At 52.1% G+C, this 131,299-nt stretch overlaps 4 protein-coding genes across 10 annotated transcripts; 3 read left to right on the forward strand and 1 right to left on the reverse strand.

Annotated features, from left to right (window-relative positions):
- The first annotated feature begins 1,292 nt into the window (after positions 1 to 1,292).
- EPHA10 (EPH receptor A10) lies at positions 1,293 to 41,077 on the forward strand. The gene is made up of 17 exons (XM_047726454.1): positions 1,293 to 1,438; positions 3,370 to 3,434; positions 4,164 to 4,842; positions 10,872 to 11,027; positions 11,578 to 11,928; positions 24,766 to 24,899; positions 27,430 to 27,601; positions 31,069 to 31,177; positions 34,237 to 34,298; positions 34,439 to 34,564; positions 35,229 to 35,414; positions 36,111 to 36,172; positions 36,385 to 36,588; positions 36,922 to 37,071; positions 37,259 to 37,452; positions 38,300 to 38,455; positions 38,583 to 41,077. The coding sequence occupies exons 1-17, from the start codon at positions 1,333 to 1,335 to the stop codon at positions 38,695 to 38,697; spliced, it is 3,027 nt and encodes a 1,008-aa protein (XP_047582410.1). The 5' UTR covers positions 1,293 to 1,332; the 3' UTR covers positions 38,698 to 41,077.
- Positions 41,078 to 44,303: 3,226 nt separating this feature from the next.
- Positions 44,304 to 59,560, reverse strand: CDCA8 (cell division cycle associated 8). Of its 2 annotated transcripts, none has more exons than XM_047726449.1 (11): positions 59,446 to 59,560; positions 59,166 to 59,278; positions 58,919 to 59,047; positions 56,871 to 56,911; positions 53,682 to 53,754; positions 51,432 to 51,517; positions 49,941 to 50,005; positions 48,785 to 48,880; positions 47,557 to 47,683; positions 46,722 to 46,808; positions 44,304 to 45,684 (listed from the first exon to the last, which is right to left on the reverse strand). In XM_047726449.1, the coding sequence occupies exons 2-11, from the start codon at positions 59,260 to 59,262 to the stop codon at positions 45,640 to 45,642; spliced, it is 846 nt and encodes a 281-aa protein (XP_047582405.1). In that variant the 5' UTR covers positions 59,263 to 59,278; positions 59,446 to 59,560; the 3' UTR covers positions 44,304 to 45,639. The 2 variants fall into 2 exon arrangements, with proteins under 2 accessions (XP_047582405.1, XP_047582404.1); XM_047726448.1 differs by having other exon boundaries at positions 59,166 to 59,303; positions 59,446 to 59,544.
- A 99-nt stretch (positions 59,561 to 59,659) lies between these two features.
- C4H1orf109 (chromosome 4 C1orf109 homolog) lies at positions 59,660 to 66,559 on the forward strand. Of its 4 annotated transcripts, none has more exons than XM_047726450.1 (5): positions 59,660 to 60,008; positions 60,189 to 60,463; positions 62,430 to 62,609; positions 63,428 to 63,654; positions 64,443 to 66,559. In XM_047726450.1, exons 2-4 carry the CDS (start codon positions 60,189 to 60,191, stop codon positions 63,645 to 63,647), a joined length of 675 nt encoding a protein of 224 aa, XP_047582406.1. In that variant the 5' UTR covers positions 59,660 to 60,008; the 3' UTR covers positions 63,648 to 63,654; positions 64,443 to 66,559. The 4 variants fall into 4 exon arrangements, with proteins under 4 accessions (XP_047582406.1, XP_047582408.1, XP_047582407.1 ...); XM_047726452.1 differs by lacking the exon at positions 63,428 to 63,654 and adding an exon at positions 64,159 to 64,281; XM_047726451.1 differs by lacking the exon at positions 63,428 to 63,654 and adding an exon at positions 64,163 to 64,281.
- Positions 66,560 to 84,271: 17,712 nt separating this feature from the next.
- On the forward strand, positions 84,272 to 127,157 carry RSPO1 (R-spondin 1). 3 transcript variants are annotated; one of them, XM_047728567.1, is made up of 6 exons: positions 84,272 to 84,292; positions 112,975 to 113,360; positions 121,671 to 121,862; positions 123,877 to 124,026; positions 124,294 to 124,482; positions 125,218 to 127,157. In XM_047728567.1, exons 2-6 carry the CDS (start codon positions 113,267 to 113,269, stop codon positions 125,382 to 125,384), a joined length of 792 nt encoding a protein of 263 aa, XP_047584523.1. In that variant the 5' UTR covers positions 84,272 to 84,292; positions 112,975 to 113,266; the 3' UTR covers positions 125,385 to 127,157. The 3 variants fall into 3 exon arrangements, with proteins under 3 accessions (XP_047584523.1, XP_047584521.1, XP_047584522.1); XM_047728565.1 differs by lacking the exon at positions 84,272 to 84,292 and adding an exon at positions 107,876 to 108,303; XM_047728566.1 differs by lacking the exon at positions 84,272 to 84,292 and adding an exon at positions 111,999 to 112,102.
- The last annotated feature ends 4,142 nt before the right edge of the window (positions 127,158 to 131,299 follow it).

Raw genomic sequence — 131,299 nt, forward strand, 5'->3', positions numbered from 1 at the left:
AACGCACAGTCAAGCCACGCAGGTCATGGAGACACAGGACTCAATGATTTTCAAGGGTTCTCCAGGTACTCTAGCTTCCAAAAGCAGAGGGGCTGGGTCCCCCAAGAAAAGAGCACTGAAAAGCTACAGGGTGGGTGGAGCTTTGTCCGCTCAAGTTCAGCCCAGATGGTGGCGCTCAATAGCCGCCTCCCTCGTCCTGGAGGGCTTCAGCCCTTCCCACCACCAACGCCTTAAACCCTCAGCTTGCACATAAATGACCTTCACTAGATAGAGGTCGTGTTCCACGTTTCCTTGCAGCTTCTCCAGCGCTGGTTGAACTCTGTGAGGCTTGGTCCGCCTGCCTCGCAGGCGCCTCGGAATCTTGGCCACTGAGCTCTTCACCAGTACCCTGGGATGGGCGGAGAGGGATTGTCAAAGGGTGGGGGGGGGGGCACTCCAGGCTCTGAGCAGACCCGGGAAATGGGTAGTTGTGCAGAGTGCTGCCTGTGTGCTGGCAGCAAGAGCAAGAACCCGAGGAACCAAACGTTCATGCAAAATCTACCACCAACCCCATCCAAGCGTCCACATGTTTTCCCAACCTTGGTCTGCTGGTAGGGTGGGACTCCGTCTCCCACTTTGCTCTCCTTTCTCGAGTAGCTCCCAGGGTCGGGCTTGGCCCCTTCCTGCAGCCGGTGTGTGTGTGTGTGTGTGTGTGTGTGTGTGTGTGTGTGTGTGTGTAGGGAGGGGAGAGAAGGGGGCGGGACCGAGCCAGGAGACGCCAGGAGCCGCAGACATAGGAAGAAGCCAAGAGCTGGGAGATTGAGGAACTCCCCTGGGCTTGGGGTCAGGACATCAGGCTTGAAAATCCCTTGCAAGTCCTGGGAACAAGGAAGCTTCAAAGCTAGCTCAGAGGCTGCAAGTGTCGCTGCCTCCCCGAGGTTCACCCGTCCTTAAGCCACGCCCATATTGTCTACTTCTCGGGAATGAGAGGCTAAGGTTTCGCGCTCTGGGCCATCGCCGCGGGCTCATCTTCCTCCCCAGGAGCCAGGCTAGCGCTCAGCGCTGCCCCACCCCCACGTTTGGAGACTGGCGGGACCCCTTCCTTCCCCCTTCCATTTAGCTGTTCCGCCCATGGCCTATGAAACTCCACCCCTCTACCTTCTGCTGGGGAGGATTGGTGGACCTCCCGCGGCGGTGCCTGGTGATTGGTCCCCGTGGATGATGGTAACCAGCGAGATCCCGCCCCCAGAAGGCGCTAGGGTCTGGGGGCACTGCTCCGCGGTGCTGGGGCTGGCGCGGCTTGAGCTGGCGCGGCTTGAGCCGCCGCCGCACTGACAGCTCGGTCTGCGGACCATGGAGACCGGCGCCGGCCCATATCCGCTGCGCCTGTTCGTCTGCCTGATGCCGCTCTGTCTGGCGTTGCTTTTGGGACCAGGGAGGCCCGGGACCGCTGAGGAAGGTGAGGAGAGTGGTGGCTGTTCTTGGAGCTTGGGATGTGAGAAGATAAGGGGCTGGAGAACTGGGGTTCTGAGGAAAGGAGTCGTATAGAGAGACTGGAGTCTGTATTGGGATTTGAAGCAAGCGGGCAGCAGGAAGCAAAGAACTAAAGAGACAGAGAAAACGGTAGCTAAGCAATAGGAAAGAGAGGGGTATTGAGGAGATCGGGCTAGAGACCTGGGAGGCCAGGGAAGAAAGAGCCCAGGAACCGTGGGAGCCAGAAGCGGCGGTTCAGGGGCCGGTGAGACGGACAGGCTGAGCGATTGGAGGTGGGAGGTGTGGGGGCGGGGAGATGAGAGCAGAGGAGACAGGGAGATGTGGAGGTGAGATCGAAGTACGGGACGACGGTGTGGAGCCCGAATAGCGAGGCAGGAGGTGGGGCGCTCTGATCCGGAAGGGGTGGCTGGGGCCGAGAGCAACCCGACTTGCTGGCGAGGGAACTGTCCGCAGTGCTGAATTTGGAGCAGTGACTACCCGACGCGGTCCGCGTTGCTGGGCTTGGGGTTGCCTGCGGTACCAGAGCCCGCGTCTTGCCTCTGATTCTGGATTTGGGGGAGCTGCACACTGAACTGAATCCAGAGGCGTCATATCCAGGTGCAGAATCCTGAGGAGCTGGAATTTGAAGCGCTGATCAGGGGGTTGGGGAACCGGATCTCTGAGGCTTTCCACTATGCAATTCCGATGTGCTGTCAGTTATACCCAAATCGGGAGAGCTGTCAGCGGTCCTGCTTACAGACTCCGATGCCTCTGAAGCCAACCCTCTTAGAGACCCTCTCTTGAAGCCCCGCCCCCCTTGTTTAAGCTCCAGCTTTGTAATCTTCCAAGACTTCAGGATAGCCTGGTTTCCTGCCTCTGAGCTGTTGTTGTGCTGTCCAGACCAGTGCTTCTTTGGGACTGACACTGATAGCAGAGGAGAGAAGAGATTTTTATTTCTCCGCTACTGGAAGAGTCTCTCCACTCATTTCCCCCAGAGCCCCTGGGAGTCAAACTAAGAAGGTTCAAGCCTGTTCCATCTTTGGTGACTTCAGATCTCAGAAGAGCCCCTGAATATGAGTGAATTCAGGATGTATGCAGAAATCCTTTAATATACTCATCTTCTCCCTCTTCTTGGCACTCTAGTTGTAATTTAGGGAGCCTAGGAAGGCAGGAAGATGGCTCACCGACAATACCACCTCCATCTTAGAGACAATCGTAGAGTACTTCCATGAACTTTGTGGCAGGCTGAATAATGACTCTCCAAATATGTCCACACCCTAATCCCCAGAACCTGTGAATGTTATTCCAAAAGGCAAAAGACTTTGCAGATATGGGTAGGGATCCTGAGATGAAGAGGTTATCCTGGATTATTTGGATAGCCCTGAGGTAATCACAATGGTCCTTAGAAGAGGATGCAGGAGGAGTCAGAGCCAAAGGAGAAGGCAATTTGATCACTAAAGGAGATTAGAGAGATGCAGTTTGAAGATGGAGGAAGGGACCACAAGCCAAAGAATCTAGGGGGCTGAAAAATTTTAGTGGAAATGGATTTTCCCCTCTGAACCTACAGTTGGAGCCAGTCCTGCTGACACCCCGACTTTAGGCCATTGAAGCTGATTTCCAACCTCTGACCTCCAGAACTGTAAAAGAATAAGTTACTGTTATTTGAAGCCACTGAGTCTGTGACAATTTGTTACAGCAGCTACAGGAAACTAATACAGGTTCCTTCGAAGCCCAATAGTCATGGCTACCTCTTTCTGGATTTGAGCTAACTCACATCCCACCCCTTCATAGGAAGATAAGGAATAGGAAAAATTTGTCTCTGTCCCCTCAGCAAATTTACAGTGAACTCACAAAAGGGTCCCTCCCACCTTCCTGACCTTCTGGTTTTCTGACCTCTCTGTTCTTCCTTCTCCATAGTTATCCTCCTGGATTCCAAAGCTTCCCAGGCTGAGCTGGGCTGGACTGCACTGCCAAGTAATGGGGTAAGTGTAAACTTTCTCTCCCTGTGCCAGGAATCTTCTGGTGGTCTGGGACTCAAATCCTTTGGTTCCTTGTGGTTACAGCAGCACAATATGCTCCTCAGAGCATGTGGTCTTCAGCAGCACTGGCTTCATGCCAGAGTGGCCTATTAGGAAACATTGTTCTTAGTCAGTCCAAGAAGAAAAGAAAAGGAAAAAAAATATAGCAAGGGGTAAACTACCTGTGTGTAGCAACATAAATGTGTCATCTAGATGGTCCAATGCTGGACAATACCTAGCATGTAGTAGACCCTCTAAGCAGTGTTGTTGATTGATGGATTGACAGAACAAGCAAGATTTAAAATCCTAAAGGAAGGTTAGAAACTAGGCGTGGGGGTTGGGAGATGTGGCTCTGTGACTGCAGCCTGGTCACTGAATGGGCACCTGGTGGAGAGCCAGGAGACTTCAGGCACCATTCCCAACTTTGGGGCTAACTCACGTTCATATCCAGTCAAATTACTCTCTTTCACTCTCTGGAGCCTCAGTTTCCCCAAATATAAAATTATAGATTGTGCTTCGTTGTCTCCAACGTCTCTCCCAGCTCTGCATCTTATAATTTCAGGGGCCTGAGGTGGAGGGAGGGAGAATGAGGGATGATGGGGAAGGGGGTTTTCAGCTTTCGTCACTGCCAGGACTCGACCTCCTGGGGGCGCCTTGGCTCTGAGCTTCCCGCATCTTTGTTCTCCTCCCCAGTGGGAGGAGATCAGCGGCGTGGACGAGCATGACCGTCCCATCCGCACATATCAGGTGTGCAACGTGCTGGAGCCCAACCAGGACAACTGGTTGCAAACTGGCTGGATCAGCCGTGGCCGCGGGCAGCGCATCTTCGTGGAGCTGCAGTTCACGCTGCGCGACTGCAGCAGCATCCCGGGCGCCGCCGGCACCTGCAAGGAGACTTTCAACGTCTACTACCTGGAAACAGAGGCTGACCTGGGTCGCGGGCGTCTCCGAGCAGGTGGCAGCCGGCCCCGCAAGATCGATACAATCGCGGCAGATGAGAGCTTCACGCAGGGCGACCTGGGCGAGCGCAAGATGAAGCTGAACACAGAGGTGCGAGAGATCGGTCCGCTCAGCCGGCGGGGTTTCCACCTGGCCTTTCAGGACGTGGGCGCATGCGTGGCGCTGGTCTCCGTGCGCGTCTACTACAAGCAGTGCCGCGCCACGGTGCGGGGCCTGGCAGCGTTCCCGGCCACCGCGGCGGAGAGCGCCTTCTCCACGCTGGTGGAGGTGACGGGAACGTGCGTGGCGCACTCAGAAGGGGAGCCCGGCCGCCCCCCGCGCATGCACTGTGGCGCTGATGGTGAGTGGCTGGTGCCCGTGGGCCGCTGCAGCTGCAGTGCGGGATTCCAGGAACGTGATGACATCTGTGAAGGTATTCAGCGGACGAGGGTGTGGCGTGGGAATGTAGCGAGCGCGCAGGTGGCGACAGGGAGAGAGTGTGCGCTGGCTGAAAGAGGCAGGAGGGGGAGTGGAGAAGCTGTGGGCTGTGAAGCCCAGAGTCCTGGTCTTCTGTGGAGCTTTCCAGTGAGTCCAGCCAGGACCGTTGAATGAAGTTACTAGGAAGTAAATTTGACTCTATATAGGGGGGGCATTAGGGGCGTGTGTTTCAGGCACTATGATCAGCACCTCACAAAGGACGTCTCATTTATTCCCGACAATAAAGTAAGTCGCCAGTATCCCTGTTTTGCAGCTGGGGAAACGGAGGCTCAGAAAATTATTAACACCTCATTTGCAAAGTTAGTAAATGGGGAATCAGGATTTGAATCCAGATTTGCCCAACTGTCAAGTTCCTTCTATTACACCATACTGCCTCCCTTAGGCAGAGGGAAGAAGGATACAGCAACCCACCTCTACTAGCTGACGCATTGGTTACATTATAGAGTGAGCTCCCGTTCCCTGACCATATGCACATTGGAGGCTGGCAGTGGGATTCTTGAGCTGGAGAGAGAGAAAGAGGTCAGGAGTTTGCACTAGATGACCACTAAGATCCCACCCAACTCTCTGAACTATGAGTCACTGTGCCCCCTGAGGGAGACCCTGGTCATGTGCAGGTTTGGTTGGGTTCTCAGGTCTGTAGGGCACCAGGACCAGACCTCTTCTTTTCTCGCTGATCTCTGGCTCTGAGGACTGAGGGTAAGGATGGAGTATGGATGCTTGCCCTTAATGTAAAAAGAGCAAGGGATGCTTCTTCTAAGCTACATCCCTTTGTGGATGGCAGGACAACAGAAATGAGTCAGGTATAATTTCAACTCTTCAGCAGCTCTACAGATGAAAATGTAAAAATTGAAAAATCACAACAAGGTATTACATGATCTAACAGAGGGATTAATACAGTGGTGGGAAGACAGAGAAAGAAATGACTAAAGGTCCTCTGTCCTTTGTTCAATCGTCCATTCATTTTGACCTGAGAACTTACCAAATGCATTTAGGAGAGCTTATTTTATTTAGATGTTGTCACCATCTCTTTCCTCAGGGAGAACTTGTGGATTAGTAAGGGACTTGGAAGCATGAACCTTCCTGAGCTCTCTAATTAGGGTTAGGATCCACTTCTGCTCTCCAGCATCCATTGCAACCTCTATTTCTTGCTTTTTTTTTTTTTTTTAAATTGAAGTGTAGTTGATGGCAACCTCTATTTCTGCACTCACCCCATGGTACACAGTGATCTACTTATGTGTGTTTCCACCACTGGACTAGGAACTGACCTCAGGCAATGACTGAATCAGTCTCGCCAGCCTCAGAGTCCATAACAGGATATGGTAGGTGCACAGTGAAAAAGTATTGGGTGAAGGAGTGGTTACCATAGAGTGTGACACATATGAACAGAGTTGAGGAAGTCTAGAGAAGGGAGAAGCCAATTCTAAGTGTGGAGAAGGCCTTTCTTCCAGGCAGCTAGAAGCATTCTCAATTAAGAGATTGTCTGCAGAAACATGGAGGCAAGAGAGAATGTAGCATGATTGGGGCTAGGAGCAAAGGGCCTTTGGGGGTGTGAGGGGTGATGGGGCTGGAGAGGGGCAGGAATAGATCATGAAGGGCCTTGAACGTTAGAATAAAGAGCTTAGACTTTATGCCGTAGACCAATGCGGAGGATTTAAAGAAGGAATCTGACATGTTCAGATTTATATTTTCAAAAGATCACTTGAGTTGCAATTACAAAGAAATGATTGGGGGAAGGAAGGATTAAAGACTAGAAAAAGATAGTACAGTAGTCCAGGAGAAAGAGCACAAGGTCTGAACTGAGGCAGAGATCACTGAGACATGAGGATGGGTGGGAAAATGAGACGCATCCACAGCCCCTGGTGACCACGTGATGAGGGAGGAGAGAAGAGTCCTTTTTGATCTGTATGCTTCTAGAGGACTGAGTGGACAGAGGATCATTCACTGGGGTAGAGAACACGGGACACTGACGGACACTGAATTTATGATGTCTGTGGTGCGTTCAAGGGGAGGTAGCTAGAAAGTGAGTCTGGACCTCAGCAACAGAAATATAGGTACCACTAGAAGCCGTGGGTGTGGCTGGGACTGACCAAGGTGAGGTAGGAAGCAGGAGGGCCAGTGATGGAGTCTCACACAACAGCAGCACGTAAGGGCGCGTAGAAGAATTGAAGCCCATAAAAAAGGACGTTGAGGGAGAATCAGAGGTTGGAGGAGATCCAGGAAAGTGTGATCTCATGGCAGCCCCGGGGCACATGGAGGGGTCCAGGAAGGGAACAGCTTATAGTGTGAGTGAGCACTCAGGTAAGGCGAGCTTTGGACAGTGTCTGCTTGGTGGCCCAGGCAAGAGCAATGGAGAGAGAGAGAGAGCGAGAGTAATGGAGAGACAGACAGACAGACAGACAGACCAGGCTCAGTAGGTTGGGGGATGGAGGAAGATGTGGAGTGAGAGTCAGGGAATGTGCAAAACTCCTGGAAGGCTGGATTTGAAAGGCGAGGAGAGGGGGTGGTATCTTAAAGAGGAAACCGGATTGAGAGAAGATTTTGGCTGTAGATAGGAGCCTTGTTTATCTGCTGAGGAAGGAACCCATGGGGGTACCAAGTGGGGTGTGGTGGGAGCAGCCTGCCCCGGGGGGATGTATTTTATTACTGACATGGTTTAGAATTGCTGATGCTAGCTGCTAATAAAGATCAGGCCATGTTTTAGTCAGCTTTATTGTTTTAAAAAAATATATTTCTATTTATTTATTTGAGAGAGAGAATGTACTCATGGGGGAGGAGAAATGGGGAAGAGGGAAAAGCAGACTCCCGCTGAGCAGGGAGCCCAATGCAGGGCTTGATCCCAGGACCCTGGAATCATGACCTGAGCTGCAGGCAGACTCTTAACTGGCTGAGCCACGCAGGTGCCCCAGTTTTATTGTTTTTTAATACTCTGTAGATAATACCCTCACTGTCTGCACCCGAGATGGACCAATCTTACTGCAGCACTCCCTTGTGATGTAAGAATTAGGACCCATAAGACTGATGGGATATAGTCTGGGAGGTGAAGAAGGGGCAGGACCCAGAGTGGAGGAGGGGAGGCTGGAGGCCTTCAAAGGGAGGTGGCCCATCCCTCCGTGTAGGCCTGGAAGGAAGGAGGCGAAGGAAGGTGGGTGTAGATGGAAGTTTGTGAATTTGATGGCCAGACCTTGAGGGAATTCCCAGCTGACAGTCTCTCTTCTCCCTGTGAGGTGGGAGGAGGGCATCTGGGCCAGCGGGCAGTAGGATCCTGGTCTGTTTTACGCAGTCTATCTCCAGGGCCTCGCTCCAGAGCACCTGGCTCATAGTAGGTGCTAAAAAAAAAAAAAATCATCCGATGAATGGATCAGGGTCTGGAGGAGAGGGTTTGGATACATATTGAGGGCAATCATGCAGTCATACACACACACACACTCAGAAACCCAGTCCCACTTCTGACTTAAGCTGAGACTAGACAAAAGTCACTTAAAATGGCATCGGCTCTGCCTTGAGGAATAGGGAACTGCAGAGAATGCCGGGGAGTGCTTCACAAGGGAGGTATTATTATTTTGAGCTGGGGTCTGGAGAAACATAAGAGTTTGCCAGGAGAGAAGGGGTTGAGGCTCCTGGGTGGCTCAGTCGTTAAGCGTTAAGGTCTGCCTTTGCCTCAGGTCATGATCCCAGGGTCTTGGGATAGAGGCCATGTTGGGCTCCCTGCTCAGCAGGAAGCCTGTTTCTCCCTCTCCCACTTCCCCCTGCTTGTGTTCCCTCTCTTGCTGTGTCTCTGTCAACTAAATAAATAAAATCTTTAAAAAAAAAAGATAAAAATAATGTAAAAATTTATAAAAAGAAAAAAAGAAAGAAAGGAGAGGAATGTAAAACCTTATAGGACAAGAGTCAGAAGTGTAAAAAGAAGTGTTAAGTGTGGCATGGGTGGGGTGGTTGGCACTGGGGAGTTGACCCAGGCAGACATGCTAAGTCTCCACAGGGCACACAGATGCACTTTGATGGGGTGGCATGAGGGGGGATTTCAGACAGAGGGGCCAATTTGGACTCAACATAAGGAAGCCCTTTCTCACTGCCAGTGCCATTCAGCAGGGGCACAGAAGAAGGTGGGCTCCCCATTTCTAAGCAAAGATTGTGGCTCCTGCTAGGAAAGCTGCTGGAGGACCTGGTCAGGGGAGTGGAGCTAGGTGATCTCTGACACTTGATTCTGACCTTAAGGAAGAGAGGGTGGGGCCAGCAGTCTGGAGGCTTTGTGAGCCTGCCCCTCAAAGCGAACCTCCTCTATGCAGAGCCTGTCAAAGTAGAGATAACCACTGCTGTCTCTGCTGTGACATACATCTCCAGGACCCCAAGTGTCCACCAACACATGGAGAAAAGGAGCCTCTGGTCCTTTTTTCCTACCGCTGTGAGACCCTGCAAACAGATCCCTGCTCTGACTTCACAGCGGAGGCTGGCAGGCTGTGGTTTTTACCCCCACCTGGCTGATGGTTTCTTGAGGCCAGAGAGGCATAGGGAGTGGCAGAGCCAACACGGGAACCCAGGCCACCTGTGTCCCAGCGGGGGCTGCTGCCACCCGCCAGACCATGATGTTAGTGAGTCCTTGCTCTGTTCTGAAGGCAGATAGTTCCAAAGCCCCTGGGGCTTCAGAAACCCTGCCCAAAGCTCTGCTGCCCAAGCAAGACCGAGCCTCCCCAGCCTAAAGGCTTCTAGATCATGGAGACCCCCAGCCCACTCCCCTCTTCCTCACACAGCCCGAACATTCTTCCTGAGGGCTCCTATGCATCCCTTCTACTGTACCATGTCTTCTTGGGGCTTCTTGGGGCCAGCCTTCCAGAACCAGCTGAACTAGAAAGAAGGCCAGGCGGGTGGGGGCAGGGATCAAGGTGAGAATCACTGGGACTCCCAGAGGAGGGCCTGGAGCCACTGCCTCCCTCCCGCCTGGCCCAGCTGGTGAGCAAAGTTTTCAAGTGGGCGTTAAGCAATTTCCACTTCAGGCCTGTGATGGAGGAACAGTAATTACTACCATGGTTGTGAGCGTGTTGTCTGTGCTGGGCTAAGCGGCTTACACTTCATCTCAGCTAATCCCCCATCAACCTTGTTGAGGTGGGTATTCTACGCAAGGCTCAGAGAGGTCGAGAGATCTGCCCGAGGCCACCAGCAACTAAGGGGTAAAGCCCAGCTGCAAACCCAGGTTGTCCAGATACAAAAGCCTGTGCTCTCAACAGCCTGTGTCCTGGATGAGGCCAGAGAAGCAGAGAAGTGAGAGAAGCAAAGTCACTGAGGAGGGTGTCAAGACTAGAACTGGGGAAACTTCACCCTCCTCCCTCTACTCCCCTCCATCTGTCTGGCTCCACTTCTAAACTGCAACCAAGTGTGTCAGTTGAGGATCTGTGATGATGAACCCAAATGGTAGTGGTGGGAGGTTGGGCTCCGACAACAGTGTGAGTGCCCGTGTGTGCGCATAACGAGAAGCCTGTGGGTGTCTGTCCCTGGGGAGCTGTGACACACCCCTCGGAGGCACCTGTCTTCTGGCCTCACATCAAGACCGGAAGAGTCTGGCTTATTTTCTTTCCCCAGTGGGCATTAGGGTAGGATGGTGTTTGCTTGGGTTGGAATCCCACCATTTACCAGCTGTGCGACATTGGCCAAGCTACTGAACCTCTCTGAGCCTTAATTTCCTCATTTTAAAAATGAGGATAAAATACATGCCTCACAGGCTGTTGTGAGGGTTCAGTGAACTACTGAAAGTAAAATAGTGTTGAGCACACAGTAAGCACTTATTAAGGGTCAGGTAGTACTGGGCGGTTGGATCCGGAGCTGCTACCGCTTGGGGCAGTGCTGGAAGAGGGGAGACCCCCTTTCTCCGCACAGTTCCGGGACCTAAACTCACCCTAATGGGGCAGGCAGGACAGTGGGGGAGGGAGGAGCTGTGGAGGACACCCCTCCTCACGTGGCTTTGCCCCGCAGCCTGTCCCCCAGGGTTTTACAAGTTGTCCTCGCGCCGGCTGCTCTGCTCCCCGTGTCCAGAGCACAGTCGGGCCCTGGAAAACGCCTCCACCTTCTGCGTGTGCCAGGACAGCTACGCGCGCTCGCCCACCGACCCGCCCTCGGCCTCCTGCACCCGTGAGTGACCCCTCCAAAGCGTTGCGGGGGGGTGGGGGGCGGATCAGGAAAGGCCTGGTGGAGGGGTTGCCGAGGGCAGGGGGCTGGCACTGGAGAGCGTGGGGAGCCTGGGGACCAGCGACCCAGACGGCGGGGTGGAGGGAGGGGACCCTGGGATGGGGATGGGGCCGGGGCCTGGGATTGGAAGAACCAGGAAGAGGGTCCCGAGACCGAGGTCAGGCTTCTTGGCTGGTCCTGGAGTGGACTGCCCCTCGTCCCCGCCCCCCCCCCCCCCCCCCCCCGTCCCGCCGTCACCTCACCCTGCGCCCTAACCAGGAGGGGGACTCCCGCCCCGCACACTGTGTTCCGTCGTGCATCCTCATCCCCTTCCTCTCGCTACCCTCCTCCGCGCGCTGGCCCCCACGGCCCCCTTCCCTGTCCCTCCCGCCTCACTGGCCCCACACCACCCGGTCCCTCCTCCCCACTCCCCCTGCGTCTCCTCCTGCCCCTCCCCCTTCACAACCCCCCGCCCCGCTGACAGCTCCCCCTGCCCCCCCTCCCGTCCCCCCAGGGCCGCCGTCGGCGCCGCGGGACCTGCAGTACAGCCTGAGTCGCTCGCCGCTGGCGCTGAGGCTGCGCTGGCTGCCGCCGGCCGACTCGGGCGGCCGCTCGGACGTCACGTACTCGCTGCTGTGCCTGCGCTGCGGCCGCGAGGGCCCGGGGGGCGCGTGCGAGCCGTGCGGGCCGCGGGTGGCCTTCGTGCCGCGCCAGGCCGGGCTGCGGGAGCGCGCCGCCACGCTGCTCCACCTGCGGCCCGGGGCGCGCTACACCGTGCGCGTGGCGGCGCTCAACGGCGTGTCGGGCCCGGCTGCCGCCGCGGGAGCCACCTACGCGCAGGTCACCGTGTCCACGGGGCCCGGGGGTAAGGCCGCCCGCCCGCCCCGCAGCCTCCCGGCACCGGCCGCCCTCGCCCTCCGGGCTTAGAACGCGCGCCCCGCGTCTGTCCAGGAGGCGAGGTCTCCCGCCAACCTCCCGGACCGCGGGGACCCCCGCCGACTGCCGGCCCTTCCGGGAGACCCCGGCGGGGGTGGGGAAGGGAAGGGACTGAGGACGCGGTGACACGAGCGGTGGCGGGCGCGCGAGAAGCCGCTGGCGCCCCGGCTCGCGACCTGGCAGAGAGCCCGGCACCACGCCCCGCTCGCAGCCGTCCTGCCTCTCCTCTCCCAGGGCAACCAGGCGGACAGCCCTGCAATCTTTTGCCCGCCCTTTACAAACATTTCAGCAGGAAAAGCAGAATCGTCCCTCCTCTTGTCCTGTCTCAGGAAAAGGGGTTCTGTCGTGTGTCCCCCAGCCTCCATCCCTGCCGCATCGGTCACCCTCTTCCCTGGTCTTGGCAGAGAGCAAGGAGACACAGCAGGGTCAGACTAGGGACGCCAGAAGTCACTGGCCAACCCGTAGCAGTCACGTTTCTGAGTCTGGGTTAGAGATGAGGAAATAAAGACCTACACTCCTTTCGTGCTACACCTTCCCCTTTACTGAAACTGACTTTTCATTTGTCTTTAATCCTAGCTGGGGTACAACACCTTCAAGTAATCCTTCAAGTATCCTTTGCAAGAAAGATAAGTGAGTGGTAGGGTTTCCGGGTCTTTTCCTGTCTGAGACCCGATTGGTTTGTACTTCCCTGTCTTTGGTAGCTGTGTTGCAGAAAGGTCTGAGGCCAGGATAACTTTTATCCTTGTGTAAGTAGCTTGGGCGTGTGTATTTGTAGAATTCTGTCACCTACTAGTGAAAATAAAATTTAACCACTATTGATCTCTTTTCATGGAGTTTGGCTGGTACCTAGCAAAACGTTTGATCTGCACAGGTTTTTATTCCTGAAAAAGAACTTTTTTTTTTTTCTGTTATTGCTTTGACTAGAATTTCTGATAGCTCCAATATCTCTCTAAGAATCTCAATAAGCCTTAGGTTGTACATCTATTTTCTGATTCTCAAATCTTGTCACACCCTTTATCATTTTTAGCTCTTAATCCATTTTCTCTGCCTTTTGGGAGAGATTTCCAATTTGTCAGGTTTTCTGGAGTAACAGTTTTTTTTTTTTTTTTTTACTATCTCTACTGTGACTTAACATTTGCTATTGCATTTACATTAAAAAACATTCAATATAGGAAAAGAAAAAAGCACCCATAATCCTGTTACCGAGAGCTATACAACTATTAATATCTTGGAGTATATCCTTCCACATTTTTTTCCTATCTCTATATCCATATCTAGAACCATCTACTATAAAATCCCTTTCGTATAATATATGTGATATGAGATTTTTATCTGGTGTTTCATATTAGCAATCCTGTTTTTGATATAGATGGATTTAAAAATTCTGTTGAGGAGATGCTGTTTCCATTTTACTAATAAAAATACTAAGCTTCCACTGATTGAGTGCTGCTCTGTGTTTGGCATTGGCCCTATGCAGTATGATTTTCTACATTCATTCATTTAAATGGAATGATAATCATCTTTCAAATAATGAAACTGAGGCCTGAGAGCCTCAGTGAATTGTCCAAGTGAATTGTCCAAAGTCACCCAGCTAGGAAGTAGAAACACTGTGCTTTAGCTTCTTGGCCATATAATGCTTTCACTTTTTACTGAACTTAAAAAAAAAAAATCAGGAATGGATGTTAATTTTATAAAATGCTTCTTAAGCATCTTTCAAGATGACCTCATGTTTTTTTCTCCTTTGACCTATTGGCATGATGAATTCTATTCATGGATTTTTCCATGTGAGCTCTTTTTGCATTCCCAGATTATGCCCTACTGGATATGAGTGTATTATTCTTTTAATATTTTGCTGAATTAATTTGCTTATATTTTACTATTTTTTTCACATACATTTACAAGAGAGATTAGTGCTTTTTTAAAAAATCGTGTTCTTTGTCCAGTCTTGCTGGCTTTGGAAAAGGCATCAGGAAAAATTTCTTCTTTTTCTCTGTTCTGCAACAGTTTAAATACCATAATTATCATTCTTTGAAGGTGTGCAAAACCACTTTCAGGGCTCTGCGCCTTCTCTGGGGAAAGCTGGATGATATTCTCAACCCTTTCCATACTTACTGAATTAGTTTTGTTAGTTTGTGTTCTTGTAGCAAATATTTTGATGACCTTTTTCTTATTCAGTAACTTAGAAATGTACATTTTAAAACTTTCCTCAGGGGCATCTGGTTGGCTCAGTCATTAAGTGTCGGCCTTCAGCTAGGTCATGGTCCCAGGGTCTTGGAATCAAACCCCACACCAGGCTCCCTGCTCTGGCAGGAAGCCTGCTTCTCCCTCTCCCACTCCCTCTGCTTGTGTTCCCTCTCTCGTGTGTCTCTCTGTCAAATAAATAAATAAAATCTTTTAAAAAAAGAAAAAAAACTTTCCTCAGTATCTGTAGCTAACTTTTCTTTTTTCTTCATGTTATATGTTTGATATTTCCTTTTCATTAATTATCCTTGTTAGAAGTTTATTTTACAGGTTATGATAAAGAATCAGGTCTTGAATTTATCAATTTCAGTGTTCTGTATTTTTGTCACTTATTTTTTGGTTTTACCTTTATTGATACTGTCTTATTTCCCCGAAGTCTTTTTCTAGGTGAGTTCAGTGCTTAGTTTTGTTTTCATATTTTAAGCCTATGAATTTTCCTCTGAGTATAACTTTGGTCACATCCGTATGTTTTTATACAAAAACATGATCATTTTGGGGGGGATATATTCACATACCCTTAAATTTCACCTACATTTTAAAATGTACAATTCAAAAAAATTTTAAAAAGTGTACAATTCAGTGCCTTTTCATATATTCACATAGTTATGCAACCCACACTATTTAATTCCAGAACATTCTCATCACCCCCAAGAGAAACCTAATAATAGTTACTCCCCATTCCTCCCACCCCCTCTAGCACCTAGTAACTGTTAATCTACTTTCTGTCTCTATAGAATTTTCTGGTCTGGGCATCTCATATACACAGACTTATACACTATGTGGACTTTCGTGTCTGCCTTTTTTTGTTCTTCAGCATAATGTTTTCAAGGTTTGTCCATGTTGTAATGTGTATCACCACCTCATTCCCTTATATGGGTGAGTAATATTCCATTGCATACCACAATTTTGTTTATCTGTTTATCAGTTTATGGGCAGTTTTTCTACTTTTTGGCTATTTTGACTAATGCTGCTATGAATAGTCATGTACACAGTTTTGCAAAAACATGTTTTCAGTTTTCTTGAGTGTAAACGTAGGAGTGGAATTGCTAGGTCCTATGAAGTTATAGACTGAATTGTATCTCCCCTAAATTTGTAGGCTGAAGCCCTAACCCCAGTGTGATTGTCTTTGGAGACAGGGCCTTTAAGGAAGTAAGGTTAATGAGAGCATAAGGGTGGGGCCCTAAGCCCAGAGGACTGGCGTCCTTCCAGAAAGGGAAGAGAAACCAGAACTCCTATGTTCTCCCTGTGCCTACGCAAAAGGAAGGCCAAGACAGGACACAGCCAGAAACAGCTGTCTGTAAGTCAGGAAGAGAATCCTTACCTGAATACTAAGGGTACGAATCTGTAAACCTCTCGAGCTGGGAGTTCTAGCCTCTAGAACTGTGAAAAAAAATCCATTTTTGTTGTTTGTGCCATGGAGTCTGTTGTGTCTGGTTATGGCAGCCTGAGCCGACGAAAACATTCAGTGGCTTTTCATCTTTTCGAGGAACCGATGGACTTTCCGTGGAAGGGGCGCAGTCTTCCAAAGCGGCGGCCCCACCCCACGTTCCTGCGGGGGAGGGGCACAAGGTTTCCAGTCTCTCCACCTGGCCCTCGAAACCGGTTTCTGTCTTTGTTGGTTGCAGCCATCCTCGTGGGTGTGAAGCGGTATCTCCTTGTGGTTTGGGTTTGCATCTCCTGACTAGTGACCTTGAATGTCTTTTCATGGGCTGGATTTTCTTTTTGTCTTTGAGTTATGAGCTCTCTCTCTTTTTTAAAAATCTATGTATTCTGGATATGAGGTCTTTGCATTTTTCTGAGTTTTCTAAGGCCTTTCTAGTTTTCTAAGACTGCTGTAACCAAGTACCAAACATTAGATGGCTTAAAACCAAAGCAATGTGTTGTCTCGCTCCCAGAAGCGGGAAGTCTGCACTCAAAGCAGCTGCGGAGACTTGAGTGCTCCGGCTGCTCTGGGGGAGGATCCCTACTTGCTTCCAGGCTCCTGGGTTTGCTGCCAGTCCCTGTTCCTCGTTGACACGTAGATGCACGTTCCAGTCACGTGACCTCTTCTCCCTGAGTGTCTTCGTCTTGTCTCCCCTCTGTGAGGGTCTGCCTCTGTGTCCAAATTTCTCCTTTCCCAAAGGACATCATTCATAGTGGATGAGGGCCCACTTGAGTGACCTCATGGGAACTTGATTACCATTGGGAAGACCCTAGTTCCAGAGGAAGTCACATTCTAGAGGGGCTGGGACTTCAACATTCTTTTTGGGGGACACAATTCAACGCATAATAACCCTGACCAGATATAGGACTTAACAAAACTTTTCCCCTACTCTGTGGATTACCAGTCACTTTCTTAAAAAATTGAGATATAATTGACAAATAATATTCATGTGGGGTGCGACATCATGATTTTTTATTTGTATATGTTGTGCAATGATCACTGTAGGAAGTCTAGTTAATGTCCATCACAACACATAGTTAGACATTTTTTTTCTTGTGATGAGAACTTTTAGGTTCTACTCTCTTAACAATTTCCAAAAATGCAACATGGTATTTTTTGGAAAAAGATTTTATTTAGGGGCGCCTGGGTGGCTCAGTCAGTGAAGCGTCTGCCTTTGGCTCAGGTCATGACTCCAGGGTCCTGGGACTGAGTACTGCATCAGGCTCCCTGCTCAGCAGGGAGCTTCCTTCTCCCTCTCCTCCCAGCTGTGCTCTCTCTCCCTATGTCAGTCTCTCTTTCTCAAATACATAAATAAAATCTTTAAAAAATATTGCTGCTGAGCTGGGAGCCCAACACGGGACTCTATCCCGGGACCCTGGGTTCATGACCTGACCTGGGTCTCTCACCTTGAGTCGTGTCTTTTGAAGCTCCGAATTTTATGTTTTAGTGAAATCTTGGGTTTCCTATGGTTCCTATCTAAGAAACCAATACCTGGTTCATGGTCATGAAAATTTAGACCTATGGTTTTGTTCTTGTAGTGCTGTTTTGCCTGAATTTATTTTAGAGAATGTGTTTCAATTTCTGGATGATTTGCTTTTTGTTTTTGTTACTGATTTTACTGCTTAGAGAAAGAGGTTTGTACACGTTTTCCTTTTTAAAGTCACCACTGAGGTTTTCTTGGTTGTGAAAGGTAGGGTCAACATTTTAATTGCTTCCTGGCTCCTTGAAGGCGATGTCTATCATTTCCATGCCGCATGCTTGCTCTCAGGGTCTCCATGAATCAAGTAAACTTACTCTTCATTTCTACTGCCTTCTTCTTGTCTACCTGATGTTCCCACCCTGCGTGTGATTTGGTCAAAATTCCTTATGTTTGCAGGACCTTTTCTTTTAAATATTTCGGTTTTGCTAATGCATCTGTGGTTTCCCCACAGGCCTCGCTCACCCTCTCTGCTTGTACCCAACCCCCATCTTTTTTTTTTCTCTGCCTGTTGTCCCTTCATGGCCTTCTGCTCCCATTTTCAGGAGGCCATGTTTTCTCTCCTCTCCTTGCAGATGCCAGACACTCACTTGTTTCTCGGTCACACTAAATCCCTCGGAAGAAGCTGCTCCTCCTGGAGCTTCAGAATAATTTTACTGTTCATTTAGTCTGAAAGGTTTTCTTCACAAGCTCGATTTCTTGGTGTTTTCTGTTTCCTTGTTCTTGAACAAGGAGATAACTAGCGTCTGCCAAAAAAGCCCAATGTGCGACTTGTCCCCTGGGTTAATTTGTAAGGCTTTCAGGTATAAGTAACAATAAATCTCAATCCAGCTGGTGTTCACCTAAAAATGATTTCTTAAAAGATTTTATTTATTTATCGAGAGAGAGAGAGAGAACAGGGGGAGGGGCATAGGGAGAGAGAGAGAGAATCCCAGGCAGATTCTGTGCTAAGCACAGGGCCCCACATGGGGCTTGAGCTCATGACCCTGAGCCAAAATCAAGAGTTAAACACTTAAGTGACTGAGCCACCCGGGTGCCCCCTAAAAATGCTTCCTCAACTTACCTGCAGGTGGAGGTAGAGCATGGTTACTTCAGCAGTTCTCCAGGGTCCTCAAGGACCCAGGTACCTTCTGTCTTTCTATACGCCTTCCTTATCACATTGGGCTGACTCCCTCATGGTGGCAAGTTGGATGCAGCAGCTCCGGACATCGCATCCTTACCATTCAGAGCAGAAGAAGAACTGTTTCTTCCTTGTAGTTGTCATTTAAGAGCAAGAAACCTTTCCCAGAATCCATCCTCCCTTTAGCTGATTTCTCTCGTGTTGGCCAGAACTGGATTACAAGCCCGACCCCAATCAATGGCCTAGAAAATAAGTTTGCACAGATATCTTAGAACAATCAGAATTCACCTGAGTGCCATGGGGGGAGACAGTAATACCCTGAATCAAAGGTTGGACTCCATAGGAAAGGAAGGGGGACATGGCTGTTGAATGGTTTTCCAGCAGCATCTGCCGTGCTCTTGGTCCTGCTTGGACGCTGGCCAAATTTCCTCAGTGATCTGCAGCGGGAGAGCAGGTGCCTGGGCTCGGTTTTCAGCTCCATTCTCAGGATTTATCAGGCTTTCATCTAACATATCTCGTGGGGTTGAAATGGAACCTTCTCCTACCTCTGTATCCTGGCCCTCTGATGCTTTCAACAAACGTAGTTCCAAAAACTGACATTCCTAGCCTCTTCCTATCTGTGCTGTCTGTCTGTATCTGCAGGGGGCTGTGTCTCCTCCTCAGATGCTTCCTCACTCCTCCCCTCTTGAACCCATGTCTTCTCTGTGAGCTACCATCTCCAAGTAGATTGACGCTGAGAGGCACTCCTGGAGATAGGGAAGAACACTTTTCCTCTGGAGCAACTATGCGGGAGAGTGATGGCTGTGCATTGTCCAGTTGACAAAGACCTTGCCTTTTTTAAGGGTCAGACAGTGGGAGGAGGAATAAAAGATCTTTCAAGTTATTTTTAGGTTGGGAGGCAGGGTCACTCTGTGGGCAGCATAACCTGGGGGTCCACTACAATTGCACTTTCATTCTAGTTCCACTGCTTTTCTCCCAGGTGGAGCTATGCCCCTCCACCCGCCTCCCCCATTCTGGAAATCAGCCGTTAAGACTAGGTTATGGTGATGTTTTGGGTTTTCGACTCTTTCTGTACCTTTATGTTTGAGTTAGAATTTGGGAGAGATGGGAGGTGGGGACTGCTAGATGGTTGCCATTTAGAACTAGAAGCCATGTTCATGCATTTTTATAGAGTGAGTTACATACATCCTGTCTCTCCTTCCTTGGCCCCTTCCCCCTGGTATCTGCTTCCCTCAGTCCCCTGCAGTCACCAAGACCCTCCACATCGTTAAAGCCAGAGGGCACTTTGAATGGCGGTCTTACCTCGTCTCTTCTCAGCATACGACACTGCCGCCCGCCACCCACAGGTTCCTCTTGTCGGTTAGCTTGTGCAGCATGCGTGCTCTGTGTCGGGTATTGTCGTTCTTGTTTTTTTTTTTTTTTTTTTGAAGATTTTATTTATTTACTTGAGAGAGAGAGTGAGTGAGAGCATGAGAGGTGAGAGGGGAGGAGGTCAGAGGGAGAAGCAGACTCCTTGCAGAGCTGGGAGCCAGCCCCACGCGGGACTCGAACCTGGGATTCCAGGTTCATGATCTGAGCCGAACACAGTCGCCTAACCAACTGAGCCACCCAGGCGGCCTCTGTGTCAGGTATTGTGCTAAGGTCTTCATGACTTCATAAAATTCTCACAGCCAGCCTAATGAGGTCCTCATTCTTCCTATTCTGCATGTGAGGAAATGGAGGCTCTTGCTCATGGACCAATAGCTCATGACCGGAAGAGTCAGAAGGGAACCTTCTTAAATGCTCTTTTCCCTGGGCTTCTGGGATCTTATTTGCTCCTGATTTTCCTGCTACCTTTCTGGATCCTCATTTTTGAGCTCCTCCCTCTTCCTTTATGTGCCTCTTGAATTACATGCTTGTTTCCTAAGTGCTTTTCTTTCTCTTTCTCTGATGGCTCTTGGATCTCCGTCTCATTCCCAGATGACTTCTGTGAGCCCCGAAACCACCTATCCAGCTGCCTGTCCGGTATCTTCTCTTGGAAACCCCTCTGCTCAACACACCTAAAGTGAGGCCATGATCTTGCCTCCCAGTAACTTGGTGGTCCCTGCCTCAGATCAGGCATTATTACAACTTTTTTCTTTAAATTCAGTACTGTCTATTCAACATGATCTAGACTCATGGTTCTCAAAATTGTCTGCACATTGGAATCACCGAGAAGATTAAAAAAAAGAAAAAGATACCAATGCCTGAGTCCCACTCTACAAAGATGATTTCATTGTTTTGGGTTGTGTGACCTGGGCATCAATACTTTTTTATTGTAGGGGGAAAAAAGCATATAAAATTTACCATCTTTACCATTTTTAAGTGCATGGTATGCAGTAGTGTTAACTATAGGCACATCCTTGTGCAACAGATCTCTGAATGCTTTCATCTTGCAAAACTCATACCCTGTACCCACTGAACGAAAACTGCTCCTTGCCCTCTTCCCCTCCATTCTGCTTTCTGTTTCTAAGCTTGAAGACTTTAGATGCCTCATATAACTGGAATCATGTAGTATTTGTCTTTTTGTGACTGACTTATTTCACTTGGTGTCAAGTTCATTCATGTCATAGCCTGTGATAGGATTTCCTTTTTTTTTTTTTTGCTGAATGATATTCCATTGTATGTCTATATCACATTTTCTTTTCTTCCCCTCCAGCTTTATTGAGATATAATTGATATGCAACTTGTGTAAGTTTAAGGTTCCATTGTGATAGTTTGGTATATGTATATATTGTAGAATGATTACCATGATACATCTGTGACCCCACAGAGTTACCTTGTGAGTGTGTGTGATAAGATCACTTAAGATCTCTCTTACCAATTCTGAAGGATACAAAACAGTATTGTTGGCTAGAGTCACCCTGCTGTATATTAGATCCCTAGAACTTTTTCAGCTTCTAACTAGAAGTTTGTATCCTTTGACCAACTTCTCCCATTTCCCCCAGCCCCTAGCCCTTGGCAACCACCAGTCTACTCTTTGTTTCTATGAGTTTGGCTTTTTCAGATTCCACATATAAGTGAAAACGTACAACATTTGTCTTTGTCTTTCTTATTTCACTTAATACCCTCAAGGTTCATCCATTTTCTCAATGATGACAAGATTTCTTTCTTTTTTATGGCTGAATAGCATTCCTTTATATATATCATTTTCTTTTCTTTATTCATTCATCCATCAACAGATACTGAAGTAATTTCCATATTCTGGCTATTGTGAATGATACTGCAGTGGACACGAGAGTGCAGATATCTCTTCAAGATAGTGATTTCATTTTCTTGGGATACATACTAGCAGTGGGGCAGAGGGAGAGGGAGAGGGAGAAGCAGACTCCCCACTGAGCAGGGAGACAGATATAGGGCTCCATCCCAGCACCCTGTGATCGTGACATAAGCCGAACGCAGACACTTAACCAACTAAGCCACCCCAGGTACCCATGTTTCTCTACCTATTTTTAAATTGGGTTATTTGTGGGGGCTTTTGTTGAGTTGTAGGAGTTCTTTATATATTTTAGATATTAACTCCCTATCAGATATGTGGTTAGCAAATATTTTCTCCCATTTCATAGGTTGCCTTTCATTTCGTTGATGGTTTCCTTTACTGTGGAGATGTTTTTAAGTTTGATGTGGTCCCATTTGTCCATTTTTGCTTTTGTGTCCTGTGCTTTTGGTGTCATATCCAAGAAATCATTTCCAAGTCCAACGGCAGGAAGCTTTTCTATGTATTTTCTTTCTTTTTTAAAATATATTTTTAGGGGTGCCCAAGTGGCTCAGTGGGCCAGAGCCTCTGCCTTTGGCTCAGGTCATGATCCCAAGGTCCTGGGATCGAGCCCTGTGTCAGGCTCTCTGCTTATCGGGGAGCCTGCTTCCCCCCTCTCTCTCTGCCTGCCTCTCTGCCTACTTGTGATCTCTGTCTGTCAAATAAATAAATAAAATCTTAAAAAATAAAATAAAATATATTTTTAAAATTTATTACTTGAGAGGGGAGGGACAAAGGGTGAGGGAGGGAGAGAGAGAATCCCAAGCAGATTCCCGGCTAAGTGCAGAGCCTGTTGTGGGGCTCGATCTCATGACCCTGAGATCTTGACCTGAGCTGAAATCAAGGGTCAAATGCTTAACCAACTGAGCCACCCAAGTATCCCTTAAATATATTTTTATTATTTCAAGTAGGCTCCATGCTAGACATGGATGCGGGCCTCAAACTCACAAACTCAAACTCACGACCCTGAGATCAAGACCTGAGCTGAAATCAAAGAGTTGGACACAAGGACACCTGGACACAGTTGATTTCACCTCAGGTCATGATCTCAGGGTTGTGACATAGAGCCTTTCATTGGGCTCTATGTTCAGCAGGGAGTCTGCTTAGGAGTCTCTCCTCTCTCCCTCCCTCATCCTCTGCCCTTCCTCCTGTGCCCCCCCCCACTAAAATAAATAAATAAATCTTAAAAAACAAGTAAGAGTCAGACTGAGCCACCTAGGCACCCCTCCTCTATGTTTTCTTCCAGGAATTTTATAGTTTCAGGTCTTACATTTAGGTCTATAATTTATTTCATGTTAGATTTTGTATGTGGTATAAGGTAAGGGCCCAACTTCATTATTTTGCATGTGGATAATCAGTTTTCCCAGCACTGTTTGTTGAAAAGACTGTTCTTTCTCCATTGTGTTGGCTTGGCACTCTTGTCCAAAATCATTTGGCATATGAGAGGGTTTATTTCTGGGCTCTCTATTCTGTTCAGTTGGTCTGTATTTCTGTTTTCATACCAGTATCAAACTGTTTTGATTATGGTGGCTTTGTAATTTTTTTAAAAGATTTTATTTATTTATTTGACAGGCAGAGATCACAAGTAGGCAGAGAGGCAGGCAGAAAGTGAGGGGGAAGCAGGCTCCCTGCTGAGCAGAAAGCCCGATGCGATGCGATGCGATGCGGGGCTTGATCCCAGGACCCTGAGATCATGACCTGAGCCAAAGGCAGAGGCTTAACACACTGAGCCACCCAGGTGCCCCTGTAATGTTTTTGACGTCAAAAAGTGTGAGGCTTCTAGCCTTGTTTTTCTTTTTCTTTTTCAAGATTATCTTGCTATTCCTGGTTCTTTGATTTTCCATATGAATTTTAGGATTTCTTTTTCTGTTTCTGCAAAGAACATCTTTGGGATTTTGATGGGAATTGAGTTGAACTTGTAGGTCACTTTGGGTAGCACGGACATTGTAACCATATTAAGTGTTCCACTCTATAAACACAATGTCTTTCCATTTATTCGTGTCTTCTTTAATCTCTATCAGCAATGTTTTCTCATTTTTTGTTAACTTTATTTCTAAGTATTGTATTCTTTTTGCTACAATTGTAAATGGGATTGTTTTCTTCATTTCCTGTTCTGATTGTCCGTTGTTAGTGTGTGGAAACACGGCTGATTTTTGCGTGTTGACTTTCTTTCTTTCTTTTTTTTTTATTAACATATAATGTATTATTAGCCCCAGGGTTACAGGTCTGTGAATCGCCAGGTTTACACACTTGCGTGTTGACTTTATTTATTGCATCTTTGCCGTCTTTGTTTATCAGTTCTAACGGTGTTTGTGTGGAATTTTTAGGATTTTCTATGTATATGTCACGTGCGGAGTGAAATAATTTTACCTCTTTCTTTCCAGTCTCAGTGCCTTTTATTTCTTTCTCTTGCCTAAGCTCTCTGGCTAGGACTTTGGTACTATGTTAAACAGAAGTGGCAAGCGTGGACATCCTTGCCTTGGGCTTGTTCTTCAAGGGAAGGCTATCAGTTTTCCACCTTTGAGCATGCCCGCTGTGGCTTTTCATACATGGTCTTTATTAGGATAAGGTAGTTTCCTGCGGTGCGTCTAGTGCGTCCAGTGTATTGCCTCTTAACCAGACCGTTAGAATAGCAAAGTAGGTTGTTTTCCTACTTTCCTTTTTTTTAAAATTTTTTTAAAAAATGTTTTATTTATCTATTTGACAGAGATCACAAGCAGGCAGAAAGGCAGGCAGAGAGAGAGAGGGAAGCAGGCTCCCCACTGAGCAGAGAGCCAGATGCAGGGCTCGATCCCAGGACCCCAAGATCATGACCCCAGCTGAAGGCAGAGACTTAACCCACTGAGCCACCCAGGCTCCTATGCTTTTTGTCTCCAAACCACAGAGTGTGTAGAAAGAACCTGGGGGATTAGAACCAGCCACCACTAGGGCAGCTGGAGGGCAGGGGGTGGGGAAGAAGCAGGTGGCTTGGCTTTTCCCCGCCGCAGAGACAGGAGAAGCAGAGAGCTGCGGGGTGAGAGTGGTCTCTCTTCCCTCGGGTCTCAGCCCTCGGGTCTCAGGACTCCACAGCTCAGGCCCCGCCCCTTAGGAGCCTCTGGCCTCGCCCCGCCCCTGGCCCCGCCCCACTCCCTGCATGCTCCGCCCCGCCCCTCTCCCTGCATGCCCCGCCCTTCCAGCCGGCCCTGTCCCACTGTGGGATCCGGTGAAGAGCCCCGCGTTACTTACTTTCAGCGCCCTGGGAGGAGGATGAGATCCGCAGGGACCGAGTGGAGCCCCAGAGTGTGTCTCTGTCGTGGCGGGAGCCCATCCCCGTCGGAGCTCCGGGGGCCAATGGCACGGAGTACGAGATCCGGTACTACGAGAAGGTGAGACGCGGTATGGGCGGCACCTGGGGCTGGGTGCTGGGGCAGTGGTCTGTCTCCATGCAGCTGCTTCCTTTTCTACCATCTCGCCGCAGAAGTCCTCCTTACTTTCTTCGTGAACATATCCACCGACCTTCTAAGGCCTGAGTTCCTTCCTGTTCCCTCCACTCTGTGCCTGGACCCCAGGGCTCCTCCGCTGTCCCCGCTCTCTGCTTCCTCACCAGTCATCAGCTCCATTGTCGCCGCTTTTGCCTGGTGTTTACAGTTGACTCAGAGCGTTCCCTGGGGGCTGATCCAGATCTTGCTGTGGCCAGACCAGACATAAAATTTGCAGCCCCTTTTAAGAAAAAGAATGCAGAAATACCATACTGTTTCAAAATTTGTAAATTTTGAAACAAATTACAAAATGTCTGACCTAGGTCAAGTGGTCCGCTGGAACTTGGGTGCTCCTAATATTTAACTGCCTGCTCTCCCGAGCAATGCCTGGATGGATGAATTATTGTTACAGATTTACTGACATACGAGATGTGTAACGCATGGTTTACAAATAAGAAGAAAAGATATACAGTGTCCTTATTGTAAACTGCATCTAGCTGAATGATCCGTATAGGAGGTTTTTGCCAATTTTTGCTGACTGCTCGTATCTGTTGTCTATCTATGGTTGCAGTTCAACCTTGACTTGACAAATGGAGAGATGTCCCAGTCCACTATCTCTTTTCCCCATAAATGCATTGTCTTTAAATGTGATCTGTAATCTGCTGTTAAAATGTTTCTCACCTTGGTGCAAATTTTATTCATTCAAGCGAAACCTTGCTTTCATCTTCAGCATGTCATGTCAGAACTTCACTCACCCCTTAGTGACTCGAGGGACTTCTTGGCTGAATCAGATAATAGTTTTTGGATACTGGAAGTCTACTGAGAGCTGTGGGTCGGGGGTGGGGGGTGGGGAGTGAACACAGAAGAGGAGGGGCTCCTGAGTCACTGCTAGGTGATCTAGGGGATGGGGAGCCACCTACGGAGGAGGAGGACCAGGTCTGGGCTAAGAGGGTGAGCTTGGGTTGGTCCATGCAACGTCCAGGGAGTCCCTGGTACATCCAGGCGGGTTTGGGGGTCTGGACGCTCAAGGGAGAGGCCTGTCCTGGAAAAAGAGAGGTGGGGACTTTCAGCATAGGGCTGGGAGCTGATCGAAGCCAGGGACTGGAAGGGAAGGCCAAGAAGGACCATGAGAGTGAAAAGAGCAGTGGAGACAGAGCTCTGAAGAGCCCTGAGGTTAGGAGACAGCAGAGGAGGACACGTGGAAGGAGCTGGGCACGCAGTCACTGCTCACAGAGGGCTCAGTGAACTGACACCCCAGGGGGTCAGATCATAAGAGACAGAGTCCCGAAGCTGAACTGGGTGGGTGCTCCAGACCCCAAGGGGGTATGAATTTGCAGGGAACTGAAACCCTTGAAAAGAGGAGCCTGTGCAAAAGGAGCTCGGTTTGAAAGCCTTTAGGGGCATCGCAGATCCAAGTCCTGGAGGCATGGTGCTGCTCATCTGCCCATATCTGTGCACACCAGTCCCTCATCCCCTGCTCAGGGGCTTACTCAGGGCATCTGATGGCTGCCCCGCCCTGCCCTGCCCTTCCAGTCTCGCTGCCTTTCCCTGGGTCGTTCAGATACCTGGAAGAGAGATTCCAATTGGCCCAGTTTGGGTCAGAGTCTGCCCCATTCCTGAATACCATGACCAAAGAACAGGGCTACATGATAATCAGCTGTGGGCATGACTGGGGCTCTAATAAGGTGGGAGGGTGGGCAGAGATGAAACAATGGCCACATCTCCAGTACATGCCATTATCAGACATGCTGGGGAGCAGTATGACATAGAGATAAAGCACGGGGCCCGAAGGAATCAAGACGGTGTCGTTCTGATCCTTCCTTGATGTGACCATCACCTATAAAAGAATGAAATGCTACTGCGAGCACTGTAGGTAGCGAGGCCTCTGAAAGGGTCTAGCACAGCAGCTGGCAGTGAGCCAGCCCTCACTCCATGATAGCTGCCACTGTCCCCGCTGTCCAGCCTCAGGCGAGTCTCTCCACCCCTCTGTGCTCGATTCCTTGTCTGTGAATCCATGCCTTGCAGGACATCATGAAAACCAGATGACAGAGAGAAGGAAAAACTTTGTGAGCTGACAGGGGCCAGGCAGGTGTCAGGGATCATTCCTCTGAGGCATCAGCCCCAGCTCACCCTTGGGACCATCAGGCCCTGATGTCCGTCCCCAAGAAGGGGGATCTAGCGTCTTCTCTAAAGTTTCTCTTACTGTTCTTAGCCGGAAGTACCACTGAGTGTAGGAGGGAACTTGGGTGCAGAGAGGGGTTGGAGAGCCTGTGGAAGAAGCCTTCAGGGCTCTCCCCACATGGTCCCAGTCGGGCTTTCCCACCCGGTCCATGCTCACCTCAGGGTACTTCTCCAGCCCCCTACTCCTTGCCCCTCATTCTTCAAGTTGCTCAGGTCTGGTGCTGGATCTGGGCCTTATTTCTTGGTCCTTCCTCAGGGTCAGAGTGAGCAGACTTACTCCACGGTGAAGACAGGGGCACCTGCGGTCACTGTCACCAACCTGAAGCCGGCTACCCGCTACGTCTTTCAGATCCGGGCGGCTTCCCCAGGACCCTCCTGGGAGACCCAGAGTTTCAATCCCTCCATTGAAGTGCAGACCCCAGGGGAGGGTAAGTGATGTGTATGCAGGGAAGGGTTGAGTAGGGAGACCAACTGGGGAGGGGGTGGTTATCCGTGCAATTAAGGGAACCTGCAGAACAGTTTAATTACAACCTAAATAATTTATGAATTTGGAATCCACCACCGAGGGCCTATTCAGTGACATGAATTAAATGGGGGGCCTGTCCTGGGGGAGCTCACGGGAGGGGCTCATGAAGAACCATAAGCCACGTCTCAGCTGGGGTCTCCCAGCCTCCCAGGACCTCCTGTGTCTTGTAGAAACATCCCGTGCCCTCTCCAAGATTCTTGCCATTTTTCTTGGGAGGAGCTGTTGTCTCGCGGACACTCCTTGCTCCGATGGGTAAATTCTTTCCCATTCTGCTTCCTTCTCTCTGTCCTGATGGAGACTCAAACGTGGGATGGGATGCCGTCCCTTTCCCCACTCAGCCTTAGAGTGAGAAGCACACTTCACTGAAGCTTGGGGACACAGAGGAGTTGCACCACAGCAATAAACAAAACAAAACAGGGCGAACTGTGCACGTTCTGGTGTTGGGGGGAATTGTATGGTATGTGAACCATTTCTCCAACAAAGTTGTTATCAAGACAAAACAACAAAACAAAACAAAAGCTGAACATCAGATACCCTGATTCTAGAACAACACTGGCTTGTCCCCGCCCACCCCACCCCCATCGTGGTATTCTGCTATCGGCTTCCTCCCTTCCCCTCCCTCCCCTGGCTCCTCTCCCCCGCCCCACCCCCAAAGTCCCTTTCATGATGAGAGAGGAGCAGCTTAGCTGTGGCTTGGGCGGTTTTGCCTGCTGCTAACCCTGCCCTCGGGGTCTCACCTCTATCTACCCTGAGCAGTTCATGAAAAGTATTTTCCTGGACAAAGGCAGTTCCCCCTAAGAGGCGTTCTGACACCAGCTGTCAAGATAATAATTCTTTCCAACCTGCTACACGAGTCTAATCCAAGATAGGAAGAGCTCGGAGCCCAAAGGCAGGTGGAGATAAAATGTGGAGGGAGTTTGGGTTCTGGGAAGAGAGACAGCACTTCCTGCTTGAATGCCTGTCTGTGCCAGGCCCCGGCCAGGTGCTGGCAGGAGGAGATTAGAGCTCTGTGTTGAAAGCTGGGGAGCATTTGAATGTGTGGGGATGGGCAGGGAAGGCACGTGGGGTAGACGGATCCATCGGAACAAAGGCTCACCGGTTTGGCTGGAGTGAGTGCAGTGGAGGCGGGAGCTGGGATGGGCCGATGATTTCTGTTCATTTGGTGCTTCTCAGTGAGTAGACCCTGCTTGGTCCCCTGGCCTCCTTGGCTGTTGCCCAGGCTCTGGGGGAATTGGTCTCCCAGTCTGCGGAGCACTCCTTCCGCTGAGCTGTGACCCTGACTCAGGAGCACGACGAAGGACCCCGTATCAGCTACCCATTGCTTGTAACAGATTACCCCAAAGCAAGTAGCTGTGAACAGCCAACACTTGTTCTCTCATGGGTTTTGTGGGTCAGGCACCTGGGTGCTGCTTAACTAGGTGCCACGGGCTCAGGGTCCCTCCCGGCTGTGGTCCCTCAAGGCTCAGGTTCTCGCCGGCTCTTTGCCGGAGGCATGGGGTACCCTGCCTCTTGGGCTTCTCCCTAGAGCTCCTCGTCACCCAGGAACGCGATTCTTTTGGAGACTGTGAGTGAGAGAGAGAGAAGGTGCCCAGGACAAGCCACAGGCTCCTGTCTGTGACATCCCGCCCCTTTGGAGGCATTCTCTTCATTAGAAATGAGTCCCTATGAGCCCCTATGTCCAGCCCACGCTCAAGGGGACTGAATACCAGTTGGTGGGGAATCCAGATGGGCACATCTCGGAGGCCACCTGGCACCATCACCCCGTCTCCGTTTCCGTGTCCACGTGGACATCTCATTTCAGACACTTCTCAGCAACTCTGCCCGCCTCTGTCCCGGCCAGACCCTGGGTCCTGTTCCCACCTCTGGAACCATGGGCTCTAAAATCCCCTCATTGACCTTGGCCTTGTTGTCCTCTAACTCTCTTTTCCTCCTCTGTCTCTTGTCACTTGACTGTGCATCCTCCTTACAGCCTGGAGATCTGACCTCATCTCCGAGGCTGGGAGCCCCTCCTGGCCCCATGTCGCCCCGGCCAATGCGGATCCTCCCCGGGGAAATGCTCTCCAGCCGTGTTGGTCCCCACTCCCTGGACACTGTGCTGCACCCGCCCTGCTCATCCCAGAGCCTGGAGCCGGGAGCCGGCCTGAGTCCTGTGTCCCACACCTCACCTAATCTCAGCTGAGTCTCTGGGGCTGTGTGGCATCTCCCCCACTCTAAGTAGTTTTCCCAAAAGGCCTCCTCTCTCAGGCACTTCCTGTCCATTCCTGCTCCCGACAGATGCCTTCATCCCTTTCCCCTCAGTCAGGATCTCTGTCCATCGTTCCCTGTCACCCTCAGGATGAAGTCCCTGCTCCTTGGCCTGGTATCCCAGGCCTTTCAGGTGCTGTCCACCTCCCCCTCGCTTTCCCTTTTTCCTCCTACTTCCATCCAGCTTCACATCTGGCCCCTCTCAGCCCCCACACGGTCTGTTTCCCAGCCCCACGGGATGGCTTGCCATTTTCCAGACCCAGCTTGTGCTCCCAAGCAGCACCAAAACTGTCCCGAGCTCCAAGGCCCGGTGCAGATGCCACAGCTCTTCTGTGAGGCCTTCCTCACTGGCTTTAGGAGGAAAGGAGCCTGTCTCTGCTCAGCTGTCTGCTTCTGTTTTCATTCTATAGTTGGAATTCTGTTTCTGTCTCCCCCACTGGTCTGTACACTTTCCGGGGCGGGGATTCTGACTTATTCATCTCTGTCTTCTGAGGGCTGGTGGCAGCCTGTCATACAGGTTGAGTGGAGGGATGGACAGATGGATGGATGGATGGATGGATGGATGGATGGGATTGGGAGTCTGGGGTCCTCCTGGCCCCTCTCTTGGGGAAAGAGTTCACAGTAGAGGCTTTTGGAATCAGGTTCGAATCTTAGGTTCACCACGTATTAGTTGTGGGACCCTGGGCAGATTGCACAACTTTTCTCAGTGTCGGTCTCCTCGGCTATAAAATGGAGACACCACTACCTTACCGGCTGGTTGTGACCGTGAGCGGTGTCATTTAGTTAAGGCACGTGGCACAGTATCTTGAATGGAGTAAGCGTGCATTCGGTGTTCCCTTACTGTGATGCCAGCCGGTCTGGTTGGGGCTGGGGAGCTGCAGGGAGAGGCTCTTCCCCCTGCAGAGCTCCATTAAGTCAGTGCCCAACGGAAAGGCACAAAGGGAGGCCCAGGCATGCCTGTCTGGACCCCTGGGGGGGTCCTCTCTCTCACAGAGCTGGACTGCAGGGAGAGCAGGAAGCTCCAGGTGCCGCTGCAGGCCCTCGGCTGTGGGGGCGCGGCAGGGGTCGGCCCTGGGGCATGGGGCAGGCCCTTTGCCTGCCTCAACCGTGTGCTTTACCCCCCAGCTGCCTCAGGGTCCAGAGACCACAACCCTGCGGTGGTCGTCACCGTGGTGACCGTCTCAGCCCTCCTCGTCCTGGGCTCCGTGATGAGCGTGCTGGCCATGTGGAGGAGGTAGGTGGCTGGTCTCAGCCGGGCTGACTCCCAGGGGGTTGGGTCCCTGGGCACCCTCATGTGCATCACAGTCCCTCTGTCTGTACCTGCGTTTGCATGTGTGCAGATCTGCGCACGCAGACATCTTGCTGTGTAGACGGAGGCTGGGCTGGCGAGCTCACAGCCCCTCCCCCCACTTCCCGCTCCTTGTGGCAGCAGCCGGCACCGCAGCTGGCTCAGCCGCTGGGGGATGAAGGGGATTTAGCTCCTTAACTCATTAAATGTCAGAAGGCATCACTGAGGATGGAATCAAGCCCCGGCTGCTCCAGTGTGATTAGGATTCTCCTGAGGCGCTCAGAGGCCCCCAGCCCTGGCCCGCAAGGGATCCTGAGGCCCTTTAACACAGGCAAGGGGAAGAAAGGCAGAAATTGTGTGTGGGAGGGGGGAGGACAGGGAGGGGAACTCAAACACCAGAACCCCCCACCCCCACCCCAGCAGGAGGACGTTTGCAGGAGAGTGGGCAGAGAAAGGGAATGCGAGGAGGGGGAAGGATGTGGAGCTTGAGTTTGGTTCAGAGAAGATTCCAATTCTTTTGCACACGGCAGAAACCTCATAGCATGTATTTCTGCCTTCTCCCCAGGGCCACACTCTGCTGCACGCAGAGATATGAGGCTGGGGCTGAGGTCAGCAGACTTGAGGGGTGGAAAGTCTGCATGTGATGGGCTGGCAGGTTGGGGGGGTGCGGTGCGGGGTGCAGAGGAGAGTGATGGCTGCTCCGGGAGCTGCATTCCCAGCTCATCTCAGCATCCTGGAACTGCCTGTGGGCTGGAGGGGCAGGGAGCATTCACACGGCACTGTTTTCTTGGCCTTGAATGGAGCGCTGAAAGTGAGGGGAGAGCCTTGGCCTGGGGGTTTGGGAGCCCCTCTGCCTGGGCCAGGATGGTAAGGGAGGCAGGACGGGAGTCGTGAACTCCTTTCTGGTGCTTAGACACCCACACTGGACCTGTTAGGAAAATAGGACAGGATTGGACAAGAGCTGAGAGCCTCTTGTCCTGGCTGGGAGCTTAGGGGTGTGAGGAGCACACCTCTGCGGAGGAGCTGTGCAGGACAGGGTTAGCCGCCCAGGAGCACCTCGGAACAGATGTGCAAGGGCAGGTAGAGTAAACCAGGGCTCACTCTCAAAACCTGCTCAAAATCCAGGGGCACAGAAACAAGGAGAAGCTGCCCATCAGGTGCTGATGGGCTTGTCCAGCCAGCCGCACGGGCTGACCGCTCTCAGGGTCCCTGCCGTACTTGTCCTCTACAGGTTCTCCTCCCCTCCGCTCTCCCTCCCCACCCCACCCTGGCTCATCCCACTTCTCACCAGAGGGTGTCCGTTTCTCTGCCCCTCCTCCATCCATTCGGCCTTGCTCCCTTCCTCTCCACCCACCTTTCCTGGATGTTGCCCTCATTCATGGGAAGTCCGGTTACCACACTGGGTGACTTCAGTGACCCTTGGATAACCTCCCATCCCTTGGCTTCTTGGTCCTTTGACTTGCTCAGTCCCAGGGACCTTCTGTTCCGTTCCACCTCCGCCTCCCTCTCCCGTGTCCTGCCATTGAGCTGGCCATCACCCCAAATACTGTGTCGGACTGGCTCTTCCACTTACGCCCTGCAGGTGCACTGTCCTTATGGCTTGTCCCCTCGGCCACGTCTGCTGCACCTGCTCCTTCGTGCATCCCCAAGTCTGCACACCTGCCTGTCTCCGCCCCCATCCTCTCACCTCCCTCTGCTCTAGAGTAGGTGCCTTCCTCCCAGTCCATCCTGCTGTGTTGTGTACCCCGCCCCTTCTCACCATCTCAGGAGCCCTACTATTTGTAACGTCCCCCTCTGCCCCACATAATAGCTGACATTTAGTGAGTGCTTTGTAAGCTCTGTGCAATCCTGCTGTATTGGGCGGGGCTGTCTTTATCCCGATTTTATTAAAAAGAAATCCGAGCCCACCCAGCCCTGCTGCTACCAAGTGCAGGAGCTGGGAAGCCAGTTCCTGCATGAGGTTCCAGAGCCCGTGCTACTAACCACCATCGTGACTACTTCAGCTGCCTTTCCCATCCATATAGAAACATCTCCCTAACTGCCCCCTTCTCCGAGCCTCCATGCCATCACTCTCCCCTGTACCACTTTTTCTTTCCTTCCTTCGTGCCATGGTCACCCCTGATTTTCCTTCTGCTTCCCTTTAACTCGTGATCTCCTCTGTGGCCTCTTTCTTCTCTACCCGGTCTCTGAATGTCGGGGTGCTCAGACTTGTCCACAGTCCCATTTCCCAGGCTCTGTCCTCTGCCTGGACGGTGCTCACAGCTCCCTAAAGAAGACGTCTTCTCCATCCGCCCCTCATTTCTAACTCCCTACTCCGCACCCCTCCCTGCTCAACCCGTGAGCTCTGCAGATTCCCACCGGCTCAGCACGAGCCTCTCCTCTCCCCGTCCTGGTCTATGGCACCACCGTCCAAGGCTGGGCAATCCAGAACATGAGAAGTCATTCCTACCTTCTCCTTCCCCTTTCTGCCTTCCAGCAGTCCTGTCACCTAAACGTCACTTGAGTCCTCTTGCTTTTCTCCAGCTCTGTGCTCCCCCTGCATCCCAAGGCACCACCGCCAGCTCCTGTGGGTGCAGCCCAGCAGGATCTTTCTAAAAGGCAGCTTGAGTCATGGTCTCACCTGCTCAGCAGTGCCAGGGGCTCTCCTCCGGGTCAGCAAGGCCCCACCTCAGGGCAGCTTGGGTTCAAAGTCAGGGGTATGGACTTGGGTGCCTCTGGAGTTGCAGGAACGTGCATTGCGTCTCCAAGTGAAAATAATTAGGAATGGGGATGGGGATGAGGGGTTAGGTCTGGGGTTAGGGTTCTGTGTGGGGATGAGGGGTTAGGTCTGGGGTTAGGGTTCTGTGTCAGCTGTGGGGAGGATCTTTCAAAACAGGACGGGAAGGTCCCTCCCCAGGGCTCAGATCTTCCTGGCTTTGAAGGGTTAAGGAGCTGCTACCCTGGGTGTGGTGAGATGGGCGGGGCTGGGGCTGCCTCCATCCAAGAATGCCTCTGTGCCTCCCCAGGCCCTGCCCCTATGGCAAAGGAGGTCAGGACGCCCACGATGAGGAGGAGCTGTATTTCCACTGTGAGTAGTCACCTGGCCCCTGCTTAGCCCTCTTCCTTGCTGTCCTTCATAACCCCGCCCCCTCCCCCACCCCCGGACCATGGAACCCCTTCCCCCCCAACCCCAACCCTGGCCCATTTCTGTCTCTCTCTGCATTCCAGTCAAAGTCCCAACACGCCGCACATTCCTAGACCCCCAGAGCTGTGGGGACCCTCTGCAGGCTGTTCATCTGTTTGCCAAGGAGTTGGATGCAAAAACCGTCACCCTGGAGAGGAGCCTTGGAGCAGGCAAGCTGGGCCCCTGGGAAGCCTTGTCTGTCCCAAGAGCCCCCTCTTCCCTACCCCGCTTCAGCCCCCCAGGCTTTCCCCATTTCTGGAGCCCCTGCCTTCACCCCAGTCCCAGCCTGTCCAGGAGGCCCCAGCTCCACCCCAGATGGGACCTCTACCCACCAGGTTCCAGGGAGGGGGATGGCGGAGGGGGTTTGTGATCCTGCCTTCCTGCCCTCTCCCCGACCCCATGGTCACCGAGACCTGCCCACCCTAACCCTTTCCCCACTGGCCTCTGCAGACTGCCCCTGGCGGGAGTGTAGTCCCAAGCCTTCATGGAGAGGGCAGTGGGGAGGAGCATTCACAGACTTGGGGACCAGACACACCCTTGAGTTCTAGTCCTGGCTCTGTCGCTGACCAGCTGTGTGACCAAGGGCACATGGCTCTCCTGCTTGGAACATGTTCCTTGTCTATGAAATGGGCATGAGAACTGCCTTGTCGGGGGGACTGTGAAGCCCATGTCACGTGGCTGATTCTCAGTTTACTGTGATTTGAACTCGGGAGCCCCGAGCCCCAGGCCAGAAATGGCCCGTGATCCAGAAGCTGCTCTCTCCATTGCTCACCGAGCCTGGGTTGGCCAGGGGGTGACCCCCAGAGGACTGTCTGAGGTGCTCTCTTCTCACAGGGCGGTTCGGGGAACTGTCCCTCGGCTGCCTGCAGCTCCCTGGCCGCCAGGAACTCCCCGTGGCCGTGCACATGCTCAGGGACGGCTGCTCTGACTCCCAGAGGCTCAGCTTCCTGGCTGAGGCCCTCACCGTGGGCCAGTTCGACCACAGCCATATTGTGAGGCTGGAGGGTGTGGTCACCCGAGGTAGGGCCGTGTGTTCTGCAGCTATGGGGGTGAAAACGGGGTGGAAGGTGGGGTACTCCTATGTCCCCAGGCCCTTTCTCCAGCCATGGGAGGGAGCCCCTGAGCTGCCCGGTAGGGAGAGAAAGCCTCAGCTTTTCTTTCACTGACTCAGGGAGGCCCTTTTGACCTTGAATGACCTTTCTGACCTGTCATGGCACTGTCGGGGGTGGATGGCTTGGACCTTGGGTGATTTTTTTTTTTTTTTAAAGTCCATAATGAGTTTTTTTCTTTAAAGATTTATTTATTTATTTGACAGAGAGAAAGAGACCACAAGTAGACAGAGAGGCAGGCAGAGTGAGAGGGGGAAGCAGGCTCCCCGCTGAGCAGAGAGCCCGATGCGGGGCTCGATCCCAGGACCCTGAGGTCATGACCTGAGCCGAAGGCAGAGGCTCAACCTACTGAGCCACCCAGGCGCCCCTTGGGTGACTTTTCTTAGCGAACTTATTACAGCTCCTAGATCTTGGTCATTGTCCTCCTCCCTACGCCCCCTCTTTTGTTCTTTGGCATAGAGGGTCCTGGGTCATGCAGGAGGGTGGCCCGGCTGGGGAAACTTCTTTCTGGCCATCTCGGCCCAGGCTGGGGCCCGGGTTGGGGGAGCATGTGTGCACGCGGAGGGGAGCAGGCAACTTAGCGTGTGTGTCCCCCTGCCGGGCACAGGAAGCACCTTGATGATTGTCACTGAGTACATGAGCCACGGGGCCCTGGATGGCTTCCTGCGGGTGAGTGGCCTGGGTCCCGGGCTGGGGGTACCGCTCACCGTGTGAGTCTTCATCCCTCACTTTTCTCTTTGGTGGGACTTGTACTTGGCATCATTCCCTAAAAAGGGGCCCCTTGGTCAGGCCTACCTGGTGGGTCCCAGGGCAAACCCAGAGATGGGTAGGTGACTTCCCTGAGGTCCCACAGCCCCCAGAACTGAGTGTTCCTCCCACAGCGGCATGAAGGCCAGCTGGCGGCCAGGCAGCTGTTGGGGCTGTTGCCCGGGCTGGCGTCAGCCATGAAGTATCTATCGGAAATGGGCTACGTTCACCGGGGCCTGGCGGCCCGCCGTGTGCTGGTCAGCAGCGGCCTTATCTGCAAGATCTCTGGCTTTGGGCGGGGTCCCCGAGACCGAGCAGAGGCCGTCTATACCACCATGGTGAGGATTCCCTTCTCCCAGGCGGACCTGCCCATCAGACCACACCAGGTTTCCATCACCCACTCCCGCCCTCTGCCCTGCCTGGTCAGGGCCACTATTCCTACGGTCCCGCCCCTCCCCCCCACTTGGCCCTGAATGAATGCCGGTGTGGGCATCATTTTTAGTATATGTGCTGCCGAAGCAAGCACCGGTGTGGGCATCATTATGTGCCTTCCTGAGAGGTGCTGCTGGGAGGACAGCAGGTGGGGCTGGATCTGGGCTCCATGGGGTGGGGAGGCCTGGGTGTGCTTGGGCCAGTCCCTTCCTGTCCCTGACCTGCTTGTGTGTCCACAGAGTGGCCGGAGCCCAGCGCTGTGGGCCGCCCCTGAGACCCTTCAGTTCGGACACTTCAGCTCTGCCAGTGACGTGTGGAGCTTCGGTGTCGTCATGTGGGAGCTGATGGCCTTTGGGGAGCGGCCCTACTGGGACATGTCTGGCCAAGACGTGAGTGACTCAGGCCCCAACTCCCTGACCTCTGCCCATTGACCCTTCACCTCTCAGCCCTAGGTCCCTCTTCACTGTCTCCTTGCTCTCTGTCCTGCCTGGTCACATCCTCCTGGGGATGGGATGCTGTGTGCATGTGCTGGAGGGACTTAAAGCTTCCCATCTGCCCCTTGCCCCCATGGCCCAGGTGATCAAGGCGGTGGAGGACGGCTTCCGGCTGCCCCCGCCCAGGAATTGCCCCGTCCCCCTACACCGGCTGATGCTTGACTGCTGGCAGAAGGACCCTAGCGAGCGGCCCAGGTTCTCCCAGATCCACAGCCTCCTGAGCAAGATGGTACAGGACCCAGAGCCTCCAAAGTGTGCCACAACCAACTCTCCCAGGTATAGCTGATGCCCCATGTGTCCTGGATACACTCCCACCCACCCACCCCAACCACCAGATACAGCCAACCTCTCACCTCGCCACGAGTGGCCTCCCAACATGGCCCGAGCATAACTGCCCCACCTGCCTCACACCTGTCCCTCCAACTGTCCCCCACCCCACCTGTCCCCCCATTTGCCCCACCCCACCTGTCTCACCCCACCTGTCCCCCCACCTGTCCCTCCCACCTATCCCACGCCACCTGTCCCACCCTACCTGTCCCACCCTTACCTGTCCCACCCCACTTGTGCCCCCCAACTACTCCCCTACCTGTCCCACCCTACCTGTCCCACCCCACCTGTCCAGGTAGGACTGCTCACGCAGTTGCCCTGGATAGATCTGCTACTCCTCCTGCCTCAGACTCATGGATGTTGTCCTCCATCTTAGTCACTCTACTTGTCCTGGGTTTTGCCTCACACGTCCCAGTAAAATGACCACCGACTGGGTGAATGCGTGTGGAAATAGTTCTAACAGGTCTGTAGTTGCAATAAATAAGTGAAGTGAGTATTGTAGTTGTCCCAAATATGACACAGGTCACCCACCAAATCATCCTAGGTGTGTCCTACCCCCCAAGACTGTTCCAGATACTCCCAGTACCTTTAGCGGCTCAGATGCAACCCGTTCTCTACCTACCTGCCTGCGTATCTTGAAACCCATCCCTGTTCTGATGATGTCTCATACTCCGTGGGGCCAGGTCCGCCCTGGGGCTCGGTTGCTCTCCCCTTCTCCTGTCCTTTCTCAGCTAGCCTCTCCTCAGGAGGGTGGCCAGGTCTGCTGTTGACTGACCATAACTCCTCTGCCCCCCAGGCCCCCCACCCCCCTGGCGGACCGCGCCTTCTCTGCCTTCCCATCCTTCGGCTCCGTGGGTGCATGGCTGGAGGCCCTGGACCTGGGCCGCTACAAAGACAGCTTCACTGCCGGTGGCTACGGGAGCCTGGAGGCCGTGGCTGCCATGGCCGCCCAGTGAGTCGGAGGAATGTGTCCGGGAGGCCCGAGCCTGTCCCAGTTCTGGGCCCTTCCCTGTCCCAACGGAGGGAGGGAGAGCAGAAGAGGGTTGGAGCCAGTGGGGTCTGACCAGCCCTTCTTTCAGGGACCTGGTAAACCTGGGCATCTCGTCGGCAGAACATCGAGAGGCCCTCCTCAGCGGGATCAGCGCCCTGCGGGCATGTGTGCTCCAGCTGCAGGGCCAGGGGGTGCAGGTGTGAGCTGCGCCGGCCCTCGGGGGCCAGGACCCCAGCCCTCACAGGGACCCTGGCCCGCCGCGCCCCAGCGGGGTCAGAGTGAGCGCGTGTTCCCTGCATTTGGGGCCTGGAGCGTGCCTGGGACCACAGTTTCCCTCCTTTCACTGCCTACTCCTCCCATTTTCCCTGGTCTGGACCCCTTGGCTGACTCAGCCCCCCGGCCAGAGGGTTCAAATCCCTGGGGAGAACCCCTGAGATAACACAGGAGAAAATGCAAGGTCCCAGAGACCATGGCAGGGGGGACGGAGAGGGAAGATGTAGCTTTAAATTGCCTGGTTCATGTTTTCCTGTCTTCCATACCCACTGGGGTCTGGGGCCTACCCCAGTGGGTGCCCCTTTTCCTCACAGACCTATTGGCCAGTTGGCAGCATGGGTCCCTAATAAGCTCCCAAGAGACCTGGCAGGGACCACCGCTTCCTGGCAGCCTGTCCTGAAGGGTCCCGGAAAGGCGAGGTCCTCAGCTTCCTGCATGAGGGCTCGGCCCTGTCTGTACACTGGTCCCGGGGCCCAGGCAGCAAAGGTGGTGCTGAGCTCCAGGCCTGGACCCTAAGGGCCCCAGACTTGGAGTTGATTTCTGCCTCCCCTGGCCTTGGGCTAGGAGTTCAGGGTAAGGGAGAGGGTCCTGGCTAGGCCATTAAGGTTCTGGTGCTCCCCTGAGGCCCAGCGAGGCCTCCCCTTTGCATTCCTTTTATAAATTCACTGGCCTGGACATCGGAGACAAGCATGAGGGGAGAGGCTTTCTACCTGGAAGACCCCTGAGCGTTGCTGTCCTGCCATGGGGGATGGTGAAGACGTCCTCAGGGTGGACCTTCTCTCTCCAACAGGCTCTGAGCCACAGTGTGCAGAGAGGAAAGATGGAGGCTGGCGGAGGAGTGAGGGCCGGGGCTGGGGTTGGAACCCATGGGCCTACCTCCCAGTCCGGGGCAGTCCAGAGGTCGGCTCTGGAGAGAGAGTCCCTGGTCCTACCTGTACCCCGTGGAAGCCCAGTGGTGCTCTGAGGTGACCACCTCTCGCAAGCGCTGTCTCCTGGGCGCCACTCAGCCTCCTGGGGGCACCTTTGCCCTCTGGTTTCTGTGGGGCTCCAGCAGGAGCGGCCACACTGAACTAACTCCAGAGTTCCTTATCTGGAAGGGCTTCCCGGAGGTGGTGGTGATCGTGAGGCTTTCATAGGATGGCAGGAAGGCAGCTGGGTCTGGACAGGATTCCAGGGGCTGCATTTGTCCAGGTCTCCCCTGCCATATGCCTACTCTGGGCTTGGCTGTGGGGTTGGGGTCGGGGGGAGGAAGAGCCGAGGGGAGACAAAGGAGGTGGATGAGACATCGAGCTGGCCCATGGAGGGCTCAGCCTAGGTGGGGAGACAAGCTCAGGCACTGAGAAGGATGACAGGGGCGCCATCCAAAAGTGTTCTGGGCCCCACAGGAGACCTCTGGGTCTGTGGGCCGGTGGGCCCGAGGGGAGGTGGACACTCTTGTGATTTGTGTATATGGAGGTGTGTCTGGGAAGGCTTCTTGGCTGAGAGGCTGATGCATGAGTTGAACAGGCTTTGAGGGTACGAGTGGGGGCATCTCTCCTTGGGGTGGGTGGAGTTTTGCACAGGCCAGGATGGAGGGCCTAGGACAAGAGGCATCCAAGCAGAGGGGCTAGCATGAGAAGGAGCCGGAGGGTGGATGATGTCGTGCATTTTGGGGGAGCACCTGCGGTGGGGGACAGTGCCTCACATCAGTGCCTTTGGCCTCACCCTGCCAGCAGCAGCTCATCTGTCCTTGAGCCCCTCCCTCTGCTCCCCACCTCCTAGGCACCTGCCTTAGTGACTTTGAGGGTACCGGGGGAGCTCCAGATGGCTGCTTCCACCTTTGACAGGGCTGGAGGGTATGGTCCCTTGCCAGCTGCCCTCCAGGCTCGCCCCCTCCCCCCACCCAAGCTTGGAAAGGACGTGGTGGGGAGGACCAGTGTCCCATCTTGGGTGGAGGGAGGCTCAGCCCCATCTCCAGCACATCAGTCATGCTCTGAAGGCCCAAGTTCCCTCCCCATTCCCCGGCTGTTCTGCAGAGGGGGCTCCTGGCTGTGCTGGCAGGACTTCGGTGTCCAGGGTAGACCCCCCCTCTATGGAGGAGTGAGGTCCCAGAATCCTGAGGGGTCCCAGACCTCTGCCCTGCACGGATGCAGGCTGATGGCTCTCTGGGAGCCCTCTACAGATCTATTTTTATATGGAACTTGTTCACTGGACAGAGGGAGGTGGCCTGCAACCCTCCGGCTCCCCCATCTGAGCCCATTTGGGGAGGGAAGGGGCTGGTGGTGGGGAAGGGGGTGGTTCCTTTGACTAATTCTGGAGATGTTTTTATATTTCGTGGGTTCTATATGCAGGACAAAGTAATAAAAACTTGTCTGTGATATGGTATCTCTTTCAGTGACAATTGCTTACCCATTAAGATCTTATGTGGGGGGGTTTCCACCATCCCCCACCCGCCGTGGGGTGTCTCTAGAGTTGTGTCTGAGGTTTCTCTGTGTAGACATGAACTGAACGGCCCTTGGCCATGAAATGTCTCCCAGTCTAGGGAGGGTGGCCTGGGAGCAGAGAAGGAGGACTCAGAAGTGTAAACCAAGGAAAGCTTCTCCCTAGCAGGTAGCACTCGGGAGGTGGTGCTGTTTTCTGAAGTAGACCGCACAAGAGGAGGGGAGCAGGCTGGGTAGGCGTTGGGGCGAGGAAGGCGGGAAATGACGCGCTTGGTTTTAGATGTGTTTGAGGCGTGCAGGCGGAGAGATGCCTAGGAGATGGGTGGGTGCTGGGTCTGGAACTTGGCTGTGACCCGCTGTCTGGCCATTCAGGGAACCCGGCTCCTAATCTGTAGCGCACGCTAGGAAGTTAGGACCTCACAGCCTCATGGGGGAGTCAGTCAAGTAAACAGCATGAAAGGTATAGCCATAGGGGTAAATCCTAGGTGTTGTGGGAGTTCAGTGACCTTCCGCCCGACCGAGTCCCTGGGGAGATGCAGGAGGGCACAGGGTGGGGCAGGGGGAACCGTGAGGTGTCTTCACTGCCCTTGCCAAGCATGACTGGGTTCTGGACTCAGCTCTTCCCGTTGCCCCCTTCACACCGCCCAGGACTCCAGTCAAACTGCTCACTGTAAGGAGCCCTCTCTTTCAATTCCTTGGTGCCCTTCACCATCTTGACTCAGGCTTCTGCCAGTATCTTGAAGGAACCTGGCCGGTCTCCTCAGGGTTCCTCCCTGGTGCCTACCAGCACCTTGCGGGCAGAGTATAGTTATCTCAAGTCTCGCTCCAAGCAATGTGCACTAAGACTGCTTGTGGACGTTGAGGAGAAAAACTAGAAAACCAAAATGAGATGTTTTCCCATTGCAAGTACCTCCCACCCCCTCCCTGACAGGCTGCATTTTGCCCCTTCCCCTCCCTTGACAGTCTGCTGGGGCGTGGGGAAGAGAGCCGAGACACTGGACCTTTGAGTCCCATTTTAAGGGGTGTAGCCGTGGACAGTGTCCTCCACCTCCACCCTGATGGCCCTTAGCCCTTGGTGGCATGGGGTCCTGAGAGTTAACAGCTGGGGAGCTGGGCTTTCCCCAGGATATTGGTGCCAAGGGCATCTTCTGGCCTCCACCGTCTGCATCATCTGTGGATCGGAAGATGCCTACTATAGAGACCGCGAGATCAACTAAGGGAAAGACGATGGCAGAGTGTAGAAGGCAGGTGCAGATTACAGCAGAGGGAGGGAGGGGAGGATCTTGTGTAACCGGGGAGGTGATGGAGGTGGGGGAGTGGGGGCTGGGGGGAAATGTCTCATCCTGTGATGGGGGAGGCACCCGAGCCAAAGCAAATTGGATTCCAGACTCCCCTGGAGCGCAGAGCCCAATGTGACCCCAGTTCTTATCACGATCTCTTCTAACGTCTCCAATGTCTCCCATTTCTGAAGCCTCAGGGATGATCTGCTAGTAAAACCTTCAGCACGTGTGTCATGTTGTATTTTAGGTGCGGGTCAACAGCTGTCAGTGTGTGAAATTAGAAAGGAAAACACTTCCCAGAGCTTGTGCACACGTGGGCACGGAGAGTTTTCCATCACACGCAAACTCATTGGTGGGAATGGGGATCGCAGTTCCTTTGAGCTACAAAGTGTGGTCTGACGCCGTGAATGAGCAACACTTAGGTGAGGTCCTACCATTCACACCCCGAGAACTAGCTCTTCGTAAGAATAATTTAACCTCTTTGTAAGGTCGTACATTTGGAATTCTTCCCACGGGAAGCCCCAGGTAGGGCTTCTGGAAATATCAGGAAGCCTGCAGGGCAAAGAATGAACCCGGTATTTACCAGAACTCTAGGGCTCTTGGTGGCTGCCTCAGGTGCCCTAGTGAAGGGGAGGACTCGGTGCCCCATGCTCCCTTCAACCCAGAGCAACTCTGCTTTTCTTTCAAATACTTCATCTACACAGTAGAGGGTACAAAGTAAATTGCCTTCCGGGGTGAGGCATGTAACAAAGGGAAGTGATCTAGCAGGGGTTATTTTGAATGGGGAGAGGATTCTCTAAGGAAAGCAGCTCTCAGCTCCAGCTGGCTGTGTTACCAGATCTTATTTTTTGGAGACTAGCAATCATTTTTGCGAAATCTCACAATTTTAAAATTGTAACTAATTTGAAAAAACAAAATCCAGTGAATGTGTATCTGTTTGGTTTGTGTGCTGGCAGTAGAATTTAAATTTTCTTTGCGATATCCCAACCCTGTGATAGTTCAGCCCATGCTTTCAGTCCTGGGATGGGGAACTCACTACCCTCCACGTTCACCCCTTATATGGGACGAAAGACTCTCGATTTTCATCACATGACTAGCATCTATTAGGCACCTGCTACATACTACACATGGCCTACACCTGGGTTCATTTAGGCGGTGGTGCTAGTGGGATAAAATAGGGTGAGGATGTCTCTGGGTCAAGCAGGTTGGGTCCTAAGTGTTTCCTTGATGCCAGGCTCTTCCTGACACCACACCAGAGGATGAAGGAAAGGGAAGAAGCCTCAGGTTTGGTGACAAAGTCCCTTGAAATGAGTAACCTTTATTTCAGAGTTGCCACTGACCACGGGACCCCTCCCCATCCATCAGTGTCAGTGCCAGATGAAAGGGCTAGATAATGACCCATTCTGCTCTTCTGCCATCAGATCATGTGGATCATTTTCAGTGCAGAAAGAATTTTCGGCAGGCAGATCTGCCAGAGCTCTGGAACTCTGGAAGTGAGAAGCATGAAAACTGTATTATCTGTGCTCCTGCTTTGTTCCTGACCAACAAGCCTTGACTCAGTGGGTGAACTACGCAGAGCCTAGATTTTGTCCTCCCATGTGTCAATTTCTTGTGAACAAAGGTGTCGAGGGAAACCTACTTGGGATAGGTTACCTATGGCCTGCAGGTTGGGGTGAGGGGCCCCTTCTTCAGGTATCAGAGAGATTCTGCTACGGGAGAGGTTTCTGTATCTTCTGAGGGAAGCAGCTGCTCAGAGCCCCCCACTCCGACAGCTTCAGCTCCCAGACAGCCTCTAGTCCAGGTAGCGCAGCTTGGAGAGGACAGATAGGCTGAATATTGATTAAAAACAAACCAACCCACAATTTATTGAAAACAGGTACCTTTCAGTAGCCCTAATTACAACAGCTTAAAAGATGCCATTAATCAGGAACACAGTATGCACAAAAGTCTCAGGAAAGGGAGAATAAAACAACTTGAAAGGAATACAACTGCAACAAGACTGGATTGCTAGGAGGGTCACAGAGCAAAGTGACATGGAGTAGAACACAGAGCCACACAGGAGGACACGGGGCCCTCGAGCGTGGGGCGGGAACTCCTGAGTTTCTGTACTTTTGGATCACATCTCATGATTCGTCGGGGTGGAGGTGCAGGCTGGAGCACAGGGACCATGGGGCGGACTCTGAGTAACTAGCCGATGCCCGGAGCACAGGCCAAACATGTGGAATGAGGCCACCAGGCAATTCACACCTGCCCCCCAGTGAACCCCGTAAGAGGAAGTGCTCTCTGTGAAGTCTGTGGACCTGGCAGGGACCACTGGACCACGGAGAGCTTAGAGATCGTTTCTCTGCAGCTGGTCTCGTAAAACCCTAGACTAAACTAGCCCTAGAATTCTCTTATCCAAATTCCTACCATCTAGAGAGGTAGAGGTGCCAGATGTGGAAGCTGCCTCCAAACCAGTTTTTGGTCTTCGGTAAAGGGATAAATACAAACCCCAGTTCCACAGTCAGCTTGGAAAAAACTACTGCGCACAGCGGGTGTAAGATCCTGAAGCCTCATTGAGTATCCACCACCGCAGAAAGCAGGGCTGGGCTGAGATGGGCTCTGCTGTGTCTACTGCTGGGACATGTCCCATTCTGCTGTCCTGTCCCCATTTGCACGGTTCCTCCCAGCTTTCTGGGTCTGTCCTCCCATGGCCCAGAGCTCTCACTGCTTTGAGCCTAAAACTCCCAGCCTCAAGCAACACAGAGCAGAAATGCCGGATGCAGAGGGTTCTCTGAGGAGGGGGAGCAGGTGGTTTTCCTGGGAACCTGAGGTTCTCTCCCGCCACCTCCACTGAAGTAACGGCAGGACGGAGAAGAGGCTGGGTTACAGGAGGCAGACGGCAGCAGCTCTAAGAGCAGGAAGGAGAATTCTGCCAGGAGAGTGACAGGAGGTTTCGACTGCATGGATGTAGCAGGAAGTCGGGTTGGGAGGCGTGAACAGCAAAGCTTAATCTAACCGATGGGGGAGCAGTGTGTCTCCCCGCTTCCTGAATTCTCCCAGAGGAACACCACTCCCTGCTCTGGAACTTCACACTCAAACAGTAAGCCTGAAGGGAAGAAGTCTCTTCAGGGTCCCAGAAGTGCCCGCAGAAAGTCCATCCCGTCAAGCTCGGTTTCTTGGGACAGCAGCCTCATTTGTGAGTCCGTATGCTGCTGCAGATCTGGGCAAGGCGGCTCTACAAAGGAATGGGGCAGGTCACTGAGAGAAAAGGCCACTGACCATACGTGCCTGGTAGCCACTTGACAGTCACGTCGGGGGACCCTGGATTTGGGGTGGGCAGGACTGAGTGGATCTCAGCCCTCCGCACTCTAGCTGGATCACAAACTAAGTAACTGTTCTGAATGCCCACTCCTCATCTGAACACGGGAGTAAAACAAGACCTCAGATGAGCCGGTCGTGCTATGGGTGCAGACGAGAGGATGAACGTCACTGGATCTGGGCGGTTAGGTATGTGTGGGCCCTTGACACCGGGCCGTGTGCCCTGGATGTACCCTTCACAGACCCCCCCCCAGAAGGGGGGTCCCATCCACCGCCCGAGACGGTGCTGACTGGACCACGGAGACCCATCTGACCAAAGCTGAATCAATTTACTTTTCCTTCTGAGAACTGAAGGGGCGACAAGAAGGGGACAGTCAGTGCTGGGCATCAGAGCAGCGAAGTCAGAGTTGGGAGTGCGGCTGCCGAAAGTCACAAGCAAGCCAGTATTGAAGGAGGAGGAGTGGGGACCCAGAGCACCCTGGAGGAGGTTCTCTGCCGAGAGGGAGGGATAAAGGAGCGTTGGAGAAGCCCATGCGTGGGCTTCAGACAGAGAGGCTACGGGAGCACCAGAATGGAGCTCCACACACTGTCACTGACAGTCCCACGGCTCCAGAGGGCCTGGCTGTTCCACCGGTCTCTGATTCTGCGGGACTCCTCGGAACAAGCCCCTCCCTCCCTCCAGGAAGCTTCCTTCCCTGGCAGTCAACCACGCCCTTGCATTCGGCACCAACTGCCCCAACTGAGGCAGAAGTCTGAGTCTACCGTGGAAATTCTGTGGCAGCAGCCCGGGAGAGACTGAAAGGCAGCATCAGTCCAGGGACGGAAGTGCTGCGGGGTAAAAACAGCTACAGTCCCTTGGGGGAAGAAGACAGCACAATGCTAAGTGTGAAGCCCAGGTAGAAAGACAATCCTAAGTACAGCTGAACTGAGCAAGCAGAGGGTTACGAGACTCACAGAGAGTTTCTTGATGTTTCCCAAGGCCTCAGGGTCCAGCTGTGCGATGTCCATCCTCTGCAAGTCACTAGCCAGCAATCGCATGCTCTGTGTGGAGAGCGGGGTGCGCTCAGTTGCCATGTCTCCCGGGGCAGGACCCTGCACTCAAGGGCCACTGTGCCCCAGGGGTCCCTTTGATATCCTGCACTTTGGGCAGGGGGAGTGGGGGCAGGCAAGGCAGTTAGGAGAGGTGCTTGCCCTGAGGAGATAACAACAGCAGTGTTTCTCACTGGCCCTCGGGGACTAAGGGCAGGGACATGAGCTTAGAAGTGCAGACACAACTGAGACACACCTTCCCTCCCTCCTGGGAGCTGACGTCTGCAACTAGTTCCACTCAGCTCAGGGCAACTGGGCTCAGCCCGAGTCAGAACGCTTCTGGCTTTTCCAGAGTGGGAGACACAGTTCACGCTCCCCTTTCTAGAGCACATACCCTGATGCTGCCTTCCTATGCACTCCCTTTAGGGTGTCCCTTACTGTCCATGTCACGTGCCACTAGACTTGACTGTGAACCTATCTCGGCTACTGAACGCATTCTCAAGAGCGGGAAGCACGTTGTCTACACCTGGGGGGAGCCACAATGCAGGTGGGCAAATGTCAGCTGATGAACAAACGGAATACGGAGCCGGGCAAGGAGCCCAGCCTGGGCGAGAAAACTGGTTCTGAGTCCTGCGGAAGTGTGCGCATCAGGACCCATGCAACCCAAAGGACTGTGGGGGTGAGAAGTGGGTGATGGGCCAAGGAAAGAAATGCCCAGGGAGTTGCGTGTGGTGGCCCAGCTGCCCTGTGAGACGCTCACCTCTCCACCGCCCACCGGCACCGTGAGGAAAACCTCTCTGCTGTCAGCAAGAGGGCTGCCATTCACAGAGACGTTGTAGATCCGCTCTCTGGCTGCTGGGGTCCGTAGGCCCGGGGTCTTGAAGACCCTGTGAAATGGGAAGATCTCTGTCAAGATGGCTTGGCAAAATGAGTGACACAAGGCGCCATGAGCTCTTCCAACCCCCATCTGGCCTCAAGCTGTAGTTTTCAAATCCTGCATTTCTAAGAAGGCGAGTTCTAAATTTAGGGCAAAAAGTCTTTTTAAACAGTAATGACTACACACAGCTGGAGAAGGGAGCTTGTAATGATCAAACACGCATCTAGCCAAAGTCAGTTCTTATCCATGGAAATCTTAGGTCCCAAGCTCTGCATGGACACCAGTCATCCATCCATCCACAGAGCCAGAAATAAACTACGGTTAATGTACTTCCAAGAGTGGCTAAGTGCTTCCAGCAAGAGGAATTTTCCAGGGTCAAAAAAGGAGGATTCAGAGCTTACATCATTATATTAATTCCCAAATGAACTTTCTCAGACAGTTAAAATCCTGCTACCTGTTTTTCTCTAAATGTCCTTTGCTTTACGTGCATATGAAAAAACAGTTCAAGACTGGGAATTAAAAGAAGTCTTTCTCCCTCCCTGTCCTCACCCCAGAGATTCTGACTTTCAAATCCTTAATGCCTTCCAGAAACATCCTCTGTATAAACACAAATGGGATCACTTAGGACACACTGTCATGCAGCGTGCTGGGAGGTGCCTGTGGCCACGACGCTGCTCCGTCAGCACATAGAATCGCCTCTTTCTGGCCCCAGAGCATCTCCTGTCCAGTTGACCAGTCGGTGGAAGAGATTAGCTTCCAGCCTGGGTCACATCAGTCTCCCTAGCGTGACGTGGTGCCCATCCGCACTCTCACCAAGGATACAGAAGAGTACCTACCCATTTCGAAAAAGGCTGAGCAAGAGTCCCTAGAGGCCTCCTAGTCCTCAGAGGCAGAATGTTCTCTGCCTCTCATCAAATAAAGACTTATTCTGTTGCTGAAAACAGGTGAACCTGCACTTTGGGGAGAGGCAGACGCTCAGAAGCCCAGACAGCTACCCTCTTCCAAGAGGCCTTGCGGGGCCAAGGAGCCATGTTTTCCCACTAGCTCTTCTTATGGACTGAGGCGAACTGGTGGGCTCCCATCAGACGCAGGGGCCACCCCCATTACTCACCTCGAGTCAAACCTGGGGGTCAGGCCTGGGGTTGGCTTCACCATAGACAACTCCAGCCGGCCCACAGCTGGGGTGACAGTGTTATAATGGCTTGACCTGTGGGTAAGAAGTGGCCATTAGGGGCGCCTGGGTGGCTCAGGAGGTTAAAGCCTCTGCCTGCAGCTCAGGTCATGGTCTCAGGGTCCTGGGATAGAGCCCCACATGGGGCTCTCTACTCAGCAGGGAGCCTGCTTCCCCCCCCCCCCCCTGCCTACTTGTGATCTCTGTCAAATAAATAAATAAAATCTTAAAAAAAAAAAAGTGGCTATTACGTCCATAGGTCACACGTGGAGGGCGCTGACCATGCGGCTACGTCCCGAGTGCCTCGCATACGCCAGCTCGTGCAGCCCTCCCAACAACCTGAGACACACAGCTGTGATCCTCGTTTTCAGCCACAGAAACGAGCATACCGACTCCAGCAACTTGGCCAAGATCATAGAGCCAATGAAGGGGGGAAGCCAGAGCTCTGAAGCTGGGCAGAAAGCCTCCAGAGTCTGGCCTCTGAGTCAGGCTGACGGAACAGGAGGAAGGAGACACCTTCTCCACAGCCCGAGGGCCCCTTAGCCGGAGCTCCTGCCCTCTTGCTAGGCAGCCACCATTGCTCAGGGAGTGTCCTTCACAGACACACATCCCAGCCACTACTTTCTAAGCTTCTTGAGATGTGGGTCCCCCCCCACCCCGTTCCCCATCCTAAATGGTTTAGCAGGGCCCAGTATAATCAGTTCAAGTCCATTCTTTACTGATTAGGAAACAGGTGGACCATCTCAAGGAACAACAGTAGGTAGGTGAGTCACTCTGTGACTGGCCCCAGGGTGGGGGGGGCTCTGCACGTGGGCTGTCAGGCAAATGCACAAAATATACAGTCCTTATGATAGGTTTCTGGTCCTCACTCTCCCTGGTGTGATTAAAACAAACAAAAAAGGTAGGGGAGGATAGAGAACATGGGCAGAACTGGAGAACATGTTGGGTCAGATCATTTCTAGAGGCCCCTCCAGCTTGGAGATTCAAGTTCTATTCAAGCACAGGCCACAAAAACCCTTGCACCCCGTCTCTGCCGTGATGGATGGGGCTCTCCAATAAAACCAAAACACACACGGACATTTAGAAAAGCCGTCACCTTTTGCTTTTGCCTCTTCCTTGTATGGACTGGGTTCTCTTCTTGGATGGAGGACACCTTTTGACCTGGATTCACAATCAAATGACACTATGGTTATAAGAAGCCCCAAAAAGGGGAAGGCGAGAGGAGGTAAGAAAAGGAGGGGAGGGGGTCAAGTCTGGAAATGTGAATTGATGAACATGAGCCCTATCTCCTGGAAGTGAGTGCCGTAAGTAATACAGAACATGGTGGGTGAACTAAGGACGTCCACTGCTTAGGTCTTCAAAGTGGACAGTTTTGGCCAAGATTAAAGGTAAATCTCTTAAACTGACTGTAGCCTGGCCAGCCCCCATCACTCCCCCATGCAATGCTGCTGTGAAGGTCACTCAGGCCATCCTGGGGTGCCCAATCTTCCCCGCTGCTCTGGCTGTCCCTGCACAGGCTGCTGCGTAAGCTCCTCTTTCCAGCTTCCCTCCAGGCACCTGTCCTCATGCCTTCCCCATACGACCCCATACGACCTCATCGATGCCCACGCTAGGAGTCAGTGTGCCTCTCAACCTCCTACTTCTCCCTGAACTTCAGGCTGAAATTTCAGAAAAGGATGGACCCTTCAACGTGTCAGGTAATTGGCACCCCGGCTGCTCGCCTTCACCGGAACCCAGCACCCTCCTGTGGGCTGCCTTCCATGGATGAGGGGCACCTAGGCTAGAAACCGATCGGGTATCGCTGCTTCCTCCCTTCCTCCACCAGTCCTGCTCACATTTGTCAAAACTATCCCTTCTGGGGCGCCTAGGTGGCTCTGTGGGTTAAAGCCTCTGCCTTCGGCTCAGGTCATGATCCCAGGGTCCTGGAATCGAGCTCCGCATTGGGCTCTCTGCTCAGCAGGGAGCCTGCTTCCCTTCCTCTCTCTCTGCCTACTGTGATCTCTGTCAAATAAATAAATAAAAATTTTAAAAAAAAAATCCCTTCTCTGTGTATAGCATGAAGGCCTCAGTTTAAGAATTACAACAGCCTCCCAACTGGTTTCCCTGTCTCCCGGTTTTTCCCCTCGTCCATTTGTCACTCAGTGTGACCAACCTGATGAAATGCAAACTTCTAAGCTCGGCACACAAGGCCATTCATCTTCAGGCCCTCCTGTAGGCAGACCACCCATAGCTTATAGCCCTGTCATCCCCAATGGCTTCCTGTTCTTTAAATGGAACTTGAGGGAACGTTCCTATCTATCTCCTCCTGGGCTTCCCCGCCCTTTCTTCTTCAGCTAGTGAAATCCCCCTCACTTTTAAAAGCCTGGGTGTACCCTAAGCAGGGAGGTAACATTTGATAGGTTCCTCTTCTGCCTTCTATGTGCTGTGTACCCACTTCTCTGAGGGCTTTCATATGAGCCATTAAAGTGGTTATTCTCTGCGAAACAGTGAACGCTGGTGGGTCAGGGTGGGGCACGGGGATGTTAGGTATTTTTGTGTTTCCCTGTCCCCCGTCAGCTCCCAGCCCCAAATACAAGTGCCTATTTACTCTTGAAGTTTGAAGATTCTTTTTCTTATTTTCTTCTTCTTCTTCTTCTTCCACTATCATTTCATCCAATTTCATTATCTTTCGTGCTGTAAGAAACAGTTTTAACAGAGTCATCTTTCTCATAGGAGTAAATTTTCATGCATTCATGTTTCTTGGAGGAAATAAAACGTATGAAATCTTTGGCTGTAATCAAGAAATAGACTTTGAATATAAACAAGATGACTTTTCTTTCTTTTTTTTTTTTTTTTTAAAGAGGGTTTAGACAGAGAAAACTAACCAGACTGATTAACGAAGCCCACATGATATCCAGCATTCTGCTGAGAGTGCAGACGCTGGACTCAGCTAGACTTGAGCGTGAGGCCCAGTCCTAGCACCGCCCAGGTCACGGGGCTTTCACTGCACTGCCTCAGGGTCCTCATCTATAAAAGGGAGTAGTCACTTCACAGGGACAGTGAGACCTGGAATGCGCTTTGCTATTTTTGTTCCTAGAATTGTGCCTGTGAGTGTTTAAGTAAGTCTGTGGAATGCATGAACATAGAGCCCCCCCCTTTTTAAAAGATTTTATTTATTTATTTGAGAGAGAGAGAGAGAGCATGAGAGGAAAGTGGTCAGAAGGAGAAGCAGACTCCCTATAGAGTGGGGAGCCTGATGTGGGACTCAATCCTGGGACTCCAGGAACCTGACCTGAGCCGGAGGCAGTTGCTTAACCAACTGAGCCACCCAGGTGCCCACATAAAGCCCTTTTGACAGTACAGGACACGTGTCATAAGAATTATTTATGGGGCACCTAGGCGGGTTAAGCCTCTGTCTCCAGCTCAGGTCATGATCTCAGGGTCCTGGGATCAATCCCCTCATTGGGCTGTCTGCTTGGCAGGGAGCCTGCTTCCCGCCCCTATCTGCCTGCCGCTCTGCCTACTTGTGCTCTCTCTCTGTCAAATAAATAAATAAAATCTTAAAAAAAAAAAGAATTATTATTTATTACAATATTATTATTTACATAGATTAGAAAACTTTCTAAGCACCACAGCTGTTTAGTGATGGAAGTTAGTGTTTCACGCTAGCTCTGTACAAACCCGAGCCAGACAATCTTGAGCAGGGATTCCAGAGATAATTCAGGCATCTGATCATGGGGGGTAGGGTCTCAGACGGGACAGCTTTTTAGCTTTTTACTTTCTGACACATTAAATAATATATTTATCTTTTTTTTTTTCCTTTTTGGAACTAGCTTATAATGTAGACAAAGCCCAATGGTCAAGAGGGCACAAAACCAAGTTTTACTGTTGGTTGACTTGGATCCTGGTGTGTCTGTTCCCACAGGTGAGATCAGAAGACCCCCTCCCCCACCACTTGAGCAAAATTGTGGAATCCAGAAGAGAAATCAGTATTCCCCAAATGTGGAGACAACCCAAAGTGAACTAACACACTATAAATATGCAGCCAAGGATCTCCAGGAACACCTGAGCCCAATTCTGTCGTAATCTCACCAAGGCAGCACTGGAGTGTGACACCAGCAAAGTGAAAACTCCTGTTCTCTTCGTGCTATGAGGTCATTCGACGGAAAGCAAAATGGACTAAGAACTGGGCCGTGTTTCTGGCCCATCCCAGTGGAGAAGTGCTCTGGTCAAGATCCAGGCCCTGGGTCAGGCCTCACCTCATAAGATGTGGATGCACTGAGCTATGAAAGCTTAATGACAGTGACACAAAGTCTGTAGTAGGGCTCATCCTGTCCCTGCTCCATGATTCTCACAGGTCACGACCCGGTTTCCCAAACATGTTCCCTCTGGGACAGCATTTCTCTGAGTGTGGGGTCTGAAGGAGGGATGATTTTCTGCAGCAGATCACTGAGTCCAAGAACGTGGGATGGCGCCCGGAGGATACTGGTCCTTTCACAATTCTCTCTCAATGTTTCTGATCACACAGGGGTGCCTTGGCGGGCCTCACCATGTCCCGTAACGCCCCTCAGTCCTGCCACCCTCTAAATGGCGGAGCCAGGGGCAGTCATGCTTCCCACACAGCTTTCCCTCTCCTTCCACTCTCACTCTCGCCCCCACAATGGCCGGCAGTTTGCTCACTATCAGTCCTGCATATGATGAACTCAATGCAGCGGCCAAAACCACATTATCGGATTTGCAAGACCGAGGACCAGGCATTAGAGGGAAGAGTCTCTACCACTGAAGCCTCTCTGAGCTGCCGGCCTGCCACCTGGCCTCCACTCTCCCAGTTCAACAAGGGGTTTTGAAAAGTACTCACTTTTGGCAGATTTCAAGGGTGTCTGAATAGCTTCTGCTGTTAGTCGGTTTATTTCTGTGATATCCAGGTCCGCCTGTTGCCAACACAGCCAGAAAACACCAGGCATATTCCATCAAATATGGGGAATATTTTAAGACTCAAAACAGTTAATTTCAAAAACATATTATTTATTACTTATAAGACTGTTACGTATTAGTTATAACATGATTTTAGTGAGCTCCTATAAATGCACTATACAACCCAAGATCTAAAACATTGCTGATTACTTGCTTCTAGCTCTGTAGTCTTTCCTGTTCTATTTCCTTGTCTTCTCCCAAAGGTGACCACTATCATTGCATCTGCTTAAAAGAAAGCATGTTTGTGTGGGTTTTGTTTTTTTTTTTTTTTTAACAAAGGTATATGTGGTTAAATAATATTTTATTTGGTTTCGCTTCTGCCGCTTCTGGCGTAGTTTGTTTTCACTGTCATGTAGCATCCCACCGTGTGACTCTTTCACAATTAATTTCTCCAATCTCCTGTCAACAGTCTTTTGCTACTCTAAACAACTTCTTCATGTGTCTGATGCACATGTCCAAGTTTCCTCTTGGCTGTACACTCAGGGAAAGTGGTTGCATTTGATTATGTCCCGTTGGCAAACAATACAGGTTGCTAATGACTCACGTTCTCTGCACTTGGTGTTGTACTAGACTTTTCTCTTTTTTAATGTCTAGAGAGTCAATAAGGTTTTCTGTTGCACCCACAGGCCCTTCAAAAAGGCTTCTAGTCATCACCATTCTAATTAAATGTGCTCCCATTGGTGACTACCTCCATGAATGAGAAGAGCTACAAGCAGGCATGCTTCTCTGCCTTTTCTGGCAGGACACATCTAAGTATCAGAGGAGGTGTTACAGACTAGGGATGACAGGTTTCATCTCCAGACTGGTAGGGAGTCCGGGGAGTGCTCGAAGGAGCATTCTGAGGCTGTCCAGTCTCAGCAAGAGACAGCGCTGTAGGAGCTTACTAAGGTCTGGAGTGGTCGATGGAGTGGATAGTGGCCAACTAGGTGCCATCTCTAGAAACAACTTGCATGTTATGAAGGTGTCAGTGGTGGCAGGCCACTGATTATCTTTGTGTAGAAGAGTTAACAGGCCTAAGACTGATATCCATAGAGAGGCCTATTTGCATGCATGGGCTTGCGGCTTGCATGAGAACTCGGATTTCAGGATTCCCACCATTCCCTGGTTAGAATGGCTGTCTGGGCCTAAGCTTTGTACAAACAACATGGCTTATGCTGCATACCTGTTTTCCTCCTGGAAGTCTGGAATTTTAGTACAAGCTAGGCAGATGATGCCTATGTGACAAGCCCCCAGTGAAAATCCCGGGTATTGAGTCTCTAATAGGCTTTTCTGGTAGACACAGTTTCACGTGTGTTGAATTAAGGTGTCACATGTGACTCCACTGGGAGAGGACTCTTGGGAGCTTACACCTGGTTTCCTCTGAACTTTGGCCCAGGCACTTTTTCCCTTTGTTGATTTTGCTTTATATCCTTTCACATAATAAATCACAGCCATGAGTAGGACTATATGCTCAGTTCTGTGAGTCTTCCTGGGAGTGGTCTTGGGAGACCCCCACATACCTAATCATTATGAACTTTTGTGCCAAAGTATCATTCCTTTCCTGAGTTCTAACGCATATTAGCTAAGGCTACAATTCTCTTGATTTGGTGTGATGACACCGGCTATTTCATATTACACTAGGAGCTCTCTGATTTGTAGTTCTGTATGTCTAATTAATTAAAATTAGGGTGATGCATTAGCTAATGAGTATAATTCATCTCAGAGGTAAGTCTTTTGAAACACCAGATCTGGGTGTGTGGAGGCGGGAACATGTTACAAAGAAAGAGAAAGCCAGAACTAAGAATGTTTTACTGGCTCTTGATTTTACTTTTCAGTGATCCCCACTCCACTCCTATAATATTCATTTCCAAACTCTTTTTCCTGACTGAACAACTGCTCTGAAACACCTTTAACTTCTGAGGCAGGTGGAGATCTGCCATTCAATGCTACCATGTACCCTGTGTAGTCAGGTCCCTTCAAACCCTGAGATTCCAAGAGATCCTAATAACGCAGAAAAGGAGGTAGATTCTTGGGTTCACTCTATAAACCTGATGAAGGTTATAATAAACATTCTCTCCAGAAAGATAACAAATGCATGTATGTATGCGCATTGTTTTTCTCTGATTTTAGAGTGCCTAGGGTCTCTGTGAAGACCATTATGGACTAGTTCCCAACACTGTATAACAAAACTTTCTGTAAGGGTAGAAATGCTCTATTTCTGGGCTACCAATATGTAGTCACTAGTCATGTGTGGCTAGTCAATATTTGAAATGTGACTAGTGTCTCTGAGAGACTGAAGTTTTAATTTAATTAATTTTAATGGATTAATGATTTATTAATGATTAATTAATGGTTGATTTAATTAATTCAATTTGATTGATTGATTAATGGTGGTTATTGTATTGGATAGTACAGATCTAAAATGTGAACTCTTTATTTTGCTTCCCCATCTGACTGTCTTCAATCCTAACGCTGATGCTGGGATGAAAGAGGTGAGAGAGGGTGAGGAATCCTGAGAGTCCCAAATAAGAGTGAAGCTTCTAGAGGATGATGTGATAAAACAACAGTCTCAGGGCACCTGGGTGGTGAGGTTGGTTGAGCGTCCGACTCTTAATTTTGTCTCGGGCTGTGATCTTGGGGTGGTGAGTTCGAGCCCCATGTCTGGCTTTGCGCTCAATGCGGTGTCTGCTTGAGTTTTTCTAACCCTCTCCCCCTCCACCCTTCTCTCTCTCAAATAAATAAATCTTTATAATAAAATAAAAATAAAACAACAGTCTCTGACACCTGGCAGACCAGGCCGTCAGGTAATGACCCAGGGGCTTAGAGGGACTGGGCTTGAGGCTTTTGCTGTGCCTGAGAGGTTAGGGTGGAGAGCTACAAGGAACCTGCCTAAAACAGAATGCCTCCCTCGGTAGAACTTGATAGTATTTGGGCTTCACAGACTCAGCCTTTGACAACCACAGTTTTGCAGTTGGCCCAAACAGGTCATGTCCCCTAGGAGCCCTCTTCCATGGTAAACACCCACTGACTGGATTTTGTGACGGGATTAAACTTAAACACTAACCACAGTTCCAAAAGAGGACAGATCACTTACTGTTGCGGCCTCTTCCAGTGCCTGTTTGCTTCCTCCAAGGGCTTTAAAAAGAACATTTTATTTAGTTACTATCAGATCTTAATGATAAACCACCTTCCCATTAGCTGTCTAAAACTGGACTACTGGACTAGATTAAGCCCTGGCTTCAACACTCAAGGCCCTTTGTAACCTCTTTTTTCTCCACACCTGACTGGCCGCCTTATAGCATATTCTAGGTCCCACCACACCAAAGTCCTTATTTCCCAGATGTGCCACCGTCTCCCATGCCTCTGCCCCTCCTCGCTTATTATTATTCCCTTTACCGGAAATGCACCTCTGCACCCGGAAAATTTCTAATTCGTCTTTTGAAACTCAGTTCAAACCCAAAAGTCTTTATTTTTCTATGACAACAGGTTGCGGCAAAGTGCTGACCTAGTTGCTCAATTCTCATCATACCAAACAACTACTCAGAGCTGTTTAAGCATCCCCCCATCTGCTGCCTTGAACTAAACTCCTTGAAGACAGTTTTGGGCATAAATATGGCGTAGGGTAGTTATGCAGCCAGTGTGTGTTGAACGAAGAGGTCTGTGTAAGATTTAGATGTAGAATAAAGTTAATACTCCTTCTAGAAACTCTCATAGTGTCCTGCAGAACTGTTAAGAATTCACGCTTTGAACTAGACAGAGTGCTTGGTTTTAAACACCCTCTGCTACTCACTAGCTTATGAGACCCTGAGCAAAGTAACTAATCTCTCTGTGCCTTAATTCTGTCACCTGTAAAAGAGGAGCAATATTAACAATGAATACCTTCGTTGTGAACATAAAGTCAGTTAACACATGTAACACACTCAGTACAATACCTGTCTAGCACATAAACGTACAGCACTAGATAAATGTACCTACTGTCCCCTACTCTTTCCCTTTTATGGTACCTACGATTTTGACTATCTAATCACATGTGCATTTTTTTTTTTTTTTTTTTTTATTCATTTGACAGAGAGAGATCACAAGTAGGCAGAGAGGCAGGCAGAGAGAGAGGAAGAAGCAGGCTTCTGAGCAGAGAGCCCGATGCGGGGCTCGATCCCAGGACCCCGAGATCATGACCTGAGCCGAAGGCAGCGGCTTAACCGGCTGAGCCACCCAGGCGCCCCACATGTGCATTTTTAAAATGACCCTCCTCTACTAACTTGTAAGTTCCCGAGGGCAGGCAATGTCTGTGTTATTTCCCAAAGCACTTTCAGCCCCTAGCACTGTGACTGAGACATGCTCAGTGAATATTTGTAGAAGCGTGCAAATAAAAGGGCAAGTCAAAGAATCATTAAATATCTATTATTTGAACTGAACATGCATTTCTATTCAGGAAGGAGCTGATGTAATAGATAATAATTAGGAAAAGTAAGGGTAACCCAGCAGAAAGGAAAGCCTCTTGCATGTCCTTGGACTTTTAACAAGGGAATGGAGAACAGGTTGCAATTTTTCTCCAGCCAGAATAACTTGAGCCCTTGCATGTCACAATTTGATTTGCTTTTTTTTTTTTTTTTAAATTGACAGGTTCCATAAGATGCAGAAAGCACTGCTTGGGGGTTATCCTCCCATCTGAGCTCTGGTAACAAACCAAGTTATTCTTTTATTCGTCTTTAAATGATTGTATAATATAAAGAGAGAATGTTTTGTGACACATGAAATTCACACAAAATTCACATATCCATGTGTCCATAAATACATGTTCCTTGGACACATACATGCCCATTCATTACAGCTGTTTTGGACCTAGAACAGCTTGAGCTGAGTAGCTGCAACAGAGAACCCTCTGGCACAGAAAGCCTAAAGTATTTACTAGACAGTAAATTCTCCTTCAGAGAAGACGTTCGCTTACCTGGGCGGGGTGTGTGTGTGTGTGTGTGTGTAGATGACGTTAAGTTCTATGCACAAAGGTAAAGCAGGGAAGAGAGATAAGGAGCGGGGGAAGCGGTAAGGCTGCAATTTCCTAAAGTGATCATGAGGCCTTCACTCAGGCGACCACAGAGGCGCCCCGGGGCCGAGGCCTGCGGGGACGGCAGCAGCTCTTACCGAAGTAGTCTAGCCAGTTCATCTCGCGCAGCGCCTTGGGGAGCCGCAAGATCTCGATGTTGTACAGGTTATCCATCTCCTTGAGGAGGTTCTGCCTGTCCGACTGAATCTGCTTGGATCGTATTTGCACTGCGAGAGGGCAGAGCCGACAGAACACGGGTCACCGGCCGGTGAACGGGGCCTGGAACCCTGCTGCCCGCACCCCAAGCCACCCGCACCCAGCGATCGCCCCGGGCTCCGCCCCTACCTTCGCGGTCGAAGTCCCGAAGAAAGGAAGCGAGCTTCCGGCTCCGAACCGAGTTCGTCTTGGCCACCCGACTGCCGCCCTTCCTAGCCGGAGCCATGGCGCTTGGGTGGAGGCTGCGGGGAGCGGGGGATGCAGCCACTGGGAGGTCAGCGGCCGAGGTCGGGGAGGGAGAGTAAGGAGGCCGCGGAGGAGCGGGAAAGGGCGGACGGGCGCCCCACGGAGCTAGTGGGGGCGCCCTGCCTTTGAAGGCCCGAGCATAAAGGTGTCGCGAGGCACGTACCTGCGGGTCACCAAACGGGTTGAGAAAGATCTCGCCGCTCCAGCTGAGGGGAGGGGGCAGCTTCGTGCCTAACCGGACGTGCGCCGCCGCCACCAAATTCAAACTGCCACAGGCTGACGAATGAGAAGTCGCCGTCTTAGGAGGATCCCACAGCATCCAATCACAAGGAAGCTCCGCGGCCGGGCCGCCGATGCACACGTAGGACTACAAGACCCAGAAGGCACTGCGGTCTACGACAAGCGTTCGCGACTCGACAGCCGTTCTGGGGGCATGCGCAGAGAGCCCGCGGGCTCCTAGTGGCGGCCCTGACGGGTCCTCGGACTTTGATGGCATTATCTTTAAGTTTTCCTGCTGGTTTAAGGGAAAGCGACCGGCAGTTTCCCGGAAAGGAGACAAGAGTCTGGCTCTGGTAGTACGGGTTCGGAGACAGCGCTTTGGCCCGGGGAATCCGCAGTCTGAAACCGGAGACTACCCGAGCCGCGGGCGAACCCCCTCCGAGGTCTGATCAGGCAACCCTTCAGGAGGTGGGAAACCGAGGCCCTGCCTCCGGAGCCCACCTAAAGGTAAGACAGTGCCTCGCGTCAGGACGTCCTGTCGGAAGGGATACACAGCCCCCATCGTGAGGAGACCCTGGTTTAGCGGAACTTCACCTACGCGCGGTGATCACTGGACTCGCTACTTACCCTGCCGAGTTAAGACCCTAATGCTTCCTCCCACCCCCCTTTCTGTTTTTATCTTGGCAGATGACTCAAGACCAACCTTGGCTTGCTCTGCAAGAGGCCCTGAGGAAGTGCTTTCCCGTGGTGGAGGAGCAGCAGGGCCTGTGGCAGAGCACCCTGGGGGACTGCCAGCCCCTCCTGGCCTCCCTCAGCAACCTGGCCGAGCAGCTGCAGGCGGCACAGAATCTGCGGTTTGAGGATGTGCCTCCACTTCGGGCCTTCCCGGACTTAAAGGAACGGCTGAGGCGCAAGCAGCTGGCGGCTGGCGACACTGTTTTGGACAAGTTAGGGGAGAAGCTGTAAGAGTTCAATGCCGCTCCTTCTTGGTGGAAAGATTGAAAAACTTGGTGTTTAATAAGTAGCTAGGATCCCTCAGAAGTGTTTTTCCCTTTACTTGAGAACACGGTATTTGGAGGTGTCTCAGCCTTGCCTCCTTTCCATTTGTTGCAATGGGACCTCTTATCAAAAAGTCATTTTATGGGGTACCTGGATGGTGCAGTCAGCTGGGCTTCCACCTCTTGGTTTTGGCTCAGGTCGTGATCTCCCGAGGTGAGTTCAGTCCCCACACTGGGCTCTGCACCCAGCGCGGAGTCTGCTTGAGACTTTTTCTCTCTTAAATAAATAAATCTTTCTTTGAAAAAGTTATTTTATGGCATTTCCCTTGTCATGTAAGGCATGACAGTGATGGTCTCAGTAGAAGTTACAGTGGAAAAGAAAAGCAATCGAAAAAGCGAATTAGTCCTTCTCTGTAGTCTTCTTTTGTCAAAAGCAGTGAGGAATTGTACTTTAAACTTAGTAGTGCTAGAGCTCAGGGTTTTATGTATATATTCTCACATAAAATATTTTCAACATCTCCGATTTAACCTTACTTAATCCCATTTTGCTGGTGAGGAAACTGAGGGCCAGATTGCCTATGGTCACACAGCTAGTAAATGGTAAAGCTGGAAGTCTAACTCAAGTTTGCCCAACGCCAAGCCCAGAGTGTTCAACCACCATTCTGTTCTGCTGTACGTTGGTGTCTCTGGGCCAGGCATAGTACGTCTCTAAACTCTTAGTATGCCTAAATGAGACCCTCTATTTTAAAATTATAAATATCGAGGATAGACAAGAGACCTGGCACATAGGCTTGCTCGCTCTTTCTCTCTCTCTCTTTCTTTCTTTCTTTCTTTCTTATTTATTTTAGAGAAAGCACCAGTGGGGAAGGGGCAGAGGAAGAGAGAGAATCTCAAGCAGATTCCCCACTGAGCACAGAGCCCCACTTGGGGCTCCATCCTATGACCCATGATATCATGACACAAGCCAAAATCACAGGTCAAATGCTTAACCAACTGAGCCACCCAGACGCCCTGCACATAGGCCTTTCCTTGACCAGAACAAAAAGAAGTTTCTGGTGTATATTGTCTGTGCTGTAGACTAAGGGGAAATGGGTGTATATGGGGACTTTGTGTATTCATTTGTACAAAATAAGCACCTATGGGACGCCAGGCTCAAGGTGCTGGGAATATAACGATGAACCAGACTTAGTTTCTTAGTTGATTAGAAGAGAGATGATTAGCATCAATTAAATTACGTTGCGGTATGCTGAGGTAGTGAACTATTATTTCAGTTGATGACCTATTTGTGTGTGAGTATTGGGCCATTATTTTGTCTAATTTTTTAACCTGTGAGTCAAAGCCACACATTTTGAAAGCCACAATTATAGGTTAGGGAATGCTTTGTTTTGCCCTTTGGGAAATTGTGGCCTTCTTGGTGGCTGGGTCCCTTGGAGTCACCAGTGGAATAACAACTATTGACCGTGAGTTAGGCACTTCCCATAGCACCTTATGAGCATTATTGCATTTAATCTTCATAAGAACCCTTTCATTGATTCACTCATTGTATTTGTCATTCTATGTGCCAGTCTTGGTGTTTTAAGTACTTAGGGCATGCAGTGAGCAAAACAGATCATTTTTATACGTGACTGAGAATAAATAACTTTCCTAAGGTCCACAGTAGTTATGTGCCCCCAGAGCAGTTTTTCCCGTTGGGACATTTGGCAGTATCTGGAGACATTATTGATCGTCACAACTTGGGAAAGATGGGGGTGTGGCGTGCTCTTGTCATCTAGTGGGTAGAGGCCAAGGGTGCTACCCAGTGCCCTAAATGCACAGGGTAACCTCCCACCACAAAGAACCATCCAGGTTGACATGTGAGTGTGCTGAGGTTGAGGAACCCCGCCTTATGCCTTTCTCATGATGTTGTCTAACAGGAGACTTTTTCCTTCAGAGCCACCCTCCTCAAGGTGCGGGACACCATCAGCAGGCACGTGGAGCAGGTGTTTGAGATCTATGAGCAGCATGCAGACTCGATTGGCATTGATGCTGTCCTGCAGGCTTCGGTGCTGAGCCCGTCTGTGGCTGACATGTTGGAGTGGTTGCAGGATATCGAGAGACATTATCGACATTCGTATCCTTTGCACACATTTCAGTGTCCAGAGCTGCTTCAGGAAGTCTTTTTAATTTCAGTTTTCACGAGATTATACAACTGTATGGTAGGGGTCAGTTCTCCTTGGTCCCTGAGTGTAGAGAAAAATAAAGCAGGCCAAGTGGGGAGTGAGGGTGGAGTTGTGATTTTAAATAGGGTGGTCAGGAGAGGCCTCACAGATAGTGACATTTAAGAAAAGACCTAAAGGCGAGGGAGAGAATCAGGTGTTATTTGGGGGAAGTGTGTCCCAGGTAGAAGAAACATCACATGCAAAGGCCCTGAGGTAGTAGCGTGCCTGATGTGTTCTGAAAGTAGTGCAGATGCTGCTGGGCTAGACTAGAGTGAGGAGGGGGACCCTAATAGGAGACGTGGTCAGAGAGACAGGGCCAGACTTTGTAGGGCTTTGGAGGTCTTTGGAGGTCTTCTGCTCTGAGTGAGATGGAAAGCTATTCAGAGGTTTTGAGAAAAGGAGTAACATAATCAGCCTGTGTTTTTCACAGAGCTGTAGCCAACAGTACTGAGCACTGCCTACATGCCATGCCAGGTGCTGTTCTAAGAATGCCCACATAGCCACTTGTGAGGTGCTTTGATTCTGTTTCCTGGGTGCTTCTTGGATTTTCCTTCTCTATCTGCACTGCCTCTTCCATAGTTTCTCGCCTCTCATGTGGCCCATTGGTCTGTGCAGCATCTTGACGGGGTTCTCTCTCTGGCTTCTTTGCCTCTGAGCCAGCTCCAGCTAGTGACCTCCCTGCATCCTGAAGACATCTTCATTCTGCCTGTCACTTACATCGAGTTTTCAGCAGCTTCCATGGTTCACAGGCCAGAAACCCCACTTTGGTCTTCAATGCTCTTCGTGTTCTGGTTCAACCTGCCTTCTCAGCCACCTTTCCTACTGCTCTACACACTGTTCCTTGCCGGCCAGATTGGAGGATTTCCTCAGCGCTGAAACCAATCCATGCTTCCCCACTTCTGTGCCTTTGCTTATGCTCTTCCTACCAGCCAGAATCTTCCTGCTGCTAAGTGGGAGGTATGTGTCCTCTGAACTGCCACACGGTGTCCTCTTTGATGTCACTGACATTCTCTCTTTTCAGTTCCTGGTTTTTCCCTCACCACAGTGAGATCCTAGGTGGTTGGGGCCATGTCTCATCCCTCCGGCCCCAGAGCACTGTGAGTGAGGAGGTGCTCGTAAAGATGGGTGGCATAGGTGAGTTCTGCCACCTGATAAATGGAATGATAGCCCCTCTTTCACTCTTTGAGCTTCCCATAGCTCTCCCCAGGGCATTTTCCCCCTTCAGCACATTTCATTTGCTTTTTTTAAAAAAAAAGATTTTATTTATTTATTTGAGAGAGAGATCATGAGCGGGGGGAAGGGTAGAGGGAGAGGCAGACTCCCCACTGAGCAGGGAGCCTGATGTGGGACTCAGTACCAGGACCCCAGGATCATGATCTGAGTCAAAGGCAGATGCTTAACCGACTGAGCCACCCAGGCGCCCTCCATTTGCTTTTTGAGCAGTCAGTCCTTAACTTTGAGGAAGTTACCTAAAGAGAAAGTACCTCCTGTCCTCGGTCCAGTGGGGAGACTTGGCAAATATCCAAGCTTTGCCCGAGGCCTGGAATCAAATTTCAGAAGATGAACACCAAAGCCTTGTACAAGGTACTGGTTTTCATTTACTCCATGTCTGCGTTCTGTCTATGTGTCTCACTTCTTTAGAAGCATTACAGAGATGCCCTTGCAGTGCCCCTGTATTTTATAAATCGGATGTTTTATGTTCTCTGGAGAGGTGATATGCCAGTTTTTCTCTCTTCCTATTCCAGATACCCTGTTGAATGTTTCCTTCTTCCTGGAAGAGTAAGGAAGCCACGTGTTTATCAGCAGACTAGGGGGACACAGTTGAAGACCGACACTGGTGCTTTCTGGTATGGTAACCTGACATACTTGAAAAATCAGTGCCTAGAGCCTGAGGACTGCATTCTGATGCTGGGGCCTCTCCCTGTGACATCACGGCTGAGGACACATGGGCCACCCCTTGCCCTTTCGATGCTCGGCAGTGGAAGGAGGTAGAGAGAGAATGCAGAAAAGGTGGTGCAGGAGAACAACGGGGCAGGAGCCACTGTCACAGAAGTGGTAGGGAAGGAGAGGGCAGGGAAGAGAGTGTGGCACCACCCTCAGCACCATCCAAAGCTCTGAGCTTGATTGACACCCGGGCCTGTTCTGTGTATTTGTGTACGTACCTGATTCCCTGATGGAAGATGATTATTCTTGATGATTTAAAGGAATAAAGGTGATAATTGATGGAAGACAGTACAGATCTTCCTGGACTTACAGTGAGGTTATCCTGATAATCCCTTTGTAAATTGAAAATATTGTAAGTCAAAAATGCATTTAATACCCCTAACCTACCAAACATTAGCCTAGCCTACCTTAAGTGTGCCCAGAACACTCACATTAACTTACAGTTGGGCAAAATCATTTAACACAAGGGCTTTTCATTTTATTTATTTATTTTTTTGAAGATTTTATTTATTTATTTGTCAGAGAGAGAGAGAGCACATAAGCAGGCAGAGCGGCAGGGAGAGGCAGAGAGAGAAGCAGACTCCCCGCTAAACAAGGAGCCCGCTGTGGGACTCATCCCAGGATCCTAGGGTCATGACCTGAGCAGAACACGCGGCTTAACCACCCACTGAGGACCCAGGCGCCCCAGGGGCTTTTCATTTTACAATGAAATGTTCACTATCTCACGTAATTGACTGAAAACAGAACAGCTGTTCGGGCTTCAAATGGCTGTATCGGTCGTTTACCCTTATGATCTCTGGGCTGACTGAGCTGCGGCATGCGGTGTGCGCCGTTGGTGCCCAGCGTCCTGAGAGAGGGGCACACTGCATGCCGCCAGCCCAGGAAGAGATCCACATTCAGTATGTGAAGTATGGTTTCTGGTGGACACGTATTGCTTTTTGCACTGTTGAAAGAGTTGAAAAATCCCAAGTCAACCACCGGAAGTCCCGGCGGTGCATCCCTGTTTTCCAACTGCTGTGGCTCTGAACCCTCAAGTCGACTTCAGTTTCCAGAGCCCACCAGCAGGGGGAGGTGGTGCGACATGAATTATGCTCAGAGCTTTGTCTTTGAGGAGTTGCCCCTCTCTTCCCAACACCCTCCTCCTCTGGGAGTAAGTGGCTGGGGAGAGACTGCTGAAATGACAGGGGTTTTAACCAAAGCTGGTGCCTGATTTGCCACATTCCTCTGATCTTGGAGTAGCTGCACGGTGGGAGAAGACCACCCAGAATCGGGGCATCAGGGTTATGTTTCTGAAGCCCAGTGCCTTCATCTGTGAAATGGTCGAGCACTTCCAGACCTGTCAGCTTCGGGGCTGTGGAAGAATCTGGGTCACTGGATGTAAAGAGGCTTAATAAAGAGTATAGATATTTTTAAAATGAAGATGACTTTTTTCTTACTACAAAAGTGCTATTAATGCTTTTTAAAAAGTCATAGGAAAACTGTAGAAAAAATGTAACTGTAGAAAAGTACGAAACAAGCTACATCAGAGATATTTTGATATATACCCTTTCAGTGTCCATAATCGCACATTTTAAAAGACCCAAATATAGTATCTTTGACATATACTGTTACTTAAATAATCTTTTTTTTTTAAACATAGTTTGGCCATCTTTTCATATCTGTAAAAATAGCTCAACGTAATTACAGTAGTTACCATTACACACATATACCGTTTTATGAATGTATTAGAGATTTTATTTTTCCAGATTTTTATGTTTCTACCTGTCAAGATAATACATTGTGATTGTGAAAAACGAAAGGATTACAGAAAGTGGCAATGCACACTGTCTACTGTTTTTAGCAATATGATAGGTATTCTTCCAGGAATTCGAAAAAAATGTATCACATCCATAATAATTGTAAATAAAACTTAAAAACATTTGGGTATCAGGCCTTATGATGTGCTCTGGGACAGATGAAGGAGATCCCTAGAAAGGTTTATAGTTAACCAGGGAAAGATTTAAACCAGTGTCTCTTAAGTTTTAATGTGTATGGAAATCACTAGGCTCTTGTTAAAATGTCGATTCTGATTCCGTAGGCCTGGGGTGGCAGCGCCCTAGATTTTATGTTTCTCACAAGGCCTCAGGTACTGGCGATGCTGATGATCCCGGGACCAGACTGAGTTGAAGAGACTGAAATTGTAAAACAATAATGAAAGTATTTTCAGGGGTGGGTGGAGTAAAGGGTACAAACCCCTCACTTATAAGTTACAGGAGGGTAAAAAAAAATAATGAAAGTGTTATATTTTACATTAAACAAAAGAGAGGGGACACCTGGGTGGCTCAGTCGGTTAAGCAACTGCCTTCGGCTCAGGTCGTGATCCTGGGGTCCTGGGATCAAGTTGTGTATCCCACTCCTTGCTCAGGGGGAAGCCTTCTCCCTCTGCTGCTTCCCCTGCTTGTGTGCTCGCTTGCTCTCACTGTCTGATAAATAAATAAAATCTTTAAAAAAGAAGAAGAAGAAGAGAGGTGATAACTGCTTGTCAGAGTACTTCATAGTGACAGTGATATCTGAATTAGGACTTGGAGATGGGGAGGAGTGTAGGGCATTCCATGCTGAGGGGACAGTCTAATAAGCAAAGGCAGTGTTTGAGAAAGATTGGAATCCAGCATGGATCAAAAGTTTGCTGTGTACCAGGCACTGCGCTTATTTGCTTTTATCTCCTAAAACTGGCAAATATTAATAGTCCCACCAAGCAAGTCACTACTGTTCTTAAAGGGCTGGAGGAATGGCTCTCTAGGGTGGACTGGAGCCCAATTGTGAAAAGCCCAAAAGGCCTGGCTTGAGAGTGTGTACTTTGTTCTGCAAGTGGGAGGGGTGTGTGTGTGTGTGTGTGTGTGTGTGTGTTACAGAGCTCTTTAAATCCTGACCATAAATAGATACAAGGATTTACAGTGCTTCATAATAACTATGTATTACTTAAATATCACTGTTTCTATTTTGTTCATTATTTTTTTACTTTTAAAATGCTATCTTTTTAAATTGTCCTTTTAAAATTAAAATAGATTTATCTTTTGAATAAGTGACACATTCACACTGTGCAAAATTCAAAAAGAGTACAAGAGCACATTCAGTGAAAAGTTCTCCTCTCCCAGTTACTCACTTTCCTTCCCTGGAGGCAACCAGCATGAAATGTTTCTGATGTATTCTTCCAAAAATATTCTTTGCTTATATCCACACAATGGTTGGTGTCCTCTAAGATAGCCCCCAACGGTCCCACCTCCGGTATTCATGTCCTTGTGTACCCTCCTCTCCTTCAATGTGGGCTGGGCTTACAGATTTGCTTCTGTGAACAGAATATTGCGTAAGTAGTATGGTGTTACTTCTGAAACTAACTGATAAAAAAGGACTGTAGCCTCCAGTGTGAGCCCATCACTTACTGTCAGATTCCTCACCCTCCAAGAAGTCAGCTGCAGGGCTCCAAGGCAGCCCTGTGGAGTGCTCATGTGAGAGACTGAAGTCAGCCAGCCACCATGTGACTGAGCTTGGAAGCAGTCCCCCAACTACCCACACTCCTGCCCACTTGAGCCTTCCGTTGAAACCACAGCCCCAGCTAACAGCTCAGCTACAACTTCACGGGATCTCAGGCAAAGGCAACCAGCTAAGCTGTGTGCAGATGCCTGACCCATGGAAACATAATGTTTGTTTTAAATTATTAAGTTTTGGGGTGAATTATCCCACTGCAATAGATAACTAATACAACAAGCTAATGGGTTTTTTTGTGTGTGTGTTTTCACCCTGACTTTGCTACAGCATGCTACAGACTCAGCTTTGCACCTCCCCCACCACCATTACTATATCTTTTTTTTTTTAAGATTTTACTTATTTATTTATTTGACAGAGATCACAAGTAGACAGAGAGAGAGGAGGAAGCAGGTTCCCAGAGGAGCAGAGAACCTGATGTGGGACTTGATCCCAGGACCCTGGGATTATGACCTGAGCTGAAGGCAGAGGCTTTAACCCACTGAGCCTCCCAGGTGCCCCCCAATTAATGTATCTTAGAGATCATTCTACATGAATATACAAAGAGTTTCCTTAATTTTTTCTAAAATGGTTCCTTATTTCTCTGTTGTTTGGGTATACCATAGTTTATTTAACCTGCCCCGTACTGATGGACATTAGGTTTCCAAAGTCTTAGTGTCCTATAGGTTCCCGCAACCTTCCTGTGCTCCCACCTCCGTCCATTACACCTGTTTTCCTGGAATTTTTCAGTTACCTTATCATACCCCACCCACTCATCCAGTGAAGAAAGAACTCTGTTGGTATTTTTACTGGACTAGTATTTATAAAGTAAGGAGAATCATCATAGTGAGAAAACTTCCAGTGCTGTTGCTTTTTTGTTAAAGATGTTATTTATTAGCAAGCGAGTAGGGGCAGAGGGAGAAGGAGAGAACCAGAATCTCAAGCAGACCCTGCTGAGTGCAGAGCGCGATGTAGGGCTTGATCTCACAACCCTGAGGTTATGACCTGAGCTAAAATCGAGAGTCAGACGCCCAACCAGCTGAGCCACCCAGGCATCCCCCACCATGCTCCTTCTTTAAGCATGCCGTAGCTATTAGATGTGAGCTCTTTTCTATCTCCCTCTATTGGGGAAATAGATTCCTGGTGGTCAGAACCCCTTCCCAGCCAATGAGACAATCTGTTGGGATGAAGTGAAGAATTTAGGTTTCTTTCCTTCCTGTCCCTATGCCATCCACGTTTAGAAGTTCACCTCAAGGGCGCCTGGGTGGCTCAGTGGGTTAAAGCCTCTGCCTTCAGCTCAGGTCATGGTCTCAGGGTCCCAGGATCGAGGCCTGCATTGGGCTCTCTGCTCGGCGGGGAGCCTGCTTCCTCCTCTCTCTGCCTGCCTCTCTGCCTACTTGTGATCTCTCTTTCTCTGTCAAATAAATAAAATCTTAAAAAAAAAAAAAAAAGAAATTGACCTCAAAATTCTCTAGGCAGAGTAGCAGTTTTTCCAAATCGGTGAGATCCTAGGCTCCAAAGAGGAGGAATTCTGCCTGCCCAAGGAGGGTCCAGATTATGTGGTGACTGTGTTATGTCTAACTTTAATCTGAATAATGGGGGCCAGGTACCATCTTCAACTGTCCAAGTGTTCAGTTGTTTACGATGCCTCCACTCTGCACATTTGCATGGGAGGGTGCGCACTTGGAGGAGGTTCAGGGAGGAAGTACATCGACTCAGGAAAACTTGCTAAATTGCAAGTGACCCAGACCTGGGTTCAAGTCTCAGCCACTTACCAGCTAAGTGACCTTGGGTAAGCCATCTTCCCTCTTGGTTTTAGTTTCTTCTTGTGTATTGATGGAGATGATGTTCTACCGCTTACAGGATTGTACGGTTTACGTGAGAAGAGATATGTGAAGGGTTTTGGTAAATTTGGAAACACGGAGGGGTTGACATATACTCCAGACTTACTGGTCACCTACTAAGTGGGCAGCCATGCTGTGCTCTTGGGCACCTTCAACACTTAGCAAGCAGTGCAGCAAGCGTGCTTCAAGAGACTGGGTTTCCTATGAACCCACAGCTCATCAGTGACAATGCCACAGTTTGTACCAGGGTGTTGGTGGTTCTGGTGGAAGGAGTCTCCCTTTCACCGGTTTCCTCTCTGCATCCTTGATGCCCACTCTGTTGTGACAAGAGTTGGGTTTCCTGAAGATCCAGTCCTGCACGGGACAGGGTTCCTCCAAACACAGAGGTGAGTGGAGCATGGCCCCCATCTGGCTGGGCAGTGGCACATGTGGGGCTCTCTCGGGGCAGCTGCAACCTTGCCAGCTAGCTTCCCCCTTGGGTCCCATGCCACAAGGGCTGGAGTGAGTCCTCAGGCTACCTGCCAGAGTCTCACACCTCTGCCCTTAATGCCTGAGCTGGGAGGAGATAGGCAGTCCTTCTCAAGGAATGACAGGGGTGCCCTTCCTTGCACTCTCCCTCCCCATCATTCCTAGAATGTGCTTCAGTTTCTACAGAGTGTGAAGGAAAGCCATTTTTTTCTGAGACTGGGACCTGGTCCAGCGCTTGAGGCCCCAGGCCCCGAGTTGCAATCTGGCACTTTTGAGGAGGGGCTGGATACCTGCGTTCTTATCAAGGACCTTCATTCTGTTGCAGGGCATAATCCTAAGAAAAAGCAGCAGAGAGGGAGCTGGGTAGATGAGCCACAAAGATCGCCCTTCTCCGGGGAAAAACCTAGACTTAACCGCTCCCGGATTGCCCCTCTTCTTCCTTCATTGTTTCTCAGCACCTGCTCAGTCCTCAGTCCCGACAAGCACCTCAGTTCTCCTCCCCTAACCCCTTCGTACCGTTTGGAGAGGGGTCGTAGTCACTCCTGTATGGGGCACCTTAGGGTCTGCCACATCCACATTCATTCATTCAAAGGCCTCCCCGTGTGCCCCGCACACAACTGATTCTAGGGGATTCAAAGACAAATAAGAGAAGTACACGGTCCGGCAGTCCAGACAGACACGAAAGCTCAGGTCAGAGCTGCTATCATAAAGGAAGTGTGGGGAAGGTGGTGGATGGAGAGTGACAGATTCTTTCTGTGGGTTTTTGTGGGAGGCAAGGAAGAGATCCGCAGAAAGAAGCAGGACGTGGCTGATCACGGGCCGCTCGCCCTCCTGTGAGCCGGGGGCAACCGCAGCTGCTTGCTCGGGCTCTTCCCTCCCCGATTCAGACGTGCGCTCTAGTTCTTAATTTGCACAAAGAGCCCAGACCAATAAATCCACCACTCAATTGAATCCCTGCAGCGTGCTTAAAGGCAGCAGCCGACTCTTATCAGCTAGTTTGTTCTTTCCTCTAAGCAGAGTTTTATGAGGGGTCTCCTGAGCTGGCTCATAACATGGTGAAACAGCTACAAAACTTTGACCGTAAATCCCCAGCGCCCGCCAAGCCGAGGACGCTGTTCTCCAGGCACATTTTGTCCAGCTGGTGGCTCTGTCCCCTTGCCCAGTTTGCATTTTTGCACTTGTCTCTTTAAACTTGGATTTGTTTTCCAGCTCTCTGCGGCCTCTTTAAAGGCAACTGAAAAATGAGGGGTAGGGAAAAGGAACTAGAAAGTTACGTCTGTGCTAAAAATGACCCCTGGCTTATGTTGCTCTGAAAGCTGGTTCCCATCCCGCTGCTGAAACAGAGACATCAGGCTTCCTGGCCACACGAAGTCCAGGGTGGGGGACTGGAGGCCAGCGCCAACAAAGCCCATTATTGATACTTCACCCCTTTTCTAGGCTGTCACCTTTTGTTTTGCCATCCTCGGGTGTCCATTCCGTAAACGAAAGGAACAGCTCCAGACGCCTTTTCCCCAGATGGGCTACAAACACGACATCTTTGCCCAGTACTTTGAACTCCCCCAAGACAGGGATGAAAGTCGAATGCCTCTCTCCTCCAAATAAGGAAGGACCTGGTCTGTGGGTGCTGGTTGGCTGAGGGGGCCTGGGCACTTGGGGCCACAGATGGAGAAAGCTGTCCGTCTAGGAACTGTTAAGCATGGCCCCCGAATTTCTTACCTCTGTATTTACAGGTTCTCTTCATTTTGGTCAGGAGATCATGAGGGCCAGGAGAAGACCCCTGCAGCTGCCCTTCATGGGACCTCATCCTTGGCCTACTCTCCCCTAGATCCCTCTTGAGGATGGCCTTTCCGGCCTGCGACCTGCGCTTAGAAGGGTCGCCCAGCTTGGCTTCATGCTCTGCCGTTGCCCTCTTGACATTCTTAATAGTTTGGGAACCCGAGGGAGGATTTCCATTTTGCACTGGGCCCTGCCATATGTGTCGCCGGTCCTGCCCAGCTTCCTTCTGGACGTACTGCAAATGGCCACCCCAGAGCTGGGAACAGACGCTCTCTCCTCCCAGGTCCGAGCCTGCACAGAGCCGATGACTTGCCTGTGGCTGAGGACGCTGGCCTCGCTCCACGCACAAAGGCTCCGGTTGCCCAGTCTTCCGGTCACAGGCAATCCCCATCATGCAACCATGTTTCGAAAAGCCCTGAAGAGGTGCCTCCCAGTCCCGACCCATGTTGTCAGCCGCTCCTGACACAGTATAGCCTTTCAGACCAGACTTCTGATTTGTGTACACCACCAGGAGGAAGCTGGAGTCTAGGAGCCGGGTGGGGTGATGGAAGCCAAACAGGGCAGCAGTGGACACCCACCCCCAACAGAGAGCCTCAGACCAGGCCAGCAAGGCATCCTCCCTTCCCTAGCCCTGCCTGGCATGGGTTTCCAGATCCACCCGGCATTGCTACACCAGCGGAAATGGCGGTCACTGTCCCAGCCAAACCCTAGGACTGTGGTGACAACCCTGAATGGGCCCAGCCACCACATCAAGGACACAGCTCCACCCTCCTCTCTGCACTCCCTCCCACCTCGGGCTTCCCTGCCTCTCCCCTTCCCAAGAACCCAGGGTGTAACCTCTGCTTGGGGCCAGGGTCGGTCATGGGCCTTTGCAGCTGCTGTGTTGGGAGAGAATATTTTAGACACCTCGGAGTCGGGACATCTGCCACTCCCCCTTGTGGGACCTGAACAGGTGACTTGACCCCTCTGGACCCCACTGTCTTCATCAAAAAGAGCAGAAATAAAGTGGGGTGGACAAAAGTTTCAACTCATAGGGCCACTGTGAAAAGTAAAGGGGTTGATACGTGTGAAAGGGCTTTAAATTGTATAGAAAGAATTTTCCTCTGGGAAACGCCAGGGCACGACGGAAAGAAGGATTTGGGAACCAATAATAATAATAATAATAATAATAATAATAATATAATGACTACTTATTGAGCAACTTCTCTGCTTCATGCTTATACCTAGTGCTTTTATACCCATTACAACAACCCTGTGAGGTAGGCACTATTTCCCTGCTTCTGCAGACACGGAGCCCAAGTTAGGAAGGTCACATGACCTCTCCAAGGCCACAGCTTATCTTCAATTTTAATCCTCCATGAGCTCCACGTCCTGACCCACTCCGTAGCCATCTGAGGCAGACCTGGCAAGGTGTCCCCAGTCAAGACATCTAAACCTCTCTGTGGCTTAGTTTCCTCCCCTGTGTAATGAAGACCATGATGTCCCTTTGACAACCTCCAGGATGAAACCAGCCCATGTCTGGCACAGTGCTGGGCGCATTTTCTCTCCCTAGCAGCTCTAGCCTCGAGAGCTGCTTTGGGCCAGATGATGGCTGACTCCAGGCTGGAGCAGAGGTGCCCAGCCCAGGTTCGGGTTCGGGTGACCTCTCAGCGAGGGAAGCACTGCTCACGTAGGAGGCAGGAACATAAGGTGTGGCGTTTCCTGGCTGTGTCTGGCTACACTTCAGAGGCAAGGGTGGGGGATGTGAGACTTCTCCAGGCCCAGGGCAATCTGGGCACATGCCCCATTGCTACGTCTACCCGCTAAAGTCACCATCAATCTCCATGAGTCACCAAAACACCAGAATCCCACACCGCTGCATGGGAGCCAGTGCGCCCAGTGCAGGCAGCCCTGCAGATGATTGTGAGAGTAACCAGCACCACCGGTTCGAGGTGCGGACCCCATCGCTTTGATCCACGGTCCGGGATCCAAGGAGGGCACTCCTCCCCCATGGAGGACTCTGGCCTAAGAGCTTCCTCCAACCTGTTGCCCCTACACCTGGTGTCCCCAGGCAAGACTAGGAGTTGCCATGACTTCTGCCCTGTGTAACTCTGACCAAGGGAGGAAGAATCAGTGTCTCCATCAGTGAGGATTTCAGGATTTAGACCAGTGGTTCTTATTCTTGGCTGCACATCGGAGTCCCTTGGAGAGCTTTACAAAGCACCAGTGCTTGCATCTACCCCAAGATGCTGATCTAACTGTCAGGGATTCGGGCATTTTAAAAGCACACCCCTGGCCCCTTGGCTTCAGTATGTAGCCAAGGTTTGAAAACAACTCATTCTTTTAGAATGTCTACTGTGTATCAGGCACCATGCTGGGCTCTGAGCTGAACAAGAGTCTGGACTTCTACCTGCATGGGGTTGCATTCTAGTAAGGAACAACAAAGGGAGCAAGAAAATAGGTAATTTCAGATGGTCACAGGACCGGGATAGATTGCCCTGGGGAGGGAATAAAAGGGGCAGAAAGGGCTTTCTGAGAAAGTGATATGTGCACTAAGACCTAAATGAAGAGAAACGGACAAATGTGTATTACCTCATGCAGCAGTTCTCAGTGTTGTCTGGGGAATTCCATGACCCTGTCAGGGGATCTGCAGGTGGAAACATTGTATCACACAAAGACACTATGTGTCATTTCTACTGGTGTTCTCTCAAGAGTGTACAAGGATTTTTGCCACACCCAGGGATAGGTAATGACAATATTGCTCTGACCGCAAATAAGACAGGTGCTTGTGTACTCTAATGTTTTATTTTTTTTCCTTTGCCAATATGGTTTTATTCATTTATTTCTGTTATGTTATACATATTGCATCATTTATATCATATTCATTTATATTATTCATTCATTAATCATTCATCGTGGCTTTATTTATTTATTCATTCATTTAATAAATATTTACTGGTACTCTAATGTTCCAAAACATTCTCAGATTTTACTTCTATATTGGCAAATATGGATCGATATAACCCATGTAAATGCAAACAGAAGCTCTTTCAGGGCCTCAATTTTAAGAATGGGGTAATGAGACTAAAATGTTTGAGAACTGCTGATCTGGTGGAAAAGCCTTCGAGAGGGTCCCAAGGTGGGGACAGGAGCAGGAAGGCCGGGGGGATGGTGGGAGGAGGGAAAGATGTCAGTGGCAGATGCAGTGGTGGGGAGGGAGGCCAAGGCTAGGCATACAGGGACCTGGGGAGAGGACTACCCCAGGCAGAGGAGGACAGAGATGTCTGGTGTGAGATAAAAGACCAAACCAGGACTCCAGCAGGGGAGATGGAGAGCAGTGCATTCCAGAAAGATTTGGAAGGAACCTGGTAATAAATGTAGGGAGTGAGGAAGAGAATGGCTTCAAGTTGCTAACCATCCAGCAAGGTAGGGGCCACAGGAACTAGAATAGTTTTGGGGTAAGTGGTGGGAGACAGAATATGGGTAGTGTCAGGGATGGGGGACATCCGGCCGGTATCTAGACAGATAGGTTTGGATGTCACCAGAGGCATGGGCACCAGAGTGATAAAGCTTTGGGAGAATGTGTGCAAAGAGAAGAAGAGGCATCTGATGGGTCTTGCTAGGGATTCTCATCCCACATGACACTGTCCAAGTTGATGTCAGAAAGGATCCGAGCAGAACCAGAAGGTCCTGGGGGCCAGGAGCCAAGGAAGGAGAGTTCCAAGAAGAGAAGCAGGTCTGATCTGGTAAGAGTGCAGAGGGCTCTGGTAGGGTGAGGATGGAACCATGCAGGCTGTGACCTCTGTAAGAATTTCCTGGGTTGTGGGTGAGCTAGCTTGCACGTGCTGAGGGGTAACATGGGATGAGGTTGTGGAGGGATGAGTGCAGATTTTCGGGGGCGGGGAGGAAGTAGAGCTTGAAGGAGATGTGGAGAGTCTTTTAGCCTGGGGGACATAGCAACCATTCGTGAAGGCTGAGAGGGGAGCCCCAGAGCAGGGGTGGAGAGGATGGCACAGGACCGGGGCAGGGATGGAGGAGGCAGTCACAGCGGGTTTGCGGGGAGTGTAGGAAGTGGAGCGAGTGTCATCTGCGTGGCAGGTAGGAGGCTAGGTGGTGTGCTGGGGGGATCAACCAGAGGGAGCTTGAAGAGAGAGGGAAGTGGACAGACACCAAGGAGGCTGGGTGAGGAAGCTGGCAAGCCTGGCTCAGGACTTCCCTGCCCCTGCATCCAGAGTGGCCCAGGGGGCTCGGAAAACACCACAGACTGGCTTGAAGAAGTGCTTCCTTCAAAGAGCTTCTGGTACCTTCCTTGAATGTTTCCCAGTTATCTGGTCCATGCTGGGAGGAAATGGATAGAATAGGGAATGGGGTGAGAATTAACCTCTCACTCCATGTGGGGCAATGGATGCTGAGGGAAGGCAAGTCCTCACAGAACTTCTGAAAGCAGCCAGAGCTGTAGAGCAGCTGTCCAGGTTCCTTCCCCAAGTGGGGACCACTTGGCCGTGGGGGTGGTGTGTATCTTCAGCAGAATCCTCCTGCTCCCTCCCCCCAGGGCCCCTTACCCAGGCTCCTCCTCTTTCCTGCCTCCTTATTCTCCACCCCCACCCCACTCCAGTTTGTGGTCCCAGGGTGGTGACGGCACTGTCCATCCTTGTCACAAATCTGTCCTTTCCTTTCCTGCTGCCTCTGCCCCACCCCATTCCCCTCCTTCCAGTCTACCCTCCATCAAGAGGGTCTCTAATATAGAGCTCTATCCATGGGGTCCTCTTACCCCTGAAGTCTTTCAAAGATTCCCAGAGTGTCAGGTAGAGACCTGACACTCCTCCTGAAACCAGCATGAAATTCACAGCCCCTCATTAGCTTACGGACCCCTGTTCATCTCCCAGCACACTCCTCAGGTCTCCCCTGCCCCCAGGCCCCTGTTCACGTGGTTTCTGTTGGGAAGAAGCTGAGCTTCTCTCTGTATCCCCCCAGGGGAGGTTCGATTCGCTTTCACGGCTCATTTGAAACCTCACCTCCTCCTTGAAGGCTGCCTTGACCACCCAGGCCAGGTTGCTTCCTTCATCGGAGTCCTCCTAGAATCACACACTCCAGGAGGACCGCCCATCCCACCCTGCAGTAACGAGCTATTTGTACATCCATCTCCTTTCCTTGGATTGTGAGGTCCTCCAGAACAGGGACCAGGTCTGATCCTCGGTTATGTCCCAGCAAGAGGAACCGAGTTGGGAGGCTCCTGGGTGCGGAAATGAATGAATGAATCAATCGATCGACCGATCAGTGTTCTCATGGATCTTGCCTCATCAGTGTGAGAAGCACTGCTAACAGCTTGTCTTTGGATCAAACAAACCCAATGCATTATCTGGTTTTTATACAATCCAAAAATATCTAGAGGTCCAAAGACCCTGGGAGGGAGCTCTGCAGAAGGCATGGAGGAAGCCTCGGGCCCTGGGGAGCGCCTACTCCCAGGTGCACCCACCACCCCCTCCCCTGCGGAAACCCTCCAGGAGGCCATTAGCCAGCACCCCTGCAGAGTCACACCCAGCCAGCTGGGCCTCAGGACAGTGCAGGCCCAAGGAGCGCCCACGGCCAGGAGGCCCTCAAGGGCCAGCACTCCTGCCTCCGCACAGGCCGGCACAAGTCTGTCCGGCCCAGAGGCAGGGGCTGCACGGAATGAACCCTGCCCTGAGAGGCCCTGGCTCCCCAGCCTGCGTGACAGCCCGGACAGTTAAAATGGTTGTGCGCAGTCACATCTGCAGGTAATTTCTACATCCATCTGCATTGGAATGGAGTGCAGTCAATTAATTAGAACAACACCCTCTGTCCCAGCGCCATCTCTTGGGAGGGAGGGGCCCCACGTCCCCTGGAGAGCACGTTGCTCCGGCTCCGGGTTGGAACCCACTGTCTCCTAGTGGGCTCTAATTGCATTAGGAGGAACCGTGAGGTCAGCGGGCATGCTCGTTCCCGGCGGCCTGGCCTCCAGCCGCCTGGGTGCGTGCGCAAGGAGCTCCCCGGCCGTGCCGCCTGACATTTGCAATCGTTTAATCGGAACAAGTTCCATCTTTGAGCTCTGCTCAGCCTTTCATACAGCAGCCAAACTGTCCGCCCCGGACAGGACATAAATCCTGCCGGCAAGTCACTGGGCCAGTTCTCCTCCCGGAGCTGCTTCATTCCCGGAGCTCACCAGGGGCGGCTATTCGCACCCCAGTTTGGGAAAGGCCCCAGGGAACAGATGGGGTGCAGAGGAGAGAGCACTGTGTTGCGAGCCAAGGACAGCATGCCAGGCTGGGCAAGCTACTTCACTCTCAGAGCTTTGGTTTTTTCGTTTGTAAAAGAGAATGATAACCTGCTCCTTGGAATTGTTCTAAGAGCGAGAGGCCCCCACTGTGCCCGACGGCCTGCAGAACACAGGAAGGCCTTCTTTCTGTATGTCCTCGCTGTGTGACCTTGGGTGAGATACATCACCACTCTGCGCCTAAACCCCCTCATTGGCAACATGAGAGACTGTAGTGGGGTCCAGCTCATACGGCGGTTAAAAGGCGAGCTGCAAAGGGCAAGCGGGGCATGATTAGAACGATGCCTGGCACGTGGCACACACACAGAACACGTTACTGTTCGCTCAGCACAGCTGTCGCTGTCTTTACTCCTTTGCAGGACACAGTGCCAGGAGAAAGACCTGGTAAACACATTTCTTGGGATGCCTTAGAGGTTAATCCTCTCCTGGTGGGGTTCTGAGTTGAGACAAGTTGCAGTTTTGGAAGAGAAAGGGGGCCAGTGGGAGGGCTGAGTTCCAGACTGACCAAATGTCTCATTCATTTAACAAATGTTGATTGAGGTCCTACTGTGTGCCAAGCACTAAGCTAAAAATACACAGTGGAGAGGGATGTCTATCCAGGTTACTGTCAATCAGATGATCTGGTGATTTCATTTTTTGCTTTGCGGGGCTATCCATTTTTTTTTTTAATCACCCATGAAAGGGGAAGTTTCCCTGACACCAGCTCAGCGGAGATTTTGGGTGTGTCTCAGTGGGCCCACGTCCCGGGCTACAGCATTCAGGGTCTTCCTCTGCTTGGGGCCTTCCCTCTTTTTTCTAGCTCAGTCTCTCTTCCTTCAGGAAGTCCACCCGGTTCCCCTCTCAATGGGCTCACATGTCGTGTCATTAGCTACTGATCCTCTATCACTGACGATGTATATCTCGAAATTGTCCTGTTCCTTGTCCATGACCTGGGACGGATAGTCTCCATGTCTCTCCTTCCCTGCTCTTCTCCAGACCCTAGTAATGCCCAGCACAGAGCAGATGCTCCACAAATATTTATCAAAGGCGTGAAACGCAGCCTTTGGGCCTGTGGCCAGGTGTAGGCTTGGGGCCCCTAAGAGGTGACCTACCTCCACCTTAGGCAGCCCCCCAGCCTTTCCCTACACCCAGCCCCCATAGAATGTCTCCAGGGCCAATGATTTCGTCATCTTCCTCTGGCTTCTGTTCCAGCTGTGAAGCCCCTGTTGGTCAGGAAGTCCTTCCCAATGTCTGCCTAAATCTCCAGGAATAGCTTAAGCCTGTCTTCCCAGAGCCAGGCAGCATGGAGGCAGACGGGTGTCCCCCTGAAACACCTCTCCTTGCTCCCCCAAGGAAGAGACTGTACCAGGGACCAGAACAGGAAAGCGAGTGGGGGCGGGGGGGTGGGGTGGAAATGGAACAGATGAATGTCAAGCACATGTTCCCGAGGAAATAGAATGTAGTTGTGGTTAAGTGGGGCTTGGCAAAGCAGGGCTGTGTCCAAGCACACTCTTAGGGGCTTCCCTGTTGGAGAAGGCCTTGGCAGTGAAGTGGGGCAAGCTCCGGAGCCATGGGCAACCAGGCCTCCTGGAGCATGGCAGGTGCTTGCTGGGGGCTGGTGTGCTGCAGCAGGGATCTGGGACCGCCTACGAGCCTGGAGTGCAGGAAGCCGCGGGGTGGGGGTCTCCAGGACCTCAGCCTTCCCAGGCTGGGGCTGAAATGAGAAATGCAGCCTGGCCTGGGCAGAAGACTCCAGATCCTGGGCCAGGACTGCTCCCCACCTGGCAGGCCAGCACAAAGGGGCCTCAGGCAGGAGTGGCTCTGCAGGCACGAGCAGCTCCTACTATCGCCTGACGCAGACGGGCCACTGCATGCTCCCTGCCCTCCACGCCAGTGCCCACTGTCGCCTCTTCAGTGCAGGCCTTGTGCCGGCCCAGAGAGAAGAAACAGCTTCACAAGGGCCAGGAGTTGGGCGGGGGTGCATGTGTGTGTGACTGCAACCCCCACTCTCCTTCCCACCTCCTCACTCCTGAAAGAAAGATTTGTGGCCTCTCTGGTTTTCCTGAAGTCCTGGTGGTTACTCCAGCAGAGTGTGGGGGGACAACTCTGGACCAGTAGGCAAGCAACTTGCAGTCAGCTTCCGGTCTGCGTGACCTTGGGCAAGACTCTTCTCTCCGGGCCCTGGGCTATTTCAGCTGCACAGAGTGGGTGAGGGCAAGGACCTCGAAGTGCTTTTCGTTTTTTACAGTAGTGCACACTTCAGTATTTGGAGAGAAAGCCAAGGCCGTGTGTCCACAAGAAAACCAGCAAAAAAGGGGAGCAGCTCTGGTGGGAGTGGGGGAGACTTGGGGTCCCGCTGTGCCCCTGTGCATCTCCCCCAATCCATGGCCAGGAGCCATGGGACTGTGTGGTCTCTAAGCTGCTTGTTCTCAAGCTCAATGGGGCTTCTAAGCAGTTGAGGACGGGAGGTCTAAGGGCAATGCTGTGGGCTGGAAAGATGTCCACAGCCAGTTCAGGAGTGGGGACAGAGGCTGTCAAGACCCTTGTGGCATGTTCACCAAGAGGGAATTTTTTTTTTTAAGATTTTAATTTTTTATTTGACAGAGATCACAAGGAGGTGGAGAGGCAGGCAGAGAGAGAGAGAGGAGGAAGCAGGCTCCCTGCTGAGCAGAGAGCCTCATGCGGGACTTGATCCCAAAACCCTGGGATCATGACCTGAGCCTAAGGCAGAGGCTTAACCCATTGAGCCACCCAGGTGCCCCACCAAGAGGACATTTCTTACATGGGACTAGATGCCTGGGGATGGTCCCTGCTGCAGCGGAAGGAGCAACAAAACTGTCTCGCTCCTGACACTGTGCGTGGAGGGAGACACGGATGTTCCTTAGGAGGCTACTGCAGGACACACTGCCCAGAGGCAGGAGGCCAATTTGATGACCCCTGGAAGCCTGCACTGTGGGCAGGCACAGCAGGGAGCAGGTGTGGAGGAAATCTCAGGGCGTAACCAGCCCCCCACTGGTGCCCCACCCCAGGTCTAGAAGTGCCTTGAGTCCTTGTGTCCAGCCTTGTTTTCTCCTGGGGGAGCTAACTTTGAGAGCTCCAGGCCAGCCCCTGCTTCCAGCCTCTGTCTCCAGCCCCTGCCCTGAAACCCCTCATTCCACGCTATCTGCTTAATCCCTGTTAACAGCGGGCTGATCTCCCGCCTCTGTGGCCTCACAGTGAGCCTGCCCCTGTCTTCACAGGCCTCCTTCGAAAAAATAAATAAATACTTTCTCCATTATCCCATTAGCAGCTTCACAGGTTTTTCTGCTATTCCCAACTCCAGTGAAAGTGGAAACACGTGTCCTGAAGAGCCTCTACTTGCTCACCAGTCACCGTGGGGCGGGCGCTGAACTCCAGGTGGGAGCTGGGCCTGTCCACCTGCAGCTGCCCTCTTGTGAGAGACGGGTTCCCAGCCAGCCTGGCTCCTCATAAGTTCTGCCAACGCCAGTAGACACGGGGCGGGGGGGGGCGTGCTCCACACCCCAGACAAGGAGCCAGGAGAGGCAGCTTCTACACACTACTCCTTACCGGCTGTGTGCCTTCAGGCAAAGCTCTTTACCTCTCTGGGCCTGAGGTTCTTTCTTCAAGTGGAGAGTATGATTCCTCTCTGGAACGACTGGAGGACCAAAACAATCTGAGAGAATAAGGGTCTTAAAAGGCACGAAGTGCTTTGCCAGTGGGGGCGGGTGTTTGGGAAATATTTTACTTTTCTGGCTTTTGTGCCTGCAGATTTTTTTTTTAAAAGATTTTATTTATTTATTTGACAGAAAGAAATCACAAGTAGGCAGAGAGACAGGCAGAGAGAGAGGAGGAAGCAGGCTCCCTGCTGAGCAGAAAGCCCGATGTGGGGCTTGAACCCAGGACCTGGGATCATGACCTGAGCCGAAGGCAGCGGCTTAACCCACTGAGCCACCCAGGCGCCCCTCCTGCAGATTTTTTTAAAAGATTTTATTTATTTATTTGTGAGAGAGAGAGAGAAAGAGAGAGCACGAGAGTGAGCACGAGCAGGGTAAGGGGCAGAGGGAGAGGGACAAGCTCTCTCCCTGCTGAGCGCAGAGCCCCTTGATCCCAGGACCCTGAGGTCATGAGCTGAGCCAAAGTCAGATGCTCCTGCAGATTTAGAAAGGGAATCAGCCAGGCCTTTCCTCACCATGCTGTCTGACAGCCCAAGAGAGGGGCCTGTGGAAGCTCACATGCTCTGTGCGTTGGCCTGTCTGCCTTCCGCTCAGTGCCTACCTCCACTTATCATGGTCACAGCTCTCTGAGAAGGTTCTAGAATGCCAGACTGTTGGCTCCTCAAGGTGGGGCAGGGAGCCGCCCCACAGGCTCGTCAGTACCCACCGTGGGCTCTGGCATAGAGCAGGATCAGCCTGGGAGCTGCGGGTGTGTTTGTCTCCCCATCTCTTCCATCTCTTGGCTGTTTCTCTCTTCCTCTGCCCATGGCCCCAGGCGAGGGGCCCAGAGAAAGGCAAGGTGAGCCCTTCGGCCCAGGTGTGCGGGGGTGTAGGCTGTTTCTGGCTGCCCACTGGGCACCGGGGAGACGAGCTGCCAGGCAGGCAGGCGGGTGGGCTGCTCTGCTAGCCTGAGCAGAGCCTGACAGCAGCCGGGATCAGGATCTGTCGACAGTGTCTGTGATGTCACCATATCACTGCTCTGCCTTCCTGGTCCTCATGAAGGTGGACTAGGTCCCAGCTGAAGCCATCACTGAAACCCTCGTGTTCTATCTTGGCTCCCACCCTTGTGCCCCTCCCAGTCCCTCCCAGAGGCCAGTTCTACTTCACTTCTGCTCTGGCGTGTGAGTTCCTTGAGGCGGCAAGGGTGCCTCGTTATCCCCGCTCAAGCAGCGTGCCCAGCCCTTGGAGTCAGCCATGCTCCAATCAACACCTTTCAATGCCGAGCTTGAATTGTGACTCTTCTTCTTCTTTTTTAAGGTTTTTATTTATTTACTTACTTATTTATTTGAGAGAGAGAGAGAGTATGAGAGGGAGAGAGAATCTGAAGCAGACTCTGCACTGAGCGCAGAGCCTCACGTGGGGCTCGATCCCACAACCGCGAGACTGTGACCTGAGCCGAAACAAGAGTTGGACCAGCTGTGCCACCCGGGTGCTCCGAGTGGTGACTCTTCTTGATTGGCTGTGCGACCTTAGATAAGCGACCTAACTGTATCTGTATCTCTGTTTCTCTCCCCTTTAAAGTGCAGACAGCGTGTGGCTTTGCTTTGAGAAGCTAGTGAGCATTACTGCAGTGCCAGCCGCTTTGCAAGCCCTGCAGAGGAGAAGCTATGGTTAGGATGCTCCTTCCATTCCTGGGGGGCTCAGCTGCAGGAATGGCAGAGTGAGCCCATGAGTGAGTGAATGCATGCTCAGTCCTGGGCCCCAGCCCTCGGCCCCGCTTCCCCCCAGCCCCTCCTTTCTGTTCCTGGCCAGGTGGGAGATGCTGTCAGCTTTGCCAAAGTGCATTTTCCCAATGGACGATGGACAAAGGGCTGTCCAGACACCTGGGAGCAGCAGGATGACTATGCCTGGGCAGCCTCAGGGCCCTCAGCCTCCCTGGGCAGACAACACCCTGGAGCGCATTCCTGGCTGGCGAGCTGGACTTGTCCACCTGTGCCTTTGGACTTGGCCTCACTGTTCTGTCTGATGAGTTAGCCTCATCCTACCAATCCCACTGCTCCTTGCTGTGGGTCCGTGTCAGCTGCATGCCCACACCTGGCCTTCCTTTCCCGGAGATGGAACCAGGCTGCCAGGCTGTCCTTCCATCCTTGGAGGGTGAGGTGAGCCTGGGGGAGGCCTGTAACCTATCTTGGCCAATGCTGGTCCTCAAGGGGGTGGAGAGGAGGGCCCAGGCTTCTGCCTCCTAGGATCCTGGGCTCTCTCCTGTGGGGGTTGGGGCAGTTGGGGAGGGTCTTGGAGTCAGCTGAGCACTCTGGCATCAGGTTCCTCACAGGCTGGGATGGGGGTGGGCTGGCCCAACCCCTTCTTGCCAGACATTGGTGGGGGCTGGGCACAACCTTGTGGGGATCTGGCCTGGACACGGCAGGGGGCTGGACTGCCTGACCTCCTGGGAGTCCAGAGGCTACAATTCATGAGAGATTCTCCCCTCTGAGCAGCTCTCCTGGGAAAGCAGGCAGGTCTGGGTCAAGGGGAGGGAGTCTGGTATGGACCATATTCAGGGGCGGATTAGCTGGGGGAACTGCTCCCACCAGCAGGGAGGGGAGAGATAAAGCCTGTGAGCTGGAGAAGGGGGCCCAGCACGGAGACATTCCCTCCCCTGACCCCAGGCCCGTGCGGAGCTGGTGTCTGTGGTGGGGGAGGGGGCCGCCCCCTTTCCCAGGGTACTGGCTGGGGGAGCCCAGCACTTTCTCAGGCCCTTTATTAAATTTCTCAGGAGCAAGAGGGGAGGTTATCCCTCCCCCTCTTCCCTGAACTCCCCTCCTTTTGTCTCCCTCCCCAGGAGGGTCGGAAAGGAGCTTTTCTCATTATTGTGGTTATTAAAAAATAAATGAGCCAGAGACACACACACACAGAGACAGAGACAGAGACAGAGGCAAGCAAAGAGAGACAAAGAAAGACAGGCAGATAGAAGAGGGAGCTGGGAAGACAGAGACGGAAGGAGGTAGACATAGAGACTTTGAGAGACAGAAATAGACGATGGGCCATTGGAGGCAGCTTGGCAGACTGGGAAGAACGGAGGCAGCTTTGGACTTTCACCTGTTTCTAAAGCCCACCCGGTGTGCAGTTGTGTGACCTTGGCCAAGCTCCTTCATCCACTTGAGTCTCTGTTTCCTCATCTGCAAACTGGAAATCATAATTCTTACTTCGTAACATCACTCCAAAATGCAGAAAGAAGTCCTGTACGAGGCTGTGTGCAAAGTCTGGAATGTAATAGGTGTTCAGAACACAGCTTTAATATACACTGTATATTGGGAGAGAAATAAATGGATGTACAGTCTAATCTACCTGTGGGGGGGTGGGAGGGCAATGGCAGCGAGTGCGGGCGGGGCCTGGGGACACCTCCACTGCCCCCTAGGGGAGGGCAGCAGCCCTTCTCTGGGGAAGAACTGTTTCGGCAGTTCCCCCTCCTTGTTCCTTGCCTCACTTATGCGTGTCAGCTCTTGGCTACCGAGTGGAGAGCCAACGGGACTCAGAACATCCTCTCGGGTTGTCTATCTGTCTGTTTTTTATCTCCCAAATGAAAGGACTTGAATACTAGGCTTTGGAAGCAACCAGACCTGGCACTGAATTCCAGAAATTTCCTGTGAATTGTTCTGAGCACAAAAGGGATACTAATGTTCATCATAGAGGTTGTTTTTTAAATAGCTTTTTCGAGGTACGAAACTCACTTGTAAAACCCACTGGCGTTAAGCGTACAATCCAAGGATCCTCAGTGAATGTACAGAGCTGCACGACCAGCACCACAGTCCAATTTAGGATGCATCCATCACCCCCAAAATATGCCTTGTGACAGTTTGTCGTCCCACCCTGTTCCTACCCTGAAGCCCAGGCAACTACGCATTTGTGTTCTGTCGCTATAGGTTTGTTTCCCTGGATGTTTCCTGTGAGTGGAATCCTACGAGATGTGGTCTTTGGTGTCTGCCTTCTGTCCGAGGGGTCAGAGGACACTGAGGTCCATCCCCGCTCTAGCATGTCACCTCACCTCCCCGCTTTCTAGAGCTCAGGCCCACTCTGCTACAGGGGCACCTCCTGTCTATCCCTTCACCAGCGCATGGACATTTGGCTTGTTCCTCTGGCATTTGAAGTGTTAAATACCATACTACTGATAAAGTGATTAGATCAGGGACGATGCTTGGGTGGCTCAGCTGGTTAAGCCAAGTGTCTGCCTTCCGCTCTGGTCATGATCTCAGGGTCCTGAGATCGAGCCCCTGCTCAGCAGTGAGTCTGCCTCTTCCTCCCCTGCTCATTCTCTCTCTCTCTCTCTCTCTCTCAAAAAAAAAAGGGGCACCTGGGTGGCTCAGTGGGTTGAGCCTCTGGCTTTGGCTCAGGTCATGATCTCGGGGTCCTGGGATCGAGCCCAGCATTGGACTCTCTGCTCAGCGGGGAGCCTGCTTCCCCCTCTCTCTCTGTCTGCCTGCCTCTCTGCCTACTTGTGATCTCTGTCTGTCAAACAAACAAATAAATAAATAAATAAATCTTAAAAATAAATAAATAAATAAATAAAAATCTCCCCCCCAAAAAGTGATCAGTAAATATCAGATGGCTTTGAATGGATTGAGAGAGAGGGAGAGAGAAATTTCTTTGTGGGCTTGCCCAGGGCCAGGCATCTTCAGGAGCCCTTTATGCTACTTTACATCTGGGGTCACCCCTCTGGGGTAGCTAGGGCTGGGATCCGCTGCGCTTTACAGAGGAGGAAATCCCGGCTTGGACAGGGCACTGGCTCCACGATGGTCACACCTGGTCACCACAGGCAGGGACGGAGCCTGGCAGTTTCTCTGGACCGCTCCCTGGTGGAGGTCAGGACCTGTCCATCGCCCACAGGGAGCCTGGAGGACACAGCTGGATTTCCTACAGGCCCCTGTCTGAACACAGCTGGATTTCCTACAGGCCTCCTGTCTGAACTGTCTGGCCTCCGCCCACAGGGCCTGCTGTTTCACGAGCTAAAAAAATAACCCAGCTACACACACACACACACCCCTGCATCCTTCTCCTCTTCTGTCTATCCGCATCCCCACATCCCCACATCCCCCAGGGGTCTCCTAGCCTAAAGCACCTCCTGCCTTGGGCACGGCTTAAGAGTTGTGGAGTCCATGATCTACTTTAATCCTTGGGCAACCCCTCAGCCTGGTGATGCTGGCAGAAAGGCTCAGAGAGGTCCAGAAACTCACCCAAGCTCGCACAGCTCATGTGTGAGTGGTGGAGCCCAAATTCCAGGGTATCTGTCTGTTTGGTTCCAAAGGCCATTCTCCATCTCTCTCCCTCGGTTCCCCTCCCTCGCAGAGGCTGGAGCTCCACATCTGGCTCCCAAATGACCCTCCCCACCCCAGGAGAGAAGGCAAAGGCCTGGGGTCCCTGTTGCTGGGGGAGGGGGACGGGGAAAGGGGGCTGGAATGACGGGGCGGGGGGGGGGGGTGGCTGGAGGGGATGGGCAGAGGAACTGGCTGGCCTCCTTCCCTCTGGCTTGGAGGCCCTCCCCAGGGCAGCTGGGTGCTGAGCTGCCCTCTCCTCTCCTCCTAGCTTTTTCTGGGAGACAATGTGCTTCTCATTAGGCTGGCGTTGGGTTTTGCAAACCGCACGTCTAATTGTGAAGGTTTGGGAGTGTGAGTAACTGTGATCTCGTGTGTGGGGAGAGCCATCAGGCCTCTCCCACTTCCCAGAGTGAGTGGGGGCTGTGCCCCCAGCCGTCATGGCCCCAAGTGCTTGACCAAGGGGTCAGGGAACAAACAGGATTTTTGAGGGGAGTCCTTTAAAGCATGGTGCTGGTGGGGTCTGTGACCAGATCACACTGCTTTCATCCTTTCGTCCTTTAGGGGTACAGAAGAAACATCCAGCTATAGGCATCTCTAGTTCCCTCCCTCGGATTAGGGCTCCCTGAAGGCAGGGCTGGGGCCCCTCATCCCTTTCCAGGACTCCCTCCCTCTACCTTTCCCCACACCCCAAAGGAGGACATGGGGGGAGGGGCAGTGGCTTCGGAGCTGGTAGGGGTGGGGGACAGGCATCCTGCCCCACCCCCACAGGGCTGGGTTCACAGCAGAGAAGCTGCAGTAATGAGCAATGAGCGTGTAACTGAGTTAGGCCCACGGGAGCCTCCAAAGGCTCGGGTTTCTTCCCCTCCCAGCGGGTCTGTCTGGGTGACTACAAGGGGCCGGGATGCCGCCTTCTCAAAAGGTCCCAAAGCCTCTGAGTCCAAGCCAGGCTTCCGGAGGCAACGAGGCAGGGTGTGAATGTCAAGTTGCTGGAGCTCCTTATCCCTTCCCAGGGCAAACCAACTGGCCTCATCAGAGCCCCGTGGGCACACAGGGACCTACATAGACATTTGGAGTCACTTACACCCTCAAACACGCTTCTGGAGTCATGTGCTCAGGCATGCGCACATAGTCACACTCTAAGACACACGTGCTGATGCTTGTTGTAGACACACTCAGACGTGTCCTCATTCTTAGGGCAGAGCTACGTGCAGTTCCAGTGCTGGAAAGAACCTTCAAAGTGTATCATCCAGCACCCGCTGCCCCCACCCGCCGCCCCCACCGCGGCAGGCTCTCCTCAGGCGTCCCCAGCTGCAGCATCACCCAGGCAGAGACCAGCTCTTGGTCCTGGCTCCAAGGTCAAGGAGTTCTCATGACATGAGAACTTGGGTCAGATGGATCTTATTGCTCCGGTCCTTTGGGAACCACCTCCAGTGACTCAAAACCTCAGGTGCTACAGCCTGAGGCGGGCTTTCAAAAAAAAGAGATGGGGCTCTGGGGAGGGGTGGGCCGGTAAGGAAGATTCACAGGGAGCCCTTGCCAAAGGGAAGCATTGGTTTGGATTAGGGAGGACACCTTGTCCAGTCCAAGCTGAGAACATTTGGCTTCTTTGTTTGCTTAAACAAAGGAGGAGGGGCAAGAAAATCAGGCCCCTGTCCCTACAGTGACCATGACCGATGGCTAATGCCCTCAGCAGACAGGGAAAATGTGGGGGCGGGGACCAAGGCAGGGTGGGTCAGGAAACCCCAGCAGGATAGCCAATTTGGCCCCCCAAGTCTGGGCAGGGGCTTAGCAGGGAGGAGCACGGCCCTGGGCTTTGAGGTAGGGGAGAGGCAAAGGACGAGGGTCTTGTGAAGGAGGTGGCGTCTTACCCTGTCTGGGGCCCAAGGGACCAGAATGAACACCTTGAGAATGAGCTATAACCAGATTTGCCTCTATTGGGCCTAAGACCTAAGCTCCAGGTCAGCCGGGTTCCATTAATTTACTCCCCTCATTCATTCCTGGGTTAGAGCTTTCCTCTAACCCAGGTGGGAGGGTGGCGGGCTTGGCTTCTGGGGCTCATTCATTTATTTACTCATCGTTCTTACTGACTGTCTAATCTGCGGCCATCAGTTATCTTCTCTAAAAGCTAAATAGTAAGAGCACCCTCCCCAAGGATTGTTAAGATTGAGCGAGTTATTGTAGGTAAACTCACAGCACAGCAATGGGCACACAGTCAGGGCCAAGTAGACGTTAGCTGAAAAAAATTGACAACTGTGGGCCACACCCTGATAGGTGCTGGGAATACCACAACAAGTAAGGTGGACCCGTGTCTGCCCTCAATGCGCTCCAAATCTTGGGGGTCAGAGAATAGAATGGTGTGTCCTCCTTGATCCTGTAGTCCCAGTAACGTGCAATGCCTGCTGTAGTGGGTAAAGGCAGGTTTTTAGGGGAGCACGAAGCAGGGGGTCCTCACCTAGGCACTGGATTGGGAAGGGTCTTCTGAGGCAGGGAAGTTCAAGGCAAGATGTGCAGGGTGAGTAGGAGCAGCCAGATGAGGAGTGGGAAGAAGCGTATTGCAGGCAGAGGGAACAGCAGGTGCAAAGGCCCAGAGGCCAGGATGACTAGGTCACTGTAACAGATTCCAGCGTCGAGGGCAGAGCCTGGCCCAGAGTAAAGCCTCAGTCAACAACTTTTAAGCGGATCGAGGATCTTTGCCCAGGTCCTGTAGTGGGCACTCCTATGTCATCCCCTAGAATCTTCGTAGCAGCCTTGTGAGGCGGGGCACCCCTACTGTACAGAGACACACTGAGGTCCAGCAGCTTACAAATGCGATCAAGGTCACGCAGCTGGTGGGTGAGTGGTGGAGTCAGGACCCTTTACCTTCTCTTCTGTGTGGCTTTGATGGATCCGGGGAATGTTTCTCCACTGCTCCTGTAGAGACCCCATAAACAAACACCCAGCCATGAAATGGGGACTGGGCCCTGAGGCCCTTTCTTTGGACATGCAGCCCCTGGAGTTTCTGAGACAAATTCCCCAGAGCCCCCATTTCTCAGATGCCTTTGTCCATTCTAAGCCTGGGGTGTGACCTCCTCCCCCAGCCAGCCTCTTGATGGACTGGACCCGAGTCTCCCACTCAGTGGCCCCACCTCTGCCATCTCTCCTTCCCTGGAATTCCTGGGTGCCTCATCCTGTCAGGTCGAAGCCTCTGGGCCTCCATTCCCAGGGCAGTTCTCAGGAATGTGTGTCTGCTGTGGCAGACGTGGGCCTGGGGTGAGGCCTGCCAGGACACCCCATGTTGTACACCCGTCTCCAGGCCCCTGCCTGCCCCCACCAGCGCCAGCCTCTGTGGTTTTCTTAGTGGACCCTTCAGACCCACACCTCTGGGGGCAGGAAGGACAATGCACCTTCCTCTGGAAAGCTCAAGTCCAGGAGGAGGCCTTGGTGTGCCTCGCGGGGGGTGTAGAAGCCAGGCCCAAGGAGCTCCAGGCCAGGGGATGAGGGCATTGATGTGTCTGCGGGATTGCTCAGGCCCAGCTTACGGCCTTCAGCATCACGTGTGGTCCACTGTCACCCTGTCTCCAAGTTAACAATGTTTCTTCCTCTGGGTGCCAGGTTTCAGACCCCAGAACTGACACCAAGCCCTCCGCGCAGATAGAAAAACCAGGCTTGTGCTTGCCAGGAGGGGCTGGGAGCAGCCGTTCCTTCCCCAGAGTGGGGAGGCCAGTCTGTCTGTCCTTCTGCCCACCCATCCTTCGGCCACTCTCAATTCCCAGCCCCTCTGGATGCTCCCTGGAGCCTGTCCCCAGCGACCCCCTTCCAGAGAACGTGATGAAAGGTCTATTTATTATACTTCAGCTCGGACAGTTGTTTCAGATGTTTCCAATTCGTTAGCCTCTCAGACATCTGTTCCTGGTTGAAGTCAGTGAAGAGAGAGAAGAAAGGAAAACTGGGGCTTCACACACCCTCACTCCAATGCACATGGACTTGTACGCCCCCCTTTTCTCTCTCCCCCTCCCTGTCCCTTCCTCTCCTCCTCCTCCCCTCCCCCTCCTGGAGAACCCAGACCTTCCCTGTCCACTTCCTGACCCTCCCCGCACCCAGGTCACGTTCACCTCCCCTCTACCATGCGTGGGTGTGCACACCACCGTGGTGCCTCAGCTGCCACAGAGGCGCTCGAGTCCACACATGCTGCCCGGTGTGCCCAGCCTCCCGCCCACGCACCTGTCCCCCTCTGGGGGCCTCCCACACAAACCCCCCACCCAGGTCCTCCCCTATCTGAACAGCTCACCAGTCTCAGGTGAGCCCTCACACGCCAGAGGCGGGCCCAGATGGAGTCTTGGTTGCAGTCTGGATGCTGAACCTCTGAGCCATGTGACCTTGCCCTCTTCCCCCTGCGAGCCTCTCAGTTCCCTTGTTTACAAATCGTGTAGGCAAACCTTCCTCACTTTGTGGGACTATTGTGCAGGCTGAAGTCCTGTATGCGAGCACCTGGCCTGGTGCCTGGCGGCCAGCTGACGCTCCTGGAACAGAGCCCTGGTCACTGAAACTGTTAGTATTCCCTCCTTCCCCTCCCCGCAGGCACCCCCACGTGCCTATTTGCTCCTACACTAAAATGCAGGGGCACAGGGTGGGATCGGAGGTTCTCCAGGGTCCCTGGGAGCCGTGAGGTTCCGTGATCCCGGATTCCACCCCACCCCCACTGACAGAGCGGCTCCTGCCTGTGTGTTCAGCAGCCCAGTCTCCCCACAACACAGACACACATGGGAACGAGGGTACGCACCCTCAGAAGTGAAACTCCCATGCCCACGCTCCTCAGTGCACCCACACTCTCCCACACACTCACGCACACTTGCTCAGCTCATCCCCACATTCCCATCCAGCTCCCCTTGCTGGGAGGCCTGGGGGAGGGGCTGGGGATTAGATAGGTGGGAGGGGTTGCTAGGACCAGAGGTGGGTTTGCTGGGATGGGGGCTGAGGGAGGAAGTCAAATGGTCCCACTTTTGGGCAGGCTGGGAACATTACTGTAGGGGGACCAGCCCCACCTGACTCTGGGGGCCCGGGGGTGGGTAGAGTGGGAGATGATAAACACCTCTCCTAATACCTAGCAGGGCTCAGCCCAGTCACACACACACACACACACACACACACACACACACACACACCCTGGGAGAACTCTCCAGAAGCTTCAGGTGAAAGGGAGGTTCTGTTGGGGGAGAGACAAATCATTAGGGTGAAGTGTCAGAGTGATGACTCCCCTGCCCCAATAGTCCATGGGTTGGCACCTCCTGTTCACCAGTCCTAGTTCCCAGATCTGAGCCATGAACTTGGAAACAAGAGGCCCCCCTCTCTGCCCTCCCACCTACCCCAGTGCCTGCCAACCACAGGTGGCTTCCATCACAGCTCAGTCAGACCAAACCAGACAGCTCCCACTTGGGGCGCTCCAAGCAGGCTCACGACCCTCCACCAGTCTCCCTGAGCCCCTAGGAAGTCGGCCATTGTGGTGGGCTGCTGTGGGGCTGAGGAGCTCTGAGAATAGGAGGAGAGTAAGAAACAGGGATCTCCAGGCTCACTCTACCTCCCTCAGCTTCCCCCACACTCACCTTCCAATCTATGACTCACAGCCATTGCTCCCCCAGACCAGACCTCCAAAGCAGGTGGGAGGATTTTCCTTGTTTGATCCCGATGAGCCCAGAGCAGCTTGACCCTGATGAGCCCAGAGCAGCTCGGGAGCTCGCGCACACGTGTTCCCTGGGGGCCCAAGTCAGAGCCCTGCCGTCAGAGGCTCCCCCAGGGCCCCAGGGCCCCTCCCTTCCCTGCTCATACTCTGGACTCTTAGGCAAACCAGGGGCTCCTCCTTCTCTCCTCTGTTCTTGGAGTCAGAACAGATCCAAGTTCAGATCCTCTCAGTCATTGGCTTGCTCTGTGATTTGGAGCAAAACATCTCACCTCTCCAAGCCTTGGGTTTGCTTCCCTGCAAGATGGGCTTTGTGGTGAGGACCCTTTGATGTCAGTGGCCACCAAAGCACCTGGCCCTAAGCGGGTGCTCAGTAAAAGCTTGACTCTGTCCTGAAGCCAGGTGACCTGTCCCCCCTCCAGGGTAGGCTGCACCCTTGGGAATTCTCTCCTTTGGCAAACACTCCCATTTGGGCCTTCCCCTCGGTAGAACAGCATCCTGTCCTGGGTAGGGCGGGGCAGCAGCCTTTTCTGGCCCTTAGTGTTTTCCTGTCGCTCTCCTGAGTCTTCAGGACCACCTGTCCTGGGGAAAGGAGGGGTGCGGCAGGGTGGCAGGTGGTGCTGGTGATGCTTGGAGCTGCCCTGATGGGGACCTCTTCTCCTAGCTGCAAGGGGGGGCAGTGAGGACAGAAGCCCATCTTCCCCTCCCTGCCCCAAGGCCAAGGGCAACCCTGGTTACTGCTGGGCTTTCAACTGCTGCCCACCTGCAGGGTTCACAGCCTTTCCCACCCTGTTCCTGCCCTTGAAGGAGGCTTTTGCAGGAGTCTGGCCTGGAGTGAAGAACTGCCTTGCCCCTCAACTGGAAATAAAACCAGGTGGGAGGAAAGGGCAAGAAGTAAGCATTTGTTGAGTACTTACTGTGTGCCAGTCATTGCTTCAGGACAATGCACATATTAATTAGCATGTACATACCAGAATGCAACTCCACGTGGGCTGAGTTTTCTCAGCTCTGGTCAGTGTTGTAAACCCAGGGCCTAACATCGTGCCTGGCACATGGTAGGCACTCAGTAAATACATGTTGAAGAAATGAGTTTGTACCCGTCATGCTCTCCTAACTCTAGGAGGTAGGTACAATTATTCTCTTTGCCTGAAGCTCAGAGAGGTTAAGTGACTCTCTCAAGGTCACACAGCCAAGGAAATAGCAGAGCTGGGCCTATGCAGCCCTTGCTCTGTCCACTTCCCTGCTAAGCAGGCCCAGGTGACACAGCTAGTCCATGTGGGTAGGTGTGCTAGCATGGGTGTATCATATGATAGGGTATGTTGTTCCCACCCCCAGTCTCAAGGACACACACAGAAATCCTTACCTGTTCTTGGGATGCCCGTGAGGGCTTCCATGGATGCTCTGTGTTCAGAAACTGCCTCTACCAACCCCAGCTTCTGCTGACCTAGACACCCCATGAATAGGGACCAAACATGGGACATCAGTTGCAGGACACAGCCCACGGCACCCAGGCCTCCTGGGGGCACACTGACTCAGAGGGTTCTTTCCGTCTGTGTCTTTGAGCAGGGTCTAGACGATGTGAGTGTATCTGCCTATTTGCACTCATATGTGGCATGCATGTGTGTGCACACATGTCTGAGTGTGTGTGCACACATGTCTGAGTGTGTGTACATATTGGGGATGTGTGTGCAGGTATGTGAGTCTGAGTTGCTTCTGCCTCAGCCTTCAACTCTTCCCAGACAAAGGAGGGTCCTGGGAAGCCAGCGCAGAGGAGCTGGAAGAAGTCAGCATTTGGCCTGGTGCCCTGGGGCAGGAGTGTGTCACAGAGCAGATGGCTGGGGTGGGCATCAGGGGTGGAGAGTGACGCCTGGGCTGGGGCTAACAAATTCAAACCCTCCTCCCCACCCCCAGAAGGAGAGCGACGTGTCCGATCTAGAGCCAAGTGCGAGCAATATACACTCAGACACACACAGTCCCACACGCACACACAACCTGGGCAAGCAATTGCCTGTAACCATTGATCCCCACACATCCAAACACACACGTGTGGACACACACACCCCGACGTGGGCTCACATCCCCCCCGGATGCAACTTCATTCGCAGATAGTGGTTCACACACACGTCCACACACGCCAATGACGAGCACGGAGATCCCGACATACATGTCATGAGGGACAGATTCACTCTCCTTGGAGGCGCTCCTGCCTGACTCCTGCACTTGCCCCAGCCACCCTGTCCCTCTCCTAATCCCCGCTGTCCCCACTCCTGAGCTCGCTCAGGCCCTGAACTGCACTGGAGGGCTCGTTCTGCAGGATGGCAAGGAGCTGTCCATCGTCCCCTCTCTCCAGAGTTCACGGGCCCCAGCACCTGACCATGACGAGCTGTGTGGCCTGTCCTGGGTGACTGCTGTCTGAGGCAGGCTGGCAGGAGGAGGGGCCGGCATAGCCTCCATGCACTCAGACTCAGGCCACCCCCCAACAGCCCTGTGTATGTAGCATCTTCTCTGGGGCTCCCCCTTCACAGTGTGGCTTGGGCATCTCCTGCTTCCTGGGGTTCTCTGATGGTTACTCACCTTCAGGCTTCAGGACTGCCCCTGTGCTCTTGCCCTCGACACAGACCTTCCCTTCACTCTTAGTCTAACCAGCTTGTGCTCTCTGGGCCCATCTGAGAGTCATTTTCTTTAGGACCCTTTACGGCTTGTCCACCTTGCCCAGGGGTCCAGCTACCTCTGATTCATCCCAAAGGGAGCACCATTCCCCTGAATTGTGACTGATACATTGCTTGTCCCTCTCCTCTTCTGGGCTGCCCTCAAGGGCAGGGACAAAGTCTGTTTTGTTTGCCATTGCTAAGTTTGTTCGGTTTCAGTTTAAAAGTTGATATACAGTAAATCTTCTTATATACGAGTTGAGTAAATGGAAGGAGCAAGAGAGTGAAGGAGAGCTTCAGTCCTGTCTCCTTACAGACACCCTGGTGTTTTTGGAGTTGCTGGGTGGTTAGGAGATGGGGGCTTCAGCTGGGAGTTGGGACACCTGGCTTCCAGGCCCTAAGTTGTAGTGTGACCTTGGGCAAGTCACCTGCCCTCTCTGGGCCTGCTTCCCTCCTCTGCGAGGTGGAGGAGCGCTGATGGCTAGGCATTCCTGAGGTTTTCCCAGCTCTGCCGCCTCCCTTGGGCTTCCCCACCATGGGCCCTGTAGTCTGGGCAGGGCTGGCCTTTGTTTTCTGGGAGGGGCAGGGATATGGATGGAGAATCTGAATATCCTTTACAGAATAAAGTCTTGAGTCTCTGGTTTGGCATTCAAGGCCTTCCACAATCCATTGTCAGCCCCATTCTCTTCCTTATTTCATTCCCTTCCTTCCTCCCATGCCATGCGCACGCGCGTACCACACACACACACACACACACACACACACACACACACACACACATGCAAAGAGTCATGAACACTGGGTAAAACAACAGCTCAGTGGAAGCTGTGAATCCAACTTGCAAGAAAAAGGCCTTTGGGGCCTAGACCAGCTGCCAGTTGTTGAAGTTGTTGCTTTGATCTCTCCCAGAATCTTGGTGTGCCGGAGGGAGCCTGGACACAGAGCCAGACGGTTTGAATTCAGATCCAGACTTGGCCGCTTACAATCCATACGGCTCATGGGCAGGTCACTTAGCCTCTCTGTGCCTCATCAGCAAAATGGAAATGGTAATCCCTTCCCTGTGGGGGAGCCTTTGATCGAAAGAAGTGAGAGTGTCATTAAAGCACACGAAACGTCATGTGACCCCAGAGAATGATTTATTAGAAACTTGCTTTGTGCTCAGGCTCCTGACAAGGATCCGAGAGATGCAGGGAAAGTCGGAGGTGCACTGCTGCCCGCTTTTTTTTTTTCCCCCCTTTAGAGTTATTTATTTATTTATTTGACAGAGAGAGACACAGTGGGAGAGGGAACACAAGCAGGGGAAGGGGGAGAGGGAGAAGCAGGCTCCCTGCTGAGCAGAGAGCCTGATGCTGGCCATCCCAGGACCCTGGGATCATGACCTGAGCCAAAGGCAGCTGCTTAATGACTGAGCCACCCAGGTGCCCCCAATTTTTTGTTTGTTTGTTTGTTTTTGGAGAGAGAGAGAACATGAGTGCAGGGGGAGGGACAGAGGGAGAGAGAGACTTTCAAGCAGGCTCCACATTCAAGAGCCCAAGGTGGGCTTGATCTCAGGTCTCTGAGATCATGACCCTGAGATCAAGGGCCAGCAAAAGTTGGAGGGAAATAGTTGCAATGAATATGGTAAGCAGATGATTAATATTCTGGCTCTGTAACAATCTTACACAACTTAAAGGGGGAAAACCCCACAAAGACCCCAGTAGATTTAGGGGCAAATGATGTGGATGCAAAATTCACAGGAGAGAAATTAGAGACGTTGGTAAAACATATTCCATCTTATTTGTCGTCCAAGAAATGCAGGTTGAAGCAACAAGAACATTTCAAATTAGCAGGTTTTTTTCTTCTTTAAAGAGACTAGCCGGTGTAGGTGATGTGATGAAAAAGAAAAATTCTGTCACCTGTTTCACTTGTCAGCTTGCTATTTCTCAGGCGTCCACCATGTGCCAGGGCCTGTCCGGGTGCCGGAAAGCACGCTGGCAAGACGGGCGAAGAGCCTCAGAAGCCTTCACGCCAGTGAGGCAGGAAGGAGTGTCTGTGGCCTTAACTGATGTGGTGGAGAGGGGGGCCGTCCACACAGCTGTAAATCCAGACCCCAAGCGTGTCACGGGCCATTACCTGAACGGTCAAGCCCTGTTTCCTTGCCCTGCACAATGAGGATAATAACGTCCACTCCCAGCACTGTTGTGAGCACGAGGGCAACAGCAGGTGTAAACACCAGGCTTCCAGCGGCAGAGCTCGGGGAGGGATCCTGTACATTGTGCATTATTTGTCACAGGGGCAACCCTCCCCGCAAGTGCCTAACAGTCAATGGGGGGTAAGTATGTGTTGCTACGCTCACAGCTTTGCTGGCAGAAGCCATTCAAATGATATTTCAAAGGACCTCTAATGGCCTAGCCCAACACTTACAAGGTGACAATTGATACAAACTGTACATGATGAGTGACATGACTGTTGCAAAACAGAGTACCTGGAAGGAACGAATTCTACCACAGTGGGGGGATTAAGGGCCATCCTAATCCTCCTATATGTTTTCTAAATAATTGTCATTGCTCTTATAACTGGGAGCTGGTTAAGTATAATTAATGTTGTACAACATAATGAGCAGTCCCTGTATTGCCAGAAGGGCCTTGTCAGGCAGGAAGTCGAAAGGCTACTGTCGTGAGTGATGCAGACCTGTCAGGAAACTGGGTTTCTTAAAGCCAGGGGACTGTGTCTTACTCATCTTTGTTTTCCTGGCCCATTGCTAGAACCTAATCAATCACTGAGAAAAAATGCTTATGTCTCCTGTCTGTGAATTATATCAGTTCTCACCTCGGCCCTATAAGGCAGGAACTATCATTATTAACATTTTACGCATGAGGAAACTGAACTTGTCAAGTTCAAGAGACGAAATGAATGAGCAGAGCTGGCCAGAGCCCAGGTTCATCTGGTTCCAGACCATCGAGCTTCGCCACTTTGCTCTGCCCTGCCCTGCTGTGGGCGAGCGTGGACATTCATTCTCAAGGGATAAAGACCAGGGGTCGGAAGGAGACAGAGATGCTCCTGGGGGTGGGGTCGGAAGGCAGGCACCATTTCCCAGGCCGTGCGATGGGTGAAGGGAGATGCAGGGTTTGGAGTTTGGCTGGGTCTGAGACAGAAGAATTGGGAATATGAGCCAATTTCAGGGGAAGAGGAATCTGGCTTTTTTTTTTTTTTTTAAGGATCTTATTTATTTGTCAGAGATAGAGAGAGAACAAGCAGAGGGAGCAGCAGAGAGAGAAGCAGGCTCTCTGGTAAACAAGGAGCCCGATGTGGGACTCGATCCCAGGACCCCGGGATCATGACCTGAGCTGAAGGCAGCTGCTCAACCAACTAAGCCATCCAGGTACCCAAATCTGGTTTTTCTAAGCTGAATTTGAAGACATGGTAGGCAGCTTGAAGTTTTGACAGGTGTGAAGATAAGAGAACCAGGCTGGAGACAGGTGTACTAGGAAGCCAGAGAACTATGGGCCTGTAAAAACGGAAGGGAGGTGGGAAGGGGAGAACGATGAAGACACACTAGGTGTCAGAGTGTGACAAGCTCTCTGCATCATGGCAGCTGTGTTTTGGGGGTGCCTGCCTGGTCACGATGCTCCTTTCTTTGGAATTGTTCCCTGTCCACGATCACTCCTGAAGGCACATGCCCAGGCAGCCACACGTGTCTCGTGACCTCATCATCCTGCCTACAGGTGATGGCACCAGGGGTCAATAATGGACTCTCTTCAGGGCAATTGGATGCTCTCTTTCTGGAATGGGCTCGGGACCCTGGGAAACAGAAGTGGATCCTGGGCAGCTACACTGTAAGGTGGCAAAGAGTTGAGGCTGTGCTGTGCCATGAGTGGCCATGTGGAAGCAGAAGAAGCAGGTCTTCAGAGAGAAGTCACCATTGAAGACAGAGTGGTGACGAAGGACCAGGTGGCCTCATAGAGGAAAGGATGGAGAATGATGACCATCTCCTCTCTGGTCCCCAGGAAGCAGCCCATCTCTCCTATGTTTTTTAAATATTTCATTTATTTATTTGACAGAGAGAGAGATCACAAGTAGGCAGAGAGGCAGGCAGAGAGAAAAGGGGAAGCAGGCTCCCCGCTGAGCAGAGGCCCAATGCGGGGCTTGATCCCAGGACCTTGAGATCATGACCTGAGCTAAAGGCAGACGCTCAACCCACTGAACCACCCAGGCACCAACCCCCTATCTCTCCTATTTTTGTTCCCTCTCCTTGGATGCTTGCAGATCATGGGTTGAAGCCTTCCAATAACCTCCTTTCCCTTGAGCTGGCTTGCCACCGATGACCTTGAACTAAGACATGAACATTCTATGTTAAGGGTGAAGTTCCTAGGGCAAGGCGTGACTCATTAAAGGCTGCAGAAAGTGGTAGCTATCATTACCTCATTTACTCCTCAAAAGAATCTGACAGTGGAGCGCCTGGGTGGCTCAGTCTTTGAAGCATCCAACTCTTCCTTTCAGCTTGAGCACCACATCAGGTTCTGTGCTCAACAGGAAGTCTGCTTGAGGATTCTCTCTTTCCCCTCCCTCTGCCCCTCCCCCCATGTTCTCACTCTCAAACAAAGAAATAAAATCTTAAAAAAAAAAAAGGTGATGAAACAGAATGTATGATTATTGGCAAAACAAGGAGACCAATGCTTACTGATACATTCAATGAATACTAGTTGAATTCCAGGACCAGTGACACTGGAGTGACAGGGTCCTAGCTTTGAAGATGTCAGTATTCTAATGGGGAAGATGGACAACCAACAAACAAATAATCAACAAGAGAACATCAGGACAAGATTAAGGGCAATGAGGAAAATAATTCAAAATGGCCCGTGAGCGCTACTATGGACTAGAGAACGCCTCTCTGAGGAGGTGACATCCGAGCAGAGGCCTAAATGACAAGAAGGAGCTGAAGAACACTGAAGTAAGAAGGGAAAGCGTGTTTGGGGCATGCAGGGGACAGCAACGTAGCTGCCACAGCAAAGTAGGTGAGTAGGGCCAGACCCCAAGGGGTTTTGAAGTGGGGGGGATATTTGTCTCTAATTCCAAGTGCAGTGGGGGACCCACTGGGAGGATTTAAGAGCTATGCTAGACATCCCCTGAAGGTATCTATATCTGAATCCCTAAAAACTGTGCATATGTGAAGGATCTTGAGATGGGGACACTATCCTGGGTCATCCGGGGGGCCCATACAATCACAAGGGGCCTTGTAAATGGCAGGTGGTAGGATCGGCATCAGAGAAGATGTGGTGATAGAAGTGAAGGTCAAAGTGATGTAAGGAGGGGTTGTGAGCCATGCACATGGGCAGCTTCTGGAAGGCGGAAAAGGCACGCAGACCCAGTAACCCATCTCAGACTTCTGACCTCTAGAGCTGTGAGATGATACATTTGTGTGTTTGAAGCCACTGAGTTGGTGATAATTTGTTACAGCAGCCATAGCAAACTTATACAAGGGCTATGATATGATTTATGTTCTTTAAAAATCAGAGTGATTTTACAGATCGGTCTGGCTGCTACAGATTGTGGGGTAGGAGGGAAGGTGGGAGACAGCACCAGTGGGCAAGTGCTGGCAGAATGGATGGAGCCCAATGTGTGCATCCAGGAGACCCTGTGGGGGTAGAAGGGAAACAGCTTGTTGTGGGATCAGACCTGGGGAGTAAAGGAGATGCCAGCCAAATCTCTGGGGTTTTACCTCGAGCAATTGGGCAGCTAGAGTTCCTGTTTAATGATATAAGCAAGACTGGGACTTGGATAAGAGCATCCACTCAGCCAGTGGCCAACCTGGGACAAAGACTGGGGCATCTGGACTCTCAGACCAATGGGCTTGGATCTGTGAGAGTAATTTCATTAAGGAAAAGAGTTTGGGAGAGTTTTAGTTAACATTTAGTCATCGCTTAGTATATTAGCGTTCCCAGGGAAACAGAACCAATAGTGACTGTGTGTGTGTGTGTGTGTGTGTGTGTGTGTGTGTATTTTAGGGAATTGTCTCACATCATTGTGGAGGCTTAGCAAGCCCAAAATCTTCAGGGTAGCCTGGCAGGCTGGAGACCTGGGGAAGACTTGGTGTTACTGTTTGAGTCCAAAGGGTGTCTGGTGGCAGAATTCTTTCTTGCTCAGTGGACTTCAGTCTTGGTTCTATGAAGGCCTTCAACTGATTGAATGAGGCCCACCCACAGCATGGAGGGTCATCTGCTTTACTCAGAGTCTACTGACTTAAATGTTAATCTCATTTAAAAACTACCATCACATAAACATTTAGAATGATGTTTGTACCATGGCCTACCCAAGCTGACATAAAATTAACCATCACATTTACTTCTCTTACTATTGGATATTATGCTTTTTATCTGTATTAGTACATGGTTGAAGGGAAGGGCAGAGGGCCGGGGATAACCTTGCATCTGCCTACAGTTAGGACCTGGAGGAGAGGTGGGCAGGAGGGCAAGAACCTGGAACCAGGATGGTGGAGAGAATCATTCCAAGAAGGAGGAGGTATCAAGGGTTGCAGAGAGCTAGAGAGAAGGAGAAAGACATAGAAGTTGTTGAATATGGTGATTCAGAGCTCGTTGGTGACCTTAGCAATGTGTCCTGCAGGGCGAGATGTCTGTGAGAGAGAGGAGGGCTCTCTCACACACAGGCACCGGGAACCCTAAGCTGTGAAGGGAGCAAGCAGGAGATGATTACCAAACACGCACCCAATAGAACGAAAAGGAGAAGGAGGTAGTGGTTGGGAAGGATGGGGGAGCTACCAAGACCGAGTGGTCAGGATGGCCCTTTCGACAAAGGGATGTTGAAGCTGCCCATCTGAAGAGCTGTGCAAAGGCCCTGAGACAAGGAAGTGGTCAAAGACTTGAAAGAAGCCCAGTGAGGCTGAAGCCAAGAGAGGAGACAGATGAAGCCGGAGGGATCCGGCCTTATAAGGGATGGTGTTTGGATTTGATTCTAAGTACGATGGAAAATCACTGGAAGGTTTAAACAGGGTTGTGAGTGATGGGATCTGCCTTATAATTTTTAAGATTTTTCTGTGGCTACTGTGTGAAGCCTGTGCTGGTTGAGGGGGGAGGGGGAGTGAGCGGAAGTAGAGGGGACAGTAGGGACACTTCTGTGCAGGCCAGGTAAACGGCAGCAGTGAGGTGAGCAGTCCCTGGGTTCGGGGATGGTCCACAGGTAGCTCCAACAGGATTTGACAATGGAGTGGTATGGGAGGGATGAGGGGTGAGAATGGAAACTAACGCCAGTTTCCTGTTTATCAGGTTCACTGCTGTTTACCAAGAAGGGGAATGTGGGGAGAAAGAGGTTCTGAGTAGGATTCACGGGTTAGGGGTAGCAGAAGGAAATCGAAGGAGTCTCCTGGCTGTCCCAGCTGTCATGACCAGGGTGGGGCCCCGGGTGGCTTGAGGGGTCCACACTGGTGGCCGAGGGTCCAGCTGAGTGTGGCTGTGGATCAGCAGTGAGACCATCCCAGGTAGTGGGGGATGAGCCCACGGAGTCTGGCAGGAAGAGGTAGAGGGTTTGCCGTTGAGATGTTGGGGCAAGGCCAGTGCCTGAATCACTACTGATTCAGTCCAAATGGGAAGAACCTGGATTAGGAGGAAGGGAGCAAGAGCTCTGGAGCAGAAGGAGGTTATGGTGAGGGTCTGGAGGTCTGGGGGCCTTAGAATCTCAGTGATGGAGCAGTTGGAGGTCAAGAGGGAGGGGCCATGTGAGTGGGAGGCAAGGCCAGTGCCTGAATCACTACTGATTCAGTCCAAATGGGAAGAACCTGGATTAGGAGGAAGGGAGCAAGAGCTCTGGAGCAGAAGGAGGTTATGGTGAGGGTCTGGAGGTCTGGGGGCCTTAGAATCTGTGGTCTCAGTGATGGAGCAGTTGGAGGTCAAGAGGGAGGGGTCGTGTGAGTGGGAGGCAGACGGGAAGCAGATAAGACCAGCACTGTCCGCGAGGTCCAAGAGTGAGAGCGGCTCAGACATGGACAAGGAGGTCTTGAGCCTGCCATGGAGAAGACCTGGAGACTGTTGTCAGAGTCCATGTGAGTAAAGCAGGCAGCATAGGCTGTGTGGCAGGGATCTTAGGGGAGGAGAAGAGGGAGGTAGAACAGTAGGAGTTTGAGAAATGCGGGGGCATTTGGAAGATGGTGGAAGGAGGGTGGGGGGGGGGTCAGGGGGAAAGGAGGCGGAGACACAGGCTCCTTACTCCTCATGGGGAAGACTGAGCGGTTTTCAAAGACCCCGCAGGATGAGGGCTGCATGTCCCAGGTGTGTGTTAGGGGAGCCCCATCTCTGCTACAACGAGGTAGAGAATCTGGGAAGGTGTATTTCTGGTGTACTGGGCTTCTGGAGGACATAGCTGGCCCTCTGGAAGGGATGTTGATGAGGGAAAGGGGAAAAGGAGAGCAGTGCTCTTTGAAATGACCTTGTCCCATCTCTCCCCTTCAAACTCAGCCTTCACAAGAGCTGCCAGGCAGCCCCAAACCGGCCTCTCACCCCCCTCAGAAATTCTAGGGGCCACCCACTGCCCTCAAGGTACAGTTCCTGCTCTTCAGCTTGGTACACAAGGCCCTTCTGGAACCAACCCTTCTCTTGCCCTCCTCTCACCTCTCTTATCCTAAATCTCCGTACGGCAGAACCACTCTGGTCTCCAAGGGTGCCATAACGCATGTGGCCTCTGGGCCCTCGCACTTGCCATCCCCTCTGTCTGGGACATTTTTTTGATCTCAAGTGCGTAGAAAATGCCAACAAGCCTTTCAAGCCAACAAGCCTTCCTCCTTGGAGAAGCTTCTCTGACTCCCTCAAGGAGTTGCGATCACACCTTCCTTTGTGCTGTCACTTGACCTCATCTTCCTTGTCTTATAAATCTCTCTCTCCCACTAGACCTGGAACTCCTTAGGAGGAGAGACAGAGTGATGTTCATTTCTCTGTCCTCTGTTCTCAGCCTGGTACCTGGGATACAATCACACTCAGTTACTATTTAATGAAGGAAAGGACAAATGGATAGCTCGTTATAAGAGCCAGCATGTACTAAATACTTACTATCATTCCCAGCATTGTGTTATGCTCTTTGAATCCATCACCGAATGTTATCCCCATAAGAAGGCTGGTGTACATATTGTTCCTATACCCATTTTACAGATGAAGGAATTGAGCCTCAGGGAGATAAAGTGACTTGCCCCAAGGGCGTTGAGCTAGTTGGTGGTAGAAATGGGCTTTGAACTCAGGGCTAATTCCAGTATCCATACAGTTAGCCATTATCCTATATGGCCTCTATGAAAGAGGGAATACAAGATCTCAGAGAATAACAGGATCAAGGAGACTAAGGGTACAGGGGACTCCGCGACAAATTGACAACAAAGTCAGCCTTTTTTTTTTTTTTTAATAATAGTGATGGTCACAAACACTGTTGGTTGCCTGCCTCAAAGCCCATTTTTCCTTCTTCAGTGCCACAGAGTTCTGCTTTAATCTATGAACACTCTTCCCCATATAATCCTGACTGGTGTATGCTAATCCTAGCAGTAGCATCCTTCTTGTCTGCAATGGGTCCATCCAGATAGCTTAAAAAATGCTTTTAATTGTGATAAATACACATAACACAGAATTTATCATTTTAACCATTTTAAAATGACAGTTAACTCTTTAAAAAGAGACTACTGGACTTGTTGCTGGACTCCATTGATGAAGATGTGTAGCCTGGAGCTGCTGCAGCCCTCTTGTGATCAGGAGGCCAGTAGCTGATGTGCTGAGGATGGTAGAATGAGAATATAGGAAAGAATTTGATCCTTGATGTGGTTGCTGAGCTGCTGGATCCTTCCTACCTCTGCCCTTCTTGATACATGAGATAATAAACCACGCTACTGTTTAAGCTCTTTTGAGCTGGTCTTCTGTCACTTGTAGCTGAAAGTATACTGGTAAAGGGACAACCCAAGTGGGCCAATAGTTCTCACCTGGTAAAGGATGACAAAAACGATAAGGAATTTTGTTCATCTCCAGGAGATACTGCCCAGGTCTGGATCCACTGAACTTTGATCTTCTAATGAGAATGGTGATCTTGGTTTGAGGGAGGAATGATAATGACCTGAGACATCCTGTGAATAAGCGGTCAGAATCTACAAAAGGTACAATCCTAGCCATCCGGAGGTTCAGCTCAGCAAACATCAGTTAGGTATGTCCATGGAGCTGGGATCCTAAGGATGAATCAGACACTGTTTTTGCCCCAAAGGGGCTCACAGTGCAGTGACGGACAGATCTACACAAGGTCCAGAGCCTGACATGCAAAGTGGCTGGGTGAAACTTCATGTAGGCATTTTGAAGGATGATAAGAGAAGGGTCAGAGATAAAGGCATTTCTTGGCAGAAGAACAACATATGCAAACTTAGGGCAACAGGCTGTCTCAGGGAAATTACAAGCCATTTAGCATAATGGGAACCGGGCTGGCCTCTTACAGCTAGGTCATATGTCTCTGAGCAAATTGCTTGATGTTTTTGAGGCTCAGAATTCACATTTATAAGAAAAAGAGAAAAGGGAAAAAGGAGGAAAGTAAAGTGATTGTGAAATTAGGCAACAGAATATATATGCCAAGCCCAGGGCATGTATATGCCAATGCCCTGGAAGAGGCATATAGTAGTTGCACAAGAAATGTCCTTTATTGTCACATGGTTCTAATTCATTATCTTCCCTGACCCAGGTGGCTTTCTTCCCTTACTCATTCCTGAGCCTAGTAGTGAGGCCCCCCAACTCCCGCAGACTTTTCCTCAGGCAGGAAACCGGAGCCCACGGTCTGGCCTTAGACATCTTCTAGGGCTGGGTGGTTTGTGTGATTCCTTCTCTTCTCTCTCTCTTTTTTCCCCTAAATGCAACAAAATAAAACCAAACAAAAAAGCCCAACGCCTGGCGTGGCTTGTCAGGGAGTTATGCAAGTGTGTAAAAAAATAAAATAAAATAAACATTGAGTTTTCGGCATTTGGGGCTTGTTTGATTAGGCGCAGAGCAGAGCCAAGGGCTGGTGAGACATAGGGAAAGCTCAGGGCAGAGGGGAGAGGGGAGTTGCTTGAGAGGGAGTTGGGGGTGGGGGTAGGAGCAACTTGGAAGTGGCTTTTAATCCTCCTGCACACTTGGCAATGCTGGGGCTGAATGAACCCAGACGCTGGGCACTGGGGACCCAATAGCTCCACATGGTCTGGCCATCCACCATCCCTGTTCCCTGGTCGTCAGGACACCCCAGGAGTCATTCCATCTATTCCCGTCACTGTAAAACACCCTGCACCCTTGTCTCAAGGGGACTCAAGATTTAGGGCTCCCACCTCCCCCTCCTAAGCAGATTCCACAGCCTGTCTTGATTGCTTGCCACCCCTATCCACCTCCCCCCATCAGTGTAGCTTTTCTGCTCTTACTTAACTCCTGCTAACTACAGTTTGAGCCCATGTTCCTTTCCCCAATCTGAGCTGAATCTGGAGAAGAGCTGTTTGTGGCCCCAAGAAGTGTCTCCCTGTCTTCTTCAGGCTTGACTTCAACATCATCTGGGTCACTGCAGGTGTCTGCAGCCCTCTGAGACTCGTTCCACGCTCATCGATAGAGCCCCTGCCATGTACTAGGCTGTTGGATCTTTCATTTCACTAAACCCTCAAAACAGATGAGGCTCAGAGAAGTTAGGTAACCTCCGTATGCCACACAGCTGGTTTAAGTGATGGAGCAGGGATTTGAATCAAGGGTTTTTCTTTCAAGATTTCCCTCACTCTTCCACAGCAGCTCACCCGGATTCCCAGGATCTTACAGCCTCACATTTCCTTTGAACTGGGAAGATGCTCTGGAAGACTTGACCCTGAGAGGAGGAGGGCGTGGCCAGGACCACAGGCCCTGGTGAGCCTGGTCCTTGTCACTTTCTGGATTCCCGATAGGGAAACTGAGGTTTCTCGAGGCTCTCAGACCCTGTTCTGACCCCCAAGATGCCTGGAACTGCGGCGGGGGCTGTGGCTGAGTGGGATCCCCAGGGTGCGGGGCGTGGGGGGGCGGGGAGGAGGCTAGGGCAGAGGGTCTGCGCCGGGGTCCGGAGGACGTGTGCGGCTGGCAGCCCCGCGCTCCAAGCGCGGCGCCCCAGCTGCTGCGGGCGAGGGCTTGCGGGAGGGGGCTAGGGACTCCCGGGCCTGGCACTCCAGTCCGTTTTTTGCTGCGGATCCAGGCAAGGGGGGCCGGCTCGGGGGGTGGGACTGCAAAGAGGGGGATTCCCTCCCTCGTGCGAGCAGAGGACTGGCCCCTCTCCGGGCTGGGAGCTCGGGCAGAGCGGAGGCGCGACGGAGAGCACCAGCACTGGGCGGAGAGCGGGGAGCGGACCGCCGGAGTAGGGCATTGCGGAGAGCGAGGGCCGGACCGAGCCGCCCCAAAGGACCGATGCGCCGGGTGGGGCGCTGGCCCCGGAGGGCGTGAGCCGCCCGCAGATTGAGCAACTTAGGAACGCGCAGGCGGAGCGCGGGCGAGCCGGGCGCCCAGGACAGTCCTGCGGCAGGCGGGCTAGCCGGCCGCGCCCTCGCCCCTCCCGAGCCTGCCCCCGCCGCGGCTGGCAGCGCGGAGGTGAGTCCCCCCTGAGCTGCTCCGTCCTCCTCCTAGCGCCCCCTTTCCCGGGACCTGGGGTGCCGGGGACCTCCCGTCGGGGCTCGGCCGAGCTGAGTGCCGGGAGGGGGGGCGGGGGGGAGGGGGCGACAGCGAGGGGAAGGGGACTTCTGGCTGCTGTGGGGTCAGAGGGCGGGAGAGGGCACCTCCTGGAGCCTCTCCTTCTAGTCCTTGCCGCCGCCATCCGCGTCATCCCTCAAGCCGATGGGCAGCCCCCTCCCGGTTGCTGCCTCGGGTTCCCCTCAACCCCGCAGCCCCCGGTGATCGTCCTCACTCTGGATGTGATCTCATCTGACTCTGAATCTGAAACTGATGGAAACTGATCGTTCTGGATTCCCCAAGCCCATCAGTCCCGTTCACCCCTCTTCCCCAGCTCTTGATCCCTGGTGCTGTCGGCTCGGATTCCCCTGAGACCCGTGGCCCCTGATTCTTTCCACCTCAGTCCCACAGCCTGGGTCTGGGTCCGACGTGGCAGGCTGCGAGCACGACCGCCCCCAGTGCGCTGCGAGGTGGCGCGACTCCCTGGCCCTCGGGTCGGTCGCTGAGGGACGGATGGTACTGCTTGGTTGCGGAGAGGTGGGGGGGCTGTGTTCGTCCGGGGCTCAGAGGAGGGCAAGGACGGATTCTGGGTGCGGGTGCTTGGGGGCTGAGGCTTTCTTGTGAAACTGGCCTCTTGGAGAATTCTCTTGGATTTGGGGGGGGACAGTGAGAGGGACTTTTGATCCGCCTCCCCTCCCCCTGCACCTGCTGGGCCTCTCCGGGACAGTGGGGAGGGAAGAAGAATTTGCTCGCATGGGGCAGAGATGGAGGGACGTGCAGGAGCCTTTCCCGGCTGCCCTCGGTGTTGGAAGGGTGGGGGGCGGCCCCAGCACCTGGCTTGGCTCCGGCCGACACGCTAATCCCGACAGGTCGGGCAGGCACGTACTTGGTCCCGCCCCCCGCCCAGCAATACCTCTGCCCCCGCCCGCCAGCCAGCTCCGCGGCCGAAACTCCCCACCCGTAGCCGGTCCCGGGGAGGGTTAATGAGACATTATCGGGATGGTTTACATTTTTGGGTCTGTATCCGGCCCCGGACGGAGTACCAATTTATCCTGATAGTGTTACAGGGAAGAAGGTGAAAGTTATTGCAACCTTGTGGGGGCACGGAGTCCCCGCCCTCAGCTCCCCCCCCCACCCCGCCCAGCCGTATTCCCCTGGGCCGCCTGTGTCCTCCCCTCCCCAGACCACCTAGCCTGTGCGCGGCCTCTCTCCTCAGTCTCCCGCACCAGCTCTGCCTCTGCTGCCAGTTCTTTCCCCACCTCTGCGGTCAGCTCCCTGCTCCCCTGCCCCGCCCTCCAGACACCCAGTCCCGAGCAACAAACCCCACTCAGTGGTCACTGGGCTAGATTTGTCACCCTGAGACCCTTAACCTCCCAGTGCCAATACAATGGGAATAATTCACTTCTTTCCTAGAGTTATTCGGAGTAAATGCGGGCCCAGCACATGTCAGGTGGGGCAGGCATCTGATGAATGTGAGCCCTTCACCATTACCCTGGCAGAGACAAAATGCCCTTCCTTGCCCCCACAGATGCCTGAGACCTTGATTACTGCCAGCAGTTCCCATTGCTGGCTCTGCCGGTCCAGGGTAGTCTGTGTATGTGCTTGGATGGGATGGGGATGGAGGGAGGGGTGGAGGGACCTTCTGGAGGGACCTTCTGGGGGCTTGTTTTTTGGCATCCTTAGTCTGAGACCTCTCCAGCTTTTAAAATGGGATTTCACATCAAATTCTGAGTTTTCAACTTCTCTTTTTAAAAAAAAAATCAGAAGATTTGACAATATTTAATCATTATCACTGCCCATCAACAGTCCACTGGAGTTGAATAGTACCCGCTCCCTTTAGATGAGACATTTGCCCCCCAGCACACCCCCTTCCACAACCGGCTGGCTGCCCTCCTATTTGTTGCTTATACTCCGGGCCTTAGCTCCTTTTCGGGGTTGATTATATGTATATACTTCTTTTTTAAAAGATTTTATTTATTTGTTGGACAGACAGAGATCACAAGTAGGCAGAGAGAGAGGGAAGCAGGCTCGCTGCTGAGCAGAGAGCCTGATGAGGGGCTCGGCCCCAGGACCTGAGATCATGACCTGAGCTGAAGGCAGAGGCTTTATTTAACTCACTGAGCCACCCAGGTGTCCCATGTATATACTTTTTAAAGTGCTTGAATTTCCTCCCATCCAGCGATAGGTGAGTGAGGTCAGTGTTAGTTGCTCTCGTGTTATTCAGATCTGAATCCTCCTGTCCGTTTCCCAGCTGAGATCATGGTTCCAGTGATTCAGGTGGGAGTGGGCCAGGAGGGCCTCACCGGTGAGGACTGGATGAGCATGGCAAGAGGAAGGCTGAAAGCTCAGACGTAGGAGGATTGAGGGGAACAGAGGCGAAGTAGAGGGAGGGCGAGGAAGGAAGCTGACATCAGTTGAGCCCCCAACCTGGTGTGCCAGGCCCTGGGCCGGGCAGGCAGAGGAGAGGCAAAGGAGATCTCTTCTGCCCCTAAGATCCCATTGATAACCGAGCTCGCAGTAAGACCAAATTCTCACAGACCCGGGCTTTCACACCAGGTTGGTCGAATGTGGCTTTCTCCTCCAGTGTTTGTCCAGTGTAAGAACCCACGGTGCCCCAAGAATGTATTTGCCAGGAGTCTTCAGTTTCACAAATGCCTCAATTAAACGTCAACCCTGCCATAGTGAGTGATCACACTGGGATGAATGCGAATATGGAAACTGCATAACAGGGTTCAGTATTAAGGCCCGTATCCAGATGATACCAAAACAAAACACTTGTATTGCTTTTTGGATGACCACTGGCATGTAGACACAAAATTGTGGCTTCCTGGTCATAGAAAAATACAACCATTATGAGTGAGTCCTCCTGACGTGCCAGGTGCCCTTCTAAGCCGTTTCATGTACTGGCTCATTTAAACTATAAAAAACCACCATCCTGTCACAGATAAGGAAACCAAGGCTTGGACCAGCTGAACAACTAGGCTGAGGTAAAAGCTAATACGTAGCACTGCCCACATTAGAAGCCCAGCGTTCTGCTTCCTCCCTTAACCATCATGCTCTCTACAGCTGGCCTCTGGCTAAAGACCCCAGTCTGATAAGCTCAGCTGGACGACCGACCACAATTTGCAGGTGAGGGAAGTGTGTGGTGGAGGCAGGGGAGGAGAAGGGCTCCGGCAGTACACGTGGGGAGTCCTGGAGGGGCACGCAGAGGCTGGCGTTTGGGGGTGGCAGGGGGTATCCCCGCCCCAGCTCGGCTAGGCTGCAGGACCAGGTGGGACCTGTCAGCCTCGTGTAAACACTTCTCACAAGGGCAGCTTAACCACTTGAGTGTGACTGGCCTTCAAAGCTGGAGGGAGAGGCTGAGCAGGGAAGTGCAGAGCTCCCTTGAGGGATAACAATTTATCTCCTCTCCCGTGCAGGTGGGCTCCCTGGGGCCTCCCCCAGAGGCCAAGGGGAAAAGGGTTGGGACGGGGCTGGAGGGGCACTGCCGCTCCAGCATTTTAGATTTCTCATTAGTAAGCCAAAACTCAGCCAACTCTCAGAACAAGACTGTGAAACAGGCATCTTGATTCCCATTTTAGAGATGAAGAAACTGATGTTCAGAGAGGCTGAGTGACGTGTCCAGAGGCATCTAGCTGGCGGGTGGGAGGGCGATGCTTCCATGGCATCTACGAAGCTTCCTGAAGCCCGGCTCTTTCCTTCTGTCCCTGGGCGAGCATGGGTGGGTCTGCAGCCAAGCGTTCAGGGCAACACTTTCCAGCATGCCTGGGCTGGGAGAACATGCGGGAGTAAGTGATTGCAGAGTGTGAAGCGCGGTGTTCGGCCCAGACTCCCAGGTCGGGCTCCAGACACATTTCACTGGGGAGGGACCAGCTGCCCCTGCCCCCATCACCGGACCAGCAGGCCAGCGGGTCCAGCGGGTCCAGAGACCTGGCTCTCGCTGGGCCAAGGGGATTATCCCCATTCTCTGTGTCTCTGGCCAGGGCGGGCACCGCTGCCTCTTTTATCCTCTCACAAAGGCCAGGCCCGCAGGGCCTGCTGTGTCAGAGTTTCTGTGGCCGGGGGAAGCCTTACTTCCTTTTCTCCCGCCAAGCCCAGAGGGCCATGCAGAGTCTGCCCACTTGCTGGGGGGCCACCACTAGAGCTCCACAGGTGAAAGGCACAGGGGTGACTCAGCACTGGGAGGAGAGGGCTGAGGGGTCACTCACAGAAGGACAGAGAGCTCCTCTTCAAGACAAAGGTTATTCCTGCAGTACGAGGTCAGAGGGTAGATCTAAAGAAGCACATCCAGTCAGAGCTGGCCAATATCGGGCAGGGGTGGGGCCAGCTGGTTCCCAGGGATCCACAAATTGGATGTGAGAGTCTGCCATAGTCCAGCTGCTTGGGTAGCCGGCTCCAGTCCCATGTTAGGGCGTTCTGTGAAATTCCGAAAAGGAGCAGATTTCTTCTACAGGGTGGGGGGTGAGGCGGGGGGCAGGTGGGTAAGTTGTCCTATTCAACCATTCGGAGTTCTCAGTCTTCTGGGTAGGAGACATTAGTTGGGGAGACCCCATGGTTCCCCAGAATTAACCTCTCTTTATCCTCCCCCAACAGGTTGGTTTTTGGAGGTGTCCCCGCTGAAGTGGCAACGAGTTCTCCCATGTGACACACCCGAGGTGCCTTTGGGGAAAGCTCTCTGGACCTCCCAATGGGCTGATGAAGAAGTGGGCTCCCCACACCCTCTCTGTCCCCAACTGAGATTATGGTGGATTTGGGATACGGCCCAGGCCCGGGCCTCCTGCTGCTGAACCAGCCCCGCAGGTGTTAGCAAGAACCCTGCGCTGTCCAACCCCCCACCCCCCAAAGACCACCCCTTCTACCAGGGGCCTGGAGCTGGCAAGTGACTATGCGGCTTGGGCTGTGTGTGGTGGTCCTGGTTCTGAGCTGGATGCATCTCGCTGCCGGCAGCCGGGGGATCAAGGGCAAGAGGCAGAGGCGGAGTGAGTAATGGAGCGGGGCTGGACCACTGCTGGCCTTGGGAGCGGGAGGGGGCTGCCTGGGGACCAGAGGGCCATCGGCGGTTTCATTTGGTGATGACCATGGCAGATTTTACTTTGTCTATTACAGCTGTGTAGATTACTCAGTAGATTATCCTGTTTGTGGATTATCCAGTGTGTGGATTAATTTGTTGAGATTAGCCCCTCTATAGATTACTTTTATCTATTTTCCCCTTTGTAGACTCTGTTTTCTAGATTAACCCCTCTCTTGTGAGGATCCAGTGTGTGGATTATGCCTTTTGACATAACACCAGCTTTGTGTGGTATCCATGGAAATGGGGTCCCCTGCTGCTGGGGCCCCCGGCCCCAGGGTGCTCGGCCCCCTCCTCACTGATAGGAGTTCTCAACTCTTTTCTTTGGGTCTTGGCTGAGTGCGGGCCCCTGGTAACCCCTTGGGGCCAGGAGCTCTACTGAGCTTGGGGAACAGCTTCCCTGCCAAGTTCATGGGGGCAGATGCAGCAGAGTAGGGAGGCTTGTGAGACTGTCCACTCCTGTGGTTTTTAACTCGGCCCAGTGGGATTCGGGGAGTTGCACTGCGGGCTGAAGGGGAGGCAGTGGGAAGGAGTGTGGCCCCACTGCCCATCCAAGCAGAGGACTGCTCACTCTTTCCTGTTTTCAGCCAGATTCCACATGAGATGTCACTGGAAGGAGGGGTTCCCACAGTTTAAGAAAAAAAAAATTTAATTCTTTTGTGATACAAATAGGCCTAAGGACACCTGATTGATACTGGAACCCAATTCCTATGAACCCTGTCTTCCTAAAAGCAGAGCTTGACAGAGCTCACGGTGAACCTGTCCCCACAGAATCCCATCCCAGGCAGACCTGAGAGCCCCCTGGCCTCATCCTGGCTCCTGCAATGGGGGGTGGGGGATGGGGGGTGGGGGATGCGCACCTGCCTAGTATGTGAAGGGAGTCGCTGCTGGCTCTGCCAACCAGCTAGTGAGAGGGAGGGGGCCTTTGGTACAGACCCAAGGGCTCTCTCCCTTTCAGCGTCCCCCATAAGTCATGTCACTCCCACAGGTGGGAGGCTCCTCTGAAGTGCAGAACAAGCCCCTCTTGCTTCCTCCTGAGGCTGTCAAACCCAGGCCCACCAGGAAAAGTCAGGAGGCAGTGGAGTTCTGTTGGGTCCCCACTGGCGCGGCCCAGGCCAGAACCCAGCCCAGGGAGAGAAGCTCAGAAAATTGGTGGAGCTGAAAATCCCTGGCTTAACACACAATTAGAGGCGGTTAGGTTTAATCATCATTGAGGCCTTGATTTTCCTCCCTGCTCCGGTATCTTGGGCTTCACAGGCCCAATGTGGTTTAGCGGTTTATAACTAGTCTCCTTTGTTTCCAAGGTGGGGGGGGCACCCACGCTCATGCGACACACATGAGCTGTCACACTTCCACTCACAGGCAGAGTCCCCCCACCCCCCAGCCAGGGGTCAAAGACCTGTTGTATTGATACAAGTCTGTTGTATCGAAAACAACCACAACAATAACAAAGTACTGCCTTGAGCATCAGAAAGACCTGGTCCCTGCAAAGGCCAGGTGAATGCCCCAATTTGATGGGACCACAGCCCTGTACCGGGTGGCATGAGCGCAGACGTCCTTGATGGTGACATGTGAGGGTGGGAAAAGACTTGGGGTGCAGTGAGGACCTGGAGAAGGATGAGGGTTGCTAGACAATGCTTGTTGAATAAAAACCATAAAGCTGCAAGGGTGATTGCAAAGGGATATAGTACAGCCTATGGGAGGTTTTATTTATGCGTGTATATTTGGTGGGAACCCTTTAGAAAATAGCAAAGCTCTGTCTAGACTTCAGGATGCATGTCGTTGTTACATGAACAATGTGTGGACCGTTTGGCCCTAGGGTTTCTGTGGAGTAGGGAGGGAAGAAAGGACCACGATGCTGTGTGTGGCTGCTCGACCTTGTAGCCACTGGGGGGGCAGTGGGGAGCCAGAGTGGGGAGGTAGGCTGGCTGTGCAGATGAGCCTCAGGTCTGTCAACTCTGTCTGCTGTCAGAAGACACCTGATAGAGCACCGATCCGGAGACATATACCAGTTTAGAGTCCAGAAATGGCTGATCTCAGACTTGGGTGATGGTCTCCCCGCACGGAGGGAGTGAAATTGAGAAAAGGGCTCTTAGCTGTGAGTTAGGAACCCTAGCGGGGTTATTTCCTCCTCCCATTCACTGAGGACCCTCCTTCCCCTCCCTAAGCCCCCTCTTCACTCACTTAGCCTCTTGTCTCCTCACTGGCCCTCCCCTGCTCCTGAATGCTTTTCTGCCTGGTCCTCAGAGTGCCCACCTTGACTCCCCACTCCTCACACTGAGTACTCCTTCTCCTTACTGAGACTCTTTTAGCTGATTCCTGGGTCCCTTCCTCAGTCCTGTCGCCTTGAGTCCCTCATTCCTTCACTGAAGCCCGGCTCCTCCGTCTGACCCCATCCAGACTTTGTGGGGAAGTGACATCAGGGGAGACTTCCTGGAGGAGATGGCTTTTGTTTTGAGGCTTGAAGGAGTTCGTCAGGCTCAGGAGGTGGAAGAGAATGTTCCAGGCAGAGGGACCAACTTAACCAAAGGCACGGAGGTGTGCAATGATGTGATGTGTGCAGACAAACGAAAATAGTTCTGTTTGGCTGAGGGGTAGTGTTGAGAGATGAGGTGGGTAGGATCAGCTCATGGAGGCTTTTTAGGCCAGGTAAAGAAGTTAGTAAGACCAGACGGGTCTCAGTTCTGCTGGTGATAGGGAGCCATCGATGGATTTTAGGAAGGGGTGTTTTGGTTGTAGGAATATCAGTTTGCAAGGGTTTTGTGCAAGAATGGATGAAGGGGCCTGAGAAGCCCCAGGGAATGGAGGGGGGCACAGCCTTGCCTTCCCAGTCTGGGGAAGTGGGCTTCACTGAGGACTTGGCGGGGGCAGAACTGTGTGAGGGGGTTTTGTGAAGAGGTTGGGAAGTAGGCTCCATCCTTTCTCTGAATGCCCTCCACTTCCAGCCCACCCAGCCTCCACAGCGAAGCTACAGCCCTACCAGGCTACCTCCCCTGTGCGCCTCCCTCTATCATGGGCGTAGGAACCTTGCATGTGGTGAATCTGGCCGTGCCCTTCTGAGGTCCCCTTCCCTGCCAGTAGCATAAAGCCCTATTTTCCATTCTGTGAATGCACTAAGATGTTCGGTGCCTCAGAGCCTTTGCACAGGCTGTTCCTCCTGTGTGGCACACCCTCTTCACCTAGCCGGCTGGGTAAGGGAGTGTCTCCCATTACTCATCCACTCACACAGCGTGAGCCAGCCCTGCTTGCCGCATCCCTGGGTGGGCCTGTGTTTATGCCTCAGCTCGAGCTCTAGGTCCCCAGCTCCCAGTCCTTCTGGGCACAGGTTAGGTGTGCAGTAAATGTCTATGGAATGAATGAGGCTCGGTTTTTTCCTTTGAATCATTAGGATTCATCTTCCTTGGATCCCGTTTCCCGCACACAGAGCCCCCCTCCCTGTGGCTGTCTATTAGCACCCCACTGCCCATGCACCTGTCTCATTAAGCTGAGAACACCCTTGGGTTCCTATCCTTCTTGACCAGCATCCCCTTCCTCACTGAACTGACCCCTGCCTGTCACTGAACTCCTCTCCTCCTTGATAAGCTCTCCTTCTCCTTCCTGCACCCCCAAACTTCATGGAGCTCAGTTTCCTTTGTCCTTGTCTCAAGCCCCAAGGCCACTCTGCTTTGCACTGCAACTCTCCTGTATCCTCGGGTCTTCACTCCATCAGTTCACCCAGCCTTGGAGTCTCAGATGCGCGTGATCACAGCCCCTGCTCCCAGCTGCTCTCCCCTCTCTGTTCCTATGTTCTCGGATGCTTTCTGGCCCTCTCCTCCCTTTACCTCCACCTCCACCCCTTCCACTCGCTTCCCATCCCCCACTCCATCAGAATTGCTCCTTTTGGGGTCAGCCAGTGGGTCACCTCCCCATGCCGGTATGTGGCTATGGTCTCCTCCCAGCTGTCTCTGCACATCTCCCCTTTGCAACTTGGCTCCTGTGCCCACTCTCCCTCAGCAACCCCCCCACCCCTACCCCAGGATTCCTTCTCAGTTCTCTCTGAGCCCCTACTCCTTGGCTGGCCTGTTGAGTGAGTGTTGCCCGCTGCTTAGGCTCTGCCTTGGGATGACTCCCCGTCCCATGATTTAACCACTGATGACCACAGCTTCCAAAGTAGGATCCCTGCATTCTCTCCCCTGCTCCACAGCTGATTTCTTGAATGAGATGACTCTCCTTCCTCTACTCCTCGACCCCTGCCTTCTGCCCTCTGCCCCCATCAGGGGCACCATTGCTGCCTCCTTGCCTGACACCTCAGCAGCTTTGGAACAGCGACGCCTCCCTGGCCTGCCCAGTGAGCTCTGCTCTTGGCTTTCATATTCACTGTGCCTTTGAGTGGCCTTTCTTTTATCTGCCCTTCCCTTAAATTCCTGGTTCTTTTGTTCATTCTCTCGACCCACTGTCCTTTCTGTCTTGTGGACGCTCATGCCTTTATGACTGTTTTCATGTTAAAAACTCCACATTGAAGTCTCCAGCCAAAATATTTCTCTTGACTTCCAGACCCACAGGTTCAACTGCCTAATAGACACCTCCCCCCAGATATCCCACAGCAGCCACAATGTCAACACATCTAAAACCTGACTACTCATCCTTCCCCCACCCAAACCTGCTCCGCCTCCTGTGGTCCCCTCTTGGCAAAGGGCAAAGGGCCACCTTGTCACACAAGCCAACACCTTGGAGTCACCCTCAGCTTGCACTTTCCCCAGCCCTCAGCCCCAGGTCTAGCCCACATCACCTGGTCTTATTGATTCTCCCACCTGAGTATCTCACCTGTGTCCACTCCTCTGCATCTTCTCCATCCAGCTGTCTCTTTGGGCTTGAGGTATCTTCTTGTTTCCAGACTTGCTGTCCCTATGACCCATTCTCCCTATCACAGAGTGATCCGACCATGTCTCTGATTTTAAAACCCCCAGTAATTCTTCACTGCCTTGAGGACGATGTCCAAACTCCTTTGTCCAGATTCAAGACCCTTTCTTATCTTGGCCTGCTTCCCCTTCCAGCTTCACATCTAACCCCTCCCTCCATGCTCCCTGCCCCCACGCTGATTTCAGATCCTGAGAGCTCCATGCTTTCTCTTGCTGTGTCACTGAGAGATCTGAAGAGAAATGCACACAGAGATGTGCTGGTTGATTGGGAAATGGACAGCAGGATTCTGAGAGGGCCTTTTGCAAATCTGTCCTTAACAAAAATGACAAGGATGAAGACACGAGATGGGAACATAGTTATATGGCTGGCAAATAGGACACTGGGATCAGTTCAGTTATTGAAACCAAGGCAAGGATAGAGGGGACATTCATTTCAACAATGAATTTAGTAGAAACTTTGAATAATAGAGAATATAATATCTTTGAAGTAGAAGCAATACCTAAAATCTAAACAAACTTATTAATTTGTAATACAACCAAATAAAGGACCGAAGTGGAAAAGGAAACCCAAGGGCTCCCTCATAACGTCAATCCAACACTTAAATATTTTTGCTCCTAGAAGAACTAAACCAAGAACAACATTAATTTTTAAATATATTGATTAATTAACATCGGCTCTATACAAATCAATTCTATATATATATTTTTTCTTTTTTTTTTAATTTTATTTATTTATTTCACAGAGAGAGATCACAAGCAGGCAGAGAGGCAGGCAGAGAGAGAGATAGAGGAGGAAGCAGGTTCTCCGCGGAGCAGAGAGCCCGACGCGGGAATCAATCCCAGGACCCTGAGACCATGACCTGAGCCGAAGGCAGAGGCTTAACCCACTGAGCCACCCAGGCGCCCCTATATATATATTTTTTTAAATCAATCTACCTGAACTTCTGTTCTCCACATTACCTCATGTGGTCTTGCCCTTGGCCTTCCTAAACTTTGTTCCCTCTGCATTGGCACACACGCTGGCTGCAAAGCCTTATTCAAGTCATTTCACTTCCCCATGCCCTCCTCTGTAAAAACAAGGCTTACAAACTAATAATCACACCTGCTGCGTGGGTTGTAAGGATTTAGTAAGTGAACGCATGAGGAGCCCCGGGAACAGAGTAAGCGTGCCACGTGTGGGAGTCAGCAGCCATGGTGGTTGTGAAACGGCTGTGTTTTTTCCAGCTCCTTCCCCTTCTGCTCACGTTCTTAACTCTTGCTCATTCTCCAGTTCTGAAATCAGGGATGGCTCCTGCAGCTGGTATTTCTCCCAGTAGCCCTCCAGAGTAGACATCCTCACATCCGTTTCCAGTGGTGGGAAAGGAAGCACACGAGACACCGTGTTTTGCCCCAGGGCACAGGTCCAGCCTAAGCTCGGGGTTCCCTACGCTCCATGATCTCGTGCCATCTGTTCTGTTCCCCCCAGCGCTCTGCCCCCAGCCTGCATCGCCAGCTCCTTGCTTCATGCTTGCTTCTAAGTGGCTCATTCCTCTCTGTGTGTTACCTTCTCCACTTGCTTTTCTTCCTGCGGGGTGGACCTCATTTAGTGACCAGCCCCACTGTCCCACCACCACCTACCCTCGCCCTGACCCCAGACTCCTCTCTCCTGTTGGTCTCCTCTGCCAAATTCTCTCAAATCTTCTTCTGTCCATCTCCAACTTTGCAGAATTTTATTTAAGACGTTTTCATCTTTCTCACCTGGTTGATCTGATCAGCTTCCTTCCAGATGGTCCTTTGGTCCCTGGTCTCCATCCAGGTTGCCCGAGGAACCTCTCAACATGTAAATCAGTTCGGGTCCTGCACCTTGCTGATAGCTTCCTACTGTCTAATCAGTTATGAAAAAGGTCCCAAGAAAAACTCTGCGAAACAGGGGTCCTTTGGCCACAATGTTTGGCAAGTGCAGCTTCCTCTGTCCTCCTCTTAGGGAGTCACTCTGTGCAGGAACATGGGAAAGGTTGAAGAAGCCCTGTGCTAAAGAATGCTGTTTAGACCCATGGACCCAGAGTTCTGTCTTCCCTAATGTCCTGGCCTTTTCTCCACAGCCTCTAAGGAACATCTATGGGAAAGCTTGTTCCAGGAATGCTCTTTGGGAAACACTGCCTGGCAGGATCAAGTTCAAGTTCCTTAGCATGATTGTCTTTCACTATTCCCCTCCCTGTCCCTTCTGCACCCCAAATCATCTGTAATTCCCTTTGGGTTCTTTTCTATCTCTGTGGGCCTGCTTCTAGAAGGACCCTCACCTCTACTTCATGATGGACAAATCTCTACTAATTCTTCAAGAGTTGGCCCAAAGGAAACCTTCTTCATGACTCCTTCCTTCTTTTCTTTTGGGTTTACTCTTACTAGGCCTTGCGGCTGTCAGCATTTGCTTGTTTGCAGGTCTGCCTGCATCACTGAAAGATCGGTTTGGAGTGGTCAGGCGAGCCTCCCTCCATGTCCCCAGTGCTCACTGGGCACAGGATACTTGGGAGGGGTGCAGGGAGTTTTGGTTAAACAAGTGACATCAGAGGGTTGAGACCCCATGCTGGGGCTGGAGGTCACACTGCCTCAAAGGAAGGCCAGTGTTTCCCAAACTTAGCATCACTGACATGTTGAACCAGGCAGCTTGTTGTGGGCCCTCACCCCATGCCTTGTAGGATGTTTACCAGTACCCCCAGCCTGTCTCCCCTAGATGCCGGCAACAACCTCTTCCCCAGTATGACTATCAGAAGCATCTCTAGATGTTGCCAGATACCCACTGGGGAGCAAAATCATTTCTGGTTGAGACCACTGTTCCAGACCCAAGTTATTACATTGTCCTCCTGCATCTGAGCAGACGATCTTTTTCTCAGATAGTTTAACCCGTTGTCCTTCTTGACCTTAAAACTTTCGCAAGGATAAAAAAAAAAATCCCCTCCTTCCATACCTGAGGCTGAGCTTTTCTTCTTCTCGGGAGGGCTGGGGAAGGTTCCAGGAAAGGTGCAGCTTCAGGAGCTCCTCAGGGAATGGCTAAGCAAGCCTGGAGAGTGAGCCAGTGTTGTGCCTGGAGCCGGGGCAGACATTTCGGAGGGATGGGGGGGGGGGTCTCTTGCTTCGGACATCTGTGCCAGTTCCCTTGAGGGATGATGTTGGGAGGCTTGTCAAGCAGCCTTACAAGGAGTGGACATCCTGGCCTGTACTTGTCTGAAAAGCACATTTGTCGTGTAGGAAGAAACTCCTCTACTCACTTCCCATCTTCGTGGGAGCCTGGGAAAGATGGAGGTCTCTCCTACAGCCACCTTCTTATCCCTCTTCCACCCTTGCAGTCAGTGCGGAGGGGAGCCAGGCCTGTGCCAAAGGTTGTGAGCTCTGCTCTGAGGTCAACGGCTGCCTGAAGTGCTCGCCCAAGCTGTTCATCCTGCTGGAGAGGAACGACATTCGCCAGGTGGGCGTCTGCTTGCCTTCCTGCCCCCCGGGATACTTCGATGCCCGCAACCCCGACATGAACAAGTGCATCAGTGAGTGTGGGGAGGGCTGGAGAAGACTCTGGACACTGGGGGAGGGTGCTTTGAATAGTTGGTGGCAGGCAGGAGGAGGAGGAGAGGGGACATGGAGGAGGGGAGATGAGGCTCTGATTCAAGTATCCAGCAGCCAGTCCGACATCTCAGGGAGTCCCTCCACCTTCCCAGCTTGTGTATCCGTATCAGAGCCATATCTCCCGCCTCCAAACCTGTACCCACCTGCACTGCCGTGGTGTCCTGGGCCACTCACGCCATTGACCTGAGAGCCAGCTTGTCCTTCATGTCATCTCCCATCCATCTAATGACCAGATCGTGCCTGCTGCCTCTCGTTTCTGTCCTTACTGCCATAGTCTCGCCCGGGGTTCCTACTGCCTCTATCCTGGACTATCTCAGTAGCCTGCTTCTCTGTCCTCCAGCACTCATCCAGTTCCCTTGAGCCCTCCCTCCACATGACAGCCAGAAAGATGCTTCTGAGACACGTGTCCTGTCCCACCACACTACTGTTTGAAAACCACCCCGGCCCCACTTACCGCAGGGAAATTCAAGCCCCTGCCAGCCTGTCTGTTCCCCGCACCCTTCTGCCCCACCCCCGTGTCCAAGTCTTCTTGCCAGCTGGGCTGGGCTCCCCCACAGCCGCTGTAGCTCTGCATGTTTGAAGGCACATGCTGCCCCACCTCTGTTCAGGCTCACTGTGACATACTGGGGGACAGGCAGGGAACACACTCCAGTGAACAATGCCAGTGCCCCTCCCATTCGCTCAGGGCCCGGGTGATTAGAATGCATTTCTAGATCATGTGTCCGTTGAGCCTCGCAACAGCCTTTGGAGGGAGATGGGACCTACATGACAGGTGCCCTTTTTTCGGAGGCTGATAGCAATGAGGCCTGCTGGGGAAATGGCTGACCCGAGATCAGCCTTGGGTTCTAAGCTTAATTCTGCTTCTTTCTCGTTGTATAACTTCAGGTGTGTTGCAGCCTCTCAAAGCCTCATGTCTGAAACGAGAGTGCTAGTTTTCCCCCTAGGGCTGTTGCCAGAGGCATATAGAAAGCCCTTAGTGGCTACCCTTACTGTATGTCCCCTGCAACCAGACCCAGGAGTCTGAGAAAGGAGGGAGGAGTGGAGGAGAAGGAGCCTCCAGGAGGCACAGAGGAGGGGTCGGGTGCGGTGGGGTGGGAAGCCTTTGAGGATGGAGGGGGGACCCTGGGGCTGCCCTCTTGGTCCTCAGGGTGTTTGGGGTAGGAGCTCCTGACTGAGCCAGCTCCCGCAAAACTGGCAGCCCCAGCTGCAGGTGCCAGAGACTGGGAAGAAGTCAGCCTTGCCCACGGTCTGGGAAGGGAGATGTTGTGAAAGACTCTGCCTGCTTTCAGCCGGGGCCCTGTGACCCTCCCTCCCCCAACTTCCCCAGAGGAGGGAGAGCTGGCAAGAGGGGATCAGGGAGGGACCCAGGAGTCCAACCAAGGTGGTTCCTGGAACTGGGCTTTGCAGAGGGAGAGGAATTTGCCCTGAGATCTCTCCTTCCCTCTCCAAGCAGATTCTTTTCTCAGGGCAGGAGGGGAACCAGGGTTTGAGGTGTCACGGATGCCCAGATATGGTGAGAGGAAACCATACAGCTGTGAGCGGGGATCATCGTATTCCTCAGTTCAACTCCGATTAGGTGGCCCTCTGGTGTGCCATGATGCGCTGGGACCCTTATCCTCCCCGTCCCCCAACGAATCCCAGAGGGTCCCGCCCTGCTCCTCTGAAACCAGCTCTTCTGCTCCTCACCTTGGTTCCAGGGCCTGGGCTTGGGTTTGGGGTAGTGTTAGCTGACCGGCCCAGCCAGCCCTGAAAAGCAACCCCTTTGGCTTCCTCTGCTCAACCTTCCCTTGCCTTCCCTCCCTCCCAGGACTCTCCTGTGGTCATGGCAGCTCAGGGCCAGGGTCCTGCCCTCAGGTTTGGGGGGTCTGCCCCTAGGGTGGAGGGGCCTTGGGGATGGGGGTGAGCCAGAGGTCCCCAATCTGGCCTTCTCCTCAGAGTGCAAGATTGAGCACTGTGAGGCCTGCTTCAGCCACAACTTCTGCACCAAGTGTAAGGAAAGCTTGTACCTGCATAAGGGCCGTTGCTATCCGGCCTGTCCCGAGGGCTCGGCGGCCGCCAACGGCACCATGGAATGCAGCAGTCCTGGTGAGTTTGCAGGGGTGCTACGGGCCAAGGGGGTTGGGCCCCAGGGAAGGGGCAGGGAGAGCCTGCTTATCCCCCACCTGCAGCCCCTCCCCTGACAGCCCTGTGGGGTTCGTCCCAAGGTTTTTCTGGCCTCTGAACCAAAGATGCCTCCAGCCTCAGGCTCAGGCAGAGAACAGGTGGGAGGGGCTCCCCTGGGGCATTCTGGGGTACCCAGAGGTGACCCCCTCCTCCCCTTCTTTCTCTCCCTCTTCCCTCCCTTCCTGCCAGCACAATGTGAAATGAGCGAGTGGTCCCTGTGGGGGCCATGCTCTAAGAAGAAGAGGCTCTGTGGCTTCCGGAGGGGCTCCGAAGAACGGACTCGGAGGGTGCTCCATGCCCCTGGGGGGGACCATGCTATCTGTTCGGACACCAAGGAGACCCGCAGGTGCACAGTGCGAAGGACACCCTGTCCTGAGGGTGAGCTGCGTGCGGTCTGTGCCTCCCCGGGGCTGGGAGTCGGGGACAGCCATGGAGGTCTGATCACTTCTGCCTCTTGCCTGTCACCTGGGAAAGGGCCACAGGCTGGGGCCAGATGGGAACCTCCAGTTCAAGATGCCATGCTGGGGGAATCAGTGCCAGGTTCTGGCAGAGAGCGGTCCCCAGAGCTCCATGTGGTGGAAGCTGGAAGCTTCAGTGTCTGTGTCTTCTAGTTTCCCCATTTTCTCTGAACCAGCATGTGTTGGCATTAGAAGGACCCTCAGAAGCAGGTGCTAAGACTCAGAGAGGTGTAGTGATGTGACCAAGGTCACACAGCCTGTAGTTGGCCATGAGGTGGCAGCTGCCCCCAGAGGCAGTGGAGTGGGGCGGAGGAGCTGGGGGTTTTCCTGCTTGTCCTCAGAGCTGCACCAAACATCTTGGCCCAGTGGGGTTCAAGGTCTGTGAGAGACACAAGCAAGAGGAGGGTGTCTGGTTCATTGAGGGATGGGGGGAAAGGCTCCTGGGACCCCCGTCTCCATAACCATATTGTAGGGTCCCCTGAAGTGGCCGCTAGTCAGAAGAGGCCTTGAAGGGGACCGCCACAGCCTAAAGGCAGTAACTCCACCCCCCCCAACTTCCTCCCCAGTCCCCTCCTCGAGCCCTGGGCCATGCCCAGGGCCTCCTTGCTAGCTGCAGGACGTCCTTTGTTGACTCTTCCTGCTGTTGGGGTTGCAGGGCAGAAGAGGAGGAAAGGGGGCCAGGGCCGGCGGGAGAACGCCAACAGGAACCCGAGCAGGAAGGAGAGCAAGGAGGCGGGCGCCGGCTCTCGGAGACGCAAGGGCCACCAACAGCCACAGCACCAAGGAACAGTGGGGCCGGTCACGCCTGCGGGGCCCACCTAGGGATGACTGTCACCTCCAGGCCCACGCAGGAAGAGTCCAGCGCTGCTCTGTGTGATGAAAGCTTTACTGAACTGGAGCGCTGGGGGCAAAGCGTGTACGTGCTCTCCATGCATATATGGACACACAGACACACACACACACACACAGGGCCCATGTTCAAACATGCAACCAACATACACATATGTGCACACGTGCGCGCGTGCACACACACACACACACAAAACCAAGGCCACCGGAAGACACTTCTATCTCTTGGACATCACTGCAGGAGCAGGGTGGGGAGGTAGAGGGGGTCCCCTTTGCCTGGTAGAGGGCCCAGTGGCACAGACTTGGCTTGCGATGCTCCCAAGGGACATGTCAGAGGAAACATTTCCCAGCGTCCAAGCCCAAAGAGAGTGGATCCTTCTGGAGGAGCTGATAGGATCCGCCCAGCATGGCAGACAGGAGCCAGAGCTTGGGGACTGTTCAGCATTTCCAGCTGTGTGACTTTATCCTTGGAGAGTACTGTTATACGCCCATGATCCGTATCAGGGCTGCCCCGACTCTGAAAACTGTTCACAGGTTTATTTCAAATTAAAAACAAAACCAAATGACAATGGTAGCCACAGGCACCATGTTCCTTCACAGGGGACAAGGATTGGTGGGTTACCTGGGAGCAGGACAGGACAGGGCTGAATTTCAAAAGACCCCCTCATGGGCCCCTGGGCAGAAGGCCCAGAGCAGGAAGAAAACTTTGAGGCTACTCTGAGGGTGATAACCAGGTTCTCTGCAGCCTTATTTGTCACTCAAAGTGTGGTTTGTGGACCAGCATTCACGTTATCACCGGGCAGTTTAGAAGAGAGAGTCTCAGGTCCCATCTCAGACCTGATGAACCAGAGTCTGCATTACAATGAGGTCTCGGGTCACTGGAACGCGCGTTCAAGTTTAAGAAGCTCTGCTCTGATCACGTCTATGGTGGGAACCAAGGTCCTGGCCATCTTGTCACAGGAGGGATGCTGGTCCCCTGTTAAGGAAGACTTCCTATCCAGGAGAGGTAGAATCTGAGTCCTAGAGCACTGTAGTGACACCCTAGTGGGAGGGAGTGCTCAGGCTCCCCAAGACAGTTGAGGACTGTTGGATCCAAGGACAGGACAGCGGACAGCATGACCTCCTGTGGCATTCTCAAGTGTCCACTGGCAACCATGTGGGCCATATGGGCCCTGGACTGAGGGGTTTCTAGGGGGAACCAGGCATAGGCCTTGCTCTCCTGGAGTTAGAAGTTGGTCAAGGTAACAGGCATGAACAAAAGAAGCATCCCAATAAATATGTAATTACCAATGGGTAGGGTTAAGACCAGGCAACTACTGGCACATACACAGATCTATAAAGGTAAATAAAAATAAGGCTTTATCTCAGGGAAGCTTTTCAGAGGAGGTGGTATTTGAGCCAAGCTCTGAAGGATGAGTAGGAGTTAGGACAAAGAGAAGGGATGGTGTTCTAGACCAGTGCTGTCTGATAGAAATACCAGATGAGCCACTGACGTGATTTAAAATTTTTCTAGTAGCCACATATAATGAGTAAAAAAGCAACAGGTGAAGTTCATTTTAATTATAGCCATTTATTAATTTAATTACTATTATACCAAGTATATGCTCAAATGTTATCTTTTTAACATGTAATCAATATAAAAATTATTAACAACATCTTTCACATTCTTTTTTTTTTTTTCAAACTAAGTCTTCAACACTCTGTGTATTTTTGCACTTCACAGCATATCTTAATTTGGACACTAAATTTTCACCAGAAATAACTTGACTTGTATTTAGAGTTCATAAAAATGGAAAAGTAGACTCACATACTGAATTCCTGCTTCAGGAAGAGTTAAAATTTTTCCAACAATTTGAATTGACTATATTTTAAATTTTAAATTCAATCATTAAAATTAGGTAAATTAACAATTTGGCTCTTTGGTTGTACCAGCCATGTTTCAAGGGCTCACTAGCTGCATGTGGCTAGTAGCTACTGTGTTGGACAGCAGAGCTCTGTATAGATGGCATTGCATATGCAAATGTCCTGTGGCAGAAGAGAGATTGGTGTTCAAGGAACTGAAAGAAGACCAATATAGCTGGAAGGTCTGGAGGACAAGTGAGGTGAGATGATTCTAGAAAGGTCTCCTGGATTTGGGTCTTTTTTTTTTTTAAGATTTTATTTATTTGTTTGACAGAGATCACAAGTAGGCAGAGAGGCAGGCAGAGAGAGAGAGAGAAGCAGGCTCCCTGCTGAGCAGAGAGCCCAATGCAGGGCTGGATCCCAGGACCCTGGGATCATGACCTGAGCTGAAGGCAGAGTCTTAACCCACTGAGCCACCCAGGCGCCCCTGGATTTGGGTCTTTATTCTCAGAGCCAGAGGAGGCTGCTAAAGAGTTTTAAGCAGCAGGCCAAGATGAACAGATTTGTATTTTGCAAATACAAATACGAATTCAAATTCTGATGGCTGTAGTGTACAAGGCAGATTGAAGGGAAGCTGCGTTGGGGGCTATTGCTGTCATCCAGGCTAGAGGTGTTGCAGACATGGACTAGGGTGGAAATGGAGAGAATGGATAAAGTCACAAGGCATTTGGAGAATAAAGTTGGCAAAGTTTAGTGATAAACTGGAGGTGGAAGAGGAAAGAAGGGGAGAGAAAGGGTCAAGGACAAAATCTCCATTTCTGGCTCGAACACCCACAGGGTGACGGTTCAGTGTTCTGAGATGGGGAACTGGTCAGGAAGACTGGTTTGGGAAGACAAGGTTTTGATTAAGTTGAGTGCGAGGTGCCTTTGAGACATCCTGGTGACCATGGAGAGTAGATAGTGTGTAGACATGAGCGAAGGTCTAGCCCGCACAAGGCAAGTTGGAGCTGGAGCATGAACTGATGTAGAGAAGGTAATTGAGGGTTTGGAAGAGATAGCATAAAATGAGAGTTGGAGGAAGAGAAGGCTGGGGACTCAGCTGTGCGACCCTCCGGGTACAAATTTCCAAAGATGGGGATCAATCAGCAGAGAAGGCAGAGCGGGAGGAGGAGAGGGAACGAGGGAGTCCGCAAGCAGGAGAGAGATCACAAGGGCCTAAGGTGCTCAGGGACCAAGTAGACAAAGACTGGAAATTGTCCGTCAGACTTACAACTCGTGTGCCAATGGTAACCTCAACAGGAGCCATTCGTAGCAGGCACGGGAGCCAAAATCAGTATGCACCATTCCTTCAGGAAGTTTAGCTGAGAAATGGGGAGAAGCCCGACAGGGGCTGGAAAGAGAGATAAGGGTGGAGAGAATCTTTTTTCCTTCCCTTCCCTTCTCTTCCCTTCCCTTCCCTTTCCTTCCCTTCTCTTTCCTTTCTTTCTTTTTTTTTTTTAAGGTGGGAAAGACTTGAAAATGTTTAAAACCCACTGGGAAGTATCCAGTTTAGAGAAAGAGGTTGAATCCACGAGAGAAGAAAGGGACAATCAGTAGTGGAGGGCTTCCAGTGGAGGGACAGCTAGACGGGAGCCAGGAGAGGCTGGTGCAGGTGAGGGAAGGATGGAGGTTTGGAAGGTGGGGGACCTCAGGTGTGTGCACCTGACCCTCTGTGGGGCTCTTCCCATCCATACCGGATAGCTCCCTCACTGCAGGCCAGGATTTGGAGGCTGAGCTATATCCTGGGGGTCCGGCTGCCCACAGCCCCCTCTCCCTGACCCTGGTGCTATCTTTGCCATCTTGCTGGTCATCTGTTTTCCATCTCCTGTTTTGGTCTCTGCCTCTGCCCCTCCCTGTTTCTCTGACTCTGTCCTCGTCTGTCCTTCTTTTCACCATTGTGTCTTTCTCTTTTCCTACCTCAGTCTCTGATTCTAGTCTCTCTGTTGTTCTGCCTCTCTTCTGGGCATCAGCCTCAGCTCTTCCACATCTTGGCTGCCTCTGGCTCTGACGTGCCCTAATGTCCCAGATCCCCTAGGTCCTGGATACTCAACATGTGGCCATGGATTGGCAACCTCAGAGCCTAAAAGTCCAGAATCTCACTCCCCTCCTCAACCTAATGAATCTGCCTCAGGTCCCCAAGTCCTTCACATGCATGTTAAGCATTTGAGAAGCATTGCCTTAAGCTTTCCTCTAAAACAATATCAAAGCAAAAATCAGAATCTTAGAACCTGGAATGATCTGAATCCTCCTGCATCTCCAGCGTCACCTTGGTGACACTCTAAGGCATTCACCTTCTCTGCATCATCTCCTCGTGCCTTCTAGAGCTGCTCGTGAAGCTCTAGGCCACAGAGCAAGGGAACATAACGTGGCTTCTGTGGGTCCTGAGCTTCCACACTTGCAGAATTACTGGTGGGAGGGAAATATCCTGATACCAATATGCTGGGTGCTTCCCGGTGGGACTCCAGTCCCTCCTTGAAAAGTTAGCCCGCCCAGACCTGTCTCACCCCTGTCTCACTCTTATCCTTTCAAGACTAAGAATGGTTGTTTTTTTTTGTTGTTTTTTGAGCTGGCGACGAGGTATATGTTTCATGATGGGGTTCAGTTACCTGTACACTGCCCCCAGAGCAGCTCACCTGGGCCTGGAGACCATATGGGTTGACCAGAAGTCCCACCTGGGTGAGTTTTAGAGTGAGCAGGTGCTGGAGAGAGGGAGTCCTGTCGAGATTCCTAACCCTACTCCCCGGTTTAGGCAAACACAGCCCATGATTCACATGTGGCTGTTATGTTCCCACATTGTCATTTGGGAAGTGTTAGCTTTGCCCTCAACAGGGTCACCTTTCTGCCTGGACTAAGACATTTCTGGCCACCTTACCCAGTGCCAGCTCTGGTATGTTTCAGACCAAGTCTCTAGAGCATGGATCTGTTTTCCACTTCAGTATTTTGAGCGATGGAGTTGTTTTCTGGATTTGTTTTTTTAAGTGGTTATTCCCCACCCCCCGCCCCTCTGGTTTGTTTGGTTTGGTTTGGTTTGGAAGGACTGAGAGAATTTAGGAAAAGGGTCAACTTCCTGGGCCCCATTCAAGCCTTTGAGCCAGGTCCTGTCACAGAGGTGCTGCCTTCGTGCCCCGACTCCTCCAGCCGTGGTCCAGATGGGACTTACGCAGACCGCTGGCGAAACTCCCCCTGAAGGTGGTAAGGAAGCGGAAGAGCCACCAGAGAGCACAAGTGCCATTTTGGAGGATTAAAGAGATTCACAGCAAAGGGGTTAGAGCGCTGTCTGGCTAGTACAAGTGAGTGGGAACAAAAGCCTTGTTCTAGGAGAGTAGAGGAGATCTAAAGATTAGCTTCCCCCCTGGGGTTGCTGAGGCCGAGCATACCAGAGCTGGGCGCACCTGCTTTGGTGTGGTGTACCTCCTGGCTCTCCCGAGGGAAAGAACCGACATGGGGTGAAGAATAAACAGGTTTTGGCTGGAGGCTTGGTTGAGGCTCCTTCAGCATGGCCGCAGAGACCCTGCACGAGAAGCCGCGGGCAGGGAAGGTGGGAGACCTGCCGAACTGGGACCTCCTTTCTCTGGCACCTCCAGCCTGCCGCCAGGTCGGTGGTAAGAAGGATAAAAGACCCGGGGGCAGTGGCTAGAGAAGGTGGCTCGGGTCCTACCCTAGAGCCTTCCAGAACTTAAGTAGGAAATTGCGAAACAGAGCTACATTTTGAAAGAGAAAGTATGTGAAATATGGCTCCTCCCTTGCCTGTTCGCTCTCCCGGAGCTTGGTGCAGGGAGGTGGGTGAGATGGATTCCTGGCTAGACTCAGGCTGGTGTGGGAAAGAGGGCAGAGCCAAGCCCCTCAGGGCCCCTTGGGGCCAGGCCACACCAGCTGCCAGCCTTTGATTATTGATTATTGTGATTGGGATGTACTTTCGCCATCTGTTGAGCATCAGCCTGGCCCATGGAGAAGGCCAGCTCCTTCCTCCGGCCGAAAAGGCTGGCTTCTGAGGGCTCCCTCTGCAA

The sequence above is a fragment of the Lutra lutra genome, chromosome 4 (assembly GCF_902655055.1).
Source record: "Lutra lutra chromosome 4, mLutLut1.2, whole genome shotgun sequence".
Classification (NCBI taxonomy): domain Eukaryota; kingdom Metazoa; phylum Chordata; class Mammalia; order Carnivora; family Mustelidae; genus Lutra; species Lutra lutra.

Coding starts and splice junctions, on each gene's coding strand:
- CDCA8 (XM_047726449.1), bottom strand. CDS start 59,262: ATGGCTCCGGCTAGGAAGGGCGGCAGTCGGGTGGCCAAGACGAACTCG. Junction 53,755..56,870: donor CACTGGAAGAGGCCGCAACA/GTAAGTGATCTG, acceptor TGTTGGCAACAG/GCGGACCTGGATATCACAGA. Junction 50,006..51,431: donor AGAATCTTCAAACTTCAAGA/GTAAATAGGCAC, acceptor TTGTGAATCCAG/GTCAAAAGGTGTCCTCCATC.
- EPHA10 (XM_047726454.1), top strand. CDS start 1,333: ATGGAGACCGGCGCCGGCCCATATCCGCTGCGCCTGTTCGTCTGCCTG. Junction 35,415..36,110: donor GGAGGGTGTGGTCACCCGAG/GTAGGGCCGTGT, acceptor TGCCGGGCACAG/GAAGCACCTTGATGATTGTC. Junction 36,589..36,921: donor AGGCCGTCTATACCACCATG/GTGAGGATTCCC, acceptor GTGTGTCCACAG/AGTGGCCGGAGCCCAGCGCT.
- C4H1orf109 (XM_047726450.1), top strand. CDS start 60,189: ATGACTCAAGACCAACCTTGGCTTGCTCTGCAAGAGGCCCTGAGGAAG. Junction 60,464..62,429: donor GACAAGTTAGGGGAGAAGCT/GTAAGAGTTCAA, acceptor TTTTTCCTTCAG/AGCCACCCTCCTCAAGGTGC. Junction 62,610..63,427: donor GAGAGACATTATCGACATTC/GTATCCTTTGCA, acceptor TCGAGTTTTCAG/CAGCTTCCATGGTTCACAGG.
- RSPO1 (XM_047728567.1), top strand. CDS start 113,267: ATGCGGCTTGGGCTGTGTGTGGTGGTCCTGGTTCTGAGCTGGATGCAT. Junction 113,361..121,670: donor GGGCAAGAGGCAGAGGCGGA/GTGAGTAATGGA, acceptor CCACCCTTGCAG/TCAGTGCGGAGGGGAGCCAG. Junction 124,027..124,293: donor CATGGAATGCAGCAGTCCTG/GTGAGTTTGCAG, acceptor CCTTCCTGCCAG/CACAATGTGAAATGAGCGAG.